Here is a 144,179-nt window from a genome sequence, read left to right on the forward strand (position 1 = left end):
AAACGTCAGTGGAAGTAGATCCCTTGGATGATTTAAATCCTGAGGATGATGAAGAACATGATGAGGATGCCGATTTGTCAGAATTGTATGACATAGGGTGGGAAGCTGACCTGCTTGAGCCTATGGAACTATAAACATTTATTTTTAAAATTTACTTGAAGTGAAAAGTAAAAATGTAAACCGTTTCATTTAAAATTAAACACAACTTCAAAAACAGGTTATGTGTAGTGTCTTTAATGAAATAGTAAAATATGCTCATAAAATGAGATCAGATTCACATATAAAACAGAACAGGTAAATTGTAGAAGCATTCCATTTCTTTGCTACTATTTGTGATTTCTAAATTTGCCAATGCACTAAAAATTACTCTATGTAAAAATAACAAGTAGTGTGTTAAATTTTTGATGACTGTTATTGATTTACTGTTTACTAATAGTGGTTAATAAAATTTTTTATTATATTTTACCACAGATTCAACTGCAGATCATTTCAAAATTAAAGAATGCCTTCGAAGGACAGAAGGCGAAAGGCTACCAAACATCAAAGACAGCAGGTTAAAAAATTATTGCAGCAGACCTCTACAATAAAAACTTGTCAAGTCACCAAGAAAGGTCCGGGTAAGATAAAGAAATCATTCATAAGAAACATTTGTAGAAAAAAAAGTAGTACTACAGAAAATGTTTTAGTCCAGAAAAAGAGAAGCAATTTAAACGGAAAGGGAAGGCCAATCAAAAATGTTACTGCTAGAGCAGGAGATAACTCTGTGCATGGTAGTAGAAGGAAAAATCAGTTTAGGGACATTCGTAGACGAATGTTCCGCAACAGGATAATTGGCACTTTGTTAAAAAATATTAAGAAAGGTCAGCAAAAAGTGGTTTTTTATAAGAGAAAAAAAAATTTAGAAAGTTATTGATCAGGCACTTGAAATTAAGCGAAAGTTATTTATTTTGATAATCAATAGAATTAGGAAGCTAAACAAGGCAATTTATGATTTCAAAACAAATAGTAGATGGAAGAGAACAGTTAATCGTAGTAATTTTTGTGAAGTTTTTTCAGGAGAATGGATGCATAGTTCAAGTTGTGAGGCATTTTTTAATGAGGAGAGTTATTTCCAGGATAATGATTTGGTGCATGCAGTTGACACCAGTGGTCGAGCTTATGAGGTGAAAGATGGTTGTCCAGTTGAAAAAGAAAAACTTGTGACAACAGAGGCAGAAGAGGTGTTAGGTAATGAAGTTTTAGGAAGACGTCTTAAGGGACCTGTGTACACCTGGAAGTGTAGTAGTATTTGCAGTGTGCGACAAGATTCCATCAATTTGCTTTGTGATTTTGTACGGACATTTAATAAGAAAAGTTTGAAGCAGAAAATGAAGTTGTTGCAAGAATTAGATCCTTGCAGAGTGAGAGAAGTGACAGGTTTGCATGGTCATTCACTGGCTTGTCTTTCCAGGAGAGTATGCCAGAGTGTTTTTCATCATTTCAGGATGCTAGCAGTGCATCATAATAAAGTGAGGAAATTAGTTAGAATGTTGTATTATGCTAAGAGTCCAGCAGTTATGCTTAAACAATTATGCACTGCTCTTTTGCATGGTTCTGAAATAGATGTGAAGAATATTTGTGAAGAAATTGAGTTTTGTTACTTTGGAAGTAAAGAGGAGAATGTTGAAATTGACCCCGAAGAAGAGGGTAATGTGGAAGATAGTGTACAGGTTTCCAGTACAGATAATTTTCAGAAGGAAATTGCCACATTTCAGGTGAAATCAAGTGAGAGGCCTAATTTCACTTGTGTGTGTTGTCGACGCACTTATTATAAGAATCAGACTAAGTTAGTGGATTTATATGCAAAAAGTGAAAGGGAAAATAATAGTGAATGGAAGGATTTCGCAACATACTTGATGGTAGAAAATTGTTTTGATTTGGGATTGGATCAACGTGTGTGTACTTATTGTTGTAACAAATTAAATCAAAACCGGATGCCTGCTAGAGCGGTTCATAATAATCTGGAATTGGTTGAGATTCCTTCTGAATTGAAGGATTTAAATACTTATGAATCTATTTTGATTCAAAGTGTCCATCCCTTTCAGGCTATTGTACGAATGGAGCCAAAGACAGGGAAATTGCCTCCATCAGATTTACAGAGAGGATTAAAGGGAAGAGTTGTTTATTTGCCTCTAGATTTGAAGAAAAACATTAATACAATTGGAGTAGAAAAAGTGGAAGAGGAACCTCTGGTTATCTTAGTTAATGGGGTTCCGACAAAGAGTAAGAAAATATGGCAAGATTTAGTGGATGTTAGGAAAGTCAAAAAGGCAACATTGTATTTGAAAAAAAACAATAAGTACTATAAGAATGTATATGTTGCAGAAGAGGAAGTAAGTGAAGAAGAGGATAGCGATTTGTGTGCTGGTCAAATTGAGAAAGTAGAACCCTCTAAAAGTGAAGAAATATATGAACATTATAGTGTTCATCCTTTGCATTCCAAGGAAGTCATGGGGAATGCTATTGAGTTGTTTCAAATGAAACAAGCCAAAGGGAGTCCCATTAGTGTTTGGGAGGAAAGTTTGGAAGGTCGGTGTTTCCCACAGCTATTTCCAACAGGTCAAGGAGGAAGATATGATGAGCGAACTCATCAAATTCCTGCTTCTGAATACCGGACTTTACGATTGTATGCAGAAGATCCTAGGTTTCGACAATGCATTCCCTATTTGTTTCATCTCCTGTTTGAAAGCGATCTGTCTGGACTCTCATATGCAGTGAACCACATCTTGAAAAGTGGTATACAGCTGCAAAACATCTCGGCAAGTGACTGTATGGATAAAGTCAATGTGCAAGACAGTATTTTGGATTCTCACCTGATTAATCTCATGGCGTGTCAGCGTGGTACTAATGAGTACTGGTACCGTCGTCATGGTGATTTAAAATTTATGCTGAGGAACTTAGGAACTCCCACATGGTTCCTCACTCTCTGCTGTGCCGAGTATGGATGGGAAGACTTACTTGAATTTCTACAAGAGGCAAATGGAAACATTGAAAATATCGAATTCAAGACACCCGGAGAACTGTGCTCTTTGGATCCAGTGAATGTATGCAGGTACTTCAATCATAGATTTGAAGCTATGATGTCTTTCATCATGAACAAGAGAAATCCACCTCTTGGAGAGGTGTTGGATTTCTTCTGGAGAAAGGAGTACCAAGCAAGAGGTGCTCCTCATATACATATGCTGCTGTGGATCAAGGATGCACCTACATTTGGAACAGATCCAGAAGACTTAGTGATGAGTTTCATAGAACAGTATTCTACATGTGCTGTTCCAAACGCAAAGGAGGACAAAAGCCTAAGAGAACAAGTTCTACGCTTCCAAAGCCATCGTTGCGGAAAGTACTGTTGTCGTAAATTCAGAAACAAGGACAAGTTCTACACCAAATGTTGTTTCGCCTTTCCACGACCGGTGATTTCTAAAGGAAGAGTGAACAGTTTGATGTCTTCGCCGCGACATAATGTGATGAAGAAATCACCTAAAAACACATACAATTTGAAAAGGAACGAAGAGTCCAAGTATATCAATGACTACAACCCAGTGATTTTGTCCATGTGGAATGCTAACATGGATATACAGTTTGTGGCTGATAACTGTATGGCTGTGGCTCGGTATGTGACATCTTACATCACCAAAAAAGAAAAGACAGAATTGAAGGATATGTGGGAGGATATTTCCCATGAAAAGAGCCTCAGTAAGAAGTTGTACAGTTTCAGTCTGAAGATGTTGTCACATCGAGAAATCGGAGCTTACGAATGTTCTGACCGGTTGTCTTCAGCAAGTCTCTATGCCAAATCCAGGAGTATCGTTTGGGCGAGTCTCGGTCTTGCTGCAACGCGTAATCGAGTTCTGAAACCTGTGCGGGAAATTGAGTATTTGGCGGAAAAGGAGCCAAACAGTACTGATATTTTGAAGACCAACATGTTGGATACATATTATCCAAATAGAAGCAGACACCTCGAGAATGTTTGTCTGTATGAGGTTCTACAAAATTACATATTCAAGAGGAACATCAAAGAAGATATTGATAAAGGAGTGTATGCTGTAATTGGAAGTGAGGGATGTCTCGCCAAGCAAAGAAAATGCCACTTGGTAAACCATCGAAAATTGAGTGGCGAATCTCCTGAAAAAAAGGAGTTTTTCTATTTAGCACTTTTGCAACTTTTCAAGCCTTGGCGTGCAGAAGAGGAACTGCTTGGAGATTTCCTCTGTCACGAAGACTCTTTCAATGCCGCCAAGGAGACCATAGAATGTCCTGTTTTTCTCAAATATGTAGAAATGTTGAATGCGGAAATCGAGCAGGAAGCAACGATTGCAGCCGAGATTGCTAGAGACAGTTCTCAGGACAGTCAGAGTTCTGTTTCATTGAGTCAGGATCCACTAGGAGGACCAGTTATCGAAAATGAAGCTGCCACTGCCATGATTGAAGTGGAAAGAGCCATGGCACATGCTCAGGAGGATGCGGTTAACCCAGAAAACTTGGAAAGAAAACTCAACGTTGAGCAGAGGAAAATATATGACGAAGTTACCAACCAAATTGATCATGGATTAAGTCATGAGAAGAAAGAGTGCTCATGTACGTCGTTGAAACCTGTCCGACTGTACGTGAGTGGAGAAGCGGGAACTGGAAAAAGTTTCCTCATTAAAGCAATTTCATGTTATTTGCAGAAAAGGACTGAGTCATCACTGTCTTGTGTTGTCACTGCTCCAACTGGACTGGCAGCACATAACATTAAAGGTATTACTTTGCATCGTCTACTGATGCTGCCAGTGGAGCATGATAACAAATTACAATACCACAAGTTATCCGGAGATGCTTGTTGTGAAATTTCAAGAGTCTTGAAGAAAATGAAACTTCTTATCATTGACGAAGTAAGCATGGTTTCCAATGTCATGCTTGCCTTTGTGCATTTGAGAATGCAAGAAGTTCTCAAAACAGAGTATGATGTGTTATTTGGTGGCAAACACATCATTGTTTTCGGTGATCTTCTGCAGCTGACACCAGTGAAAGGACAACCTGTGTTCAAAATGCTCACGCATGAAGATACCAGGAAGTGCCTAGGGAGCATTGGCAACGTTAATATATGGTTAAACTTCAATTATGCTGAACTACATGAAAATATGCGTCAGGCGAAGGATAAGGATTACAAGAATATTCTACAAGATGTTAGAATCGGAAAAGTGACCGAGCATAGGAAAGAAGCTTTACATGCACGATTACTGTCAAATTTGTATCCAGAACAAGACGTTGTGCCTGAGAATATTTTTCAGAAAATTACTGAGAAGAAATCTGGAATATGTTTGACGCCAACTCTTGCAGAATGTGCCATCTTCAACAACAAAATGTTGTTTTTAGAAAACCAAGAGATTGTGAAACTGGAAGGTATTGACAGAGTAGAGCATATGGGATCAACAATTATTTTGTCTGAGAATTTGAAATCAAAATTGGATTAATTAGAAAAGAGTATATCTAAAACTGCGGGTTTTGAAAAGACTCTGAATGTGTGCTTAAATTGCCGTATAATTTTAAGAAGGAATTTACATGTTGAAAGAGGTCTGGTAAATGGATCAATGGGTAATGTTGTTGATTTTGTGAAATACAGAAATAGGGATGAAATTGAATTTAAAAAAATTAAATTTGATGGCATTGAGGAAGTACAGCTAATTGGTCGTTGCTCTGCTAGGTTTTTGCTTGTGAAAGACTTATATGTTCGCCGTAAGCAGTTTCCTGTTTGCTTGGCATATGTGGTGACAATCCATAAATCGCAAGGTTTAAGTGTAGACAGTGCATTAGTGAATATTGGCAGTTCTGTGTTCAAGGAGGGTATGGCATATGTGGCATTGTCACGAGTCAGAACTTTATCAGGATTGTACTTGATTGAGTGTGATGTCACAAACATTTGTGCGGATCTAGACTGTGTTAAGGAATACAATAGGTTAAGAAGAGAGTATGCGCCACATTTGCCTCAATATCCTTTGTTTGAGAAACGTGTGGTAGGCCGGAAACGAAGAAATGTGACCAATAGTAGGGAGGTTGTAGCAAAAAGACGAAAAGTCGATGAACCCGAAATTATAAGCAGAAAGAAAATGGATTCTGTTGAAGATGTTGTTGGTTTTCAATTTGAAAACAGTTCTGGTGTCAACTGCTATGCTAATGTAGTGGTTAATGTTTTGTTTTCTCTAGAAACTTTAAAACAAGAGATTGTGGTCAATTCGGATCAGAGATTTTGCAGTTTGTTGAATTCTGTGTTAGAGAAATGTAGCACTGATAGAACAAAAATAGAAAGTGTGTCTGAAATTCGAAATCTGTTAGACAGATGTTCAGGTCAAACACAATTTTCTCAAAATATTCAGCAAGATTGTCAGGAGTTTTTAATGTATATGCTTGATGTATTGCATGATGAAGTTGTAGATGTAGATCACCTGTTTGGGCTTTCTTATCAATGGCAGCATGACTGCGAGAACTGTAGGGTATCAAGTACTACTAGTGTAGACTCAGAAAAATTTATATATTTAACTTTGCCAGACAGTAAATCAGTGTCTTTTAATAAGCTAGTAAAAGCAGCTGATCACAACATGGAGTGTAGCCAATGTAAGTCTGAAATGTTGTCAACATTATTTATACGAACATATGGCCAGTATGTTATTTTAATGTTCCAACGATGTAGGCCTGATGGAACAAAATTGACAACTTTGATTAAAAATGTTGTGGCTTCACAGTTGTCAATATCAGGAAGGACTTTTGTAACTGCAGCAATTATATATCATGACGGTCCTTCAATAACATCAGGACATTACACAGCTTATTTAAAGTCTAGAAATGGCTGGTCATTCTGCAATGATTCTGTTTTAACTTTTAAAAAAAAAATTCCTTTTGACCTTAAAAATTCTTACCTGGTGTTTTTAAAACCAACATTTTAGGGAAGGAATCTCAGCATTTGCTCTGAGGAATTTCAAGAGGTTCTAATGGCTCCTACACAATTTGTCCTTGAGGATAAGTGTAGTACAGAGTCAAAAGTTATTTTTGAGTTTTAAATAGTTCCTGGAAAAAAAGAAGGTTTTCCTACAGAAAGTGGTGGGCACGGATTAGTTAAAGGACAACAGAGTATTTCCCAAAGCAAACGGTGTTCTTACCATAACACTTGACGTCATGGAAAAATAACTGCACTTTGAATGAGTTCAGAAAAACTGTTTCTTTTTATAAGCTAATTCAAGCAGCCAATAAAAACATGGAGTAGAGGTAATGTAAGTCTGCAATGCTGTCTAGATTATTTGACCAAACTTTTGGTTATAATGTCATTTTAAAATTCCAACTATATAAACCTGATGAAAGTAAGTCTTCAACTTTAATTACAAATGTTGTGGCTACACAGTCGTTTATTTTAGGAAGAACATTTTTAACTGCAGCTATTATATGACATGATGGTCCTTTGACAAGATCCGCTTATTACACAGCTTATTGAAAATGTAAAAAAAGCTGCTGTTTCGTAAATGATTCCTATTTGACTACGATACAATGTTGCCTTTTTACTTAAAAATATTCTTACTTTCTGTTTTCAGAAAAGAGAATTTAGGGTAGGTAACTGGCCTATAATGATTTTAGGGGTTGATATAATTTTATCTACTGTTTTAAATTGCTTTGTGATTAAAAGTGATGTAGAGAATTAAATAATTGTAGTAGTCATAGAGGTAGTGTAAGTCTGCTTCATAGTAAGCAGTATCAGTGTCATAGGAAATTTGGAACATGAGTGAGCAAGAAGGGTAAGATATTACTAGTCTAGGATTGTGAAAGTGATCTTGAACATTTTCTTTCTCAAAGTTGCGGAAATACAAAATGACGGGATTTGCTTAGAAGAATTCCAAGAGTTATAAATGGCTCTTACACGATTTGGCCTTGTGGAAACGTGTGGTAGAGAGCGAGAAGTCATTTATTGTATGTAACATATTTTTCAAAACGATGGAGGTTTTCTTTCAGAAAGTGGCGGGCTGAAAATAATAACAGCACAACAGAGTGTAAGCTGTTCATAGGACATCATTCGACGTCATGGAAAGTAAGTTAATTTTAAGGAGTTCTGATTTCTGATTTGTCATGTTGTATGGGTTTTTTAAACACAATCATTTTGATTGTGTTTTTTTTTCCCCGCTGTTATATGATGAATACCTTCAAGTCACTGTTTTTAGTGAAATTTGATAAATTCTGAGAACAGCAAAAATAAACCATTTAACATGTATAATTAATTCTGTACTTTTTGTATTTATGATATACATTTAGAACTGTGTAGTAGGCATGGAGAAGCTGAGGCTTCTGTAAGTGTCAAAGTTGTTGCATACAGTGCTCACATTCTACGTAGTCTTTCATATGATAGACTACATTTCCACAATGAGATACCTAAGCAAAGGAAACACAGGTGATGTGATTGTGGAATGAGCAAAAAAAATTGCACGTTTTTCAATTACATTACCTGTGTTTCCTAACATTACACATCACATTGTGTAGATAAGGTTTAGGCCTGTTCCAGGAGATAGAGGAGGTCTGACATTTGTTGAAGAGTGCAGTGCACATGAGTCACTTCGTTGGTAGGCCTGCACATGTATTATCTCCTCTGTACTTTTCAAGAAGCCTAAATTTCATCTGCAAAACTGAGTAGGACTCACCTGAAAGAAATCTGTGGATAGGCTATCAGCATCTAGAAACAATCATTTAAAATGTTAAGGGCAGGTTTATGAAGGCTGTGTGCCTCTTTTGCGCTGCTGTTCCGTCACTTTTGTGACGCAGCAGCAGTGTAAAAGATGCACCATGTTGCAAGATAGGCCTCAGTTCATTTCCAGCAAGATACCGTCAGTTTAAAATGAATATAATTAGGACTGTGTAGGGGGCATGCAGAAGCTGAGGCTTCAGTAAGTGTCAAAGTTGTTGCATGCAGTGCTGCACTTCTGCGTACTCTTTCATATGCTGGACTACATCTGCACAATGAGATACCTAACCAAAGGAAACACAAGTGATGTGATTGTGAAATGAGCAAAAGAAATTGCACGTTTTTCAAATACATTACCTGTGTTTCCTAACATTACGAATCACATTGTGCAGATGAAATTTAGGCCTGTCTAGGGAAACAGAGGAGGTCTGAACTTTGTTCAAGAGTGCAGTGGACATGACTCACTTTATTGGTAGGCCTGCACATGTATTATCTCCTCTGTACTCTTCAACAAGCCTAAATTTCATCTGCAACCCTGAGTAGGCCTCATCTGAAACAAACGTCTGGATAGGACACACCTTATTGCCATCCTGAAACAATCATTTAAAATGTTAGGAACAGTTTTATGATGATTGTGCACCTCTTTTGCGCTGCCATTGCGTGCCTTTTGTGAGACAACAGCAGTGCAAAAGATGCACCATGTTCCAAGATAGGCCTCACTTCATCTGCATCAAGATACTGTTAGTTTAAAATGTATATCTTTAGGACTGTGTAGAGGGCCTGGAGAAGCAGAGGCTTCTGTAAGTGTCAAAGTTGTTGAAAAACTGTTTGTCCTTCAATCTTTTCCCTTGTCTTTTCTAATTTTTGAATACATGTTTTAATATTTTTCAAATGTTTGTTCTCTCTTTCACAGATTGAAAGTATAAAAATAACAAGTGACTAAGTTAACGACAATTATAAGGTAAATGTTTTGTACTCTTTTCGTTACATTTCTATCACATTTAACTACTATTAGTTCCACTGCTTCATTTCTTTAACCCTCACTTTCCTGCCTTTGCTACTTCCCTCATTCCTTTCTCTATTACTTACTTACTCTACTCCTTCCACTCCTTTTCTCAGTCCCTCTCTTCTCATAGTTCCTCACTCTTGTTCACTCACTCCGTCTCTATTACTCTTAGTGTCTCTGACTGATCACTCTTTCACTACTTGTTCATTATGCTTTCTCTCTGTAATTAAAACACACTAAGGGGCATATTATGAACACAGCCAATAAAATTATTGCTGCTTTTATCAGCAGAAAACTGCTGCAAAAGCGGCTTTAGCGGCAGTTTTCTGACGCAAAAGCGGCTTTAGCGACACATTTCTGCCGATAAAAGCTGCGAAACTTTTATCGCCTATGTTGATAATATGCCCCTATGTTATTTACATTTCTTTGCTGTTTCAATTATTCCTTTTCTGTTACTTCTTCTTTTCTGCTTTCTGTTTTTTCTCTCTGTTATTCCACATGTTTTAATCTTATTTTGAACATTCACTCACATTCTCTAAGAAACTCTTCTTTGTTATTCTTCTACTCTCCTTTTTTTCTTTCACTTCCTTATCTATTTTGTTTTTCACAATTATACCCTCTTCCATCTTTTCTTCGGTAAATAGATCTATTAAACAGTATCTCTGGTTTAGTCCCTATAGCTGTCTTTCTTTTAACATTACTCTCTGTTTACTTCCCTTATACTTACTCTTCTTTTTTTTTAATTTTTTTTTGGTTCGCTCCCGGTTCGCGTACCGGGGAGCGAACCGGGAAGTGAACCAAAAGAAATAGAGGTTGCCAGAGTGCTAAACATTCTAGCAATTTTTTATGTTTTTGTTGTTTTATATATATATATTTTTTTCTGAACATTTTTTGGGTTTTTTGTATTTTTTGAACAATTTTATGTTTTTTTGGGGTTTTTTGGGGGGAAACAACAAAAAACAGGTATTAGAAAGGGCTCAAGAGGAGCAATTTTTTTTTTTTTTGGGGGCGTTTTGAGCACTTGTGGTTTTCATATGCTCTGTTTATCAAATTAATACTCATATTTGCACATGAGAGTAAGTTACCACAATAAAGACACACTATCTTCATGTGCACAAAATTTTCTTGAATGTTTGGCACTGTTTCCCGTGCCTCTGGCCCCGACAGAGTTACCTGTGCCGATCTACTGGCCACAGGAGTTGGTGGGTTGTCTTGGAGGTCACGCATCTCTGCCATGCTGTAATTCAGTGGATGCCACCTCTGCATATGACGGTGCATAGTATAGTTGCCGAAACTGTACTTTTTATCTGTGCCTCTAGATAAATCTTCTTTGCATATGAGGCATGTCACATAGCGAGCATCCATAAGTGGACTGGTCTGGAGTCAAAGCCAGCTACCTTCAGCTGCGACCCAGCCATGATACGGATTTGACCGGGGCCTCGAAGAGAAGCAATCCAACGTGGCATTGAAATTGGCCTGCTGGAGGGGACCTCACGACGTCTAAAGAAAATCCTCCAGAAAAGTGTGAAGGTAACATTTTTACCGGTGCCTCCTGCCTAGCATATCTGACCAGCGTTTCATTGTAGTCATCCTCAAACTTTGATTTTGTCCTGGTCAAGCCTTACCAGATTTCCCAAGTTGGAGCTATATGTTTTAAGCACTACAAAGTGTTCCCTATACTGTGTTTTTGTCATTATTGTGTTATTTTCATGATAGATATATTTCAAATTTTTATGAATTGGATTGGAATTCGTAGTGTGTGTTGTGTCTTACCTATTAAATGTATTGGTGTGTTTAAATGCTTTACATACCAGTCTCCTAAGTTAAGCCTGCCTGCTCACAGTCAGATACCAAGGGTTGAGCCAGGGGATTTGAGACATTATATTGCATTGGCGGCTTTCTTGATAGAGGTAGGTCCCTGCCTGCAACTCCTAATGAACCACCTTCAAACAGTTGGAATTTTCTTGCTTTAGCTATTTAGTGCCTGTAGCATGTCTCTGGTCACATGACTGGATGTAACTGAGTGTTTGACTTTGTGAATTCCTCCCAGACAGTCACAAAATTGTGTGATTAGGGTGCCAGTTTGGGCCATCAGCTGGCAAAATGGGTGTGCGGAGCTTAGCATATCCCCACTAGCAACTGAATAGCATTGCTGTGCCTTAACACACTGGATTCAAGCAAGCCTGGCTGAAGACGGCTGAAATGCCAGAAACCGGTCCTAGGAAGATCTGTTGACTGGGTGTGAGTGTTTGATTGGTTTAGATGCTCCATCCATCACCACCCCCTTTTGTACCGCTTTGTTTGCCATAAGTTGGCAGGGTATGCTTAGACGTGAGTCCCTTGCTCACTTTGCCACTGGATTCAAGGAAGCCTGGCGGAAGACGGCTGAAATGCCAGAAACAGGTCCTAGGACGCTTGTTTCCGGTCCAGGGAAGGCATGGCTTGGCAGTTCGGGCTAGACTGTTCCCATGTCAATGTCAATGTCAAATGCTCTTATATAGCGCACTTATCACCAAAGAGGTCTCAATGCGCTTTGCAAGAGAAAGGCATTCACCCCCCGGAATGAAACAAGTGTGAGGGGACTTTATTTCGGGAAGAGCCACGTTTTTAGACCCCTTCGAAACTCCAGATGGTTAGCAAGGGACAGGATATGAGTGGGTAGCTTATTCCATAGTTGGGGGGCCACATATGAAAAAGAGCGGCACCCATTCCTAGCTGATCGGACTCTAGGCTGGGACAACAAGAACCTAGAGCTAGAGCGGAGAGCTCTGGATGGGCTATACCAGGTTAATTTCTTTTTTAGGTAGGAAGGGCCGATCCCATGAAGGAGTTTATGAGTTAAGCTCAGGATTTTGAAATGGCATCTTTGGCGCACAGGAAGCCAGTGCAGCTGTTTAAGGGTAGGTTTGGAAGCGGACCTGGGAGGCAGGCCCAGCACTAACCCTACCGCCGCATTCTATATGGTTTGTAATTTGGTCAGCAGGTTCACATTAATGGAGGCAGACAAGGCATTACCATAATCAAGCCTGCTGATAATCAATCCCTGAACCAGGGGCTTTCTGGCTTCAACTGGGAGCCATTTGAAAATTTTGCGCAATAGTCGGAGAATGCCGAAACACGTCCCGGCCACATGGCTGACGTGAGTCTTCATAGAGAGATCCCAATCAAGCATAATCTCTAAGTCTCTTACAGCTTCTTTAGGCTCAGGGCAAGGCCCTAAATCTGAAGGCCACCAGTCCTGAGACCAGTAGGTCTTGGCCTTGCCAAATAGTAGAATTTCGGTCTTACTGCAGTTGAGTTGAAGTTTGTTTTCACTCATCCAGTTTTTAATGTGAGTCATACATTGTTTAAAACTGGTGCAGGTCTCCTGGAGATTAGATCTGCAGGTGATAAATACCTGCGTATCGTCTGCATAAGACACAGTGGAGAAGCCATAGGATTTTATAATAAGGGCCAAAGGGTGGAGATAGAGATTAAATAATAAAGGGCTGAGGATAGAACCCTGTGGGACCCCCACAGAAAGAGGAATAGTGGCAGATGCAAAAGAGTTCATCCTGATGTAAGAGTTACGGTCCCTGAGATAGTCCGCGAATCAGGCCAAAGCATTGCCTCTGACACCAACCTCCCACAGCCGATGTTTCAAAATGCTGTGGGAGATGGTGTGGAAGGCAGCGGAAAGATCCAATAATACCAAGAAGGCTGATTCGCCCCTATCCAAGGAGAGTCAGATGTTATCCACTATTTCTATGATTGCGGTCTCCGTGCCGTGTGCCGCACGGAAGCCTGATTTTGACGGGTCCAGAAGTGAATGGGTTTCAACATAAGAAGACAAACGTTTATTAACCAAATATTCTAGAACTTTGCCAAAATAAGGTAATAAAGAAATAGGTCTGTAGTTGGACAAAATAGAAGGGTCACTATTAGGCTTTTTAAGAATTGGCCTGACTTGCGCCAATTTCCAGCTACTAGGGAAAGATGCACTCACAAAGGAAGCGTTAAAAAAACTAGTCAGACCATCAGCCAGCAATGGAAATAATTCACTGCACTTACGAGGAAGCAGAGAATCATTGGGAGATCCTGACTTAACTTCCTTGAGTGCCAATAGCACTTCAGCTGGAGAAGTAGGCTCCAATTCTGTCATGGATTGAAGATCTATGATTTCAGGGGTATGCCCAGAATTAAAGGGAGCCTCCTCGCTTGCAACCGCCCTTTGAGGTGAAGAGGGAAATGAGGAGTATATTAACTGGATCTTATTGTAAAAGTAAGAAGCCAGTGAACTCACCCATTCTTGCGAGGGGGCAAATTCAGATTGCTCGACCTGCGGAGTAGTGAACTCCCTAACTATATTGTACAATTCTTTACTAGATTGGGAGGCCTCATTTATTCTTTGCGTGATGTAAAGAGACTTTGCTGCCTTTATGTGTTTCGTATAAGCAAGATGAATTGATTTAAACTTCAAGCGGTTTTCAGGCGTTCTGGACTTGCGCCATAGTCTCTCCGCCGACCTACAATCAGTTTTTTCTCTTTTCAAGGTCTCGGTGAACCAGGGTGAAGCAATTCTTTTTAAGTTTACTTCCCGTTCCGGGATAATTTCATCAAGCGAGTTTCTGATAGACGTTTCTAGTAACATAGCCATTGATCCAACATCATTAAGATTATTGTCCGGGGGCTTGAAGTACATCTTAAACTCCTCAAGTGTCATTTTATGCCACGGTCGAATAAGCCTAGATTCTTTATGAGTGGCAGTCTGTGGCCTAAAGGGTATGGGAATTTTAAAATTTATTAGGAAATGATCCGTCCAGATCATCTGCAAAGGGGGGGTCACAATGTAAATCGGTCAAATTGGAAAACACTAGGTCCAGTAAGTGACCAGCTTGATGTGTGGGGCCCTGAACCCGTTGAGTTAATCCCATGGTTTCTAAGGTAGAAATTAAATTACAGGAATCCACATCGTGTGATAGCTCAACATGGTAGTTAAAATCACCAAGTAAGATAAAATTATCTGTGGCCAACACGTGAGAGATTAGGATATCCAGCAGATTGTTAACGAATACAGATTTGCCTCCCGGGGGTCTATATACCAGGGCTGCTCTACCGACCACCACCATGTTATATTTTAAATCAATTATCAATATTTCAAGCGAGTCAGATGAAAACGAGTCAATGCGTGTGATCTCTAAGGGGGCCTTCGCAGCAACAGCGAGGCCTCCCCCTCGTTTGCCCACTCTATCAAGCCTAATTAGATGGTATTCACAGGGGAATGCCGTGGCAATGTCAGGAAAAGCCTGGTTATGAAGCCATGTTTCCGTAAAGAAACAAATATCTGGCTTCTGATTATCCAGTAGACACCAGAGCTCTAAGGCATGTTTAGGAATAGATCTTGTGTTAAGATAAAGAGCAGTGAATAATTTGACGTCCACCTTCATACAGATATTGCTTGGTTCCCGCGGATTATCGGGCTTAATTTCCTCCACAACCCTACGTGGGGGAGAGGTGACAACCAAGGCAGCCAGGTCATTCCTAAAAGGGGAGTCTGTTAAACAAGCTGCCTGAGGTTCTAATAAAATTTTTTGATTTAATGAAAGCAATTCCTTACGATTAATATACAAGCCACTCAGGCGACGTGAAAAATACAATCGGCCAGGGGTTTGGGCGGCGGGCGGCGGTCTGGCGCGGACAGGCACAGATGGGATTGCCTTTGGTGCGCCGCGGGCGCACCGCTGCGCGTGTCCATGCTATGAGGTGGTTTAAGTTGGTGAGGGGCGGGCAGCTCTGATGACGCTGCTAGTGCGCCGAGTGCTTCCTGTCCCTCCGCACAAACGGCACAAGCCATGGCGGACCAGGGACCAGCACAAAGGAAGGTAAACTGGTAAGAGTAATGCGATCTTTGGTCATCGCAACAGTTTAAAAAGAACAGAAGTGCGCACAAATTAATAACGCGGTCGTAGTCACCACGAACAATGTTTAAAAAGAATGCACGTTCTATGCACATAAAACAGTTTATTGGCCTTCACTTGATATTCAACCCCCAATCCCACACGATTCACAGCGCAAATAAACTCACAGCAAGTTTGCCAATCTCGCTGCGCGCGTCTGCGCTATGAGGTAGTTTAAGTAGGTGAGGGGAGGGCAGCTCTGATGACGCTGCTAGTGCGCCGAGTGCTTCCTGTCCCTCCGCACAAACGGCACAAGCCGTGGCGGACCAGGGACCAGCACAAAGGAAGGTAAACTGGTAAGAGTAATGAGATCTTTGGTCACCGCAACAGTTTAAAAAGAACAGAAATGCGCACAAATTAATAACGCGGTCCTAGTCACCACGAACAATGTTTAAAAAGAATGCACGTTCTATGCACATAAAACAGTTTATTGGCCTTCACTTGATATTCAACCCCCAATCCCACAACGATTCACAGCGCAAATAAACTCACAGCAAGGTTGCCAATCTCAGGGTCAGACTGATTTGCATATGGCCATGTCTGAACTGGGGTGGTAGAGTGGGCTAAGGAACGGTGATGGATTAAACCCAGATCTGTTGACTGGGTGTGAGTGTTTGATTGGTTCAGATGCTCCTTCCATCACCACCCCCTTTTGTACCTCTTTGTTCGCCATAAGTTGGCAGGGTATGCTCAGACATGAGTCCCTTGCTCAATTTGCCACTGGATTCAAGCAAGCCTGGCTGAAGACAGCTGAAATGCCAGAAACCGGTCCTAGGAAGCTTGTTTCCGGTCCAGGGAAGGCATTGCTTGGCAGTTCGGGCTGGACTGTTCCCATGAGGCACAGGGTCAGACTGATTTGCATATGGCCATGTCTGAACTGGGGTGGCAGAGTGGGCTAAAGAACGGTGATGGATTGAACCCAGATCTGTTGACTGGGTGTGAGTGTTTGATTGGTTAAGATGCTCCGTCCTTCACCACCCCCTTTTGTACCGCTTTGTTCACCATAAGTTGGCAGGGTATCGTCAGACGTGAGTCCCTTGCTCACTTTGCCACTGGATTCAAGCAAGCCTGGCTGACGATGGCTGAAATGCCAGAAACCAGTCCAAGGAAGCTTATTTCCGGTCCAGGGAAGACATGGCTTGGCAGTTCGGGCTGGAATGTTCCCATGAGGCACTGGGTCAGACTGATTTGCATATGGCCATGTCTGAACTGGGGTGGCAGAGTGGGCTAAAGAACGGTGATGGATTAAACCCAGATCTGTTGACTGGGTGTGAGTGTTTGATTGGTTCAGATGCTCCGTCCATCACCACCCCCTTTTGTGCCTTCACACAAAGCGCCTAACATCCACATATTGTTACTGCAAGCCGTTTGGACCTAGAACAGGGGAGGTAGCGAATGCCATGCACATCAAAGACACTGCCAAGAAGCTTTTCCCACCTTCCAGAACTAGGGCACCAGGCTATAAAAGGGGGACCTCAGACATCAACTCTTCAGTACAGTTCTGGACCTGTGGATACTCTGGCAGAAAGATGCACTGCTGCTTTGCTGACCTGCTGTCTGCTGCCCTCTTGACTGCGTGAGAAGGACTGGACCTGCGACTCTTGCAATATGCCTTTTGTGACACTGAGACTTCAGAGAATAGGAGGCAAGCCCTTGGAGAAACTTGGGTTGAAAGGATGTAGAGAACTGGCCCAGTAATACTCACTCCCAGTAAAGGAGCAGCAGGCAGCATGCCAGCACAGAAGAGCAAGAAGCAAAATGGCAGCCCCTCCTTTATCATAGCAATAAGCAGGCAGCAGGCCAACACAGCCACGCAGGTAGCAAAGCAGAACGGCAGCTTTTCTCCCTGGCAGAATGCCCTTGGTTCCAGCAAAGATCTGATTTGGTGGTTTCAGGGTTCCAGTACTCATACCCAGTTGTGCCTTTGTAGTGGATGGAGACATCAGAGTTGCTTTAGAAGATACCAAGGTCCCTATCTTTCCTGCCCTGGCTCCAGACTCACCAGAGGGGGTATGCAGCTCTTTGTGTGGGGACAGGCACAGCCCTATTCACGTGCAAGTGCCAGCTCCTCCCTCACAATCTACCTCAGGAAAGCCCATCAGCCTGGTGATGGGCCTTCAGGAGGCAAATTTCACACCCTAGCTCCCTTTGTATGACTGTTCATAGACAATACACATAGCCCAGCTGTCACCCAACCTAGACATACATTCAGAGACAGACCGGGGCACAGAAAGATTACAGTAAGAATATGCTAAATTTCTAAAAGTGGAATTTTCAGACCTAATACGTTGAGATTTTAAATCGTGAGTCCAAAGACACCAAACTCCAAATATCTCTCTTTAACCAATTAGAAATTACACTTCAAAGATTTTTTAAGGCAATCCCAGTGTTAACTTATGAAAGAGATAGATCTTGCGGTAGTGAAAGACAAATGTACCAATGTTTTGCTACCAGGACATGTAAAACTCAAAAGTACATATCCTACCTTTTAAATGCATTGCAACCTGTCCCTATAGCTGCCTAGGGCCTACGCTTTGGAGGGAAACATTGTTTAAAACTAATGCGTTACAACGCGTGTCATTACAACACATTTTGTACATTGCAAAATCCATTACAACTCATGTCATTACATCGCATAATCCACTACAACGCAGTCCCCGAAGTAACGCCCCAGTGGAGCTGGAATAGTAATTGTATTGTAATGGATTATGCGTTGTAACGACATGCGTTGTAACAACATGCATTGTAATGGATTTTGTGATCTAAAAAATGCATTGTAATGACACACGTTGTAATGCGTGCATTGTAAAGTGTCATATTCATGCTTTGGGTGACTTATATGTAATAAAAGGCAAGTTTTAATACTGGCAAGTATGTTAACTTGCCAGGTTGTATTAGCAGTTTAAAACCGCACAAACAGGCTCTGCAGTGTTAGGCCTGAGCCATATTTACGGGGCTACAGAATGACTGTCAAATCAGTGCTGCATCAGCTATGCTGGCTGATGAGGGCTGAAAGACTGAAACCAGTCCTAGGATGCTTGTTTCCTGTCCAGGGAGGACCTGGCCTGGCAGTTCGGACTTGACTGTTCTCACTCGGTGCAGGGTCAAGACTGATTTGCATATGGCTGGGTCCAAACTGGATAGGCATGGTGAGCAAACAACGATGGATTTAGGCCCAGATCTCTGTACTGGGGAGAATGTTTGACATTGTTCTGCATTCTGTCCATCAATTGTTCTTTTTGCATTCGGCACACCCACCAGTAGCATTTAATTTACAGGCCCTAGGCACTTGTAGTGCACCTTACCAGGAACTTATAGGTACATTAAATATTCCAAATGTGGATAAGCCACTGTTACCCTGTTTAAGTACCGAGGATATGAACTTTGGCACTGGTTAGAAGAGTCCTAAAGCCAACAAAAAAGGAATTCAGCATGAAGGGGAGGAGGAACGCAAAAGGTCTGGGGGTGACCCTGTAGAAAGCGCCATTCCCAGCAGAGCACCGTCACTTTCTCTACTGTACAACAAATAATGAAGAAAGAAACAAAAAACAACTTCCAACACACCGACTTTACTGTGCATCTGTGAGCTTCACGAAGAGCGACGTTTTCTTCCAAGAAACCTAAAGTCAACTGCAATCAATGCAAATGATTTCAGTTTCAAATAAAATCTACACGTTGAAAGACATTATACAGTAATGTGACCAAGAACGTATTCTTTTGTTGCTTAGCTGTTTTGATTTGCCGCAATATCCTCAGTTAATTAGACATCAGCATCAGGTAATACTACCCCTGGGTTGTGCGCACAGCATATTAAAATGAACTATTACAATAAAACCGACTGGTTTGCTGCTGCTGGAGCTTTTCGGTAATGTGCAGCAACTTGTCATTTTGCTTCTCAGCAACCTACTTTCCCTTCGCAACTTCCTTCTGTGACAGCTGTCTGCCATAATAGGATGTCACTAACTTTTATTCTTTGTTCCCAGTGTCACTTATAATAGCTTTGTTTATAGTAAACGCATCACCGAAATGTAGGCTACAGGGCTGCGAATCGTGTCTGTCAAGGGAAAATCGCTGGTAGGCTAACGTTTCCATCTGCAGTTCACGCGACGCAAATTGCAGAACAGATAATGGCGACTTGTTTGACAAGTGACTATCAATAACCGTGATTTACCTTTCTGCGTGTGACCCACTTGATTACGATTTTTTATAGGGATTGCGATGTCTTAAAGGGGATAGACCTTCAGCTGTTAAAAGAAATTCACTAAAGAGAAGCGACGGGAGAAAAGGAGCTATTTAGAGTTTTTCTTTAGTTGCGATGCGGTGGAACCAGATACAGATTATTTTGGCAATATTATAAACACACCCACCTACTTAGAAAGTCATGACTTTGGAGGCAACTTCTGCATCTCTCCAGTCCTCACCCAAGTCCGCCCCCTCTATTGATTCCGTTTTTAAATTAATTAATCAATTAATTAATGGACTGTAAGTCATAATATCATGGACACAAATAGCTTCTAACACAACATTTGTGCCAAAAATGTTGTTTTCAAACGTTCTGTGCCACTGGGGCTAGATTACATATTCTTAACTCCAATAGAATGATATTTTTTGAGATATTTTTTAGCACACAATACTTATGTTAGACGTTCTTCTCACAAATAAATTTTGGTAGCACACACATTTGGTTAGAAGAAACATGCATTTCGTATAGCATTTCGCTTCATGAAAAAAGTTTTGAAACGCGTTTTGTGATAAATAGAGAATTTACTCATTGTTTTTTTCTACCCATGCTGTTTAGTAGAGGATAAGCCAAAGTGTACAAAAAAAATGATGGATGGAATGCTTGAAAAATCTCAGCCACTGGACATTTACTTGGGGCTGCATCACAGTCCATTGTTATGTTGCACACCATGGCACCTCAGTTTGGACCTAGCTATATGCAAATCGGTCTTCACTCTGCTCCAAGCAAAACCGTCCAGGCTGAACTGCCAATCCAGGTCCACACTCAACTGGAATACAAACAACCCAGAACTGGTTACGCCCCAGTTATGAGCTCAGCTGGGTATAGTTTCTTTCCAGTGACACAGTGTGCATGGGCCACAGGTCTGGGCATACTCGTTGTACATAGGGCGACAAACTGAACCATACAAAACATTTTTGGATGGGATACTTGAATTAATCTTAACCACATGCAATTACACAGGCTGCATCATGGTCAATCGTTATTTTGCACACCATGCCACCTCAGTTTGGACCCAGCTATATGCAAATCAGTCCAAAACAGAACCCTCCAGTCCAAACTGCCACGGAACAAATGCAACCCAGGACCAGTTTCATACTAGTTGTGGGCTCATAGAATGTTGAACTACTCTGTTGGTACCTCAATTCATAAAATCAGTGCAAGGATGCACTTCAAACTCAAAAAAGTTGTTTGCATTACGTGAGGTGCATGATGTGCATGAGGCAGCGATTTTTTTATTCAGATGTTTCATAGTCAATAGTGTCTGCTTCTGCCTGCCTGGATTGATTGCCACTATCCCAGTGATTCTAATTCAGTTTTATTGTTTTTTGCTTGCCATCTGCTTGTTTTCTTTTTACTTCTTGTAAAGCAGGACACCCGACTCAACAGAAAGTGGCACCTACCCAACCCATATGTCATCAATGTGAGCAAGTTTGAAGATACAGTAGTATTTACCAAATTCTGGTGTAACCTCGAAAACATATCTGGCATTCTCATTTGACTCTCCGGGGGGACTTCAAGCCTCATAAGTAACAGTGATAAGAAGGAGCCTTCAGCCTCATTACACTATTTAGTGCCAGCAACATCCCTGCTGCTCAGGACGCTAAGACTCTGCTGGGGGACTTCAAGTCCCATAATTCTCAGAGCCAGGGAGGAGCCAACATCTGCCTCATAGTGTAATTTAGAACCAGTAACAACCCTGCACACAGGCCGCACTCTGGTAGCGCCTGGTCCAAGAGCAGGCCCGTCTGCATCCCGTCAGAGCCCAGAGGAGGCCTGGCTGTGCCCCTTCTTGTGGCTCTGTCCCTCAGCCTCGAGCTTGATTCAAGTTTATCACCTGCACATGCACAGGGAGAAGGGAGATTTGTTATCCAGCTGGCTTTATTCTTATCTTTAAAACACACAAGATGATGGGCGTAATGTTGCACAATGGCAAAACTTTCACCCCCAGTCACAGATCTAGGTTTAATCCATCATTATTTGGCTCACCAAGCCACCCCAGTTCAGACATGGCCATATGAAAATCAGTCTTGATGTACCATTTTATTCTTATCTTTCACACCTTTTGAAGATCCTTTCTCCTTCTCGCCTGTCAAGGCTGATTTTCGGGAAGCAATTGTGCTCACAGTTTGGCGGGATCTGCATTACAAGGACCCCTGTCTGGCCTACCACTGCAAGGAGGTTCCATCGCCTACATGGGAAAATGCGAGCTGGTGGTATCTAACACGGCCCCTATTAAAAACTTGACTGTGGATGGGTATATTGAGTGGGCCGTTGGTGTTATTGGTAAAGAAATCCAACTTACAGAGCGGCAACTGCCATTTGCTGCTGATAGCCTTGACCTGCCTCCACTCCACGGATCCATCAGTACTGACTGGAGGGGACCAAAGCAGTGGCTTAGGAGATGTTACCACTTTCAACCACTCCTCCCCAGCCCATCCACCACCACTGACAATAAAATTTCCCCCTGGAGAGAGATCTGCTCCAGGGAAGCATAAGAAGCGAGGTAAATAGCTTAGATTGAGGGATACCCATCTGTGCATCCTCACTCTCCCAACTCATGCCCAATGAGCTTTGTAACTAATAGTCTTATTTGTCATCTGTGTGATTAATTTAAATCTATTTTATTCTCCAGATGGCAGAGTTCATAGAATTTGGTCACTCCAGGCTCCACTTGGAGCATGGAGTTTGGCAAAAACTCTACAACCACCACATGGCGGAGTTTACCGGTCCCCACCTCTAGCACTGAGCTACATTCAATGTGCATATGCATATGACCTCACAGCAGTAGGCAACTGACAAGAGCTCCTCCAGCCAATCCTAGATGAGGACGCACTCTTGCAGCCTCATCAACAATTAACATCTGGCAGGATCCTCCACACCAACCAATCCTGTGAATAAGAATTGTGTCAATTGGTGCCCCGTCCCCAGAACTCATCCCTCCAGTGATATTCATGGTAAATAAATCAAACAAATTTCGTTGCGCACACTGCATCCCCAAATGCAATGCAGTGCGCGCAACGAAATTCGTTTGATTTATTAAAATGTTTACTTACCTGAAAACCTCCATTATCCATACATTACTAACCCAAGTTCAAGTTCAAGTTCGGGCATTTATATAGCGCACTACTCACCCAGAGGGTCTCAAGGCGCTTGGGGTAGGGGTTCATTATTTGTCGAATAGCCAGGTTTTAAGTTCTTTTCTGAAGGAGATGTGGTTTTGAGTAAGGCGGATGTGAGTGGGGAGTGAGTTCCAGGTCTTGGCAGCCAGGAAGGAGAAGGATCTGCCACCCATGGTGGATTTTCGGATGCGCAGGACTGCGGCGAGGGCTTGATTGGACGATCTTAGTTGGCGGTTGGGTTTGTAGAAGGACAGTCGAGTGTTGAGGCATTCGGGTCCTAGATTGTAGAGGGCCTTGTGTGCGTGGGTGAGAAGACGGAACGTGATTCTTTTGTTGACGGGAAGCCAGTGGAGGTCTTTTAGGTGTCCGGTGATGTGATCTTGGCGAGGGATGTCCAATATGAGTCTCGCTGATGCGTTTTGGATGCGTTGGAGTTTTTTCTGTAATTTTGCTGTGATTCCGGCGTATAGTGTGTTACCATAATCCAGTCGACTCGTGACCAGTGAGTGGGTGACAGTCTTTCTTGTTTCGAGGGGATCCAGTGGAAGATCTTTTTGAGAATGCGAAGTACGTTGAAGCAGGAGGATGAGACTGCGTTGACTTGTCTGGACATCGAGAGAGAGGAGTCTAGGATGAAGCCAAGGTTACGTGCGTGGTCTGTGGGCGTGGGTGCTGTGCCCAGAGTGGAAGGCCACCAAGAGTCGTCCCAGGCAGAGGGGGAAGATCCTAGGATGAGCACCTCCGTTTTGTCTGAGTTGAGTTTTAGGCGGCTATGTTTCATCCATTCGGCTACTTCTTTCATGCCTTCGTGAAGATTGGTTTTGGCGGTGTTAGGGTCTTTGGTGAGGGAAAGGATTAATTGGGTGTCGTCGGCGTAAGAGATGATGTTGAGGTTGTGTTGGCGCACGATGGATGCGATTGGGCTCATGTAAAAGTTGAAGAGGGTGGGACTCAGTGATGATCCTTGTGGTACTCCACAGATGACTTCAGTGGCCTCTGAGTTGAATGGGGGAAGTCGGACTCTTTGAGTTCTCCCGGCGAGGAACGAGATGATCCAGTCCAAGGCTTTTCCTTGTATGCCGATGTTGCTGAGGCGTTGTATAAGGGTGCTGTGGCAGACTGTGTCGAAAGCGGCTGAGAGGTCGAGTAGAATGAGTGCCGCTGTTTCTCTGTTATCCAGTAGTGTTCGGATGTCGTCTGTCGCTGCAATGAGGGCTGTTTCGGTGCTGTGTTTGGCTCAAAATCTGGATTGAGATGGATCGAGGGAGTTCTTGGATTCAAGGAAGGCGGCGAGCTGGCTGTTGACGGCTTTCTCAATGACTTTAGCGGGGAAAGGGAGGAGGGATATGGGTCGGTAGTTTTTAAGTTCAGAAGGGTCTGCTGTGGGTTTCTTCAAGAGGGCGCTGAGTTCGGCGTGTTTCCAGCTTTCTGGGAAGGTGGCAGAGTTGAACGAGTAGTTGATGACATCACGGAGATGGGGTGCGATGATGGAGTCAGCTTTGTTGAAGATGTGGGGGGGCAGGGGTCGGTTGGCGAGCCAGAGTGGATTGAGTTCATTAGGCGGATGGTGTCTTCAGTGGTGATTGGGTTCCAGGCGCTAAGGTTGTTAGTTGGCGGAGTAGGATCTGACGGGTGTGGGGAGGGTTGATCGCTGGGAGTGTTCTCGAAGCTGTTGTGGATGTCGGCAATTTTGTTGTAGAAGAAGGAGGATAACGCATCGCAGAGGTCTTGGGAGGGAGTGATGTCGTTAGATGCTGCGGAGGGGTTGGTGAATTCTTTGACGATGTTGAAAAGTTCCTTGCTGTTGTGGGTGTTGTTGTCGAGACGATCCTTGAATGCTGATTTCTTGTCGGATCGAATCAGTTGGTGGTGTTTGCGGGTGGCTGCCTTGAGGGTGGCCATGTTGTCGGTGGTTGGGTTATTTCTCCATGTTTTCTCCAGGGCGCGGCATAGCTTCTTGGATTTTTTAAGGTCATCATTGAACCAGGAAGCCTTTTTGCTGGCTGATTTGATCTGGTGCTTTTTCAGGGGTGCTAATTCGTCAGCACTGTGGGTGATCCATTGCTTGAGATTGGTGGCCGCTTGGTTTGGGTCCAATGAGAGGGTGGGAGGGTTTTGGCTGAGTGATGTGAGGAGTTGGTCGGAGGTGATTTTGTTCCAGTTTCTCCAAGGAATAGGTTGTGGGCGGTTGTGGGTCAGGGTGGTTTTGTACCTGAAGTGAACACAGCTGTGGTCCGTCCAATGGAGAGCTGTGGTGCGATCGAAGGAAATGTGCTTGCTGGAGGTGAAGATAGGGTCGAGCGTGTGTCCAGCTACATGGGTGGGGGTGTCAACAAGTTGTTTGAGTCCGAGATTGGCCAGGTTGTCCAGAAGGGTGGAGGTGTTGCTGTCGTGTTTGTTTTCAAGGTGGTAGTTGAGGTCTCCTAAAAGAATGTAGTTCTCGGAGGCGAGGGCATGTGGGCTGACGAATTCAGTGATGTCATCGCTGAATTGAGTGCGAGTTCCTGGAGGCCTGTAGATGAGGGTGCCTCTAAGTGTGGTCCTAGGGTCGGTGTGGATCTGAAAGTGGAGATGTTCGGCGGTTGCAAGATTGTCGTCGGAGCTGGTCGTGATTTTGATGGTATTCCTATGGATGATGGCGATGCCTCCTCCTGTTTGATTGGTGCGGTCTTTTCGGATAATCTTGTAAGCATCCGGTATGGCTATGGCGATGTCGGGTGCTGATGATGTGTTCATCCATGTTTCTGTAAGGAAGGCGATGTCCGGTGACGCAGTGTCAAGTAGGTCCCAGAGTTCAGTTGCGTGTCTGTGGACCGAGCGGGTGTTAAGCAGGATGCACTTCAGGTGGTTAGAGTCGGAGCTGTGTATGGATGAAGTGGATTTGGAGAGGGTCCTGAAGCAGTTGAACTTGCAGGAGAGGCAGGCGAATGGGGCGTGGGTACATCCTGGGGTGGCTTTGCAGCATTGTGGTGTGCGTCCGGCGTTGAGGGCGAGGAGAGTTGCGGCATCATATGTGAATCTAGTGGGTTGGGTGCAGCGGGGACCAGGGGGACTGGCGCTGGGCGCAGTCCAGGCGCGGACGGGCGTAGACGGGCTTACCTTTGGCGCACCTTCGGCGCGCATGGGGCGCGACCACTGCGCGTGAACCCTGCGCGCAAATACGCCTGTCATATGTGGATGGTGGGAGGGGCGGAGCGAGGGAGGGGCAACTGGGAGGCGGGAGCGGGGTGGGGGGACGGGCTATCATGCACAACAACAACAAGATGGCAGCAAAAAGGGAAGCGAAAATAGGACAGGTCAGGCACAAAGTAATTTATCGATCCAAAATAGCGACCAGTATAGCGCTATTAAAATTGGGAGGCACAAATGAATAAATGCTCAAAGCCAGCACAGCGTTACGCAATGAATGCAGCACAGGACATATAAAGTACAACTTAGCAATGCACAAGCGTGAGGGCAGAGCGCTGCGATGTGGCAGAACAGCAGAGCGCTACGCTCTTAAAGAAGCGCCTAACACAAACACAAAATGCAATCAAAGTAGAGCGCTACGCTCTTAGTGAAGCGCCTAACACAAGCACAAAATGCGGTCAAATTAGAGCGCTAAGATACCCAAAGGACAGGGAAGCGTGGGGAGCGACCGTTTCTGATTGTAGTCAGGACGGTCACAGCGCTTCCAGCTACGTCATGAAGATAAATACCAGTGCGAGGGAGGGGCAGCTGGGAGGCGGGAGCGGGGTGGGGGGACGGGCTATCAGGCACAACAACAAGAAGATGGCAGCAAAAAGGGAAGCGAAAATAGGACAGGTCAGGCACAAAGTAATTTATCGATCCAAAATAGCGACCAGTATAGCGCTATTAAAATTGGGAGGCACAAATGAATAAATGCTCAAAGCCAGCACAGCGTTACGCAATGAATGCAGCACAGGACATATAAAGTAAAACTTAGCAATGCACAAGCGTGAGGGCAGAGCGCTGCGATGTGGCAGAACAGCAGAGCGCTACGCTCTTAGTGAAGCGCCTAACACAAACACAAAAACCCCCACCCTGCCCCTCCCCCTCTCCACGTCACCGCCCCGGCAGGTACTCCCCTACCGACCGCCGCTGTCTAAAAGATGTTTTATATGCCCTGGTGAGGAAAACTGCCAATTTAATTTTTCCCAATTGTAGTGCATTAGCTCCATAAACTAACATGGGAATACTTTAATAAAGTATAACTATTGACAGGAGTGAGCTAACTGATAACGTAAATACTTCAAAGAATAGTTATGAGAAATCCAACAACTTGCCATTGTTAGATTTATTATAAATAATAAAGCAAATATAACTTATATACCTTTCTTTTCTGATGTGCAAACATCCAGCCTCCTGGCAGCCACTCCTGATTGGCAGGTTTTGACAGGCTGAGCCAAGCTACTCAAAAGAGGGGTGAAGACAAAGGAGATCTGGTGGGAGGCCATCTGCAGAAGCAAAATGTAGGCTGAGGATGGGGTCACCAAACTCATCTTCACAGAGGGAATGACAATTAGTGACCAAAATAAAAAGCATAGGTTAAAACAAAATCAACAACGGATTAGTAGGGGAAAACATGGGCTAAAGACTATGAAGAGAGAAGCATGTCTTCACTCTTTAAAAAAAGGTTGACATGCTGTGAAGATTTGTCTCTTAATCGAAGAAAACATCGTACAACCTATTGCACAGGTATCATTCACATCTATTGCCAAACAATTAGTCACAACTCACTTAAGGAGCAGGACAACTTGTAAAAAATATAAATTGGTTTCATTAGGATTGATGGCACTGAGACGCACTATTATGGTGAGCAAATATACATTTCTACTCAGGATGTCAATGAAGTGAATTAGTATTTGTTGGCAGAATGAAATAATTAGTATGTCAGCAGAACTAAATAACTATTGCGGACATAGGGGGCCAGGCTATGAAATTGTTATTATATCTTAATTTATCCTGGGTCAAATAACGTGATATGTTGACGTGTAAGTTCAGAAGCGACTACAATTATTGCTGCCAACAGTGGGTTCAACAAAGGAATGAAGGTACGGAAAGATGGCATAGAGCCATTCTTAAGTCCAGTTGGAGGCACTTTGCCATTCATAATGATGAAAAAGTGTGTGCACCAATGCATTATTTCACTGCCACCGTTGCTTCCTGGGTATAGGTGGAGGGCATCAGCTCTCTGTCTATGGCAAAACACGAGTCGAAAATACAGATCTCATGGCAACAATCACCTCCCATCCTATTGCAAAGTTTACCAATGTACATGTCCTGCATTGAAAAGTCATGTTTTTTATTGTTAGCAGAGTACTGTCAATGTTGCTTGGTGTAACACTATACCAATCAATCAAAGCTTTTTCCGGTCCATAAAATCAACCCATAAAAACATGGACACATAAAAATCAGTATAAAATTATATAGTATTGTGACGGGGTGGGGTCAGGGGGGACCCTGGAAGGGGGCCTGACCACCGACTGGTGGTCCGGCCCCTCGTTTTCACCCACCTCCGTTTCTTCTCCCCAGCCTCAGGAACCGGAAGCCGAAGCCGACTGGCAAGCAGGAGACCAGGGTTATTGGTGGCCGACCGCGGACGAAGAGGACGTCTACACCTTTAAGGATCCGGACCCGAGAAGAGAGACCATGCCCCCAGGGACTGACGCGTCGAGGTCAAAAGGGACCCGGAACTAGGAAGCGTCGGACGGCGTTTCCCGAGCTGCGAGCCCAGGAGAGGAGAGGAGAGCGAGACGTAGTAAAGAGGAGGAAGAGGACGTTCAACCCCGGAGTACAGAGGTGCCGGAGAAGCCAGGAGGCCACCGGATCTGCGACCCGCCCCGCCATGGTCCCATGGGAGGAACGTGCCTACAGCAGGTACGGGGGCGTATGGCAGGGTGGATGGGAGGTCAAGTCCCTACCAACACCGAGTGAAGTGCACAGGAGTAATCAAGCGACCCCGACCCCTCCCTCTCACGAGCACTTACCTACTCCTAAGAGTGTGTGAATATCACCTACCTCTGGTTTCCCTCACGCCCGGTCCCTTAGAAAACAGCAGTGTCTCAAGCACTGATACTCTCCTGTCTTCTTTCCTCCTATGCGGAGCCCGAGTGGTCGACGTGGGGAACGGAAGCAAGAGCCATCCTGGACCCTCATCGCCAGCCAGCTTACGACCCTGCAGCGTTCGCCAGAGAACGTATCACCAGTAGGAGCCGGAAGACTTACACTCAAATAAAGCCATCCTTAAGAACTTTATTCAGGGTCTCCGCCTCTCCTTCCACTACCGCACAGGTTCCCCCTGAGGAGGGCAGCCCACCCCTCTTGTCCCCGGTCACCCCGGGACAATTGGTGTCAGAAGTGGGATCTGAAGAACAGTCCGTCTGTAACCCCGAGATGGACGCCCTAATACAGCACATGATCAAAGGACAGGAGAAACTGGAGTGGGCGGTAGAACGGCAGCTCTCGTCGGCACAGGCCGACCGGGAGCTCTTTAAGGCCACCTTCACCGCCCAAATAGAAAGCCGTAAGAATGTGCTGCCTCCAACAGCGACCCCCCTAGGGGACATTCGTGTGCACACCCCTCACCCCTCTGGCATATCACTCCAGAAATACCTCCCAGGGGAAGACCCCGACGCCTTCTTGAGGAACTTTGAGAGAGCCGCTCGAGCCCTAGGATGGCCCGAAGAGAAGTGGCCCTTCTTCCTCGCCCCGTTACTCACCGGAGAGGCCCAATCCGCCTATCAAGCGGCCAACCCCTTGGGCAACACTCCATATGCCACCATTAAGGGAGTGATCCTGGACCACTTAGGCTTGGACCAAGAAGCATATAGAGTCCGGTTCCGGAAGGAGAGAGGCCTCCCTGGGGAGAACCCTAAAACCTTATACTTCCGACTCAAAATGATGGCCGACAAGTGGCTGACCCCGTACGCCTGCTCCAAAGAAGAGATCCTACAAAAAGTCTATTTAGAACAGTTCATGGACGCCTTCCCCTACGCCAGCCAAAGGTGGTTAAGGCAACATTCAGGCCTAGGAATCAAGCAGGCTATCGAGATGGCGGCCAATTTCGCGAGAGCCCAACCGAAGGCCCTCCCCTGGGACAGTGAGAAGACCTCTAAACCTACCATACCCGTCAAACCGGACAGAAAACCCAAACCCCTCCTGGAACCACAACGCCCCAAACCACCGGGATTGGTTTCCCCCATGGGGCGAGGACCACAATGCTATGAGTGTGGGGACTGGGGACACATCGCACGGATGTGTCCTAGAAAACGACCCCCCCCCGAAGAACCCATGGAAGTGGGGTATCTGCCCCGGACCGTCCTGTACTCCGCCGAAATGGGTGCATCCTTTTATGTAAGTATGGGGATGAATGGCTATCAGGTTAGGGTACTCCTTGATTCCGGCTGTCGTCAGTCAGTAGTGCAGAAACGCTATGTGTCCCCGACCCAGTACGTACCAAGGACCCTAGTCCACATAAGATGCGTCCATGGGGACGTGAAGTCCTACCCTTTGGCCTCTATCACCCTGAAGCACAAAACTAGAGGGCCCTGTACCGTTCGAGTTGGGGTGGTGGATACCTTGCTCGAAGACGTCATTTTGGGTGTCAACAATCCCCAATTCCTTTCCCTGTTTAGAGACTTGCTGAAGAAGCCCCCCCAGAACAATAACCGACCCCGTCCAGCTTATCTTACCCCGGAACCGTGGGTTACGGACCAGAGCTTCAGGTTTGCACAGACAGAGGACCAAACTCTGTTCAACGCCTGGGAAACAGCACACGCCCAACAGGGAGCCCAAACCATGGTTTACCCGGCGTTTTATATTAAGAACGGGCTCTTGTACCGACTAGCCCAGAAAAACAGCCCACTACAACTGGTGGTGCCAAAGTCCTTTAGGGATCAGGTTCTTTTCTACGCGCATACACACCTCACTGCCGGTCACGCAGGAAAGGAAAAAACCACGGACGTCATCCTGAGGAGTTTCTTCTGGCCGGGCATCTATAAAGAAGTACAGGAGTACTGTGCCAGGTGTGAAGTCTGCCAATGAAGGAACACGCAACGCCCGAGTGCAGCCCCCTTATATCCTTTGCCCATCATTGGAGTCCCGTTTGAACATGTGGGGATGGATTTGATTGGCCCTTTGCCCAGAACCGCCAAAGGACATGTATATGCGTTGGTTCTGGTGGACTACGCCACCCGGTTCATTGAGGCGTTTCCATTGAGGGCCCCCACCACAGCGGCCATCTCAGATCGTTTTGTGGAGCTGTTTGCAAGAGTAGGGTTCCCTAAGGAGGTGTTGACGGACCAAGGGACTCTGTTTACGTCCAGACTGATGAAAGAGATCTGTAAGACGTTGAACATCTAACACCTCCGTACCTCAGTCTACCATCCCAAGACCGACGGATTGGTCGAGAGATATAACCAGTCTCTGAAGGCGGTACTCAAGAAGATGCTGACATCCGAAGGTCCTGAATGTGACCGATTGTTGCCCTTGGCCTTGTACGTACTGCGAGCGCAAAAGCAAAGTAGCCTGGGGTGCTCGTCCTTCGAACTATTATACGGACGCTTGCCCCGCTCCCTGTTAGACATCACAAAAGACCTGTGGGAAAACGAGGAGATATATGACCAGAAAACCGTTTTGGACTATACTAAACAGTTGAAAGGGAAGCTGGGTAAGTTGAGGAACCTGGCCTAGTCCAACGTGGAAGGGAAACAGGCAACACAGAAGAAACGGTACGACCAAGGAAAGCGACTGAGGCGCCTCGCCGTAGGGAAGTGGGCCCTGGTACTACTCCCTTCCGTAGGAGACAAAAACAAGAACGAATGGCAGGGGCCATATCAGGTCGTGGATACCATTGGGGACACCACCTACCGGCTACGCATGTCAGCGCGGAAAACCCAAAGCTACCACACCAACCTCTTGAAGGAGTGGTTGGGCCCTTCCCCTCACGGCGTCAACAGTGCCTCTCCTAGACCAGAAGCCCCTTCCACCGTAAGTAAACACGTGGTGAGTCCCGACCTGACCCCTACTGAGGATGAGGCCCTGCAAGGAGTCCTACAACCGTATGCCAGCATCTTCTCCGATCTACCCGGACACACTCGTCTCGTGGAACATCACATCAACACACCTGAGGGTAAGGTGGTAAAACAGAGGCCCTACCGGATCCCCGCGGCACGTCGGGCAGCCATGCAGAAGGAGGTCAGGGAGATGTTAGACCTGGGGGTGATCAGACCCTCGAACAGCGAATGGTCGTCACCGATTGTGATGATCCCGAAACCGGACGGGTCCAAAAGGTTTTGTATGGACTTCCGCGCGCTGAACGCAATTTTCACCTTTGATACGTTCCCGATTCCCTGGGTGGACGAACTGATAGAAAAGATCGGCGACGCTAAGTTCATCACCACCCTTGACCTGACGAAGGGATATTGGCAGGTGCCGCTTCGTGAGGAAGACCGAAATAAAACCGCCTTCGTGACGGATGAAGGCCTCTATGAGTTCACCGTCCTTCCCTTCGGACTCCATGGGGCACCGGCTACCTTCCAGCGCCTCATGAACCACGTATTACGGCCTTTTCTCTCCTTTAGTTCGGCCTATCTAGATGACATCGTCATTTTCAGCAGGAGTTGGGGCGAACACCTACTGCATCTACGGACCATCCTGAATGCTCTTCGCCAGGCGGGCCTGCACTTCAACGCCAAAAAGTCACGGGCTGCGTTTTCGAAAGTGAACTACCTGGGGTATGTGCTGGGGGAGGGACACATAGCCCCCCAAACAGAGAAGGTGAAAGCCATTACCGCAGTTCCCTTTCCCTCCACAAAAAAGGAACTACGGGCCTTTTTAGGCTTAATAGGGTACTACAGGCGGTTTATACCGAACTTCGCCGCAGTAGCCTCACCCCTGACGGATCTGTTGAGGAAAGACGTGAGGCCAAGGGAATTGCAACAGCCCTCTCAGGGTGCCCTCGAGGCCTTCAACCACCTGAAGGTCTCGATGACCACTGCCCCTGTTTTGGCGTCCCCAACTTCTCCCAACCTTTTGTACTAGCCACGGACGCTTCCAATTTGGGGGTGGGGGCGGTCCTATCCCAGACAGGCCCAGATAGTGTGGAACATCCCCTATTATACATCAGTCGGAAGCTCTTCCCGAGGGAGGCCCGGTATTCCACTATAGAACGAGAGGGTTTGGCCATCAAGTGGGCAGTAGAGAAGCTGCGGTATTACTTGGAGGGACAGCCATTCATTCTCCATACCGACCATGCCCCATTGAGGTGGATGCACCAGAACAGTGGACACAATCCCAGAGTGCTCCGGTGGTTCCTTTCCCTGCAGTCCTATTCCTTTACAGTGGTTCATAGGAAAGGGAAGGACAATGGGAACGCGGACTTCCTTTCCCGTGTGTTTCCTCTCCCCGATCGGGAGAGTCCAGGGGTGGAGGAGTGTGACGGGGTGGGGTCAGGGGGGACCCTGGAAGGGGGCCTGACCACCGACTGGTGGTCCGGCCCCGCGTTTTCACCCACCTCCGTTTCTTCTCCCCAGCCTCAGGAACCGGAAGCCGAAGCCGACTGGCAAGCAGGAGACCCGGGTTATTGGTGGCCGACCGCTGACGAAGAGGACGCCTACACCTTTAAGGATCCGGACCCGAGAAGAGAGACCACGCCCCCAGGGACTGACGCGTCGAGGTCAAAAGGGACCCGGAACCAGGAAGCGTCGGACGGCGTTTCCTGAGCTGCGAGCCCAGGAGAGGAGAGGAGAGCGAGACGTAGTAAAGAGGAGGAAGAGGACGTTCAACCCCGGAGAACAGAGGTGCCGGAGAAGCCAGGAGGCCACCGGATCTGCGACCCGCCCCGCCACGGTCCCACGGGAGGAACGTGGCTACAGCAGATACGGGGGCGTATGGCAGGGTGGATGGGAGGTCAAGTCCCTACCAACACCGAGTGAAGTGCACAGGAGTAATCAAGCTACCCCGACCCCTCCCTCTCACGAGCACTTACCTACTCCTAAGAGTGTGTGAATATCACCTACCTCTGGTTTCCCTCACTCCCGGTCCCTTAGAAAACAGCAGTGTCTCAAGCACTGATACTCTCCTGTCTTCTTTCCTCCTATGCGGAGCCCGAGTGGTCGACGTGGGGAACGGAAGCAAGAGCCATCCTGGACCCTCATCACCAGCCAGCTTACGACCCTGCAGCGTTCGCCAGAGAACGTATCACCAGTAGGAGCCGGAAGACTTAACCTCAAATAAAGCCATCCTTAAGAACTTTATTCAGGGTCTCCGCCTCTCCTTCCGCTACCGCACAGGTTCCCCCTGAGGAGGGCAGCCCACCCCTCGTGTCCCCGGTCACCCCGGGACAGGTATAAAATCATGTACATAATAATGAGTAAAAGAAGGCTTGTGCAAAATACTAAATTTCCAAACATATCACGCATATTCTACAGCAGGCAAGACGACAAAATGGCAAAGTGTCAAGTTAAAAACAGTGACCACCCAAAAAGTAGCAAAGCCATCCTTCATATCAAAATGAATAACACGAGAACGGACTAACCTGAGTAAAATACAGTGCAATAGTTGAATGTTAAATACTACATGCAGGCCTAAAGCTGCCCAAAAAATGAAACCCAATAAAACTTTGGGTTGGCCAGATGGATTAGCAGGGGTGTTAGGAATGACTTATAGTGTTTGCCTACACCAAAGCACATGTTTAAGAAAGTAGTGACACCCAAGCATACCTCGGGAATGGTAGGATCTGTAGCAATAAAAGTACTGTGAGGTGTCTAAAAACTGGGGTGATCTTAAGGAGCAGGATTAAAAACCTTCTGATATAACAACAATAAAATCTGCAGAAGAAAACAGAGTGTGTCAGTGTTTGGAGGAGTTGGTTAGCATCGTGTAGTCTTACACATTGGCAGTTCATAAGAAATTGAACAACAGACGCCATGTTTATGACGTCATTCTGTATTCATCCATATCGGCAGTTCATAAGACTCGAAGCAGGATGCTTGGCACGATACCACTCTGGATATTTGTCACGGACTCACCCCAGGGAGTTTCAGATGTCACCATGTGGAGGGTGAGTTTTTATCGTTCATACGGCTTACTCTTAGCCCCAGAGGCTTTTGGCACACGGGTAACGAAACTACCCATGCCATGTTTATGATGTCATTTTTAGTCATTTACATTGGCGTTTTCTTAGACACGATACAAGTTATTGTTTTTGGGTATTTTGGTGGATAACAATCATGACAACAGGAAACCGTACCAGCTATAAGGTGCGTACTTATTTTTAATACGAGTGACGAGTGATTACTCCATCTCACTCGGGTCTGATGTGTATTTATAGACGCTGTCTATCCGGTTCGGTGCCTCCCCCTAGACTCAGCGAAGTCTCGAGGAACCGACGGATAGGTAAGCGGGATACACTACACGCTGTTTTATTGAGTAGACTGTTATCAGGCTTTTTTTCAAACCCATCACATTGGGTTTTGATGGCTCAAGACAGTGGTGCCTTCGTTCATACAAACAAGGTTGTATAGGCACAATTTGAGGGTAACTCTGCGATGGAGGAGATTCCTCCTCACTATATTATTGATTACCCGGCTGAATTTTGGTCATTTTAGATTTAAACCATGCTACCCACGACAAAATTAGTAAAGCGCATCAATATTGACTAATGTTTACTCTGGGGTGTAGCTCACTCACCTTTGAGAGCTTGCTTTAGGAGAACTTGTTCGTAGCTTATGATATCTGAGAAGTCTGTTTTGTTTTTGGGTGCGCTGTGTGAGACCAGGAATCATCCTGGATATTTTTGCCTTCTGGACAGTTAGAGCAATACTGTGAGATGCAGCTTGATTGTATCATGTTGAAATTGATTAATATACAGTTCCATGGTTTTATCTTTGCAATTCCTTTTTATTTTACTGTTCACAGAGCGGGGACTCAAAATCCTGAGCATAGTCCAGGTGAGGTGTGGTCCAGTCCCCGGTCAAGCTGGGTGACCGAAGTTAATATTTAATGCAATTTCAAACATTATTCACCAATAAGGAACTCTACAAAGAATTGTAAACTTATATTTGCTTATTTTAGATGCCATTTCATTCCTTGATGTGGAGGATTAGTTCCTAAGTATTCACGTCATTACACTTAAGTATCACAGCAAGTACTTCATTTTTCTTTACTTTTCACCATTATATACAGTAGCAATTATATAAGTGCAGAAGCCCTGAAGAAAGCCTGGGGACTATTAGGCCGTTTGGCTGAAACATGTTGGCCCGTTTGTGGTAGGTATTTGTTTAAACTGCATTGTGTACTGTTCTCTTTTTAATTAAGTGGTTGTGTCCACTCTCACAATAAAGTTCTCTATGTTGGGACACACCACCTTATTTTAATTCACTACTCACGTTTTGTTTGCACTACTTCCCCCCTTCTTTTCTCAGTGGACAATAATCCTAGTTTTGCTCTCTATACTTTTTTCCGAGTGGATTTGGTTGGGGTCAAGCCTTATACACACTGGTGGGGTGTTTCTCTATGATCAAGAGTTCCACCTTCCCCTGGGTTGGCTGACCAAATGATAATACTGATCACCTCGAAAAGTTGATGGTTACCCAGATCCGTTTACAGGCTGATCCCCTCCAAATATTACATACAGATTTGTGTCCAGTTGAGTTCCTTTTTATGGTGTGTTTTTTGTGCGAATTAAGCAGCACTCTACTAGTAGGAGAGTGAATTTGAAGTGCCCGCACTGAGGCATATAGACCCCCGGTTCGTTGTGTTGTTGTTTATATTCTAGGTAATGGGGATGTGAACCTGGGCTGGTCTTTAAATTTCCTTAAGCCCCTACCTCCCTCTGTTTTGTTATGGTAGTGCACCCGCCTTATGTCTTGGTCCTTTGTGATGCGGTTTCTCCTCGCCCTCTGTTCCGTTGAGTCTGTTTAGTGTCATCTCTCCATGTGATTTCACCCCCCCACCTTTATATGGTACTTTTAGGTATGTTTTACCTCCTCTTACTGTCACATCCTTTTCTTCTTTCTTTTTCTGTCACCTTTCTTTCTTATTTTTCCTTGTTTTGGAATTTTTGTAGGTATGGTCTACTTTCTCCTCTTAATTTTAACTTCAACCTTTCTCTCTCCTTATCCTACCTTGCTGCTCTCTCTGAAATCCTTTTTCAACCTTATCCTTTACTACATTTTTTATATCACTGTTCTTCTTTCATTTCTTGTATTCAGTTTACTGTGTTTTAGTGTTATTATATACATAATTGTATTCTGGTCTGTTTTATATGCCATATATTATGCCTGGTTTGTTTAATTGCATTCTTCATATGAGCAGTTTATGGCTTAAAAAATTGTTTCATGGAATGTCAGAGGTTTAAATTCCCCATTAGGAGACAGCGTGTTCGGTCGTATTTATCTAAATCAGAAGTCAACATAGATTTATTGCAAGATTCACACCTTCTGGAGTCTTAGTCATTAAAACTAAAGACAAATTGGGTAGGTGAGATTTTTTTTTTACTTGGTGATGGTAAAAGAAATGGAGTTATAACTTTATGTCATAAAGCACTAAACGTTTAGCTTGTATCTCAGGAATCTGATAATGAAGGTAGATGGTTGTTTACTAAATTATTGATTGCGAAAATTCCAGTTTCTTTATTTAATGTGTATGTCCCCACTAATGGCGATGCTCCTTTTTGGTACTGTTTATTCCAGTTACTTGTAAATTACTCTGCTGACAACTTTATTTTTGTAGGCGGCTGTAATCAGATGGTTGATCCCTTTCTCCTTACCAAATCCATGTCTCCTTTATTCCTAAAAAAACACATAAATATATCATATAAACCATAAAATAATGAAACCTAACAGATATATGGAGGCTTTATACCCTTCCTTATGAGAATATATTTATTTTTCTCCACCTAATCAAACCCAGTCCATGCTGGATCACATTTTCCTATCACATTTCAGTCTCTACGTGCCCAGTCTCTAGGTCCCATTCTTATATCTGATCATGCCCCTGTTTTGCTTCAGCTAGATATCGTATATCAACCCACACTCCCCAAATGATGGCACTTAAATAACTCATTGCTTTTAGACCTCACTTTTGGCTCTTCTTTTGTTTCCTTTTTTCATGAATACTTTCATTTCAATCAAGCTGACAACATTCCCTTTCACACAATTTGGGACTCTTTCAAAGCTGCTGCTCATGACTTCGTCATCAGATATCTCTCCAAGAAGCAAAAACAGTCCAGTGTTTCCAGTGCCGAACTAGTAGTTAAAATAAAGAGATCAGAACATTCCTTTTACGCATCTATACCAAAGGAATGTTTTTTCAGAACTTGTCAATGCTAAGGTCCAATTTAACAAGGAATAAACAGATAATGCTTTGTTATGCTTACTAAAAACCAGGCCAAAATGTTATGGTAGTCAAAATAAGTCATGTAAATGTTAACTAATTATCTTAAGATTAGACATAAGCTTCAACTTGAATCCATTATTGATGCACATCAAGTACCAAAGTAGAAAGACTCCGAAATTTTGGAAGAATTTGTACACGTTTTTAGATCATTATACACACACAAAAATACACCTTCAGATGCTGATATATCTCTATCTTTCTACTATTTAAAAAATCTCCTGATATTTTGACAAATTTAGTCCAATTAGAATCTGATGTGACATTGACGAAATAGCATAATGCATTGAAGGTTCTTCTAAAAGACAAAGCCCCAGGTCTAGATGGATTAACAGTCGAATTTTATTCACACTTTGCCCACTTACTTCTCTCACAACTACACACTCTCATAACTTCCATCCTCCACTCACACAGATCTTCCGGCTCCTTTTTAGAAGCTGTAATTTGTCTCATCCCCAAAGAGGGGAAAGACTTGCTATATTGCAAAAATTACAGACCCATCTCTTTGGTCAATGTTGACCATAAAATTGTTTCCAAGGCTTTGGCTCTTAGACTTGAATCCTATCTTTCTCAACTACTTGATAAGGAACAGTCGGGGTTTGTCAGAGGATGTCCTATTACTGATAACACACGTTTATTTTGTTGATATTTTGCTGCTTTCACAGGATCTTTTGCAGTGATTGCCTTGGATGCTGAAAAGGAATTTGATCGAGCTACTGGCCTTTTATTTTTCACACACTGAAATTGTTTGTATTTGGGCTCAAAATCATATCCCTAATTTCTCTACAATACACTGACCCTGAAGCTGCTATTTTTGTGAATAGCCTTAGTTCTTCTTATTTCACTTTACATGGAGGTGTGCATCAAGGCTGCCCTCTATCCCCTGTTCTTTTTAATCTGGCACAAAAATCATTTTTATCTTAAATACAACAGAGTCAATTTATTAATGGATTCACAATTAATACTCGTCACATTAAACTCGCGGCTTAAGCCGATAATATCCTATTGTTTCTTTCTCGACCTCAATCTACTCTCCCAGCATTTCTACTGGAAGTTGACTTGATGGAATATGGTTAGTAATTGAACAATGAAAAAGATGAAATATTGACTCTAACCAGATATACTTTTAAAGAGGAATTTTCAATTTCCAATTTCATGTGGTGTCCCCTTCATATCAAATATCTTGGCTTATGGTTCACCCCATCTATTAAAACTTCAATTTCTTTAATGTTGACAAATGTTTTTATAAATTAACTAGACTCACATCGAAATGGCACCCACTTTATTTGTCTTGGTGGGGTCGTCTTGAAACCATCAAAATGATGTTAGTCCACATCATACTTTACACTATATTTAACATCCCACTACCTATACCACTTAAATCCTTCCATAAGATTAATTCTATTATTTTATCATTTCTATGGAATAACAAACAATCTTGTACGTCCTTGTCAAAATTGTCGGCCCCAAAATTGGAAGAGGGTGTAAATTTCCCTGATTTTCCTAGTCATCATAAGCCGTTCTTACTAAGACAATTATCTAAATGGGCCTCTGACCTCTCATTGGATTCCCCATTATGGGTTGACCCTGAAAATTCCTTTCTTTCACCTTTTTCTTTCCAAGAATACTTATCTTTTACTCACAAACCGCAAAATGTATCTACACCAGACCTTAAGGACTCCTATAAATTGTTGGATTCTGTCCTTCACTCTACCCTGAAAGATCTTGATGCTTTTCCTGTTTCCACCATTTGGCATAATAAATATATACTCATAAAAAGTAAACCCATATATTGGATATCATGGAGAAATAAGGGACTACTCTGGGTACATCAACTTTTTGAATAGGACACAGTACCGCAGTACTTGGGGCATATGTTCACTTCCAATCTTCTTCCCCTTCTTGTTCTCCAATTTACTCTGGTTGGTATAGCCTCCTTCGTATAAATTACATAGCATCTAGTATTTACTCTCATCTAACATCTTCTTCGACTGATAGAGATAAAACAATAGTAGAATTTTACTGGGAAGTTGACCTAGACACAAAATGGTCCATCTCCATTTGGAATAAGATCTGGACAAAATTTAAATATCCTCCAGGAGAGCAAACACCACACAAACCCTTTTCTTCATGTAAAACAGGCTCTTACTGTCGCCTATGACCTTGCATAAAATGCATTCTGAAATTCCTGATACTTGTTGGTCATGTTCCCTTGAACATGCTAACTTAAAACTTCTACTTTTCACATGACCATTTGTACTTAAGTTTTGGGAACAAAATTGGACTCAGATCGACACAATGTTTCATACCCCAGTCTCTTTTTATTTTACAAATATTTTTTGGGGAAGTTTATCTATTGATTTGGACATAGGTCAATCTCAGATACGAATTGTAAATTTAGTGTTAGTAGTTGCATTTTAGCAGTTCACAAAGAATTGGAAAGATATGTCTAAATTATATTTTCTAGCATGGTGGTATGCTTTCTGTCACAACCATTGATTAGATACCACATTTGTATATTCTCTATCTCTTGCTGTGAAATGTTTACCTTAAGGATCTCCTGTTAGATAACAGAGCAAAACGCTCCTTTGCTCCTGTACCTTTACAACAAGAAGTTGTTCCACCTCCTTGACTTCCCTTTTATTGATGCTAATGATGTTTAACATGTTACTTCTTTATCATTCCAAAAATGTTTATATTTATATTACATTACGTTTTTGCTTATATGAACCAGCCCTCTTTAATCTAACATATATTATTCCTTTCTCCTAGACAGAATACTTAAAATAATACTATTCCTTATGTACTCTTTCTTGTTTTATTGTACAACGTATTGATGTTTAATTATTTCTTCAATAAACTTCCTTTTGAACTGGAGAAACCTTACACACTTTTTTGGTAGTGGCACATTTACATTAGTACGGCCTTTTTTGTTTATCACGTAGAGAGTGCAGTGCAGCAAAAGAACAAGCATGTAACATGCCCACAAATGTAGACTGCTGACAAAACATTAGCTCCAAACAAACCACACATCCGATGTGTGCTGGCATTGGGTGCGCCTCATCAGAATGGCATGCATTAATGTAGAATTCTGTTAGGATACTTTTAATACAATAATAAATATTTTCTTTACATTCATTTCTTTTATAATTCAGCATTGCTATTGTGTTAACAGCAATTAAAGTAATTGGTTCCTTTATTACACACCTTTATTATTAGACTGTTGTCATGTTTCAGTACCAAGTGGATACCCATGCCTAAAATAACCATGCTAAGTTTAATGGCAGTGCTGGCTCATTCTCCAGACTGGACCTTCCCTGTGAAATATCCTACATCTAGACCATTTAGACCCATGTCCGATTTTCCTTCTCCATGTCTGCAGAGGATATTTCTACTGGTTCGGTGACCATAGGGAATATGCAGGGAGAGCCATTGTGCTTGAACTCAACATGAACTTCAGTTCAGGTGTAGCTGGGGAACCTCATACATTTACATGAAGTGTTATGTGCCACTTCCCTACCTGCACAACTACACCCTGGTGTTAAAGTTTAAATGTGTGCAAAGTAAAAACACATTGATTGTTAGGATAATGTATGATGTAGGAGGGTATTTGTAAAGGACAGGATTCCTCAAACAGCAGCACAGTAGAGTTATTCTCATGCTTAAACTAGTGGTTACTCGTAATCAGTAGCATTTTCACCTCTCCATGTGATGACTGTAGCCCGCCACTGGAGATGGTTGCTAGGGTGTCGCACAAGAGGATATAATAGCTGGCAGGGTATGTTTATCATTTTTGATTTTATAATAAATATATTTGTGCTTGTTTATCTTCAGCTACCATTTAAAATGACTCTGCCTTTGTAAGTGTGTCAACTATTAAGCTGTGCAGTTTAAAAGTTAGCATGGTTTTATTATTTTAAGAAATTGCTATTGTATGTCTGGCAATTATTGAAAGGTGGCAAAAAAATGGTATCCTATCACTGTTAGTGTTTCCATACCCACTCACGGTCACAAGTCGCATCGATCCCCTTAGCACCCCATGGGAACAATTGTCATTCTTGGCAGATGTGCCTTTATTCCCTCTGCTGTGCCCTTTAATAATATGAATACATATTACTCCCGTTTACCGGTGTTTCTGGCAGCAGGGTCACAGGAATTACGTTGCTCATCCTAGACTTGCATTGGAAATTCTGTTTTCCCGCTGACACTCAGGATGCTAAAGGCAGCCGAATTTAAATTGACAAACACTTCTCTGCATTGTGATGTTTTGCTGCAGGATTTCCCATAGCAGGGACACTGGTTGCAGCCAAGATATGTTACTCATATGCAAGCACCAGGCTTCTCACATTCCTTGTTGTAAAGTGTAAATGTGGGAAGTTCAGGAGCGAGAAATAATATTTGTAGGACAAATGAAAGGTGTCAATAAGTGCTATAATATTTTGGAGGATATCATAACTTAGCAGCTCCATGGGGAGCACAGCGACGAAACTCAAAATTTTCATTCCAGCATCAAGTGATTGGGAAATACACTGGACATCGCAGCCTTGTGGTCGAAATTCTGTTTCCTCTCTGCCGATCAGAGGTCTGGCAGCAGGCCTAAGGGACACTAGGCTCAATACATTCCCTTGCAGACAGATGTCCAACAAAGAATTTCAGGCTAACGTGAATGGTTCCAGTGCTATGGAAATCATTGCCTCTGTCATAGTCTGGAATGTTGATCCATCTCTGCGAAGTACAAAGTTGCATTCATTCACTAACAGATATCCGTAAAGAAGAACTATATTGCTTTGTAGGAAAATAAGTAAAGCAGAAGAAGTTTACGTGATGATGGGGTTAGTCAAACAGCAGCATTGTGATATACCGTTACATAACATATGCCTTCTGTCATAAGTATTGGTTAATTGTCTTCGCTCCATAGGAAAACCAAAAGACCACAACAATTTAGGGTAACTAGGGGTGGCCACAAGACCAGCAGGTGCACTGGCTAATGCATATGCATTCGCCAGGATAATTTCTGGGGTTACATTGTACAGTGACTACAGTGACAGACTTAGTAGAGCAAGACATTCTCACTGCTGGATGAAATCCAGGAGGCAGCAACATCTACCAGTCATATGTGGTGGCTCATGACCTCAGCAAACTGAGCTGCAACGAAGCAAGTATGATCCTAAGCCTTCCTGCATAAATATTTCGAAGGCAACATGAAACCACAAGAATGCACCAAAGTATGTAACAATATCTACCCAACCCTGGCATAAATGAACAGGAGACATTGGGGTCTACTCAAAACTGCATTTTGTAGTATGTCAAGTAATGCTTCAGCTGCACTATATTATATGTTTCTGTAAAAAATATGGAGAGACCCAGTAGCAGATTCATAATGGGGAATACCTACTGCAATGTAGGTGGTGTTTTGGGCAAAAGGAGCTATAGAAGAATGGCTAGAGAGGGATTTAGGGATGGACATGCAAATACAAACCGTCACTCATAAAAGAGTAAGCACATTGTTATTCACAACCTAAACATCTAAAATTACTATAGCAAACAATGTCACAAAATCATCGTAAATGTACTCTAGCTGATCCTTAGAGTAAGTCTAGTAGTAGACATGGCCAATCACAGATAATGCCACACGCTCCTATGGAATATAAGGGAGCCAGGGACTTTAAAAAAACGCCATACAAAATAATTTTAAATTTGTTATGTTATTCTGAATTTGTTAGTATATATGTAAATATTATCAGTGATAGAAATGTATATTATATGAGAATTTAAATAATGCATCATTATAAACAATAATAATTAACACGTCACTTATTTTAACTAAATATTTAAACTATACTTCAAGATTTAAAATTAATTCAAATTAATTAAAACATAACTTTTAATTAATTGTAGTAAATATAAATGAGATATTAATATGCTAGTGTAAATATGACTATAATATAATAATATATTTAAATTTGATGAATTAATGTGCTGTAAAATTGGTGTATTCTAGGTTATTAATTATTACTTACATTCATTTGAGGATTTATTTTGCAATAACATATAGGAGAACATTACGATGTCGAGCAAACCGACTAAAACCAACTGAAACCCGGTCAGTGGTCCAGACCGCCTCATTAGGATGCGACCGAACACTTTTCGGTCGCATTCCTACTTTTTGCTATGGGAGCAGGAATATCCGGCCATTTTGCTATGGGAGCATGCATATCTGGCCATAATGCATGCTCCCATACTGAAATGGGAGGGAAAGTTCATCTCTGCACCCCATGGCAAGCACCTTAAGGTGCCTGCCACATGGTGCAGGGATCAAGAGGGGGGCACCATAGGTGCCCCGTTGGCCTCCAACCGCATGCCGTACCCAAACGGGGCCCTGCTGTGGGCCCCCAAAAATGCTTCCTGACATGGTTTCCATATTGAACAGACCAGCATATAAACCATGTCGGAAACCGTCATCATAATCTCAAGGGCAGAAAGGCCCACCATTGAGAATATTGGCCACATTCCGACTGGCGGACGGGATCTGAGCCTGTCAGAAGCCAGCTGGAATGACTAAATGGTTTCCTTTACGACCGCCTCCATCATAATGAGGTAGTCGGAAAGGAAAGACATTATGATGCGTCCATTAAGGCTTCGATCGCATCTTAATCGGACCCATAATGTTAAATTTTTTAAATAAATTAAAATATATTTAATCAATTTTTATGACACTTTATAAGAGGGAGATCAATGCCTTGTTTGAAGAGATCTCCGCCTTATTGTTAAAAGTCATCAATAGTAACTTAAACTAATACATTTACGTTAAGATGTCTCCACATCTTAAATTGATGGTGTGGAGATGTAAGTCTGAACTTGGAGAATAGCATAAAATGTAGACGTACACCTTGGAAGACATTTAGAACTCTGAGGGAGTGATGACTACTGTGGTGAATGTATGAAATAAATATTAATATAATACAAATAAATAAATATTAGAATACTTTTTGTGGGTTAGTCTTTTCTAATGTTAGTTGTTACATCCCCCCATTTATAGAAAAGTCAGAAGAATAGTAATTGCCAGGTGTAGCAATATAAGATATCTATAACAGTTGGGTAGAGTAAATACATTTTGGCCTTCAGAAAGATAGATAACTTTTGCTGATTCTAGCAGACTTGCTGTGAGAAGTGGCAACGTTTCTCCAGAAAATGTACTGCTCCAGGGTGTCTTGTGGATGGGACACCCTGGAACAGGAGATTATCAAAACCTGCAAGACTCCTGTAGTCACTCACCAGGCAAGTGACTGTAAAAGATGGGTGAATTAGAATGATGTAGGTGCAATGTTGTCAGGAGGGTTAGATGATCTTCACATGAGTCTGGCAGCTCTCAAGGTTGAAGAACTGATTGAAAGCAAAGGGTCAGAGGCCGTGCCTTGGTGGAGTTTTGCATGTTGTGGTTCGGGTGTCTTATTTATTTCCTCAACAGGTCCATTTATCATTGAAAAGAAAGCATGTGTGCAAGTCTCACACTTTCTGTCCGCTATGGTACCAATTCTCCCATCTTTGTGGAACAAACCCGGGACTACATGCTCCTCATATTTACCTTGGCTGTCGTTTTAGACTCAAGTATAAAAGAGGATCAACTTTCTAACTTTCAGTATTCTTTGAAGACAGCAGCAAATATTTGTGGTTATTTCCTACTCCTTGAGTGATGAAGCATCTGATTTTAAGAGTCTTGTTATACATTAGTTAGGTTGGACCACTGAATGGTATTTATTGTTAGATGATTGACATTACCATGTTGTTGTATTGCATCTGACAGATGTGCTAGTGTATTTTTGAGCTGTAGAGCTTCCTAGCCAAACCTCTGTTCGCACTAAACTGCACATTTGAGTGGCTTAATCGTAGTATGCTAAACTAACAATGCCACATACATTGAGAGAGGGACCTTCATTGCGACATGTATTAGCTTCTTTTATATTGTGCGGAATTTGTGAATATGCTCAAAAGTGCAAGTGTGTAGTCAGTCACAGGGGCATAACGGAGGCTGCCATAGCTGTGGTGAAAGGATGCCCACAACCCTTCATGTGGACCCCAGCCTTTAGGGGACCCCTATGCAGGCCAAGGCCAATAAATATATGTGGCCCTTACACACATTCTGAAGTGGTGTTCCATCGTTTTGCATTATTCCAATGGGTGGTCACAAACACTAAGGGTATTGCACAGTGACATACTATATACACAGGCTTGTAAACTATATGCTACAAGTGGGCCTGCTGCACTGAGTGTGCCACTCATAGAAGTAGCCTTTCAAACCTGCCTCAGCAGAGCGGCAGTGGCTCTTAGGCTAAAAAATTAACGAACTCCAGTCAAGAGGCGTGCAAGTGTATATGAAATTTCCCGCCATGTTGAAGATCATGTGGCAGAATAAAATGTATAACATTCGAGAACTGGAGGAAGTTGATGCCCTTTTAAAGCAGATGGGAGGATCAGAATAGAGTTTGGATCTACATCAGTTTTGGCTAAAGATATAAAACTTTTAAATAATTTGTAAATAATACAATATGGAGGATGGTAGGAATAAGGAGTCTTAGAGGAATAGGGAAACCTATTTAGTTTAGCTTAAATGGGGATAGACTCCTTACACTCTAGATACATTCTATATCAGGACACATGCCACATGTCATATGAATCTCTTATGCTCTGATCGTTGAACACCACGGCAGCACTATCTATGTTTGGTGGTACACACGATATGTAGAGTCATTGTAAGGTTTGTTGGGTACCTGGACTCATCTCGTTAGCATAGGGGTATCTTGAAGGCGCTTGCGCCCTATGAGATCAAAAGGGGGGTTCCCCGAGGAGGGTGGTGGGCTCACAGTGTGTTGGGAGCATCTGGGAGAAAAAGAAAATATTAGTGTCCTTAGTCTACCATATATTATCTTTATTTTTTTTGACAGAATATTCGTTTTGTTTCTTGGCCTTCGTATCAAAATGGAGTCTATGGATTTCCCATGTGTCAGATCAGGGGGGAGTGGGCTTTTTCATTTAATTAATGAGTGAGAATTTCGGTGCGTCTCACCTCACAGAATGTGAATGGGGTGAGATCTATGAGACAAATGGTCCGTATAATGGAATTCCTTCAGAAATCCGAGGCTAATGTTATCCTCTTACAGGAGGAAAGCGAATGTTTGACCACATTTAAAAATGGTCTTGGGTTCAGGATGTTGTTTGTTCCAATCAAAAGGGTAGTACAAGAGGAGAAGCTATATTCATAAGATCAAATAGTGGTATTAAACTAGAATGTCACCATACAGATATCTCTGGGAGATGGATACTGGCTAATATTAAGCTTCAGAATAGGGTGTTATTGTGTGTTAGTTATTATGGTCCGAACCAGGATAACTCAGATGTGTTAATCAAATTGGAGGCCACCCTTTTGCGAACTAACAGCCCAGTGATTATTGAAGGTGATTTTAACTTAGTTCAAAGACCTGATTTGGATTGAACATCTAAAGTGAAATATGTGACCCATTTACATTCAATGGCTATACTTAAAACCATGATTCAGGAAATAAACATAGTCGGTGTGTGGAGAATTAAGATGGGGGATAAGAAGGGTTGCACCTTTTTGTAGCAAGAAATATGGCCATCACTCCCACATTCACTATTTTTTATTAGCTCAACTTTTACTTGAGGGAGTTGAAGACGTCAAACATCTCCCTGCTACCCTCTCTGACCATTCTGCGATATGCCTTTCCTTGAGATTTCAGGAAAAGAGGGTCATAACAAGATGGACCCTGGATTAGACGATCTTACTAGATGATGCTGTCTTTTCCAAGATGCGAGAAGAGTTTGCGACTTTTTTAAAAGAAAAAAATGGTCAGTAAAAATCCAGGTAATCTGGGACGCATTTATGGCTATTCTGAGAACCTTGAGTACATCTATTATGACGGAGGAAAGCATAGTTCTAGGCAGCTATTGAACGACCTTCTGAAAAACATCCAAATCAAGGAGCTAGAGCTGCAAAAGGCTTCCTTATAATCCTTCAGTAAGGTGCCCCTTCTCACCAAGGAGTTAGAGTACCTCCAACAAGTATATCATGGTGCTTTGGATCAGATCTTATTAAACAGATGGAAGGTCGGTAAACTACAGAATTTCTCATATGGTGAGAAGAGTGGTCAGCTTTTGGCTTGGAAAGCTAAAACCGATAAAACTTGAAACCAAATAAGTTCCCTAAAAGAGAATTTCACTCGTCATATAATAGATACTAATACTGAAATAGGGGCTGAAGTGCGTGGCTATAGGGCTAAGATATTTAAAGAGGATATTATGCCAGGGTTGGAAAATATTGAGGAATTTCTGGGTAATGTTGAACTCCCCTCCCTGAGCGATAATCAAAGAGAGTCTCTTGCCTTTGAGATAAGCAAAGATGAGATTCGATTACAGATGAGAAGAATGGCAAGAAAGAAGGCGGCCAGGCCAGATGGTCTTCCGATTGAAATATACCTGTTGCTTGAGGATAGCATGGTATCTGTGTTTAAAAAGCTCTTCAATACTATTTTGAGGGATGGGGAGGAAGCCCTGCCATCTTGAGTTGAGGCAACAATAGTTTTAATTTTGAAACCAAATAAGGACCCGCTGCTAGCAGAATCTTATAGGCCTCTATCCCTATTGAACATGGATTATAAAGTGTTCAATGGGGTATTGGCAGCTAGGGTTGCTAAGACTATCAAGAGTGTAGTACATAGATATCAGAGGGGTTTTATTCCTGGAAGGCAGCTCAATGAACTTACTTTCACAATGCTCGGTGTAGTGGATCTGGAAGAATCTTTTAACCTTCCAGTAACAATGGTGGCAGTTGACGCTGCTAAGGCGTTCAATCAGGTCCACTGGCCGTATCTTTTGGAGACCCTAAAAGTGCTTGGATTCCCTAAGAACCTAATAAAAGTGGTCCAGTCACTATATAGCACACCTAGAGCTAGAGTCTTAGTTAACAGTTTAGAGTTAACCAATTGGTTATACATTATGCGGGAAACAAGACAGGGTTGCCCGTTGTCCCCCCTGTTATTTAACATTTATATTGAACCCTTTGCAGCTTTTATCAGACAAGATACCTCCATCCTCCCTTTCAGGCATAAAGACTTTGAGGCAAATTAATTTTATATGCGGACAACCTTATTCTGTATTCGCTTAATCCCAAGGAGGGGATCCCTAGTTTGATGGCCAAAGTAGAACTGTTTGGGGAGGTATTGGGGTATAGTGTAAATATAGACAAAACTGAAGTCATGGAATGGAACCAACTATCTCCGACTTCTAATGTAAAAAATCAGATGCGCTATCTTGGCGTTATAATCACCCAGAATCTATTTGAAGTTCCTATGGTTAATTGGAGGAAGATCAGCCAGGATGTAGGGAGATTATTGACTAGATGGGCAAATCTCCCTCTCAACCTATATGGCAGGGTCAACTTGAATAAGATGATCATTATCCCCAAAGTCACTTTACCCCTCCCATTTGATAAAAATGAGGTGGCAAAATTATAGGGGAAGATAGGCAGTTTTCTTTGGGCCTCAAAGGGTCCCCGTATATCCTGAAAAAGGTTGAGGAAAAAGTTGGAGAATGGGGGACTCGCCCTTCCAGACTTATGGGTATATGCACATGTTTTTTATTTTAAGAATTTTCGGATGCTGCTAAATATACCAGATGAGTCTGTATTAGGTTTCCTCTATGGGGCAATGCTGATGGATCTGGGGGATCAGCAGTTCCTTTTTAAGTTTGGGGATCCATACATTTAAAAAAAAGTAAGATTGAAGATTTTGTTGCAGGCAATGAGGAATTGGGTTTATATACGGAAAAAACTTGGAATACCCTTCTATTCAGATTATGCATCAATTTGGGGTTCCCCAGGCACTCCAGCATGTTTAGATGACTTGCTCAGCCTTCCACTGAAGCAAGCAGGTATCTCACGTTAGGGTGATTTAAAAATAGGTACGGATCTGGTTACTTGGGAAACTCTAACAGCCTGCACTTGTGGACAATTAACCAGATTTAAATTTTATCAACTCACTGCTTGGTGGGCTAGGCAAAATTGGGGAGAACAGACGGACAAAACTTGGTTAATTAAAGCCATGAAAGTCGGGGGTATTAATAAAGAAGTGGCCTTGTGGTATAGAACTCTGACCGAAGCAGAAGATGATATAGATCAGGATATCCAAAAACCCTGGAGTGATGATGTTGATAATATCAGTTTGAGGGAGGCTTGGATGAGCTCTTTTGCACTGCTTCGAGAGACAGTCAAACCGGCGTTCCTCAAACAAAATCATCGGTTTACCTTATATCGGGTATATTGGCCCCCAGCGAAATTAACAAAATTTTTCAGAACTCAGTATGTTTGTGCAAGGTGCCAAGATCCTTGCATATGTTTTTAACCTGCACAGAGATCACTAAATTCTGGATGGATCTTTGTGAATTTTTACCCTATGTAATTAGAATCCAGTTAGAAGAAACTCCCTTACTTATATTTTTTGGAATAGGCCAAGACAGTATTTTTCTTTCAAGTAAAATGGCTGCAAGATTAATTTTTTTATGTTCTTGTATTGGGAAGACAAGAGATCTGCAGAGCCTGGAAATCAGCTGCTCCACCCCTCTTTTCTCAGTGTAAAAATAATATCAAACCCATAAGCCAACATGACATGGCTTGTGACCCTAGAAGTCGGGTGAAGATATGGGCCATGTTGGTTGATGGGTGTCAGACGACTGGGGTCCAATGATTAAGCCAATAAATAGCTGTGGGTCTTGGTTGCCTTCCTTTGCATGTTATGTTTGAGAGGGGTGGGAGTGGAAGCAGCTAGATTTCTTGTGTGGAAAGACTTCATTCCCGTCCGGTCTTCAGTAAGGGAAAGTGAGTATCACCAACAAGTTATTTGGCAGAATGAGGACCAATAAAAAAAAGCTACTTTTGGGTATAAGTGCTGGGTCTCTGATCCCTGAAATCAGACACTTCTGGATCTTGACCTGAAACTCTGTCAGAAGGACTGCTATCCTGCTTAAAGAACTCAGCTGGCCTGCTTTTGTGAAAGGACTGGTTTTATGCGTGTTGCCCTGCTGTCTGCTGCTCACTGACTCTGCTGAAGACAGCTGGACTCTGATTTGGCTCCAACTGATCTTTAAGGGCTTGCTGGCTTGCCTCCTGTTCTCTGTTGTCTCTGGATTACAAAAGGTGTCCTGCAGTCCTGCTGGTACTCCTGGATCTGCCTTCTGTGGTTCCTACCATTGCCTGAGGTGCCCTCTCCACGTTCAGGTCTTCAGAAGTGGGTTCTGCAGCTGTTGTGCTACAAAACTGACACATCATTGCTTTTGCGCTGATTGGAAGCTGCTCAACACTCTTTGATACCAACGCAGAGGCTGTTCAGCGACAGTGGTTTTAGAGCCTGTGTGGCCCGATGACGATGCTCTGTGATGACACATTGCTTTCACCTCAGTGAAGTTTGATGAAGACCCGGGGAAAAGATCAATGCATCATGCCCTCGGTGTTGATGCTTTGCTCCATCCCAGGTATTTTCTCAGCGGGCCCTTCCTGGGTCCTGCAGCTGGCCTGCCCTCCATTGTGGTCAGCCTGAACTTTGGAGTTGCACCGGTCTGTTGCAACCTTAGGTAACCTTTTAAACGCTAGTGACTCCCAAGTACTGCTTTTGCATGTACTCATTTTGAGTAACTTACTCATTTTGGTATTCACAGAAGTCACGTACTAACTGATGACTACGTGCCTTCTGTGAATACCAAAATAAGTAAGTGCCTTCTGTGAATACCAAAATGAGTAAAATGCCTCCTGTGAATACCAACATGAGTAAGTGCCTTCTGTGAATACCAAAATGGTAGTAAGTTTAGGATTTTGTCTTAAGTTAGTTCAGTGAACCGGGCCCATGATTTTCAGGGGCCACATCTGTGGTTTCATCCTCTCCCCAGCAACATTTGTACATAACCTTTAAATCATGTTCAGTTCAAAGGTGATATACGGCCCAATTTACAAATATTGTGCTGAGACTTACTCTTTTAGTACTTCTGACTCAATCCTAAATTCCAGGAGTAATTCAGTTCTAAATCACAGGAAATCCCGAAATTCAGGGGTAAGCCAGGAGAAGTACTAGAATAAGTTACATCTAATCCGCACAGTCATCATGATTCATTCGCCTGAAGTGTTGTTGTCAACAACTGTTTTTCTCTCTTCACTGATCACATATTATGGGATGGTGATGTGCAGCTAAACTAGAAATGTATCTTCAGTTTATAAATGATTTTTTGTTTTATGTCCATATCACATATGTTGTCATCATTATTAGAATCTCAGATGAGTCAGTAAAAGCACAGTTGAATTTATGTTTCACTTGATTATGTATGCATTTAAAAAGAAAATACAAATGTTATAATATATCTGAAATTTGTTTCACAACAAATGTTACCACACTGCCCAATATTACTGATCTCACAGATATTCCAAAAGTAACAGTCTTAGAGACAGACTCACCTTAAAGCATTTCAACGATCAGGTAGGTTGTTTTAAAAACAATTCAGGACACAGTAGTGAAAATGTAAGAAATGTGTAAAAAAGCTAACTCAGGAAAGCATTAACATATTGGTGAATTAGCAAATCTCTGTATACACTTTCCAACCCAATCTATACATTGATATCAAATGGTCCACAATTACTCGTGATTTTAAGAATGTTAACCTCCAGGGAGTAGCTTCCAAATTGCATGCATTAATCCACCTGTTTTCTGGTACAATCCCTCTAAATTATGGTCAAGCAAGATTATTTTTAATATGGCTTTTGTGTAACAGATATATTCGTCCATTTCAATTAAAAAATAAAAAGGTGGTAATATTGCTTCAAAAGTATGACCAGATCGCAATAAAACATTGTAAAGCTTCTAACATTCAAAATAAGTAGTATTTCTTAACACGATTGCACATGTAGACACATGGGATGCGTACGCATAGACAGGTATCATCAGAAATACATCACATAACAGCACAAGCACTCAGCCTCACCATACTGCAGAAGGCTCGCCTTTTCCCAACAGTGGGATATAATTTATCGATCCTGTGCTGACAAGTAATATATTTCATTCACCACCTACATAGATTTAAAACAGAACTAACATGGTGTCATTAAAGTGCATTTAAATGTGTTTTTCAATGCTAGAAAATTGCTGTCAATTTTATGTTGTCACATCTCGTAAGAATTATATTAAGAAAGTTGTTGCGAATTATAGACATGAAAATGCGTGTGGGCTTGTAACCAATGGTTTAAGTATACTTTTAGTGTATCAAAGAAAAATGAAAGATAGAAAATGTGGGACTGAAGTAGAACGTTTTATTGATGGTACATTGGAAGCTAAGTAATAAGCAAAGCAACTCTCATACTATCTCACTGAATCTGAGGACCTCATTTATGAGGTTTTACAGGTGATCTTGCTGAACTGTCCTACGTCTAAACAAAGTGGCACAAATGCGCTGTATCTGTGTGATATGGTGCATTCCTGTCCTTTTCCCTAGGGCTGCCATTGGCCAACGCAGCCACACTTGCACCATAGTGGAAGGATACCTGTTTTGAAGGCGGATTGATTTTGTGCAGAAAGGGACACCTACCTGCACAAAATCAATTCATTCAGTGGATTTTCTCTTTCTATTTGTACCGAAAAAGGCAAAAACAAGGAGAAATTAAAACATCTCTTCTTGTTGCACCTAATTAACGCCATCCACCAGGGATGGCGTTATATTCTGATGCATGCTTCAGATTCCATTGGTGTTGCTTGGGAACACCCACAGCAATACCAATGCAACGCCCCTTTCGCTCAGTGTTCTGTTTGAAAAAGGCACATATTTACAATTGGCTTTATGTGGCCTTGTAAATATGCCAGGGCACATTGCACCATCAAAAAAGTGACTTTCTGGTGCCGCAAGGGTACGGCTGAATAGGTTGGGATAGTTTAGGCGGCAGATAAATATTGAAACCCACTGTTAGTTGTTTTTGGCATGTGGTAAGCACCCTCTGTTCTGAGTTCCTTACCTTTTAATGAGGCAAACTATTACAATTATTTATTTAAAGCACCAAAATTCCCATGAATTGCCTTTTTTTAGAAGGTATTTTCGTCCAAAAAATGTTTCAGGCTTTTCCTGGAATATACTGTCAGGACAACATTCTGGCATTCAAAAACACTTGTTTTGAGTCTCTCGTACAATGCACAAACATTTGTGAGCTTTAACCCAGTGGTGTCCTTAGCAATGAGCTTAGGAGATAAAATATTTAAATTTGCATGCCAGGATTGAAAACTGGCTGTGGGATGCAGAGATATTTCTGTAGTAATTGCTTATGTTAGAGAGTTATGCATGCATCTGTACTGAGCTCCTACCTTTCTCAGAGTCATTTTATAGATATTGGGGGGTGCTTTCTATGGAATAAATTTGAATTTTATTAACCATTGCCTGCCAATTCGAACCTGCATGATGCCAAACAGTACTACTACACTTTAAATTATATTTGAATTACCACAAAAAAAACATTGAAATATTTCTTTCCTCAGACTCTGGGCACCTGATTCACAAAGGAAAAGGTACACATTTGTTTACGTTTACGGCTTTGCAATATTCACAAAACTTCTTTTTAATAGAAAGTATATGATTGCCGTGAGTGCACAGTCCCAGAGGAGAACCCTGTCCATAAAAATATGTACGGAGTTCTCCACCCTGACTACGGAGTCTCTCCACTTGTGCATTTACAATTAAAATGCAGTTCTGTGAACACTGTAAAACAAACAACGCTCTAACGCTCTATATGCAGGTATACCTGCATATAGCTTAAGGCGTTTGCAGTTAATTCAGAACCAGGCAGCACGACTGGTATTCAACCTCCCAAAATCCCATCACGTAACACCCCTTCTCAAATCCCTTCACTGGCTCCCTGTCCGTGAACGCGTCCAGTTTAAGCTTGCTTCCATCATTTATCAAGCACGACTGGGCATGGCTCCGGCTTTCATTACATCAGAGGTCGTTCCCTATGTCCCCACCAGGGTACTACGCTCAGCTTCGCAATCCCTCCTGACAGTCTCTCACTTCCGGAGGAAGAAATGGGGAGGATCAAAGTTCTCGATCCTTGCACCAATTCTATGGAATTCCCTACCTCTAGAGCTGAGATCCATACCTCTCTACCCTCAATTCCAGAAAAAGCTCAAGACCTATCTATTTGCCAAAGCCTTTAACTAGACCACTTGTTGTTTCTGTTTCTCATTTCATCTACCCTCTGCTTTTCCCACCCTAGGGGTTTGTTTGTTACAGCGCCAAGAAACTGCTGGTGAAAGAGCGCTCTATAAATATTTTTAAATTAAAATTAAAGTAAATTAAACATGTTAGTTTACCTTTGTAAATCAGGCCCTGGGTAGGCAGACAGATCAAAAAGACTGGCAGGGAGGGAAGGAGTGAGATTTAAATAGAGTGGTCAACTGGGCAGAGGTGAAGAAGAGAGAAGGTTCACTTTCCCAGGAGGCCCCTTGAAAGGTAGGGCTCCTGAGCAAAAGCCCACTTTTCCCATGCCTTAAAATAACTCGGAGGGGGCGTGGCTTAGGAGCCTGAGGAGATGGCCACGTTCTGCCGGAGCTCCGCCGAGACGTGAGGAGTCGGGCGGCTTCTAGGACTCTAATTTTCTCTTCGGACCGGATTTTTTACCATTTCCGGATGTCGGAAGTCATGCTGCTCACCATGTCTGGCAGACAACTCTCTCCAGTAAGGCAATCTTCCTTTTTTTGAATTCTTCATTTCTGCGCTGCGCCACAGCATCGCGGCCACCATTTTGTTTTCGGTGCGTCCGCATTTCTCTGCCTGCATGGATGTTTCCTACGTTGTAGCCTCAGAATTCGCCTTTCTTTTTGGGTCACTACTGGTTCCCCTCTTAAATCTCCTCGCCTATATTACTCCTATGCTCGTTTTCGCTGTGCTGCAGTGATTCTCACAACTGCGACTGCCGCCTCTCCTACCTGTGTACAGTTGGTTTCTGTGAGGTGTTTTCCGCCATTTTTTGCAACAGGAATTGTGTTTCCTCCTGGCTTCTAATTATGGCTAAAGCGCGCACCAACCGCAGTGGCTCCACTCTTCAGAGTGACTCTACATTGGAGGATTTTAATCTGTTTAACACGCTGCAGGACCCTCAAGAGGATTCTCACATGGATTCCACTAGTTCCAAGGGGTCTGCTACCTCAACGACACGCACCAGTACTAAATAAAATACTAAAGCAACCCCAGTGGTACCTGGTTCTTCCTCTATGCCCGGAAAGCGTCTTAAGGTTCATCCTCCATCTCCTCCTCCTGCGTCTTCCTCTATTCATTCTTCAGACCTTATCCTTGAGGAATTACGCGCGCTTAAACCTCACATGGAGGAAACCAATCGTCGTTTACTTAATTTAGAAACCAACTGGTCTGTCACAGAACAAAAAGTTGAAGTGTTGGAGAGCCGCGTTGGTCTCATTCAAGATCTTGCGGATCAAGTCCCTTCTATCTCCAAAGAGATACTATTCCTCAAACAACAAGTTGAGAATTTGGAAAACCGAAACAGGCGCAACAACCTACGCATTTATGGCCTTGTCGAAAATTTGGAAGGTCCAACACCTATCTCCTTTTTTCAGACTTTTTTACCAACGTTGCTTGGCCTTCCTGAATCGCCCGTTCTGAATATTCAATGTGCACATCGTCTTGGTCCAAGTCATTCCTCTGCTGCATCCTCATCCAAGCCTAGAGGGGTCATCCTATATTTTCTCGAATATACTGACTTACTTCGTGTTCTTCAGGCTGCTAAACAACGTGGAAAGATTGTTTGGAATGGTTCTACTCTCTTCTTTGCCCAGGATTATGCTAAGTCCACTGCTGAAAGACGTAAGAAATTTCTGGACATGAGGCCGGCACTGCGCACCTTGAATGCGAGATATGGTTTATTTCACCCTTGCCTTTTTAAGGTGACTTACAATAATAAGACTACTACGTGCGAAGACCCTGCTCTTCTTCAACGGTTCCTGAATAGTTGCAGAGTGGATTCCATGGATGTCCCGCAGTCATGAGGACTTGATTTCTTCTCATTGACACATGTTCTGCTTTCCGTTTCTATTTGTATTCTATTTTAGTTCTCTGTTTTTGTATCTGCTTTCTTGGTGAATCTTATTTTTCCACCATACTACGTATATGTTTTTAACTAAACTTTCATTTGTATATTTACCGTTTCTTTGTTGTTGTAATTATCTTTTGGTCCTTCCACATATTTGTCTCTAATATCATTTTTTCTCCCACTTTTTCTCTCCACTAAAGGTACTGTTGAATATGGTCCCTTATCGTGTTTCTACCTTCAGTGTTATTTCCTGGAGTTGTCTCCCTCCCTGATGTTTCGTTCAGGAGTTTTTGCATTTCGTCATCCATCTCCGTCTTGTGGCTCCACCATCCCCGTTCTTTCTTGTCTCCCTGTGGTATGTTTTCTATATCGGTTACTTCTCAGATTTTTGCTCTCCACTTCTCTTTTCTTCTTGCTTACTTTCTTCCCTTCTTTTGTTTTCCTTCTCACCTGTCAGCTCCTTTTTCTTCCTTTACTTTTTAATCATAACTTTCCTTCCCTTACATTTCTTTCAATTTTTCTTCATGCTTCCTGTCATTACCTCTCGATTCCCTCTCAATTCTGTCTTTTCTTTGGTTGGGTTAGGTATTTTGCTGGATGTTTATGCTATTACTGTTTCATGTTTTCCTTATTAGCCTTTTTATTGCAAATTTAGATGACAGTTAATATAGTTTCTTGGAATGTTAAAGGTTTGGGGTCCCCGATTAAGCGCCAACGTGTGCTGTCTCATTTAGCTCATTTGAAGGCTGATATAGCTTTGTTACAAGAAATTCATGTTCAAGATGCTGAGGTAACCAAATTACGCCGCAATTGGGTGGGTCATGTTTTTGCATCCCCAGGGTCAGGGAAACGTAATGGAGTGGCAATTTTATGTCATAAACGCTTATCCGTACAACTCCTTTCTCAAGAGAATGATTCTGATGGTAGATGGGTAGTGGTTTCATTATTGGTTAACAAGATTCCGTTAACTATTTTTAATGTTTATGCCCCTACTGTGCCTGATAAACTGTTTTGGCCCCACATTCTTCAGTCTTCCATGAAATACACAGATGATTATTTTGTGCTTGGTGGGGATTGCAATATGGTTATGGATCCTTTTCTAGATAGAAAATCCAACTCTCGCTTTTCCCCCTCTTCTGCACATACACAATTTACATCTACTATTTCTCAAAGGTCCCTTGTCGATTCTTGGAGGCTTTCCAATCCTTCTCTACAAGAATATACCTTTTTCTCACCCGTCCACTTTTCCCAATCCAGACTTGATTATCTCTTTATCTCTAAGTCATTGGTACAACACATCACTCATTCTGACATTGGCTCTATTCTGATTTCCGACCATGCCCCAGTTTCCTTAGGCCTTGAATTACTCCCACCTATCAAAGGTTCCCGCAGATGGCGTTTTAATAATGCTCTCCTTTTAGATGCATCTTTCACTTCTGCTTTTCTTGAATTTGCACCACGCTTTTTTGCTGAAAATGAAACACCTCTCTCCTCTCCTCAGTTGATTTGGGACACGTTCAAGGCTGCTTCTAGAGACTTCATTATTTCCTATGTTGCCAAAAAACTTCGCTGTTCCCAACAGTTACTATCTTCTCTAACTTCTCAAATTAAACAAATGGAGCAGTCCTATTACTCGACCAAATCTCCATCGACCCTTAATCAACTCATTAAGGCTAAACTTTACTTTATCAAGCTCTCCACGAATTCAGCCAATTTGGTCTTGCTCAAATCTAGCGCCAAATTCTACTCTGCTCGTAACAAAGCTGGTAACATTCTTGCCAATTATCTTAAAGTTAAAAAAGAACGTACAAAAATTGATTCCATTCTCTCTTCTTCTAATACCACTCTCCATAAAGATGAAGATATCTTAACTGAATTTACTACCTTTTATCAAAATCTCTATACCCCAGAATCTCCTCCTTTACCCGCAGATATTGATCAATACTTATCCTCCCTCCCACCCCCCCAGACGTCTGATGTGGAATTTTCTTCTTTAGATAAGGATATTTTGCTCAAAGACATTTTGGAGGCTATTAAGGTCTTAAAAAAAGGTAAGGCTCCAGGCCCGGATGGTTTCTCAATAGAGTTTTACTCCCATTTTTCTTCTTTTCTTGTTCCTAAGCTTCATCAATTGTTCTCCTTTTTTATATCCTCCCGGAAGTCTGAAGGCTCTTTCCAAGAAGCTTTGATTTGTCTCCTCCCCAAGGAAAACAAGGATCACACTTTATGTAAAAATTATAGGCCTATTTCATTAATTAATTTAGATTACAAGATTTTTGCAAAAATGTTAGCTTTACGTTTAGATAAAGTTCTTCCACTTCTGATTGGTAGAGAACAATGTGGTTTCATCAAGGGACGTCTACTTTCGGATAATACCCGCCTATTTTTTAATGTTCTTAGCAGATCCCATTCTTTTAATCATTCTTTGGCTGCGATTGCTTTGGATGCGGAAAAAGCTTTCGACAGAGTTAATTGGTCTTTTATGCTTTCTGCATTATCCTGGTTTGGCTTTGGTTCTAAATTTATTTCCTATATCTCTCTTCTATATTCCTTTCCTCGATCTTTTATTTTTGCTAATGGTCTTGTGTCTTCTTCCTTTCCTCTTTTCCGGGGTGTACGTCAAGGATGCCCCCTTTCTCCTTTACTCTTTATCTTGGCATTGGAACCGTTTTTGTCAAAAATTCGTTTGAATACTGATACTACTGGCTTCTCGTATGGTCCTCAGCAGTTGAAACTCTCTGCTTATGCAGATGATATTCTTGTATTTATTTCCCATCCACAAACCTCTATTCCTGCTTTTCTATCTGAAGTCTCTGCTTGTGCTACAGTCTCCGGCTATAAACTCAATGTTGACAAATGCGAGATTCTTCCTCTCAATAAGTATTGTTTTCATGCTGATTTCGTGGTTTCTTCTTTTCATTGGAACCCTTCTAAAATTAAATAGTTGGGACCCGAATTTACACCTTCTATCAAAGATACAGTGGCCTTAAATATTAAAAACTTACTTGGTACTCTAACTGCATCCACAACTAGATGGCATCCTCTTTTCCTGTCCTGGTGGGGTAGATTAGACTCTATTAAAATGATGTTAGTTCCAATAATTTTATTTTTTCTCTCTAATCTTCCTGTTGCTTTGCCTAAATCTTGCTATAAAAGTATTTCTTCTATCCTTTCACGGTTTCTATGGCAACATAAGAAGGCTAGGATGTCGTTTGCCAAACTTCAGCGCCCTAAATCTCTAGGCGGTGTCAATTTTCCAGACTTTGCTGCTTATCACACCTCTTTTTTCCTTTCCCATTCAGCTCCATATCTCTTAGTTTCATCCCCGGACTCCTCCTCCCTGCCAATATGGGTTTCCATTGAATCTTTCTTCTTCCAGCCTTTTTCTTTCAAGGAATTTGTCACCTTGTCACGCGTTCCCTCTAAGATGTCTCTCCCTATTCTTAACAATACTAGAAGGCTTTTCCATCCACTTTTCTTTAATGGTCTTGATGATCGCGAAAAATTCTTACAATCTCCCATTTGGTATAATCCTTCTGTTAAAATTAGGATTAGAACTCTTTTCTGGAAAGATTGGTATTCTCATGGCCTTGTTTGGGTTTCTCAACTCTTCCAGGGTGATCTGTTCCTTTCCTTTCCGACTCTCCAGTCTTTGTTCTCTCTTCCTCTTTCCTTCCTTACTAAATATAATCTTCTCCGGGATGCTCTTCTTACCGCTTCTGCTTCTTTGTCTGCTCCTTCTTCTCCCTCTGTGGCTTCTCCTCTCTCTCTTCCTTTTCTCTTGTCCTCACCTTCGGCTTCGCACATTTATAAAAAACTGCAAGTGGTACCTTTACCTAGAGATAAGTCCAAGATAGAACTGGATTGGGAATCAGATTTGGAGGATACTTTCTCAACCGAATTATGGCAAGATATATGGAATAAAATACGGAGATCCTCTAGAGCAGCCAACACCACTCAAACTCTTTTTTTTATTTATAACAGACTCCTGATTACTCCTAGCAAGCTTCATGCTATTGACTCCTCTATCCCTTCTACTTGCTGGTCTTGTTCTCACTCTCCTGCAGATCTCAAACATATGCTTTTTACCTGTCCCTTAACTCACATATTTTGGTCTAAAGTTTGGCGTCAAATTAATTCCATTTTTTCCACTCATTTTCCTTTTTCCCTCACACACATTTTTCTGGGTAGCTTATCTGACATATGGTCTTCCCTATCTACCAATATATCCATTATTGATCTCCTCTTAGCAGTAGCTTTCCAGCAGATCACTACATCATGGAAGTCTGCTTCTACTATCTCTTTTCAGGCTTGGTAGTATGGGGTTTGTTATAACCACAGGCTTGACAGAGCATATGTCTCCCCTATTACTTTGGCTATTAAACGTGATATTTTGTGGTTACCAATTACTAATTTTCTGGATGCATCTACCCAGTCTCGTCCTTTGCATGTCCCCTCCATTGAAGAAGTTTCCAAACCTCCATAAAACATCCAATTACATAGTTTTTATATTTGTATTTCATAATTGTTATTTCATTCTTTTTGATGCTTGCTATCTTTTATACGAACAATATGTGTTTTTTACGGGTTGCATATGATTAGGGCTCCCGGTTTTATGGTATTTTTTTTTTTTACATTTCCATCTGTATTTATCCATATTTATTTTTGGGTCATTTTTCTGTATTTATCCACATTTATTTATGTTGCAAGCAAAAGAAGACGCTGCAGCTAGTATTTTTCCACATTTATTTAATTAGACAATGCACACGTGAACTCGGTTGTTATAGGTTTAGATATATCTATATCTATGTGTATGTATATATCTATGCATATATCTATATCTATATCTATATATATATATATATATATATTACCTACTGGCGGTCGCCAGTAGGTATATATAGTTAGGATTTTTTCTCTATGGGATTTTGGAAAATTCTATGTCTAATAACTTTGGCATTTGTGGACGGAATTGGCTGAATTTTCAGGAAAATTGAACATTTTGTTTCTGAGCAGCCCCAAAAAATTTGGGGGGGTTCGTCAAGGGGGGGCCGAGAAAAAAGGGGGGTCCCAAAACGCATTTTTCCCATGTTAATTTCCATAGGGCGGTTGGCCTCACTTTTAGCCCAAACGGCTGAATGGATTTGCACGAAACTTGGCAAAATTGTAGGGACTGTTAGCCCGATGTGCCTTTGCTAGGTCTCAATATATGTGCTCCAGTGGATTTTGAGAAATTAACGTTCAAAAAAATATATATATCTGTAAGTGCGCTCCGGGCAGCGCCCCAGTTCGAGTACCTGACGCGTAACGGAACTTCGTGAAGCGAAGCTGATTGGCTCTCCGGTGTCTGTCAACATTCTAAACAGTCCAGAGCGGCCGCCATCTTGTCTCTCGGTAGGATCGAGAGACAAGAGGAGGCCAAAACAAAGGGGGAAATGACCATAAGGGGGCATAGTAGATCCTCCCTGACCCCCTAGGTTTGATGTGGAGGCTTTAAAAGGGCCCCGCGGGGCAAAAAAACCCAACTTTTTTTTGTTTTTTTTGCGTGGGGAGCGCCCGGTACGCGCACCGGGAAGCGGTCTGGGGAGCATACTATAGGAAAAAAGAATGATAGACTATGATATTTTTAAATATTGTATGTTTATTGATTGTTCTTTTTGTTGTTTTTTTTTGTTTTTTTAATTTAAGTAGCAGTATTTATGATTAATAAATACACATTTATTTTTGGGATTGTGCACAGTATACTATAAGTCTGACTTTACATTATAACCAATTTGGTACTAGTTTATGAATTACATATAAAAATGATTAAAGACTCAAACAATTTTTTAATATTAAATATAATTTTATTTTTTACTGATTCTTTTTCAAAATTTAATAGAACGTCTAACATTTGACTGTCCGATATGTCTTCTTTTTGACTGAACATAACTTCCCACATTTGACCGTCCTCATATTGAAGTAAGAAATCCACAGATTCTACACATTGTAGAAGTTCATGGTCTTGTGATTCATCCATGAATTCCAAGTCAATGGGTTCAATGATTTCCTCATTGTTCATGTCTAGGACAATTTCAAAGGAAACGTTCTGTTCTCCTTCCATTTTTGTGCTGAAATGTGCCTAAAAAATAAATATATCAGTAGAGATAGGGCACTGTTGGGTTTAAGTTCAGACAGGTACTTTTGAGGCGTGAAGTAGTACTATTAAAAAGTGCCTGTGAAAAAGCCTAAGTAAATTCATAATTATACCACAGAAACCTAAATCAATCCATAATTATAATAAACAAGCCTTTCTCAATGTCTAACTCTTACAGAGGGATAGTATATAACTATCTGAAAATGTTTTCAAATTTATAAAATAACATCTTACCTTTTAAAAACAAGTTTAAGTTGTGAGTGAAAATGATCTTGCAATGTAGTTCAGGAAGTAGTAGTCAAAATGGCTGTGTTTCTCTCTCTTTTTTATATATATTCAGGTATATAACCAATCAAATGTCAGGTAAAAAAAGTAGAAAATGAAAGTAACATTTTAATTGGTTGTCAATTCCAACACTTCAGATGTGTTTTGTGAAGTAATTTACCTCAGGGTATTTAGAGAGGTCTACAGGCTAAATGGCTAAATGGAATTTCAATCAAATTTGTGAAAATGGTAGGGATTGGTATGTAGTATGAGCTAATCTATATTTGGTGAAAGTGTCTCCAGTCGTTTTTCTGTAAATTACTTTCCCACCTTTTTTAATTGAGCGCTTCCCGGTGAGCGCCCCGGTACGCGAACCGGCAGCGTTACGGGAGTCCTCCATTTTGTGTTTCGGTAGAATTGAGATACAAGATGGAGGGCAAATAATGTTCAGAATTGGTAGAAGGGGGCACGGTAGACGTATCCTGACCCCCTAGGTTTTCTGAGGTTTTCTGAGGGTGGCTGAGGAGGTCCATATGTGCGGTTAGCGTCCGGTGCGCGTACCGGGTAGCGCTCCGGAAAGCGTAAATTGTGAAAAATAGTAAAAAAAAAGTTACATTTAAAATTTGTTTATGGTGATCATAGTTAGGGTAGCTCTGAGAAGAGCTTTTGGGTTTGTGGTAGATTTAGGTACTTATAAGTAGGTACCAATGCACAGTCTTAAATTCAGGATGAAAATTCTGTTCCCCTCATCTGAGAAGTGAACTCCATCTCCTCTGTAGATATCTTGCATGTAGTAACCCAAGTTATTGTTGTACATGGAGCCCATTCCATGGTCTCTCATGTAAGCTGAAACAGACTTATTTACATGCTTCCTCGATTTCTCAATTTGTGGACAAAATTGGTTCGACCACCTCCATTTCTGTCTTTGGCATATATTTGAATATACCAAGGCAGTTTGAGGAAAAAGTGCCATCAATTGGTGAAAGGTGTCCTTTAAAAGCATTTCCAGACCTACCCCAGTCAAAGTGCCCAAGTCATTTCCTCCACAGTGCACAATTAACAGGTCAGTTTTTGGCAAATGCAAAAAGGTTTTCACCAATGGTATCAATAGGTGACATTTTAATCCTCTGTGGCCAATCCACTTGATTTCCACATTTTGTAAATTGAGGTTAGGTAAATTTCTGTTATCAGCATACCTTTGAGCCCAGTAGATGTAACTATGTCCAACAATCCAGACAGAAAACATGGTGAGAGAAGGTTCTGCTGCAGTCAGATGAAGTGTGGCAATGAAATGGCAGTTGAAAAAATAAGAGTTTATAATGAAAAAAACTGTGGAGTTTCTGTGCTAATGAATCAGTAGCAGTGATTGGTGGATTTTGATTGCTGGAAACAGAAAGTTAGGGTGCATGGATGAGTTCTTTGAAAGATGTAATTTGAATGGTCAAGAAAAAATCATTTTATGAAAGATTGCACTGGATACGCAGGTGTACTGAGAGTTCAGAGTTCAATTGAAACGTTGTGTGAAGTTGCAAACATGAGATGTCTTTCAGGAGGTGGTTGCTATGCAAAAAAAGGCAGAAAGGGCAGAGGGGGGAAGGGTGTTGATTTGAAAAAAGTGAGGGGAGTGTTTTGATTGGGTGACATGAGAGATATGTGTGATGAATTACAGCATTTCTGTGCTTTTTTTGTCTGGAGTGCATACCCTTTGTTCTGCTGAAGACAAATTGGTGTGTGTCTGAGACTGTTTTGAAACTCATAAAGTATTTGCTAAGGTGAGAAAAGATTCATTTAATTTATATAGAGAATAGTATGCTTTAGGGAGAAAATTATGAAGAAAGTTGTGTATTTAAAATGTTGCTTTGTGTCAAGTGTTTTAGAAATAGATTTTGTTTCTTTGAGTTACATAGCCATGTTAAAAGTGATGCAAAAATGGTGCAAGGGTCTTAAAAAAAATGCTTTCATGTGTCTTAGGGCATTTTAACTCACTTCGCCATGAATGTGGTTGAATAATTGCTTTACATGATGTGTTTAAAAACGTTTTTTGAAATCAATTAGGTTTCTTGATATGTACTGCTAGAGTTTCATAGGTTGCTTGGGGCATATTTACAAGGCTTTTGAGTTCCTTTGATGTAATTTTTCCCATTTTAATTTAAGACATTTCCTTGTGGTGCAAGGTCCTTGTAAATACGCCCCCATGTGTGCTTGGCAAATTTAGATTTTGATTCTTTGTGTTACATAGCCATGTTAAAAGTAACGCAAAAATGGTGCAAGGGCCTTAAAAAAACGCTTTCATGTGTCTTAGGGCATTTTAAGTCACTTCCCGATGAATGTAGGTATATAATTGGTTTACATGATGTGTTTAAAAACGTTTTTTGAAATCAATTAGATTTCTTGATATGTACTGCTAGAGTTTCATAGGTTGCTTGGGGCATATTTATAAGGCCTTTGAGTCTCTCTGATGTTATTTTTCCCATTTTAATTTAAGACATTTCCCAGTGGTGCAAGGTCCTTGTAAATACGCCCCCATCTGTGCTTGGCAAATTTAGATTTTGATTCTTTGAGTTACATAGCCATGTTAAAAGTGACGCAAAAATGGTGCAAGGGCGTTAAAAAACGCTTTCATGTGTCTAAGGGCATTTTAAGTCATTTCCCCTTGAATGTAGATATATAATTGATGTACATGATGTGTTTAAAAACGTTTTTTGAAATCAATTAGGTTTCTTGATATGTACTGCTAGAGTTTCATAGGTTGCTTAGGGCATATTTACAAGGCCTTTGAGTCCTTTGATGTTATTTTTCCCATTTTAATTTAAGACATTTCCCCGTGGTGCAAGGTCCTTGTAAATACGTCCCCATCTGTGCTTGGCAAATTTAGATTTTGATTCTTTGAGTTACATAGCCATGTTCCATACAGTGCTCACCTTCTGCGTAGTCTTTGATATGCTAGACTCCATCTGCACAATGAGATATCTAAGCAAAGGAAACACAGGTGATGTGATTGTGAAATGAGCAAAAGAAATTCCACATTTTTCAATTACATCACCTGTGTTTCCTAACTTTATGAATCACATTGTGCAGATGAGGTTTAGGCCTCTCCACGGACACAGAAGAGGTCTGGCCTTTGTTCAAGAGTGAAGTGGACATGACTCACTTCATTGGTAGGCCTGCACATGTATTATCTCCTCTGTACTCTTCAACAAGCCTAAATTTCATCTGCAACCCTGAGCAGGCCTCACCTCAAACAAACCTCTGGATAGGCCACACCTTATCGTCATCCTGAATCAATCATTTAAAATGTTAGGGACAGATTTATGATAGCCGTGTGCCTCTTTTGCGCCGCTGTGTGTCACTTTTGTGACGCAGCGGCGGTGCAAAAGATTTGCTATGTTGCGACATATTTACAACTTGATGCATCTAGGCAGATGTGTCATGCTGTAAAGTCCTGTGCCACATGAAACCAATGCAGCAGTGATGCAAAAGATGCACCATGTTGCAAGACAGGCCTCACTTCATCTGCAACAACATACCGTCCGTTTAAACTGTAAACATTTAGGACTGTGTAGGGGGCATGGAGAAGCTGAATCTTCTGTAAATGTCAAAATTGTTGTATACAGTGCTCAACTTCTGTGTACTCTTTGATATGCTAGACTCCATCTGCACAATGAGATACCTAAGTAAAGGAAACACAGGTGATGTGATTGTGAAATGAGGAAAAGAAATTCCACATTTTTCAATTACATCACCTGTGTTTCCTAACTTTACGAATCACATTGTGCAGATGAGGTTTAGGCCTGTTCACGGACACAGAAGAGGTCTGACCTTTGTTCAAGAGTGCAGTGGACATGACTCACTTCATTGGTAGGCCTGCACATGTATTATCTCCTCTGTATTCTTCAACAAGCCTAAATTTCATCTGCTACCCTGAGTAGGCCTCACCTCAAACAAACCTCTGGATAGGCCACACCTTATCGTCATCCTGAATCAATCATTTAAAATGTTAGGGACAGATTTATGATAGCCGTGTGCCTCTTTTGCGCCGCTGTGCGTCACTTTTGTGACGCAGCGGCGGCGCAAAAGATGCGCTATGTTGCGACATATTTACAACTTGATGCATCTAGGCAGATGTGTCACGGTGTAAAGTCCTGTGCCACATGAAACCTGCGTCAGGTTTCATATAGGCGTTTTGTTGCAGGGTGTGCATTCATTTGCATGAAAGCCCTGTAAAACTAACACAGTGAAATTTAGAAGATTTCACTGAGTCAGCTTTATGGCATTGCTGAATCAAATCCTTACGCCTGTTTGAAACAGGCATAAGGAGTGATGCACCATGCAATGTGTGGCTTGCCCCTGTGCATTGCAGTAGACATGTCGCGCTTACGACGTGATTCCTGCAATGTGCCGCTTTTGCGGCACAGATGCGTGACGCATCTGTGCTGTTTTTGCTCAATGGTGCTCCACATTGTAAATGCGGCACACCATGGGTGGCAGAGCAGCGGTGCACGTTAACTGGTGCATCCCTGGGGATGCGCCAGTTAACATAAATCTGCCCCTTTACATTTAAGTATGAGCAGGGGACACAGAGTCGGTGAGGCTTATCCAAGGTTAAGAAGAGATGAGTCCTGTTCACTGAAAACTTGGACATAGGCCTCACCTCCTCAGCATCGCTGGACATGGCTAAATAATAGCTGCAAAATGTTACTCTTGTTAAACAATTTTACTATTATAGTCTCTGAGATTTGTCTCTTACTCTGCAACATCTCATTGTTGTTCTCTTTCTTTAAAGATAACGACAACATCAACCATGAGTGATAATGAGCAATCCGTTGATCTCGATCTTATCATTGAACTTGTCATTGAAACGTCAGTGGAAGTAGATCCCTTGGATGATATAAATCCTGAGGATGATGAAGAACATGATGAGGATGCCGATTTGTCAGAATTGTATGACATAGGGTGGGAAGCTGACCTGCTTGAGCCTATGGAACTATAAACATTTATTTTTAAAAGTTACTGGAAATGAAAAGTAAACATGTAAACCGTTTCATTTAAAATTAAACACAACTTCAAAAACAGGTTGTGTGTAGTGTCTTTAATAAAATAGTCAAATATGCTCATAAAATTAGTTCAGATTCACATATAAAACAGCACAGGTCAAATGTAGAAGCATTCCATTTCTTTGCTACTATTTGTGACTACTAAATTTGCCAATGCACTAAAAATTATTGTATGTAAAAATGACAAGTAGTGTGTTAAATTTTTGACGACTGTTATTGATTTACTGTTTGCTAATAGTGGTTAATAACATTTTTAATTATATTTTACCACAGATTCAACTGCAGATCATTTCAAAAGTACATAATGCCATCTAAACAACGAAACCGAAAGGCTACAAAACGTCAAAGACAGCAGCTTAATAAATTCTTGCAGCAGTCCTCTACAATAAAAACTCGTCAAGTCACCAAGAAAGCTCCGGGTAAGACAACAAAATCATTCATAAGAAACATTTGTAGAAAAAAAAGTAGTACTATAGAAAATGTTTTAATCCAGAAAAAGAGAACCAATTTAAACGGAAAGGAAAGGCCAATCAAAAATGTTACTGCTAGAGCAGGAGATAACTCTGTGCATGGTAGTAGAAGGAAAAATCAGTTTAGGGACATTCGTAGACGAATGTTCCGCAACAGGATAATTGGCAATTTGTTAAAAAATATTAAGAAAGGTCAACAGAAAGTGGTTTTTTATAAGAGAAAAAAAAAAGTTGAGAAAATTATTGATCAGGCATTTGAAATTAAGCGAAAGTTATTTATTTTGATAATCAATAGAATTAGGAAGCTAAACAAGGCAATTTATGATTTCAAAAGAAATAGTAGATGGAAGAGAACAGTTAATCGTAGTAATTTTTGTGAAGTTTTTTCAGGAGAATGGATGCATAGTTCAAGTTGTGAGGCATTTTTTAATGAGGAGAGTTATTTCCAGGATAATGATTTGGTGCATGCAGTTGACACCAGTGGTCGAGCTTATGAGGTGAAAGATGGTTGTCCAGTTGAAAAAGAAAAACTTGTGACAACAGAGGCAGAAGAGGTGTTAGGTAATGAGGTTTTAGGAAGACGTCCTAAGGGACCAGTGTATATCTGGAAGTGTAGTAGTATTTGCAGTGTGCGACAGGATTCCATCAATTTGCTTTGTGATTTTGTACGGACATTAAATAAGAAAAGTTTAAAACAGAAAATGAAGTTGTTGCAAGAATTAGATCCTTGCAGAGTGAGAGAAGTGACAGGTTTGCATGGTCATTCACTGGCTTGTCTTTCCAGGAGAGTATGCCAGAGTGTTTTTCATCATTTCAGGATGCTAGCAGTGCATCATAATAAAGTGAGGAAATTAGTTAGAATGTTGTATTATGCTAAGAGTCCAGCAATTATGCTTAAACAATTATGCACTGCTCTTTTGCATGGTTCTGAAATAGATGTGAAGAATATTTGTGAAGAAATTGAGTTTTGTTACTTTGCAAGTAAAGAGGAGAATGTTGAAATTGACCCAGAAGAAGAGGGTAATGTGGAAGATAGTGTACAGGTTTCCAGTACAGATAATTTTCAGAAGGAAATTGCCACGTTTCAGGTGAAATCAAGTGAGAGGCCTAATTTCACTTGTGTGTGTTGTCGACGCACTTATTATAAGAATCAGACTAAGTTAGTGGATTTATATGCGAAAAGTGAAAGGGAAAATAATAGTGAATGGAAGGATTTCGCAACAAACTTGATGGTAGAAAATTGTTTTGATTTGGGATTGGATCAACGTGTGTGTACTTATTGTTGTAACAAATTAAATCAAAACCGGATGCCTGCTAGAGCGGTTCATAATAATCTGGAATTGGTTGAGATTCCTTCTGAATTGAAGGATTTAAATACTTATGAATCTATTTTGATTCAAAGTATCCATCCCTTTCAGGCTATTGTAAGAATGGAGCCAAAGACAGGGAAATTGCCTCCATCAGATTTACAGAGAGGATTAAAGGGAAGAGTTGTTTATTGGCCTCTAGATTTGAAGAAAAACATTAATACAATTTGAGTAGAAAAAGTGGAAGAGGAACCTCTGGTTATCTTAGTTAATGGGGTTCCGACAAAGAGTAAGAAAATATGGCAAGATTTAGTGGATGTTAGGAAAGTCAAAAAGGCAACATTGTATTTGAAAAAAAACAATAAGTACTACAAGAATGTATATGTTGCAGAAGAGGAAGTAAGTGAAGAAGAGGATAGCGATTTGTGTGCTGGTCAAATTGAGAAAGTAGAACCCTCTAAAAATGAAGAAATATATGAACATTATAGTGTTCATCCTTTGCATTCCAAGGAAGTCATGGGGAATGCTATTGAGTTGTTTCAAATGAAACAAGCCAAAGGGAGTCCCATTAGTGTTTGGGAGGAAAGTTTGGAAGCTCGGTGTTTCCCACAGCTATTTCCAACAGGTCAAGGAGGAAGATATGATGAGCGACCTCATCAAATTCCTGCTTCTGAATACCGGACTTTACGATTGTATGCAGAAGATCCTAGGTTTCGTCAATGCATTCCCTATTTGTTTCATCTCCTGTTTGAAAGCGATCTGTCTGGACTGTCATATGCAGTGAACCACATCTTGAAAAGTGGTGTACAGATGCAAAACATCTCGGCAAGTGACTTTATGGATAAAGTCAATGTGCAAGACAGTATTTTGGATTCTCACCTGATTAATCTCATGGCGTGTCAGCGTGGTACTAATGAGTACTGGTACCGTCGTCATGGTGATTTAAAATGTATGCTGAGGAACTTAGGAACTCCCACATGGTTCCTCACTCTCAGCTGTGCCGAGTATGGCTGGGAAGACTTACTTGAATTTCTACGAGAGACAAATGGAAACATTGAAAATATCGAATTCAAGACACCCGGAGAACTGTGCTCTTTGGATCCAGTGAATGTATGCAGGTACTTCAATCATAGATTTGAAGCTATTATGTCTTTCATCATGAACAAGAAAAATCCACCTCTTGGAGAGGTGTTGGATTTCTTCTGGAGAAAGGAGTACCAAGCAAGAGGTGCTCCTCATATACATATGCTGCTGTGGATCAAGGATGCACCTAAATTTGGAACAGATCCAGAAGACTATGGGCTAGATGTAGGTCGGTCGGTAACGGCCGAAAATCGGTATTTTCGGCCGTTACCGACCGGTAAATCTGATTTGGTATGTAGGGCCCAGTATTTTACAGAATCGGTAAATTTACCGATCGGTAAATTTACCGATTCTGTAAAATACCGATTCGGTATTCATACCTATTCGGTATTTTTGATATGTAGGTGGGACTCTTCTGAGTCCCACAACCCTTACCGATTCGGTATTTTACCATCAAATATATTTGATGGTAAAATACCGATTCAGGTGTGCATGCACATGTGTGCATGCACACCTGTGCCATATGACAGGCAGACCTGCCCTTAGGGCAGGTATGCCTGCCACATGGCCCCCGAATCTTTTTTGGGGGTGCTAGAGGGTGTCAAAGTGACACCCCCTGCACCCTTGTCAAAATTTGTATTTACCGATTCGGTAAATACCGACCGGTAATGCCCCATTCATTCCTATGGGCTTCAAAGCCCATAGGAATGAATGGGGCATTACCGGTCGGTATTTACCGATTCGGTAAATACAGATATTTACCGATTCGGTAAAAGGAACATCTGGATGTTCCTACATCTCCACCCCTTAGATTTACCGATTTTTAATTACCGAATCGGTATGATTCGGTAATTAAAAATCGGTAAATCTATTTTACCTACATCGGGCCCTATGTGATGAGTTTCATAGAACAGTATTCTACATGTGCTGTTCCAAACGCAAAGGAAGACAAAAGCCTAAGAGAACAAGTTTTACGCTTCCAAAGCCATTGTTGTGGAAAGTACTGTCGTCGTAAATTCAGAAACAAGGACAAGTTCTACACCAAATGTCGTTTCACCTTTCCACGACTGGTGTTTTCTAAAGGAAGAGTGAACAGTTTGATGTCTTCTCTGCGACATAATGTGATGAAGAAATCACCTAAAAACACATACAATTTGAAAAGGAACGAAGAGTCCAAGTACATCAACGACTACAACCCAGTGATTTTGTCCATGTGGAATGCTAACATGGATATACAGTTTGTGGCTGATAACTGTATGGCTGTGGCTCGGTATGTGACATCTTACATCACCAAAAAAGAAAAGACAGAATTGAAGGATATGTGGGAGGACATTTCCCATGAAAAGAGCCTCAGTAAGAAGTTGTACAGTTTCAGTCTGAAGATGTTGTCACATCGAGAAATCGGAGCTTACGAATGTTTTGACCGGTTGTCTTCAGCAAGTCTCTATGCCAAATCCAGGAGTATCGTTTGGGCGAGTCTTGGTCTTGCTGCAACGCGTAATCGAGTTCTGAAACCTGTGCGGGAAATTGAGTATTTGGCGGAAAAGGAGCCAAACAGTACCGATATTTTGAAGACCAACATGTTGGATACATATTATCCAAATAGAAGCAGTCACCTCGAGAATGTTTGTCTGTATGAGGTTCTACAAAATTACATATTCAAGAGGAACATCAAAGAAGATATTGATAAAGGAGTGTATGCTGTAATTGGAAGTGAGGGATGTCTGGTCAAGCAAAGAAAATGCCACTTGGTAAACCATCGAAAATTGAGTGGCGAATCTCCTGAAAAAAAAGAGTTTTTCTATTTAGCACTTTTGCAACTTTTCAAGCCTTGGCGTGCAGAAGAGGAACTGCTTCGAGATTTCCTCTGTTACAAAGACTCTTTCAATGCCGCCAAGGAGACCATAGAATGTCCTGTTTTTCCCAAATATCTAGAAATGTTGAATGCGGAAATCGAGCAGGAAGCAACGATTGCAGCCGAGATTGCTAGAGACAGTTCTCAGGACAGTCAGAGTTCTGTTTCATTGAGTCAGGATCCACTAGGAGGACCAGTTATCGAAAATGAAGCTGCTACTGCCATGATTGAAGTGGAAAGAGCCATGGCACATGCTCAGGAGGATGCGGTTAACTTAGAAGACTTGGAAAGACAACTCAACGTTGAGCAGAGGAAAATATATGACGAAGTTACCAACCAAATTGATCATGGATTAAGTCATGAGAAGAAAGAGTGCTCATGTACGTCGTTGAAGCCTGTCCGACTGTACGTGAGTGGAGAAGCGGGAACTGGAAAAAGTTTCCTCATTAAAGCAATTTCATGTTATTTGCAGAAAAGGACTGAGTCATCGCTGTCTTGTGTTGTCACCGCTCCAACTGGACTGGCAGCACATAACATTAAAGGTATTACTTTGCATCGTCTACTGATGCTGCCAGTGGAGCATGATGACAAATTACAATACCACAAGTTATCTGGAGATGCTTGTTGTGAAGTTTCAAGAGTCTTGAGGAAAATGAAACTTCTTATCATTGACGAAGTAAGCATGGTTTCCAATGTCATGCTTGCCTTTGTGCATTTGAGAATGCAAGAAGTTCTTAAAACAGAGTATGATGTGTTATTTGGTGGCAAACACATCATTGTTTTCGGTGATCTTCTGCAGCTGACACCAGTGAAAGGACAACCTGTGTTCAAAATGCTCACGCATGAAGATACCAGGAAGTGCCTAGGGAGTATTGGCAACGTCAATATATGGTTAAACTTCAATTATGCTGAACTGCGTGAAAATATGCGTCAAGCGAAGGATGAAGATTATAAGAATATTCTACAAGATGTTAGAATCGGAAAAGTGACCGAGCATGGGAAAGAAGCTTTACATGCATGATTACTGTCAAAGTTGTATCCAGAAGAAGACGTTGTGCCTGAGAATATTTTTCAGAAAATTACTGAGAAGAAATCTGGAATATGTTTGATGCCAACTCTTGCAGAATGTGCCATCTTCAACAACAAAATGTTGCATTTAGAAAACCAAGAGATTGTGAAGCTGGAAGCTATTGACAGAGTAGAGCATATGGGAGCAACAATTATTTTGTCTGAGAATTTGAAATCAAAATTGGATTCATTAGAGAAGACTATATCTAAAACTGCTAGTTTTGAAAAGACTCTGAATGTGTGCTTAAACTGCCGTATAATTTTAAGAAGGAATTTACATGTTGAAAGAGGTCTGGTAAATGGATCAATGGGTAATGTTGTTGATTTTGAGAAATACAGAAATAGAGATGGAATTGAATTTTTAAAAATTAAATTTGATGGCATTGAGGAAGTACAGCTAATTGGTTGTTGCTCTGCTAGGTTTTTGCTTGTAAAAGACTTATATGTTCGCCGTAAGCAGTTTCCTGTTTGCTTGGCATATGCGGTGACAATCCATAAATTGCAAGGTTTAAGTGTAGACAGTGCATTGGTGAATATTGGCAGTTCTGTGTTCAAGGAGGGTATGGCATATGTGGCATTGTCACGAGTCAGAACTTTATCGGGATTGTACTTGATTGAGTGTGATGTCACAAACATTTGTGCGGATCTAGATTGTGTTAAGGAATACAATAGGTTAAGAAGAGAGTATGCGCCACATTTGCCTCAATATCCTTTGTTTGAGAAACGTGTGGTAGGCCGGAAACGAAGAAATGTGACCAATAGTAGAGAGGTTGTAGCAAAAAGACGAAAAGTCGATGAACCAGAAATTATAAGCAGAAAGAAAAAGGATTTTGTTGAAGATGTTGTTGGTTTTCAATTTGAAAACAGTTCTGGTGTCAACTGCTATGCTAATGTAGTGGTTAATGTTTTGTTTTCTCTAGAAAATTTAAAAGAAGAGATTGTGGTCAATTCGGATCAAAGATTTTGCAGTTTGTTGAATTCTGTGTTAGAGAAATGTAGCACTGATAGAACAAAAATAGAAAGTGTGTCTGAAATTCGAAATCTGTTAGACAAATGTTCAGGTCAAACACAATTCTCTCAAAATATTCAGCAAGATTGTCAGGAGTTTTTAATGTATATGCTTGATGTATTGCAAGATGAAGGTGTAGATGTAGATCACCTGTTTGGGCTTTCTTATCAATGGCAGCATGACTGCGAGAACTGTAGGGTATCAAGTACTACTAGTGTAGACTCAGAAAAATTTATATATTTAACTTTGCCAGACAGTAAATCAGTGTCCTTTAATAAGCTAGTAAAAGCAGCTGATCACAACATGGAGTGTAGCCAATGTAAGTCTGAAATGTTGTCCACATTATTTATACGAACATATGGCCAGTATGTCATTTTAATGTTCCAACGATGTAGGCCTGATGGAACAAAATTGACAACTTTAATTAAACATTTTGTGGCTTCGCAGTTGTCAATATCAGGAAGGACTTTTGTAACTGCAGCAATTATATATCATGACGGTCCTTCAACAACATCAGGACATTACACAGCTTATTTGAAGTCTAGAAACGGCTGGTCATTCTGCAATGATTCTGTTTTAACTTTAAAAAAAAAAATTGCCTTTTGACCTTAAAAATTCTTACCTGGTGTTTTTACAACCAAAATTTTAGGGAAAGAATCTCGGGATTTGCTCTGAGGAATTTCAAGAGGTTCTAATGGCTCCTACACTATTTGGCCTTGAGGATAAGTGTAGTACAGAGTCAAAATGTATTTTTGAGTTTTAAGTAGTTACTGAAAAAAAAAAGGTTTTCTTACAGAAAGTGGTGGGCACGGATTAGTTAAAGGACAACAGAGTATTTCCCAAAGCAAACGGTGTTCTTACCATAACACTTGATGTCATGGAAAAATAACTGCACTTTGAATGAGTTCAGAAAAACTGTTTCTTTTAATAAGCTAATTCAAGCAGCCAATCAAAACATGGAGTAGAGGTAATGTAAGTCTGCAATGCTGTCGACATATTTTGAACAAACTTTTGGTTATAATGTCATTTAAAAATTCCAACTATATAAACCTGATGAAAATAAGTTTTCAACTTTAATTACAAATGTTGTGGCTACACAGTTGTTGATTTTAGGAAGAACATTTCTAACTGCAGCTATTATATGACATGATGGTCCTTTGACAACATCCACTGTGATCAAGAGAATTAAATAATTGTAGTAGTCATAGAGGTAGTGTAATGTGCCTCATAGTAAGCAGTATCAGTGTCATAGGAAATGTGGAACATGAGTGAGCAAGAAGGGTGAGATATTACTAGTACAGGATTGTGAAAGTGATCTTGAACGTTTTCTTTCTGAAAGTTGCGGAAATACAAAATGACGGGATTTGCTTAGAAGAATTCCAAGAGTTATAAATGGCTCTTACACGATTTGGCCTTGTGGAAAAGTGCGGTAGAGAGTGAGAAGTCATTTATTGTATGTAACATATTTGTCAAAACGATGGAGCTTTTCTTTCAGAAAGTGGCGGGCTGAAAATAATAACAGCACAACAGAGTGTAAGCTGTTCATAGGATATCCTTCGACGTCATGGAAAGTAAGTTACTTTTCAGGAGTTCTGATTTCTGATTGGTTATGTTATATGGGTTTTTTAAACACAATCATTTTGATTGTGTTTTTTTCCCCGCTGTTATATGATGAATACCTTCAAGTCACTGTTTTTAGTGAAATTTGATAAATTCTGAGAACAGCAAAAATAAACCATTTAACATGTATAATTAATTCTGTACTTTTTGTATTTATGATATACATTTAGAACTGTTTAGTAGGCATGGAGAAGCTGAGGCTTCTGTAAGTGTCAAAGTTGTTGCATACAGTGCTCACATTCTACGTAGTCTTTCATATGATAGACTACATCTGCACAATGAGATACCTAAGCAAAGGAAACACAGGTGATGTGATTGTGGAATGAGCAAAAAAAATTGCATGTTTTTCAATTACATTACCTGTGTTTCCTAACATTACACATCACATTGTGTAGATGAGGTTTAGGCCTGTTCCAGGAGACAGAGGAGGTCTGACATTTGTTCAAGAGTGCAGTGGACATGACTCACTTCGTTGGTAGGCCTGCACATGTATTATCTCCTCTGTACTCTTCAGCAAGCCTAAATTTCATCTGCAACCCTGAGTAGGACTCACCTGAAACAAATCTGTGGATAGGCCACACCTTATCAGCATCTAGAAACAATCATTTAAAATGTTAAGGGCAGATTTATGATGGCCGTGCGCCTCTTTTGCGCCGCTGTTCCGTCACTTTTGTGACGCAGCAGCAGTGTAAAAGATGCACCATGTTGCAAGATAGGCCTCAGTTCATCTCCAGCAAGATACCGTCAGTTTAGAATGTATATAATTAGGACTGTGTAGGGGGCATGCAGAAGCTGAGGCTTCAGTAAGTGTCAAAGTTGTTGCATGCAGTGCTGCACTTCTGCGTACTCTTTCATATGCTGGACTACATCTGCACAATGAGATACCTAAGCAAAGGAAACACAAGTGATGTGATTGTGAAATGAGCAAAAGAAATTGCACGTTTTTCAATTACATCACCGGTGTTTCCTAATATTACGAATCACATTGTGCAGATCAAGTTTAGGCCTGTCCAGGGAAACAGAGGATGTCTGGCCTTTGTTCAAGAGTGAAGTGGACATGACTCACTTCATTGGTAGGCATGGACATTTATTATCTCCTCTGTACTCTTCAACAACTCTAAATTTCATCTGCAACCCTGAGTAGGCCTCACCTCAAACAAACCTCTGGATAGGACACACCTTATTGGCATCCTGAAACAATCATTTAAAATGTTAGGGACAGTTTTATGATGGCTGTGCACCTCTTTTGCGCTGCCGTTGCGTCACTTTTGTGAGACAGCAGCAGTGCAAAAGATGCACCATGTTGCAAGATAGGCCTCACTTCATCTGCATCAAGATACTGTTAGTTTAAAATGTATATTTTTAGGACTGTGTAGGGGGCATGGAGAAGCAGAGGCTTCTGTAAGTGTCAAAGTTGTTGAAAAACTGTTTGTCCTTCAATCTTTTCCCTTGTCTTTTCTAATTTTTAAATACGTTTTAATATTTTTCAAATGTTTGTTCGCTCTTTCACAGATTGAAAGTATAAAAATAACAAGTGACTAAGTTAACGACAATTATAAGGTAAATGTTTTGTACTCTTTTCGTTACATTTCTATCACATTTAACTTCTATTAGTTCCACTACTTCATTTCTTTAACCCTCACTTTCCTGCCTTTGCTACTTCCCTCATTCCTTTCTCTATTACTTACTTACTCTACTCCTTCCACTCTTTTTCTCAGTCCCTCTCTTCTCATAGTTCCTCACTCTTGTTCACTCACTCCGTCTCTATTACTCTCACTGTCTCTGACTGATCACTCTTTCACTACTTGTTCATTATGCTTTCTCTCTGTAGTTCAAGCACACTAAGGGGCATATTATCAACACAGGCAATAAAATTATCGCTGCTTTTATCGGCAGAAAACTGCCGCAAAAGTGGCTTTAGCGGCAGTTTTCTTCCGCAAAAGTGGCTTTAGCGGCAGTTTTCTGCCGATAAAAGCAGCGAAACTTTTATCGCCTATGTTGATAATATGCCCCTATGTTATTTACATTTCTTTGCTGTTTCAATCATTCCTTTTCTGTCACTTCTTCTTTTCTGCTTTCTGTTTTTTCTCTCTGTTATTCCTCATGTTTTAACCTTAGTCACTATCATACATCTTGTTTTATTCCAAGTTACTTTTGCTCACTGTTTTCTTAACACTTTCCCTCAGGATTGTTCTTTTAGTCCGGTTCTATCCCTACCTCTCATTCCACATCCTTTACTGTTTTTCTTCTTAATTTAAACATTCACTCACATTCTCTAAGAAATTGTTGTTTATTATTCTTCTACTCTCCTTTTTTTCTTTCACTTCCTTATCTATTTTGTTTTTCACAATTATACCCTCTTACATCTTTTCTTCGGTAAATAGATCTATTAAACAGTATCTCTATGTTACTCCCTCTAGCTGTCTTTCTTTTAATATTACTCTCTGTTTCCTTCCCTTATACTTTCTTTTCTTTTAAATTTTTTTTTTGGTTCGCTTCCGGTTCGCGTACTGGCGCGCAAACCGGGAAGCGAATCAAAAGAAATAGAGGTTGCCAGAGTGCTAAACATTCTAGCAATTTTTTATAAAGGGGAGGTAGTTCTGATAAGTACATTTTTTTAATTGTTTTTGTTGTTTTATATTTTTTTTATTAATTTTCTGAACATTTTTTTACTTTTTTTTTATTTTTTGAACGGTTTTATATTTTTTTTGGTTTTTTTGAGGGGGAACAACGAAAAACAGGCATTAGAAAGGGCTCAACAGGAGCAAAAAAAATTATTAATTTTTTGGGGCGTTTTGAGCACTTGTGGTTTTCAAATGCTCTGTTTATCAAATTGATACTCAAATTTGCACATGAGAGTAGGTCACCACAATAAAGGCACACTATCTTCATGTGCACAAAATTCTGTTGGATGTTTGGGACCGTTTCCCTCGCCTCTGGTCCCGACAGAGTTACCTGTGCCGATGTACTGGCCACAGGAGTTGGTGGGTTGTCTTGGAGATGACGCATCTCTGCAACGCTGTAATTCAGTGGATGCCACCTCTGCATATGACGGTGCATAGTATAGTTACTATAACTATACTTTTTGTCTGTACCTCTAGATAAAACATCTTTACAAATGAGGCATGTCACATGTCGGGCATTCACTTTTTTTTGGCCTCGAGGAAAAGAAAAAAACTGCCAAATAAAACTGTCTTTGTGGTAGGATTTCCGGGGCTCTTCACGTAAGAACTGCCTCCTCTCTACTTCCTCTTCCTCTTCTTCTTCCTCTTCCTCCTCTGGGTTGGGAAGGAACTGTGGAGGTGGTCCTTCCTTCCTAGGTGGTTGTGGTGGTGGTGGGGGTCCACCAGCTGCAGCTACTACAGATGCCATTATTTTAATAAGCAAATACAGGTCTTCCTCTCACAAAGATGAAAGTCAGAGTGAGGAAAGAAGGTGGGGGCTTTCATCATTTGGAAAAAAAAATGTTCTAAACCAATGAAAAGTGTTATTTTTAGGTCACATGACCTAGCCTTACATCATTAGGAAACCAAAAGTGAAATGAACCAATAGAAAGTGTTATTTACAGGTCACATGACCTGTTACTCTTACGTTACGCGCTCCGCGCCGCGCCCCGGATCGCTTCCGGGAAGCTGCGCTTCGCGCCTCGCTTCGTGCACCGGAGCGCTTCCGGGTGCGCTAACGCGGCGCGTCATATGACGCATTACGCGACAACGCGATACGTCGCGCTTACGCGACACGTCACGATGTTGTTTTCTAACGCAGCAGTTGCGCAAACGGAACGTTTACCGGTTCGCGGACCGAGTCGCGGCACCAAATTGAGCTAACGGGAAGCTGCCCGGTTCGCGGACCGGGAGCGAATCAAAAAAAATTATTTAAAAAAATACATTAAAAAATTGTATTAAAAACATATAAAATATATTTTTCGATTTAAAGAAGAATACATTTTAAAGCTTTTGATATTTGCTATTAAAAAACGATTGAAATTCACTGAAAAAACCATAGGTTATAGACCATATATAGTTAGGAATTAGCATTTACAAAACCTTGAAAATTCACTGAAAAAACCATAGGTTATAGACCATATATAGTTAGGAATTAGCATTTACAAAACCTTATTTTACTCACACAAAACCATTGAAATTCGCATATATAGTTAGTTGCACTAACTATATATCGCGCACCCGCAATCCACTGCTGATCATGTCACATATTACATCATTCATGACATGGTCAGTGACATCACTGATGACATCATTGATGACATCTCAAATGACATCACTGATGACATCACTGATGACAACATCCAGTGACTGTGTGTTTCTGTAAAGTTTAAATATGTTTTACATATTGAAGAATGAGTAGATGTAGAAGTGTCTGGATGAAGGATTTAGTAGGTGCGTAACTGACTGTATCAGTGAGTGATTAAATGTGTCTCACTGAGTGCATGGGTTAGTGACTAAACTGTCTTAATTTGTGCATCATTATGTCTGTTGTTCTGTAAACTGCTGCATGTGTTGATCAGTAGCTATATGAGTAACTATATGGGTTATTAATTGATTGTGTGTGTGTGGCTGGCTGGGAGATGTGTGACTCTGTGCATAGATGTGTGAGCAGTTGATTCACTAGATGTATGGGTTCAAAAGTGCATGTGGAAACAGCTGTATGGGCGGTTGACTGTGTGCATGAGTGTATTGGTGAGTGAATGGATATCTCAGTGCTACATGTCAAAGTAAGTACATATGTAAAACACAGTACATGTGAGAGTTGACATATATAAATAACTGTGCATAAGAGCTGGTGAATGTGTGAGTGGCTGTATGGATCATTGTGAACTTGTATCAGGGATTGTATAAGAGAGTAAATATGTGTTAGTATATGTTTGAATAAGTAAGGTGTGTATAACTGTATAGTTGAGAAATGGAGGTGTGATTGATTCTTTGCATGACTGAGTAGGTGTGTGAGTAACTCCATGGATGAGTGACAGTCTGTGAGTGTCTGTTTACACTGAGTTTATTTAAGGTTATATTAGAGTCTGAGCAGATTCATCGTATTATCACATGAATGATGTCATCAGTGATGTGATCAGTAATGTCAATTGAGATGTCATCAGTGATGTCATCAGTGATGTCATTTGAGATGTCATCAGTGATGTCATCAGTGATGCCACTGACCATGTCATGAATGATGTAATATGTGACATGATCAGCAGTGGATTGCGGGTGCGCGATATATAGTTAGTGCAACTAACTATATATGCGAATTTCAATGGTTTTGTGTGAGTAAAATAAGGTTTTGTAAATGCTAATTCCTAACTATATATGGTCTATAACCTATGGTTTTTTCAGTGAATATATATATATATATATATATATATATATATATATATATATATATATATATATATATATATGTGTGTGTGTCAAATTAAATAAACATAATACTTAAACTTGAAAACTTTGCCATTGTACGACAAGAAGATGTGTATTTCAAGAGACTTTGGGGCTCTTTCTGGTTTTTTTTTGCCTTTATGCCGTTTGGCCTCCGGACATAGTAAAAAACTATTCAGAGTACAGACTGAGGGAGTCCCTAAGTTCTAGTTATCCATAAGGTCTGTACAGTTTAACCCTGGTTAGGACTTCTGATCTACAACTTTATATCAACTGGTAACTCCTTCACTTTTTTTTTTTTTTTTTTTTTTTTTTTTTTTCCGGGTTCAAATCTGCTTTATTGTATGAGAAAAAGTACAGTACACAGCTTGCTTCGCCCACAACCCGGAGGCCGGCAGCAGAATGGAGAGGTCTGTACACAGCCATACAGCCGGCATCCCGGGGGCCCGGCGGCAAACATACATATACGGTAATCTTGTTCGGCAGTTGGTGGCGTGGGGTAGCAAGGATGAGCAGCAGCTGAACAGGGTTTTTTGCGAGAGAAGGTTCTCTCCATTTCGCTGAAATACAGAAACAGTAACACAAAAACATCCCAACTAGGTAACAACGAAAAGGCAATGCATGACCGTATAATAGGACCAGTGATAGAGTTCTGGCGTGGCGATCCAGGCAGGCAGAGGTGAGTGTGAGATCTCGTGTTCAGAGTGCATGACCCGATACAAGAGGGACCAACAGAGGTCGGTCGTGGACAGGTGTAGGGAACCCTGGAGCATCATCCGCTGAAGGTGTAAGAGCATGCAGTGAGTGTAGTGTAGAGTTTACACTTGCAGAGAGGGAGGGGCGGTGAGCAGGCCAAGGCAGGACAGCCCACAAGGTCAACGACCATTCAGGGGTACACGGGGGCTCGGGCAAGGAAATCAAGCCAGCCCAGACGAGACGTCAGGCTGGGTCTAGAGCATAGTCCGGGTTCTTAAGTGACGTCAGGCTGCCCGTCCGGGCAAACGCCGTCATCCGGGCGTGCGAGCAGATAGTGCACAAGCGGCTCCCAGATGTCTCTGGGACGACACGAGAGAGGCAGCAGTTCAGCAAAGGTAGCATGCTGGTCTTGGCAGTATATCAAGTCCTTGAGCCAGTCTTTGAATTTGGGCGCCCTTCCTCTGCCCCACCGGCACGCGACCCGCCGCCTGGCCATGAGTAAGGCAGTGTCGATGAATTTCCTGCAGCCTCTGGGCATCTGCATCGTATACCCTAGGAGGGCCATCAGGGGGTCCGCAGGAACCACCTCCTCTGTCATTTCAGCAAGAGCTTCCAGCACTTGTCGCCAGTAGTGAGCCACCTGGGGACACTCCCATGCCAGATGGAGAAAATCAGCATGGTCAGCATGGTCAGCATGACAGCGCTCGCATCGGTCATTATCCGCCAGTCCGAACCTAAGTTTCCGCACCGGCGTGTAGTACACTCGTTGAAGAAATCTATAGTGGATAATTTTCAACCTGCTACTGGCAGATATACGGGAAGTGAGCGCGCAGCAATAGTGCCATTGGTCGTCCGACACCTCAGTCGCAAGCTCAGCAGACCAGCGCGTTCGAGCAGCGGATTCCGGATCAGGGGCAGCACTGCGGAGCTGACGGTAGAGTCCAGAGACCAGATGTGTACCGTCCTGTGACCCTAATAAGAAGTGCAGCGGAGGGAGGGTCTCGGGCTCAATGGGATAATCAGGTAAAATATCTTTCATCCCTGCACGCAAGCGGATGTAATAGAAGAGCTCGAGGGGGGTGCTCTCATGCGTTTTGAAGAACAGGTCAACCGACTTGAAACGACCCTCATGAAACAGATCGCCCCAGCAGGTGACACGTAGTGTATCACAAAGACGTCGGAAACCCGTTTCCGATAACAGTGTGAGCTCCGGGTGGTAGGCAAGCGGTAACCTGGGCGAGTAGATCAATGGGCATGATAAGCTTTTAGCCATGCGGCGCCACGCGTCCAGAGTGCAGGAAACCGAGGTATTCGGCGTGGTTATGGACGCCTCAGGACAGTGCAGCAGCCCATTGAGCGGGATTGGGTGCACGATCCAGTCTTCGACCGCTATGTGTGGCATAAAGGGGGTAGGAGCCATCCAGTGGTAGGCGAATTGCGCCTGTGCGCACTGGTAGTATGCCTCAAAATCTGGGACGTCAAAACCTCCTTTTTCATAGGGAAGGATCAGCGTCGACCATTTTAACCGGGAGCTCTTGCCTCCCCAGAAAAGCCTGCGTAACTCCGTCCGAAGCGTTTTGAAAAAGAAAGCCCCAGGGAAGTAAGGGACATTGAGGAAAAGGTACAGAAAGCGGGGTAGGACCACCATTTTTATGAGCGAGGCCCTCCCGGCCATAGAGAGTGGTAACGTGATCCATCTGTCGATGGAGGCAGTTAATTTGGTCATGGCAACTCCATAATTGGAACGCAGTGTCTCGTCCTTGTCACGAGAGATGCGGATTCCCAGATAGCGGAGATCCGTACTACACCACTCCAACGGGTAATCAAGGGGGAAGTCGCACACCGCATCCGTTAGTGGGAAAAATTGCGACTTGGTCCAGTTTATGTGGACTCCAGACATACCGCCGAATAAAATAAATTCCCGAAGTAGGGGATTCAGATGTGTCTCAGGATGCTTGACGTACAGCGTGATGTCATCCGCATAGAGCGATACGTCAATTTGCCGCTGCAGGCATTGCACAGCACCAGTTCGATTCAGCTGCCGTAGGCGACAGGCAAGAGGCTCAACCGCGATGGCGAATAACAGGGGAGAGAGCGGGCATCCCTGCCGAGTGCCCCTCGTGAGCGCGATGGCCTGCGACAGGCGTCCGTTAATCAGCACCCTGGCCGTGGGATCCGTGTACAAGAGGCGGACCCAGGACAGGAATAGCTTAGGGAACCCCATGCTAGCCAGTACCGAAAATAGGTAAGGCCATTCAATAGAATCGAAAGCCTTGGTGGCATCGAGGAATACAGCTGCCACTGGGGTGTCAGGGTGAACTGTGCGGAGCAAGGAGAAGAGGGTGCGAAGATTGTGGGACGTAGATCTGCCCGCCACAAAGCCAGACTGATCAGGCAATACAAGTCTGGTCATAAGGAGCGATAGTCGAGTGGCTAGCACCTTGGCAAGGATCTTGACGTCACAGTTTAGGAGGGAGAGCGGGCGGTAAGAATCGCATGATGTGGGGTCTTTATCTGGCTTTAGGAGGGAGGTGATCACCACCTCGCGCATAGAGCGGGGAAGAATACCATCAGCAAGGGATTCCGTAAACACCTCTCGAAGCACTGGCGCCATAACATCAATGTAGGCTTTATAAAATTCGGCAGGTATGCCATCAAGGCCCGGGGCCTTGCCATTCCTGAGGGACATAATTGCCTCACGCACCTCTTCGAGCTCGAAGGGCGCAGCCAGAAACTCCCTGTCCCCATCGCTGAGCCAGCATAACGCCACATCGTTGAGGTATGATGCATAGGGCGCATCCGCCTCCGCAGTGGAGGTGTATAGTGAGGAGTAGTGCATTGCGAATGTGTGTAATATTGCATCAGGGTCACGCACAGTGGTACCGGCGGCGTCGGTGATTTCCAATATGGTGTGGTGCACATGTGAGGGTTGCGTGAGTGTGGCCAGTACCTTCCCGGGCCTATCGCCTTCACAGTATTTACGGGCTGTCCAATGCTTGCCCCGGTACTTCGCTTCCCTGGCAGCCTCCTCCTCATACCTTGATAGTGACTCCCTAAAGGCGGCATGCAGGCCGGGGTCAGTGTCTGATGTCATGCGGAGTTCCAGGGACCGTAAGTCCTTCTCCAGTGTGGTAATGGAGTGCAGAATATCACGTAGTACCCCGTGGCTCTTAGATATGCAGTACCCCCTGACGGTGACCTTAAACGCCTCCCAAATGGTCTCAACCGAGTCAACCGTCCCCTTGTTTCTGGAAAAGAAGTCCGCTATCTCTTCCCCCAGTTCAGTGCAAAACAGGTTGTCAAGAAGTACAGCAGGGCGTAACCGCCACTGCGGCCGGGGAGCATCCCACCCAGGGATACGGAATCTTAAAAGTACAGGGCTGTGATCAGAGTAGGTTCTAGGCAGGTGAGTAGCCCCCACTAAGTCCGCAGCGACCATCCTAGTGACTAAGAAGTAATCCAGGCGTGCCCATGTCCCAGTATGAGAGGTGAAATGTGTACCCTCCCTTCCATTAGGATGTGAGTGTCTCCATATATCTAGAAGTCCACCCTCCTCGATGACTCCCCCCAGTGCCTCCCTGGCCCTCGGCTTATAGGAGCCAACCCCATCCGCTCTGTCTAACATGGGTATCAATGCCAGGTTGAAATCACCACCCCATACTATGTGTCGCGCCCCAACAGCCACTATCTGACCCCACAGAGTGGTGAAAAAGGCAGGTGAATCAATATTAGGTGCATATACGGACACAAACAGATACAGGTCACGGCCTAGTCTGCCCCATAATAGAGCATAACGGCCTTCTCTGTCCGACATGTCCCCACATGGTTGGAAAGGCACATTGCGGGCAACAAGAACTGCCACCCCCCTGGCATAAGTCGAATAAGAGGAAAAGATACGGTGTACAGCCCATTTCTTTGCAAAAGTGGCGCCACCTCGTGCGGGCAGATGTGTCTCTTGTAACATGGCCAGCTGCACATGATGTCTATCGAGGTAGGCAATAACATTACGGCATTTCCTAGCATTATTCAGTCCGCGGACATTCCAGGATAAACATGTCAATTGCGCATTCGCATTTAAATCAGCCATGGGCAAAACAACGACGAGTAAAGGAGGGCCCCAGAGGGCCGCAAAATGCAACCTCCCCCTCCCCGACAGTGCCAGAGTGTAGTCCAGGTATCGGAAATATACACAGTTTGTACAGCCCCCATGCATTACTGGACAAGCAGGCTAGCAGAACACATGCAGACAGAGCCGCCATGGATAGATCAGTAAGATAACATAGCAGCGCCAAGACAGGCAGCATAACATAGCCACCCCCGCCCAACCAGCAACGGTGCACACACCAGAATAATGTCCACGTGGAAAGTGTAGTCAATGATTGCCTCTTGAAACATCCCCACCCCCCACCCACCCCAGCATCCCAATCATGCCAGAAGCCGATCTCTCCCACCCAACAGCCCTTCCCCCATCCCTCCCCACCCAAATCCCGCAACAGCAAAAACTCAAACATTAGCAAGGTAAAGGGGATCACCCAATAGGGGTAACACATAGAGTGCGCACAGCCACTCCCTGACCCTGAGCTCCATCACTGTGCCGCCCTCGGGGGAGACTAGGGTCAGAAAAGTGGACCTTGGTTTTACGTTACCACAGGGGTGCAGGTTCAGCGCATGTCCATCATCCGCAATCCACCCAGTGTCCGTGCAGCAGTCCGTGTAAAGAAAACCATCCTGAGTAGATAAGGCGTACGGAGCAGCACAAGGCATCAGTTAGCCGTTCCAGGGTGATGAGGATTAGTCTGCCTCTTCATGACCTTCATCATCAGCTCGACCATCCCGCTGGGACCTTCGAAGCGATTTCAGGAAGTCTTCAACCTTTTGCGGATTAGTGAAGAATCTTTGTGTGCCCTGGTGCGTGACTCGGAGTTTCGCAGGATACAAGAGCGCATAGTCTATTTGGGCCTCTCGCAACTTTTTCTTTACCGGAAGGAATTTGCGTCGCTCCTCCTGGACCATGGGCGTGAAGTCTGGGTAAATGGAGAACGTCACACCATTGTAATGCAGCGACCTCTGAGTCCGGGCCGCCCGAAGCGCAGTATCCCGGTCACGGTAATTCAAGAGACGAGCTATTATGGGCCTCGGTGGGAGCCCAGGCTTGGGCACAGGTGCCAGGGATCGGTGGGCCCTCTCAACGATAAATTGTGGCGAGAAGGCATCCTCGCCGAGCGAGCCTCTGAGCAACTTCTCGATGTATAGCTCCATCCTGCCCGTGTCTGTGGACTCCGGCACATTGGTGACCCGTATGTTATTCCGGCGGCTGCGAGCCTCCAAGTCCTCATTCTTAGCCGCTATGACCCTAAGCAAGTTGTCCATCCTGCTCAGTTGCGTCGTGTGGGTCGCGGTAATGTCTGAAGTGTCGGATATACGTTGCTCCGCAGTTGTGATGCGCTCTTCGTGACGATCAACTTTGTGCACTAGCGCGTCCAGTCGAGCAGTGACCCCATCCACCTTCTCAACCACCGTGGCAAACCCCTGCCGCATCTCCTGTATTAAGTTGGTCAGATCAACGCCCGCAGCAGCCGAGCCGGTAGCTTGTGGGGACGATGCGCTAGGTACAGGATCCGCTTGTACCGATTTCGCTCCTTTTTTTGCGCCTTCAAAGCTAAGCTTCGCCTGCCGATGTTCAGGCCGCACCATGGTGGTTAGCTATCCTCGCACCTGTGCGCCGTGGAGCGTGGCGGAGTGTCAGGGTACCCCAGTGGGAGGCGACTGTAGCAGGGTAGTGATTTCGCAGGTGCCACAGTGGGACAGCAAGGGCCAATACAAAGGCGGGCTCAGGGGTACAGGAGACCTGTGTGGATCCAAAGCGCCGTGAGGCTGTGCAGAAGGAGGCGTCGAGGCAGGGGAGGCTCCGGGCCTCTATGCGCAGTTCAGTGGAGGCGCCAATGGCCCAGGCGGGTAGACTCAGAGAGCGGCAGGGCACCGGTGGAGCGAGGTGGCAGAAGAGGAGCCCCCTAGGGAAGGTGCAGCGTGAGTCTTCCGTGTGCCGGGGTCCCCAGAGGAGGTGCGAGGCCACAGCAGAGCCGGGAGAGGAGCAGGGTCCCCTCCGTGACAGCAGTCGGCGGCGCAGCAGTCCGCAGGGCCACCCAGGGTCCAGAGGTGGGGCAGCAGCGCAATGGACGCTCCGGGCATGAAACGTGACAGCACCGTGCACTGCGGGGGCCAGGCGCAACACGCAGCTACAAATCCGGTATGTTGCAGGGACCTGCCGTACCGCCAAGAGTCCCAGGCAGTCGTGGGCACCCACACGGACCCAGGACACGGGCCTCGCCGCAGCCCCCACCAGCAGCCAGTAGCGGGTCAGTCCAAAGCCCCAGGAGCGAGGGCAGTAGTGGTAGAGGGGGGGGGGGCTCTGCACGGGTGGGGTGACAGCCTCTTACCGCCCAGCCAGGTCCGCACACGAGGTCTCAGCAGCAGGCCGCCATCCGTCCGGCACGCGGCCCAGATCCTCGTGGTCAACCCCGGTGTTGCGTAGATCGCCGCAGCCGGCCACCGCGATCCGTCAGCTCCAGTGTGATCTCCGCTGGATCTTCAGGCGTCCGTAGCTCGAGGTGCGAGCGCCTGAGCGCCACCAAACTTGGGTCGATTGTAGGGTGTGACACCTTCTGCAGGCGACGTGAAAATCAGGAGATTTGGCACTCCGTGGCAGCAGATAACAGCAGGATCATTGACCAAGGTGCGGGAGCTGCGCGTTCAAGCAGCCATTCCGCTCGTGCGCCCTCTAGCGCCCCCACTCCTTCACTTCATAGCAGAAGTAGTCCAGGAAACAGCGTGCAAGTGGCCTCTTGACGCTTGTACCCGTTACATGAGCATGCATTTCACTTTAGGTAATTTGCCCAGAATCACGGGATGGTGAGCAGACGCCGAGATTTGGGCCTGGTTACTCACTTCAAGATAAATAAAAGTGCTGCCTGTGAAGGCCCAGTATAAGAGGCTTAACCAAATGAGAGAGCCCTACTTGCCTACGATTTTGCCGGGCAAGGAATGGGGGCAAATATATTTTTCTCTGCTCCATATTATATAAATATTTATATGAAAAGAACGAAATGGTTTTAACAACATGGAAAATACGTGTAAGCATTACATTGCATTTTATTTTAAAAGAGTGACAGATACATTCAAATGACCATCCTAGTCTTCGAATAACCCTGTAAAACAAATAGAACAGAATGATTTTCACTCTGGGGGCACTGAGTGCTAAATGAAGGAGGGCTGGGCGAACACATGGTGGTATTTCAGGTTTGGAAGGGGAAAGCATATTTTCCCACTTCGGTCATGTAAACACAGCTATTGTTGAACAAATCAATTGTAATTATATTTTCATCGTGCTGCCACCGTTTGTACAAGAAGGCGTCCCCCTTGCACAAGCTGCTAGTGTGGTACAAATCCATCCAGTCAATTTCTAAACCAGTGCAAAGTTTTGTCTACAGTAGTACACCCCTTCTTTTCCAAGGCCTTTCTGAAGATGGGCGCTCTGAAGTTGTCTCTCTCTGGGTGGGTTCGGTTCCAGGCTGAGTTAAGAGGTGCCCCCGAGCCCGGGCTTTGCTCCCCATCCTTGTATTTGTTACTGCTGGATTTTGATTGGCTGCCTTATGTTTGTATTTTATGCAATGGTGGATGCTTGTATGAAACCCAGTGGGGGCCCATTTCTGTAGGACTCTTGAACTTTCGTTCCAGAAGGCCTTATGCGGAATGCATAACGCTATGTAAAGCGCCACGTGTCACACTGGAAGCAAGCGCCACGTGTCACACTGGAAGCACTTCAGGGCTCTCTACTGTCTTCCTTGGGCAGTGAATTCAGCACGTTATAAAACAATAACATTTTCTATAGTGCCTCTTACTTCAGTTTGTGAGGTCTGCAAATGTCATATAAACCCAAATTTATAACACACCATTTACCGACCTTGGAAGGATGAAAGGCTTGGTTTTGAAGTTGTGTTGTGCTGATCTCGCCAGATGTCAACAGTGAGCGCTTAACTGGCTGAGCTTCCAGTTGGAGCTGTGGGTCAGGGTGATGAGGCAGTCGAAGTCCTGTATGTTTGTGGCTAATAGTAAGCGCCAACATGTTTGTGTATTACAAGCACTACAGGCAAGTATATATGCCAAGTGTAACAAGCCATTTCTTCACCTCTTGGCGCTTTGTTGTGTGGTGTGTTCATTCTTACACCTGTGCCTGTAGGGGAGGTGGTGTTAGGCGCTGTCTGCAGGTACCTCTGAAATGGTCACAGTAGTCAACTTTTTGCCGAACGGAATCAGTTTACTCGAATCTTAAAAGAAAACAGGCGATCCAGGTCGAACGAGGAAGAGCATGTGGTGTGACGGCCAGAGCTGCTGGTTTTGGGGCAGGGGGATTTAGTTTTGAATCTCGGCGCCGGCTCAACATACTGTGATTCACTTAATCTCCCTTTGCCTAAATATAAGAAATGTTGATAGTCTTGCTTAATGTAACTGGTGCTCACGTAAAGCACTACAATACCGTTCGGCCGAGTTCACACTATGTAAAACTGAAAAGATAAAGATTACTGCTTAAACCATTTTTTAGTGGGTCGGGGCAGCACCCTGCATTATCAATGTTGGCAGTCACTCAAGGTGATATAATAATCACCTTTGCCCTCCTGGTATCGCTCCGTGCTCCCTGCACTTGACTTTGCGGATTGCCAGGGTTGAAAGTTTTAATAGTGTCCTTTAGTTGGCCATGACATCACTATGCCAGACACTGTGATGGACAATGCCCACGCTGTGATTTTAGTGTGTCCTGGGTCCCCTCTCTACTTACCCATGGTGCTCCCTCCTTTTCCTTTCTAGCGATCTACACAGGCACCGAGAGAAAGAGACAGCTAATTACAGGCTAAACAGCCGAGAGTGTGCATTAAAAAAGCTGATAAGCGCTCCTGGACTGCTGCTGTCAGGGTGATAGTAGAGGCTCCCTGGAAACAAATCACTCAGCAGGGGGGTGCTTAGGGTGATTTAGATGGAAGAATAGTTTGCAGGGGAATCTGGAAACGGTTTCAAATTTCTTTCTGCAGCCCCTGTGAACCTCAGACACTGATAAACACATTGCTAGTTTGTCAGTATTTTTCCGTGTCTATTTATAAATACAGACAAAGGAAAAAATGTTTTCCGTCTGTATTTATGTGTATAAATCCGTTTAAACGGAAAATCGGGAGCCCTACATATGATATATAAAGGATGATTAATGTTTTTCCCCTTTTTCAGTCCACCCCCCCCCTTTTTTCTTTCTTTCTCTCTCCCCTTCCTTTTTCTCTCTTTTCCTTCCTCCCCTTACCCCCTTCTTGGTTTTACATATATATTATTGTTATATTTGATTGCTTTTTTCTCTCTGTATTACACTCATGTTGTATACGATTTTCTTGCAATCTTTTTCTTTAATAAAGTCCTTTTAAACTTAAAAAAAAAAAAACAACTCGGACCTTTCTTACAGCATTCATTGTTAGATGGCTAATAATTGATCATTGTACACTGGAGTACTACAACAGGGAACTTAGGGGCATATTATCAAGGGGCTTTATCTCTGCTTTTTTGGCTTTAAAAGCCAAGAAAGCGGAGATAAAATTATCTCCCTATTACCTAGCTGTCGCTAACACCAGTTAGTGACAGCTAGTAGGAGATAGCGACCATCTTGGGCCCCACTTTGCATGTCAGTGATATTTATCACTAATGACATGCAAAGTGGGCGTGCCAAGATGTTAGCGACTGGAAACAGTCGCTAACATCGCTATCTCCTATTACCAACTTTTGGAGATATTCGCGCTAAGCGCGAATATCTCCAAAATCTAACACCTGCCCTGAGCAGTTCTTAGCCATGTTATCCAATGGGAGGTGGATAACATGGCTAAGAGCATTTGCTCGGTAATGCATGAATATCGCTGACTTTTCAGCGATATTCATGCATTACGTCTGTTTAAACCTTGGTAATACCAAGGTTTATCTGCGATAAAAATCGCCGCAGCTCATCGGTAAAATTTTGTCTCTAACCAAGCAATTGCGATAATTATCGCTATTGCTTGGTAATATGCCCCTGACTTCCTGTGTTAAAACAGGTTTAAATTATGCAATATACAGTATGTATTGCAATCAAGCGTACTTTCACCATAAAAAACAGTGGCAGGAAGGGTGTGAAGTTGCAGAGCAAAAGATGGTGGCTATCTAGAACGCATTCACTGGTGCAATTATGGTCACTGGTGAATGAATACTGCAGCATAGTTATTATTCCTGCATTAAACATCCATTTTCTCCTTGTCTCCTATCTTCAACTTGACTCTTTTTTAGGTTGCATGTTTTATGTTGCAGAAGTGTGTATATTAGTGCTACTCCTGTTCAGAGGAAAAGTAGACTAGGTTGATTCTTTTATGCATCAATGGCCAATTGGGAGATAGGAAATTATTAGTCGGGTGTTCCTTAGTCCCCCATAAGTAATAATGGCACTCTCCTTGTTAGGGCCTTTAAAGGGTTCAGTCATTTAAACCTGAGCTCAACGCCTGGTAGCTGTACCAAAGAGCAGACAGGCTTAATTTAAGACAATTTGTAAATTAGGAGTAACAAAACAGATACAAGTCAAAAACATAATGCAGTGAAAATTGCACTCAAATTTATAAAAAATGAGAATATTTTCAATATTAAAATGACACTAATATGATAAGAATCCAATAAGGGAAAGTGGCTATTTGATTTTATAGAGTTGTAAACAAAAATGGCACCAAAAAGCATGTGTCAACTGTGGGCAACTGGTTGCACTAGACTGTGACAAGGCTGCGCTTTCATGCAGACTGCAATGGAGCATGAAAGAGAAACAGGATCAGGTTCCTCCTGGTGGAAAAGTTCCTCCTCAATGGATCCTTGGCGAAGCCATTTATTTAAGAGGGAAAAGCTCTAGGGGGAGAAGTTTACGTTTTTGCTTCCTGGAGGTCTTTAGTGTCAATAGAGTCCTTGTTGACGACAGCATTGAAGGAGCTGCAGGCTTAGGCCAAAGTAGCCTCAGCATCGACTGATTGTGATATCGAGCAGAGAACATAGTGCAAGCTACAGAAAAGTCATGGCTACCGGTGATGCTCCCTTGATGAATCAGCTGGTAGGTTTGTCCTTTAGCAAAGGAATCTGCTCCTATGTGGACGATACCCAACTGACAATAGCCACTGGAAACAAGCATGATGACACCAGATCCAAACTCAATAACTGCCTTACTGAGATAGAAAACTGGATGTCAGCGCACTGCCTAAAGCTCAACGCAGAGAAATCTGATATTTTGCTTCTCGGTGGAGCCAATCACATTTGGGACACATCCTGGTGGCTCCTCTCTTTGGGCGCAGTGCCAGTTCCAAAGCAGTGAGTCAAAAACTTGGGCATCACCATCGACAATAACTTAGCAATAAAAAGACCATGTACGCATCATGTGTGGTAGAAGCTTCGCTACCTTGAAGCTCCTAAAAAGTCTATTTCCTTGGATTCCTCTGGAAAGCAGGAGACCCATTACACAAGCACTGCTTGTCAGCAGGCTGGATTACAGAAATGCACTCTTTGTTGGCATGCCAGATTATCTTTTTAAACGTCTGCATGTCATACAGAATGCAGCAGCCAGACTAGTGTGCAATGAGGGCAGATGCAGCTCTGCAAGAAAATGCCTAAAGCAAATTCACTGGCTGCCCATGCGCCAAAGAGCGCGTTTCAAACTGCTAGGACATGCCCCTAGGGCACTTCATCACACAGGCCCAAGATTCTCCAGAATAGAATCAAATGTTATGTTCCACCCAGATGTCTAAGGTCAAGCAGCTTAGCATTAGCAGAGACCTAAAGAATCAGTAAGAGCAGGACAGGTGGATGCACTTTTTCGCACCTTGCAGCACTTTATTGGAATGAGCTTCTGCTGGAGTTACGACTAACTGAAGAACACATGACGTTCAGGAAGAAACTCAAAACACATCTATTTCCCTAGCACTGCCATTTGCCCCCAATTAAAATAACCTGACTCATCATCTCTCTACCACAGCCAGTGCTGTGATATCCCAGTGGAATGAATGTAGCACTCTATAAATATATATATATATAAATAAAATATAGGTTCCGCCAGTTTAATATGCCTGGATTTTTCACCTTGTGATCACCCAATTTTTGGACCTTTACTCTGGGTAAGCAATCTATTGTAAAGATGCAATACGAGTGAATCAAGAAAGAAGTAGTTTATTGGCCCAACAGGGAGGCAAGTCATCAACATCCGAGACCAAGAAGCAACTGCAGAAACATGTTACATTCTATGATGACATGACTGCATTCTCAGAAAGGAATGCACATAATTAAAGGCATAGATACAACATATCTCCCTTATTATAATAACAAAATAAAACAAGAAAGAGGAAGAAAAAGAAAAAGAAAATAAACAGAAAACAAAGATCCAGTGAAAGGAAAGAATCATTCAGAATAGTAATCTTGGAGATACAAAGGAGGTCTCCTGATTCTAGAGTTTGTCCCACGAGAAGGGACGCGCTCATCTTGAGGAAGCACATGCTCACCTTGAGGAAGTTGGAACGAGCGTTCAAGATCTGAGCATTTCACTGGAGCAGTCTCCACAATACATTTTCCAGGTACAGGACCAGATTTCACTGGACCAGATTTCACTGGCGCAGGTTTCACAATACCATCAGGTTTCACAATACCATCATCCCCCTCCACACACCTTGACAAACGTGACATGCTCCAGACATCTCCCCCAGCAAGCATCATCACATTCTTCATGACCTTTACAATGCGCCTAGGCCCAAAGAACTTGGACTCATCCTTAGGGGACCAAACAGCCTTTTTGATAAAAACAAAATCACCTACTTTCCAAAAAGAATCCTTCGCCCCCTTCAAGACGTCAAATCTGCGCTTGTACTTATCCTGGTAGTTTCCTAACCTAGAATCATTGAGTACAGAGCCTCTATCCTTAGCAGACAACCACAAAGGATTAAGCTTGGAACCAGCAACTCTACCTTTGAGTTTCTTGAAAGGCGAAATCCCAGTTACACTATTGGGAGTGTTTCTGTGCGCCCACAGTTTTTCTCTGAGAATAGGTTACAAAGGAAGTCTTCTCTCCAAAGCAGTCTGAGCACATGCCCTAATTAACCTATTCATGCTTTCCACCAAGCCGTTTGCCTGCGGAGAATAAAGGGCAGTCTTATGATGGGTGATAGATAGATCCTTGAGAAAATCAGACATTTCCTGGGAGGTGAATTGGACACCATTATCAGAGACCAAAATGTCAGGTACTCCTTCACAGGTAAAAGCATCCTTTAAAAACTCAATAACATTTTTACTTAAAACAGTTCCCATACAAGAAGCAGACAACCACTTTGAAGTGTAATCTACTAGAACGACAACAAATCTCTCAGAGGGTCTGAGGTTCTCAAATAGTCCAATAATATCAACAGCAACTTTAGACCAAGGACGTTCAGGTATGGCAACAGGAGAAAGAGGAGCGGTGTTCACCTTCCTGGATTTGTCATTACCAGCACAAATGTGGCAATCCTTGACAACAATTTCAACCTCTCGGTCCAACTCAGGCCACCAATAGGATTCTCTGACCCTTGCTTTGGTGAGGCTACGACCTAAATGTCCCTCATGAGCTAAGTTAATTATCTTTCCCCTCATTCCAAAAGGGGTATCAGTCTATTGCCTCTAAACAATTCACTCTGAACAATGTTCAATTCATCCCTTACATTCCAATAACCTTTAGCAGGATCAGGAACTTCTTTCAAAACAGGCCAACCATTGACCGTTGCTTCCAAAATAAAATTCCTAGCTGGATCATCAGAAAAACTGTCTTTCCATTCCACTTCATTTAATGCAGACTCCCTTACCCATGAGACAGTAGGAGAATCTGGATCATACATGGCCAACTTATCAAGGGGTAACCTAGAGAGAAAGTCTGCGGGAACATTCTTGAGACCCAGTGAGTACTCAACACAGAAATTGTACTCCATGAGTCCTTCAACCCATCTCTTAATCCTAGGAGTTGTACATTCGACATTCCTACATGAGAACAATTGCACAAGAGGTTTGTGATCAGATCTAACCACAAAAGGTAGGCCCCACAAATAAAACCTAAAATGCTTGATGGCCCAAAAACAGGCTAAGGCTTCACGCTCAATGACCGAATATCGCTCCTCAGCACCCTTCAAGGACGAGACGCGAAACCAATACCCTTTTCTGAACCATCCACAAACTGTGACAATACAGCCCCCAAACCACGTAAACTAGCATCAGTGGACAAAATGGTCTTCTTGTGCACATCAAAATGCCCCAACGTTGGCATCTTTGCAATCTCAGACTTGACAGTGTCAAAAGCATCAGAACACTCCTTGTTCCAATTGAAAACAGCACCCTTTTTGAGAGGAAGTCTGATAGGTTGCATAACACTAGCAACATTTGGAATAAACTTAGAATAACATTCTGACAAACCATTGAAGGATTTTACATGATCCTTGTTAGAAGGGGTTTGAGCTTGAAGAATAGCCTCTGCAAGGTCAATCTTTGGACTGATGCCCTCCCCAGATATGTTGTGTCTCAAATAAGACACAGACTTAACCCTGAATTTGCATTTCTCCCGTTTCAAGGTTAAACCAGCTTCCTTGAGTCTAGTCAAAACAGCAAATAAGATAACATCATGCCTGCTAACGTCAATCCCGTGGACCAAAATGTCGTCCTGGAAGAAGAGGACACAATCAATCCCTGATAGAATATTTTTCATGACTCTCTGAAAACAGGCAGCTGCGCTGGCTAAACCGAAAGGCATCCTAATGAACCTGTATGCACCAATAGGAGTCACAAAAGAAGTTAAGTGTCTTGACTCCTCATGTAATAGAACCTGGTGGTATGCTGCTGACAAATCCATAACGCTAAACATGGTAGCACCACCCAACTTGGTCAAAATCTCATTGATATTAGGCAAAGGCTGCCTTTCAACCCAAATTGAACTATTACGACTCCTGAGGTCCACACACATCCTAATTTTGGTGCCCTTGTCCTTAGGTGCCAAAACAATTGGCGCAAGCCATTCTGAGGATTCTATCTCTTCAACAATACCAAGTTTCAACAGCCTGTCAATTTCAACTTGAAGAGGTTTTAACATGAGATTGGGCACTTTCCGGACCTTGTGTACCACAGGCTTGGCATTCCCTTTCAAAACTATCTTGTGTTTGAAACCTTTCAGTAAGCCCAGATCCTCACTAAAAACTTCAGGAAATTTCTCAACAATGTCTGAAAAATCACCCAAATGAGAAACCAACATAACCTGTTCGGGTGCATTAGGATTTAAAGTAATTCCTAGATTCCATTGGTGACGCCATCCAAGGAGATTATCACCCCTCTTTGCGACGTAAACTTTACCAACAGTTTCTCTGCCTTTAAAAGCAATGGTTTGGATGGAGTATCCTAATACTTCAATCCTTCGTTTAGCATACCCAACAGGATTGATATCAGGAGCCAAAAGTTTGATTTTATCTCCATCAAAATTGGCAAACCAAAACTTATCACTGATAAGAGTAAACAGTGAACCAGAGTCAGCAAGTACGGGGACAACTTTGTTAGTAATTTGGATGTCACAAGAGGGCATAAGTACTTCATCATCATCAACTTGACTCACACCATTAACAACATCATTTGTAATGCAATGAATTGAATCCTGGGAGTAAACTTCATCATCATCAATACAATTAACTTTGTTGCTCTTACACATCCTTGCATAGTGGCCCTTCCTTCCACAATTTCTACAAACAGTACTTTTAGCAAAACAGTTCGGATAGTTCGGTCCATGCTTCTCACTACCACATCTGGGACATCTAAATTTACTCTCTCTGTTAAAACTGTTAACATTGTAGTTTTGTTTAGGCCTTTCAGCCTTAAGAATGGTTTTCTCTTGTTTGGGAGGAGCTTTACTAACAGCAGCAACACTACACTCTGGTTGAAAAATTTGGCGATGTTCATGACTAACACTGGAAACAGGATCATTTTGAGAAGGACCCTTCCTGATCTCCTTAACCCAAGTAGAGGTATGTTCAACACTCTCAACAATAAGTATGGCCTATTTTAAATTAGGATTTTTAGACAACAGTTTTTCTTGGATTTTGAGGTCATTAGTACAACGAACCAGTTGATCACGAATGAGAGAGTCAGTCAAAAGTTCAAATTCACAAGTTTGTACAAGAGATTTAAGTGCTGCAACATAGTTTCCAACTCTCTCACTTTTAGCTTGAGTGCGCATGAAAAATTTGTGTCTCTCCATGACAACGTTAATGCGTGCACCAAAATGATTTTTAAGGAGAAGTACACTCATTTCATACACATCCGAAGGTTCACCAGCTCCCCTGCCAATAGGTATCGGATCTAGACTATCATAAATATTTCTTCCTTCGATACCAAGGTTGTTCAATAAAACAGCTTGTTTCCTGACAGCAGAAAACTTCTCTCCACCAATGGCAAGTAAATAAGAGTCAAAAATAGGTTTCCACTTTTTCCACGGTAAAATTGGTTCACCTTGCTCACTTAAAAACTGGGGAGGTTGATTCATTCCACTTGCAGAAGACGACATGCTGAAAGGAAAAACGACTAAACAAACTAACACAATAAGTTAACTAAATAAGCTAACACAACAATCTAAAATAATAATTCAAAATAAAGAATTAAAATAACAACAAGAAAAGCTTCTCTGCAGCTTCTCTTTAGTGCGTACTGCCTTCTTTTCCAGGATACTCCTAACTACTTTACTGCAGCTACTCCATACTGCGTACAGCTTTTCTCAGATACTTCTTACTACTCGCTTTACTTGGATGCTTCTCTTCTTAAATAATACTTCTTATCTTCATACGAACAACGATAAGTTCCAAAGTAAAGGAAATGACTTCCAGCTGATTTCTAGCTGACTACGAAAATCAAATGGTCAAATTTGCATCAAACATAATAAATTATGACTTGCCTCGAACTACCTTGAAAACGTGGTAACATCTGCAAAAATAAGGAAACAACAACATGTGAATCCGGGGCCACAGCACACTTCCGTAAATGTTTTGGGAAAGATAAAGCGCGTCGGGACGGCAAACACGCAGTTGCTAGGTGACAAGGTAGCAACAACAATGCGCGTCAAACAGCAGAGACGCGGTTGCTAAGCACCACGGCAACACGTAGAGCGTGTATTTGCGTGTGACGTGTGGCTGAGGGCCGGCTTGATAGATGACGATGAGACGTTCCAAAGCAGACACGCTCCAACAATGGCAGGCACGCTCCAACACAGTCTGAACACTTCGCGTGCAGGATTTGAAAGACGCCGAGTAACGAAGGTAGGGACACTTTCCACAAATGATCCCTAATTATTAAATAAAGAAAGCTGTACCTGCCGCTGAGTGCTGCCAAGGAAATCGCCACAGTAGAAATGACGCAGAACACGTCAAAAATGAACACGGCAGCCCATATGAATAAAAATGAAAAAACGAAAGTTTTCTTTAAAAAAAAAACGAAAATCCTTTTCACGCTGGGTTCATAATCGCCTGCTGGGCTCATCGTCGCCAGTATTGTAAAGATGCAATACGAGTGAATCAAGAAAGAAGTAGTTTATTGGCCCAACAGGGAGGCAAGTCATCAACATCCGAGACCAAGAAGCAACTGCAGAAACATGTTACATTCTATGATGACATGACTGCATTCTCAGAAAGGAATGCACATAATTAAAGGCATAGATACAACACAATCACATGCAAATTGGACAGATCATGTTTATCGTCTGTGTCCACGTTTTAAGATAAGGCCGCTGCGACTTAGCTAGGGTATGGACAACTGGACTGGTGACAGCTGAACATGTGTGTACATGTTTGTGCACATGTGTGCAGGCTGCATGTGTGAGACTACCATTATGCACAGCCTGGTAATGCCTAAAGGTATCCTGGCACAGAAGAGACTCTACAAGATTGGATGTTGACTTGGGTTCGGCCTTATAATTTTAGTGATGTGATTGTCTGTCTTGAGACTCAGAGCTGTCTCAAACCGGACAACCACATGCAAAGGCATCACATTCAATGTTCCTAGACTTGGACAGACTGTGGGGGCGACATGATAAAATGCTTACTAAGAAATGTGCTGCATGCAAAATTATTTCAAAGTATAGTATTGTGTAAGTGCAAGGCAAGTAAAAAATCACCATTAGAAAAAGATTTCAAGTCTAAATGCATAGTTTAAAAAGGACACTTGTGTTCAGGCCCTTTTGAACCTCACAACAGATTCTTCTGGTGACTGCTCTTGTATTTTTTGAAGAGTCTAGTGGGGTATTTGATAATTTCTAAGGAAGTCATGACAGGAGAACGTCTTGTAAATAGGCAATCCTCCAATCTGGGAAACTTGTGGTTACACCATTTAATTTAGACGATAAGGAACCACTAACTGACCATGGGCAGACTCACTAAGGAAGCCGCTCGATCATCACTGTTCATGCCAGGCAAATATTAGCCTGCCCACCCTCATGGACCCGGACACTCACACGTGCACACACACACACACACATATCCAGTGAATGTGGACTTGAAAGGGACAGACACAGAAGGAACAATGGCAAGACTCTAGCCCTGAGGGCTTCACATCTGGTGGTGGTTGATGTAGGTCCAGGGTGTTTGTTAAACCAACGTGATGGGGTAAAGGATGGAGAGCAGTTCAGAGACCAACCCAGATAGGGATATATTTGGATCAGGTTTGTCAGCTGAGTACGAGTTTGATGGATTTGTGTTTTTCACATAGCGAAGGTGAGACCCACATCATTTTATTTCTGTTAAAATGATGACAGACAGGATTTGCTTCTGAAGTGAGAGAATGTTCCAACAATAGAGAGACATTGGTTGCATATCAGTTAGTGTGGTAGAGAACAAGTTGGAGGTTTGCTGGGTATGTTTTTGACCACCCATACACAGGACACGGCTAGGTTTGGTAGGTTTAGGCAGTTTCAAGCAAAATAAATCAGGCCTGGGTTTTATAAGTGAAAGCTTAATGTTGTTTCTCAAGTGGTGGAGATATGCTAAGAAACGGTCACCTCCTAGATGGGGAATAGCAGTATCTGGAAACATAATTCAACTTGTTCTTGAGGCGTAGTAAGTTGGAGGTTGTGAATCCTATTTAAAACTGAGTCTTTTAACGTGCTGAAAACTGTGTAGAATGTAAGCAGATTGATATCCAATGATAAAAGCATTATTTGTAATTATTGTTTTGAGGATCACATCTTTGATCAGAATACTCAGTAATTAAAAGTATCATAAACACAGATTATTGTGTTTATCGTGCACCAGTTACAAAGAGGGAAACTCTAACATGAAGCATGTTCAGTAAAGAAGAGTGTTGGAAAATGCCTCAAAGAGGCATTCAGTTTTCTTAGAAGATACTCATACGGGCTGTGCTCAGTAAAGTAATTAACTTCAAAGAGGCCTACTCTGTTAAAGTCACATGTAGCTAACATCTGAGCCTGATCTCTCCTGTGTCCCTCTAGTCAGCCAGGAACCAATATCAGTGGCACTGGTGCTGTCCCAGAACCAATTTTAAATGATCACTGAGGAGGGATTGATCAATTCTCTGATTACACCCCTAGAGTGGGCACAGACATTTTGTACAGGGGAAGAAAGGTTCTGCCTGTTAGAACTGGCTATTTCTGGTTGGCTAAGGCTGACGCCAAAGCTAGGCAGAAACCACCATTCTAGTCAGGGCAAGGGAGTCACACACCAAGATAACCCCTGCTCACCCCCTTGGTAGCTTGGCACGAGCAGACAGGCTTATCCCGGAGGCAATGTGTAAAGCATTTGCGCACGCACACAACAGCAACAACATCCTAGGCACACCACAAAAGGAACTCCACACAAGGTTATATAAAAATAACTTTTGTATTGTCAAAACACATCAGATAGTAATCACACAATACACATTGTGCCAATTGGCACGGGCAATATTCACAAGGGATTATTTACACCAGGACAGGGCCACGTGGGCCCCAGTCAGAATCAGCACTTAGTATAAATAGCACTTCTAGAACATAGAATATAGGATATAAAATCACTATAGCACAAATTAGCAAATATAGCACACAACCAGTAACCACTGGTAACAGGTAAGTACCACCTACGTAACCCTAACCACCTTAGGAGAATGTCACGCAGGGAACCAGGACCTCACTAGGACCACCTGTACTAGAAAGAACAACCACCTAAGTATCACAATACAATTAGGGGTATAAGCAAGAACACATTACACATGATGCATCACAACATTCAGAGGTGTAGGGAAGGAAAACACATGATGCATAAAATATACATTCAGCGGTGTAAGTACAAGGAAGACACATGATGCATAAAAACATTCAGAGGTGCCAGAACACAACTCAATAGCGCAAAAACACATGATGCCTAAAAACATTCAGAGGTGTAAGATCAAGGTGCGTAATCATATTAAATGCATTACATTTCCTAGCATCACATCACATTGCGCAAATTACCATCATAAACATAGCACGTAACCACATTGCGCAAACATCACCTTAGCAATTACTATCAAAAACATAGAAATCACATTGCGCAGAAATCACATACCAGCCCCCTGGCCAACTGGCCAACCAACAAGGGGACTCAAAAACCCTGTGTCCAGAATGTCAGGGCGTGCTACCAATGCAGCGCCAGTCAGGGGTGCGCCACCGGCGCAAAACCTAAACAATGCAGGTGCCCACTACTTGCTGGGCACCTGAGGACAATCCCAAGCGCCTAAACGGTGCAGCTGCCCACTAATTGCTGGGCAGCTGGGATGTAAAACTGCAGCAGGGCCTTCACTGGCCCTCAAGACAAACTGTGCCGCAGGGGTTGGAGCCACACAGACTCTGACATCAACAGAGGGACGTTGGAGCCATCTGGCTCTGTAACTGTGCCACATTGGAGCCACCTGGCTCTAAAACAAATACTGTGGCCAAATGCTGGAGCCACACAGACTCTACAACCAAATACAAGGTGCCCCCTAAAACTGGAGCTCTCTCGCTCTAAAACAAATGTGTCCCAAGTCCCTCGTGGGGGCTCTGCAAATCGATGGAGGACCTCGTGGGAGCAACACGGCCTTGAAACAATTATACCCCCATAGGTAGGAGCAGCCCGCTGCCAATGGGGCTACTTTGAACACTCGAAATGCCCCTTCAGCTCTGGGGCCTCGTACTGAACAACTGGGCCCCCACAAGCCCCTCACAGGGACTCCTAACAAATATGGGCCCGGGTTTGAGCCCCACTGGCTCTGGGAACTGGTGGGGCGGCCCACTGCCATTCGGGACCACCATACAAGACACCGACACACTGTGCCTCTCGTTGGCACTCGCACCCGCATGGAGCCCCCAGCCCGTTTCTACTCACCGGGCCATTCTCTGCTGGGGAGGCTCCTCCGGTCAGCGGTGCTGGACTTCTCTGCCGGGGCTCCCTCCAGGACATGGGAGCCCCGCAACACCTCCGCTCGTCTCTGTCGGCGGCCCCGGGGCTCTCACCACTTCACGGGAGCCCCGGGCCGCAGGAGGACGCCACTTCTTCTCGGGGGCTTGAGGAGGCGGGGTGGGCTCCCGACCTCCTCTCTCTCTAATACAGCTTCCGGGGCATACCCGGGACTTCCGTCCGGCGGCCCCGCCCACAACCAGGCGGGCCGCGGACGTGGCGGCCATTTCCTTAACAAGGCTCGGGCCGCGTTGGTGATTCTCGGCACACAACGAGGGGTGGACTCCCTCTAGGATAAAAATCACGGTTAGAGCAAATAGGCGGCGTGGGCAGCCGCAAAAGTGGCATAAGAGCGCTACCAAGCGCTTAGGGGACAATCAAAGCGCTCCCTGTGCTATAAGTAAAATAGAGCGCTCCCAAGGCGCTAGAAGGACAGATAAAGCGCTCCCAGGTGCTATAACAGCAAACAAAGCGCTTCCAGGTGCTTTAGGCTATATTAAGCCCTGGCAAAAGCAAGAAAAAGTTCCCAGGAGTCTGCAAGCAGGGGACCACAGGCAAAGGTCCCCAGGGAAAGTTCATCAGTCTCCAAGTCCATCAGGTATCCAGGGGCTGGGCAGGGCCCAGGGAGGCAAGCCTTCCCCTGGGCCCAAGCAGCAGCATGCCCCTGGTAGGATTCAAGTCAGAAACAAGAACAGTTTGGAAGGGGACACAGCCCCTTTTTATACAGTGAATTCCTTTGTCTAGCAGGGTGCAGGCAATGTGAGAACCAGCTAGAACTGGTTATAGGGAATTCCTTTCACTAGCTAGGCTAGGAACATCAGACGCACCCCAGGGGGTGGAGCCAGCATTGTGTGGGGAAAACCCAGCCCCATTCAGGACCCTCAAACCAGACAGTCAATCCACAAGCAGGCCCAGGCTCACTCCAGGAGCCAGGCTCCAGCTAATCACACGCCAGGCACAAATTACACAAATATGCCAACTTCTAGAAGTGGCACTTCTACACTAGACACAATCGTGCCGCATATATCATTACGCAGCATTCAATCTCACGAGTTCGCACATACCAAACTCGACCCTGCACTCCCCACACATCAGGAACTACCATGGGCATACATATTCCCAATTCATTCCTATGGGAGGGCAGGTCACTCACCACACATACACAGAGAGCTCACGCACTTTAAACTGTACCACAGTGAAAAAGTGTGCAGAGGCCTAAAATCACCAACACCAGGTCACAGAAACAGGCTAGGAAAAAGCAAAAAGTTTTGGGGTGAACCTGCCAAAAAGGGCCAGGTCCAACACTGCCATGTTGTAGTTAGGGAGAGACAGGCACAATGATATTGTTTCCAGTAGAGTACACTGGAACTGCTGGAAAAGGGGGTAAGGTTACCCCTCAGAACTTTTCCCATATTGGTTAGGGCAGTGCTCTTCAATCTGTGGGGCGCTCCCCCTTGGGGGGGCGTGATGCCATCTCAGGGGGCACGCACTCCATCCTAAACTCTTATCATCGTTTCCCACGTTGAAAGTCAGTGGGGGGAGGGGAGTGGGGGGACATGGAGGGAGTTCGGCGGTCACGGAGGGTTGGAGGGGAAATGGATGGGTCACTACGTGCCCATGCTTTTTTAATTTCAAAGGAAAGTTTGCCTCCCTTCTGGAAAGACCTAACCGTCCCGGGAATGGGTAAATTGCTAGAACTGAAATGGATCAGCTGCAGTGGGAGGTAGGGAGTCTCCTCTGCTATGAAACCAAAAGCAAACGAACAGACAGTCTACAGTGGATTGTCTGTTACCTTGCATTCCGTTTCTTGGCAGAGGAGACTCCCTGATTCCCACTGAAGCTGAAATGACTGTGCCCGTTTCTATGTGCTTGGTAAAGTGGCATAATACAAAAAGATGCCCTCACCCCCTGCAGAATGTGTGGAGAGGACCCAGAGTTTCACATATGCTTATTGTTCTAGGGCTCAGGGGCCTGTTTTGTGCCCCTGGCTTGGTGAAGTTAAGCTGCTTAGTCTGGGTGTATTATGTAGGTAGGGACTCTTCCATTTTCTGGATAAGAATGGGAAGCATTGGAGTTTAGCTAACTTCCAAAGTGCGTTCATGAAAGCATTGGGGCAAAAAACCTGAGTTGGACAAAGGATTTGCAAGATACAGTTAGAAAGAAATGAGGAAGGAAATGGCCAAAGGTCTGCTGAAGGACATTTTGCTGTCTGCTCATTGAGTGAGTTAATCATTTCACCCCTTAAGGTGGTGGTCAAAAGAAGAACGTGTCCATACAGGCTGACTGACAACCTATCATGGCCTGAAGCACAATCACTCAATGAATGAATGAGTACATCTGCCAGAAAACTGAACAGTAAAATATATGAACCTGCCTCGGGTAGTGGGGATGCAGTGAAGCTGCTGCTGCTGAAACAGCCAAGTGCAGCATACATTCCACCGTTACCTTGTTCTGGTTCACTCAGCAGGTGTAGTTGAAGGGCCTGACACAGGGACAAGTTGTTTCCAAAGGGATGTTCTGTGTCATGAGTGCTTTTATGTCAGTTAAGTACTTTCAGGCAATTGTTTACAGTGACCTCAGGATCAGGACAGTCGATGCACTACTTCGACAAGTGCTCTTGGGAGGTACGTAAGGCAAAAGCTGGTGCAAGTATCCTGCAGGTGTTTGAAAAACACCCAAATGTTTTTAGTCCCAGAGAAAACTAAGCCCTCATACCAGCAGACGAAAGCTCAGCTCATAATTAAGGTGAAATGGTGGGTGAGTGAGTAAGTGAAGGGATAGGTGGATGGTGGAGTGGATTAGTGAAAGGGTGAATGAAAGGGTGAATGGATGGATAATGAGAGGAAGGATGGATGGGTGAGTGGGAGGATGGATGAGAGAAAAGGTAAATAGATTGATGTATGGGTGGAAGGGTGGATGATGTGCGAGTGAATGGGTGGATGGATGAGTAAAATGATGGATGGATTGATAATTGAAAGGGTGGATGGACAGATGAATGAAAGGGTGGATGTGAGGATGGATGGATGAGTGATTGAAAGGGAGGGTGGATGGACAAAAGGATGGGTAGGTGAGTGAGTGAAGGAGTGAAAGGGTGAATGAAGGAGAGGAAGGATGGATGAGAGAGGATGGATGAGTGATAGGGTCAATGGATGGATTCATGAGTGGATGAGTAGATTGGCAGGCTGGATGGGTGGCTATGAGAAAGGGGGATGGAGAGAGAAAGGGAGGTTAGAGGGATGACTAAAAGGGTGAATGAAAAGAAGGGTGAGTGGGTGGATGGGTGAGTAAGTGAAAGAATGGCTGGATGGGTGAAAGGGTAAATGGCTGGATCGATGTACGAATGTACGGATGGATAGGGTGAAAGGGTGGATTTAGGGATGGATGAATGAAATGATGGATTGAAGGATATATGATGGATAGGTTTGCAAATAGTTGAATATGTGTGGCCATGGATGGGCACACGGATGGAAGGACATGGTGAAATGATTGAATAGTGAAAGACTGAATGACGGATGAAAGAATGATTACACCTTGTAGCCCCATTATCTTCAGAACATTGACTTTCACATTTATATGAGTCATTGTCTTTATATAATGTGTGTGATGTAAAGCACTCCAACACCCTGCCGTATATACTTGGGATGAGTAGCACTATAAAATAAATGAAATACACAAGAGGGATGGTCTATGCGAAGATGAGGGGCACCATTGGAGGGTGCGAGCAAGGCTGACTGGCCGCACTGAGTATCAGGCGTTTCCCTGGGAGGCTGGAAAGGGGGGCAGGTTTGTTACTGGGGGCAGACACTGCAAAGTTCCTTGTATATCCAGCATTTTTTAGGCAACAATAAAAGCGGCATAGCATTTATTCACGTGTGGTTCACCAGGGTCTGGTGACTAATGTACCTGCTGGAAGCTTGCGTTTTGAGCTGTGTAATAAGCCTCTGTCATTTAACCACACCCACTCACAAACCTGCAGTTAACTAAACACACTTATTGTGTTGGACATTATTTGCCGGATATGGCCCGGGATATGAGGGTGGTGGTCGATTATGTGATGTACGAGATTCCAGAAATTTGTCAGGTGGTGGGGGGGCAACATGTAAAAGAAATCAGATGGGGGGCTCAACCTACAAAAGTTTGAAGACCTCTGGCTTATGGAAAGGCCAGAACTCACCCCAACGCACAGGCTGGTGCCAGGCATACATTTGTCACCACTAGGCACCCTCTTCAGACCACTACTGGGCCACAGAAATACATAAGAAGGACTATACCTACTCTTGAGACCTGTGAGGAAACCTGAAATGCTGTACCTGATCCAATTTGTAGTCAGGACAACTAAGTGGACTCCAAAGGATGAGCTTTCTGACCTCCTGTTAAGCTAGATTGACATAACAACCTACAAGACACCTCTTTTCCTGAAGAGTCCAGCTGACCGGTTCTAACTGGATCTGTGCTGGACCCTGCTGGTGGCTTCTGCTGGAGTGAGTCGTGTTCACCAAGTGCTGTACCTGAGGTCCTGAGACTCTTGACTTTGTCTAAGTGTACTCATTACATCATGGATGAACCTGGGACTTATACATTTTCCACAGACTTTTCACCTAGAGAATCATCGGGAGACCAGGACCAACCTGCGCAGCCGATTGAATGAGGGTGCATCACTGCTGGGCCTGACACTTCTGTAGCTACCTCTACTTCCTTCTCTAGATAACAAAAATCAGTTGACATCGCGGCCTCATTGACTCCAAACCACAGCTTTATTGCCACCTCAGTTGAAGGAGAGCCTGCCAGGGCCAGATGCCTCTAGGGCCCGAAAACTTGAACTTCTCCCACCAGAGCTTATCCCACATAAAACCAATGGTTTTGCCAAGACTCCATTCGGATGCTGGAATTCATACAGCTTCACTGAAGGCTGTCGATGCCGGGAGGTGACTTTTGTACACACCAGGACAAACCTGGTCCCTGTATCCGACCTGTGCTCCATCACAGTTAACCATAATTTGCACTTAGATATCACATGATCATAGTTTGTGCTTAACATAGTTTGACACTAATTTTATTTAACACTTTGGAAATTCTTATGTGCAGTTCCTCTTATTAGATTTGTACTGCTTTTTTCATTTTGATATGTAAAGAAATGGTTCTGTCGGGCAGGTGTCAACTGCGTGGACTAGCGTGACTGCAATGTCAGAAAACAAGAATTCAGGTGTGTCTAAGGTATATGGAGGTTTAGGCGTGTAAATGCATTCGGGAATTCGTGCTTATCCAAATTGTTGATAACACATTGTGGCGCGCAATTGCGCGCCACACTGTGTTATCAACAAATTCCTCTTTTTAGACCACAACATTGGTGTGTGTCTGCAGATGCGGAATTCATCCAGACCCTAGACTATTCCTTCTACAGGATCCTCTTCGATTATTTTGTGTAAGCGCAAATTCCCAATTGCATTTGCATGGCTAATCCTCCATATACCTTGGACACACCTGAATTCTTGTTTTCTGATTGTTTGACAGGCTGTGAAATATTGCTCTTCTATCCCTTGTCCTGATGAAGACCCGCTCTTGACGCATGTTAAGCTGCGCTTGTTCCTAGGGTCGAAACATCGACGTTGCAGTCATGCTAGTCCACGCAGTTGCACAGGCCCCAACACAAAGTCATTCTTGGGTCGGGTATTCATGCATTGAGAACATTGGACAGTATTACATTTCTATTGTTGCTCTTACATGTTGCCTATTTGTATAATATATGTATAGCACATTTTCCACGTATCATCACAAAGTCACTTTTTGCACTTTAATCACTTTATTATCCTCCCGTGTATTGTTTTATTGACAGCCATATTCAATAATTTGTGTACAATACAAATTCCTTTTTTTGACTAAAAAAGAATGGTCTTCGTGGTGTGTTAAAACAGTACAGTTTGGTTCTCCAGTGGGGACGTTGAACCATTCAAAAAAACATAGTTACTTCACAAAAAGTCGAATGTTGTGGATACAGTGATTTCACTTGTACAAAGCAATTGATACTTGCCCGGCAGAACCATTTCTTTATATATCATACATACCCAGGTTCTGAGGGACACAGGGTCAACCCATTTCTTTAAACGCTTTTGTCATTTTGTCAATGAAATTATTCTCCGATTTTATAACATATTGTTTTTTATTGTGTTGTGTTTTTGAATTTTCAAATGTTTTGTACTTCTAAATGTTTTACCCATTTTCTTAATTTAAGCCTGTCTGCTTTATGCCATGAATACCAGAGGCTGAGTTCAGTTTTAATATACTGAAACCTTTACTGAACCGAACAAGAATAGTGATATTATTACTTGTGGTGGACTACCATGCACCCCTGATTATATCATACAGAGCAGATAGATAGGGCCTATTTACTTGGCTATATGCCTGTTTACTTGACTATCATACCATTTTGCAAGGAGTGTACTCAGATTGGCCTCAAATGCATTGTGTTTTATATTTTTATATTTTTATTTGGGATTTTAGAGACCCCTTGAGGGTAGAACTAATCGGAATTTTTGCAGCAAGTGTCCTTTAGCTGCTGTATGGAGGACACGTCTCATTTCTCATGTGTAATTAGCCAGCTTGTGGTGGTGCTTTCTTATACAGGCACATTAAATTATTAAATATTTTTGTAGATATTATTCAGTCCTTTGACAATTGCAGACATAGATAATTTCCCTTAACATCCATGGGGTAGTGATATCCACGCCAGTAGCAAATTTAGGATGCTCACTTTCGGTGGTACATAAAAAAATAAAATGTAATACGCATTACCTGGAAGGCTTCGCGAATGAAGCAAAAAAGCTGTGGGAAAAAAGCACGGCAAATCAGACAGACAATCTAAGATGCTGGGAGCAATTCAAGAGCAGCCTTTGGTTAGCACATACAAGGAAAACTAAGATCCATACAACAATGGAAGCCCCAAACTTTCAAAGCCTCACAAAGTGTCCTCACTCAACGGAAGGCCATGACAAGGCTATAAAAAAAACACCAATCTAAAGCACCTTAAAAGAAATATCAATAAATTATTTCAGCAATTACGCCAAGAAGGATCGGACATCGCTGTTCAAAAGGAACTGCAAAAACTAAAAACCAGCAAAAATAAATTAATTTGAAATGCAAAAAGGGAAGCAGAGGAAGATCTATGGGCTAAGCTTCTTCATGATGCAAAAGGAAATAACACTAGTGGAAGATTCTGGAAAATGGTGAACACCCTCCAGAACCCAAGAAGTCCTAGCATTGATTCTCATCTTAATAAAGAAGCTTGGTCCAAACAGCTCCTGCTACATTTTAACACAGCACCAAAGATTGCCATAATGAGGCGACCAGATCTCGACAGCGAAATCCAAGCCTGTTCCGTACATTCGGACACTACTTCACTGGCCTTCACTGAAAAACAAATTATGCGTAGGATAGCGAAAGGAAAGCCAGAGGGGAAACCGGGCCCCAACGGGATCCTCCCATTTTATACAAACAAAACCCGGAATACGGGGCAGCGGCACTATTCCCACTGTTCAAACAGATCACAGACAATTCCAGCATCATGGAAAGGCTCTATAATAGCTACAATTCATAAGAAAGGCAACACAAATGACCCAACAAATTACAGACTTGTTGCCTTAATTGACAACGAGGCCACATATTATGCTAGTCTCCTACTAGAAGAGCTCACGGATTGGACGAACGAAAATGCTGTGATACCTATCACCCAGACATGCTTTCGCAAATAAATGGGAACAACATCAAATATTCTGGCTTTATCACTTCTAATAGATGCCGTTAAACTAGCCAATCTGCCTCTTTATGTAGGTTTCATTGATTTCACTTCAGTGTTCGACAACATCAACAGAAAACTATTATGGGAGAAGCTGGCAAACAGGAAAATTCCATCAACCCTACTAGCACAGTTGATGTTACTACATACGGACACGTGGGTACAAGTCAAGTTGGGATCAGGAGAGCGTCTGTCAAGGAAAATACGGACTACCAAGGGCCTCAAACAAAGGTGTGTGTCAGCTCCAACATTATTCAACATCTTTATGTCTGACCTTTCACAGAAGCTTGACGAAAGTAACTCTCACGCCCCGAGTTTAGGAGGTCTTACCTTCTCGAACCTGATGCATGCTGATGATATTGCGATAGGGCTACAACATCTAATCAGTACTACATACAATTACTCAACAGTGAATAGCCTAAGCATTAATCTCGAAATGAAAATTATGAGAATAAACGCTAAGACATCTACATCAAGGTTCTGCTGGCAAATGGGAGGGTTCACACTGGAAACAGTGGAGGAATACAAGTATTTGGGCATAATCGTGGACAGAAAAGGTTCATTTTAACAACAGAAGGAAGCAATAAAAGGGAGAGGAATCAGCACAGCGATCGCACTAAAGAGCCTCAAAACTAAAGCAGTCGGACGTAACTTCACCCCACTGCTACAAGTGAATCAGGCAAAATTAACACCGGCCATTACTTACGGGAGCGAATGCCTCCGAGGGAGGGACGCACAGTTATTGGACAACACAATAGCCAAGGCGATGAGAATGATATTCAACCTGCCTAATTACACCTCGCAGGCCCAAATAAGGCTAGAATTCGGCCTGAGGAACCAAAAAGTAGAACGAATGGGCGCCTATGCCAAAAGATGGCACGAAATCCAGGGAGGAGAAGACTCAAGTCTGAATTACCATCTATGAAAGGGGATAGAAAGTAAAAATAGTTGCGCAGCCGCAAAATACCTAAAGCACTCAATAGACTCCTTGGAATTACAAGAAGCCTGGAAGAGCATTGAGTCACATAACACCTTCAAGCAGCTAGTAAACAAATCAGTATGAAAAAATTTGCTAATAGAGGACAAAGCAAGACTAGCCAACAGGGCTCAAGGCTGGACAGTCATTTAATACTATACCAGCAGCTCCTGCCAAAGCTACTTAGGAGTCAGGTTCACTCGGCGGACAAAGGAGAGGTTTAAACGCCTACAGCCGGGCATACTTCCATCACAAAACCACATTCCTCCATGGAAAAGGCCCCAAATGACAATGAATTGCCTATATGTGGAAATTCAAAAGAGGACATCCTCCATTTAATATGCATCTGCAAAGGTCTGGAGAAAGAGCGCAGAAATCATCTAAAACCGTCCCTAAAGAAGCTAGGAATAAGAACATGCCGGCAGGTATGCTTTGATGGCAAAAACATCTAACTAGCAAGCCATTTTGTCAAATTTCTGGAAAAATCGGAAAAAAACCAGAATGACATACTGGACGAAGCATACCCAAACGGTTAATAAAATCTAATTACCTGTTCAGCACGGACAAAGAACACTCACCCGAATGCAAGTTTGCACGCAATAAAGCAGCAGAAGCAGTCTGTAACGAGCCATAAGACTCCCTCAAAAAACCTATCTTCCAAGCGTCAATCCAATCCAACAGTGCTGCTTAAACCTGCCCCAAGACCATGCAGGCGCAAGGATTTTAACATAGTCACTTTAGGCCATACAAAGGACTTTTTCTACCCGTAATCTATGCACAGTGTGAATGAAGCATAATCTCTTCACAAAGTACTTTTTAGTCACATGAAACTTGTTTTAATGTTCTTTTACATAATCTTTTAATAATCGTATTTATTAAAATGGCGGCACCAGATCATTTGGTATTTAATGTATTACATGTTACTGATTGCAATGGTTTTAATTAACTGAGCAATAACGATTTACTTACTTACAATTGCAGACATACAACAATGCTCTGTCTGCGTTATGAGCAGTGGGTGCAATAAACATCAGAACATTATATTGCACATTTTAGAGCAGTAGAGAAATAAATCAGTTGGTATACACCATAAACTAGTGTGTGCATTAAAATATTCATAATTTCCATGTACAAATACTTGATTAGGGCTTGTGAAATTACTGTGTGTTTTAAAAATGTTGTCTACAGTAAACTTTAGAGAGTCCTTGCAAAGGCTTTACTGAACTTGTGACTTTGCCGCGGTCCAGCACTACGAGACACCCTCAGTTGGCGCTTTTTACCTTTCAGCACTACATCTATCTAATCCTCTAAAATGTAATATCTCCGGTTGTACTGTTTGGACTTTTGTCATTTTGGTCTAAAATCATTTATTAAATCTAAATCATAATCTATTTTCTAGATTGGTTTGCAATGCTTTTTGTGCTGTGTTCTCATTCTATCACTTTGTGTTTGCTGCATAAATACTTTTTACATTGCCTCTAAGTTAACCCTGAATGCTTCTGTATCAAGCCACCAGAGGGTCAAGCACAGGTTAATTTAGTGGCTTTTGTAGTTCACCCTGGCAAGGATTGTGGTTGTTGCTTGAGAAGGATTAACACACCCTTCAACCAATGACGTAATTTTTCACATGCACCAATGTGTTAATTAAAGGTCCATCATTTTACAACTTCTAAGAAACAACCTGGTTCACCTCACTACGTTAGAGAAAAAATAGCCCTTGGCATTATTGGTGACATATGTGGGGAGTTATTTGAGCAAGGTATATGTTTGCCGTGAGGAAACCGTAGCTCAGCTCTAAACTCCATTGGTTGTTGGAGGAATTCAGGCTCTTTACATTAAGTGATACAACTTGAAGTGAGAATCATATGAGTGTTATGCAGTACAGTGTGTGAGGATTCACCCATGCCCCCCAAATATCTCTTTCCCTGTAGGTGTGCCAGAATGTAAATACAAAACTGGATGTCTTGGTTTCTCCTTCCATGCCTTGTTCTGCCTTTAAGGGTACCAACACTTCGCACACCTCTGGTCTGAATTTTAAGAATGCAGTAGGTTAGGAAACACTATCTTAAAGGTTGCAAATCTGCAGGCACAATACTACAAGACTTTATATGAACTATATTATACACCACATAGAATAGCCCGCTGGGGGGGAACGAGTGGGATCCTCTGCCCAAGATGTCAGAGTATGGAGGCAGACACGATACACATGTTTGCGGCTTGTTCTAAACTAGATCCCTTTAAACACGCTATGGAAGAATTCTTTAAAGAGGAATTGGAGATTTCTATTAAATTAACTAATGAGATTATGGTCCTGGGGGTGGCAAAGGAGGGGCAGAATGTACCCCATCAAGAATTTTTGTTTATTGCAATGACGCCGAGCCGGCTTTGTATTGCAACGTTATGGAAAGACTCTAATCCTCCATCGTTTCAACAATGGCTATCAAAATTATTAGCTATCTATACTCTAGAGAAAGCTTTATATGAAAAAAAAGGCTTGAATGCAAAACCGCTTGGGAAACGGATATGGGCCCCGCTTGAAAAATGGAAACTTAAATTAGATGGGTATTAAAAGGGGATAGACTCATGCTCATTTTCATCGGATTAAAATTGGCGGTGTTAAAATTGCTCAGATCTTTCAACTCTTCTTTCTTGGAAACTGTATTCATATTATGTTTTGCATCTCGGTTGTTACTTCAAGTGACTAAGCTTTAATTGAATTATTTCTGTTGTATTAGATATATATGTCAAAGTAATTAATTGTTTATACTTTGTTTTTTCTGATGATGAATAATAAAAATATAAAAGAATGCAGTAGGGGGACGACCAATGACCTTTTCCCAAAGGCATGACACACCAGTCTTCCTATCAGGTTTGTACGTAGGACTTCATGCTCCTTCGCTGTTCTTTTCACATCCTCTTCATTTTTTCCCTTTCCCCACCCCTGTACCCTACTGACATATCAATTTCATGGGAATTGAGGTATTAACAATTTTCTATTACTGACCGCATGCAATCTACAATGAAGGTGGGTTGTTTCTTGTGGGGCCTCATATGATCGCAGCAAACAATGAACTTCCACTTCATTTAATCTAAAACTGAAGAAACTATCACATCATCTCAATAATAACCACTAGGCCTACCAAAAGTAATCACCTATTTAGAATTTGAATTGAATATTACTCAGACTTGTTCATTATCTCACAACTATCTCGCACTTGGACCCTTTACTCGACTTGTGCCATTACATTTTAGGTGCCTAAAAGTCGGAATTATCAGTAAATTTTCCATCAAGTTTTTCAAACTTATGAGACTGCAATCACTGCCGCTGCAGTCAGTTTGGCATCGAACTCTGAATGTAACTCCGAATTTCCGTGCTGGCCACTTTTGTCTTTAGACGATTTTAGCACTTTTCTCTAGACCCTGCTTTGTTTTGAACCCTAGTCCAAGCCTATTTCAATTCCATGCGAACCTGTGCACTAACGCACATTATACCACTTTCTAATTTCGATGAGAGTTCCCTGATATTATTATTGCGATCAAAGCCAGTAACCTTAAAAACTTGTTCTTGTCTAAAAGGAAGCCCAGGGATCCATTAAGCTATTAGTTTTAACCAGAACAAACTGTTAGGGGCAGATTTATGTTGGGAATGCGCCACGTTTGCGTCACACAACTGCAGCGTAAACGTGGCGCATCCCTATGACCGATTTACAACGTGACGCATCTAGGCAGATGCGTCACGTTGTAAAGCCCTGCGCCACTTGTGGGCGTTCCGGCGCAGGGTGGGCGTTCCGGGGCAGGTGCGCCTCGCAAAAGTGGCTGAGTGAAATCTATAAGATTTCACTCAGTCACTTTCAGGCCAATGCTGCGTCAAAACCCTGCGCCTGCTTGAAGCAGGCGTATGTCTTGACGGAGCATTGTAAAGATGGCGCACCCCCGAGCCTTGCTGGAGCTGCGTCGCGCTTGCGACGCAACTCCAGCAATGAGCCAACTTTACGGCACAGATGCGTCACGCATCTGTGCCGTTTTTGCCCCATGGTGCGCCGCATTGTAAATGCGGCGCACCATGGGTGGCGGAGCAGCGGCGCAAAATAACTGGCGCATCCCTGGGGATACGCCAGTTAGCATAAATCTGCCCCTTAGTGTCTTTGTGTGTAACTTTTGTTGTATGCAATAATTGTAATATGATGCATTATATTGGAATATTTAAACATTATTATAGTTAGATATCTAAATATTCGTGTTGCACATTCTCTGCGGATTTAGGGTGTGCATTGCAAGTATCCTAAGTTGTATAGATTGCCTAGCATTTCATGTATGCATTGTTTGAAAGGTTTAACTATGTAATCATAAGGAAGGGCTGAACAAGTACCCTAATTACCAATGCCGAACTGTTAATTTGTTTATCCATTAACTATCCTAATTGAAAATTCCAAGTCATGAACACAACCTTAATTGATTATCCATACCCGAACAAACCATTACAATAATTAGAAACAAAATGATGCAGAATGGAAGGAGCCGGGAAGGGTTATTAAAACAAGAAACAAATTGCCTTAATTTGGCCACGAAAGCACTGTTTTTACGTTACTGTAGTGAGGGCGCTCTGGTGTAAAAATGTCACCTGAAACAGGGTCACAGAGGGAAATTATTCATCAATCTAAACATTCTTCTATATAAATCTGATTTAACTTGGTTCTGCTTTTCTCCGTATACATAAGACGTTCTCGATGCAAACTAATGTTTCTCTTTTTTGTGTCTGTCAGTAAGAGATGTAGGCCTCATCTGGGTCTCTGCTGCTGGTTTTCATATCCTTGAACCAGTTGTCTGCTGGATTGCAGCATATGGCGTGCCCTCCCCCATGGTTTAAGTACCTCCCTGGGGTGCTCCTAAATCCATGCTGGCCTAAGAATGATGAAAAAGAAAAAAGATTAAGAACACGAATCCGATAGCTTGCTGGTCGCGTGTGACACAACATATATGAGTTGTACTTCTTCATTTGTCAGTTAATATCACTGACCTTCTTTGTGTAGTTTGCCTGTTTTTTCATCATTAACATGATCTCATCCTTTGCATTCAGATGCATAGCAGGTAACGAGTATCTGTCAGTGTTTTTATCTGCAAGAGCAATGTGCACAGTCACATTTGCTACAAGTGCTAACTCTTCATGTCATTTGTAGACTATTGCTCTTGCACCTGCTGTTACCTCTCCCCAAGGGAGAGACTTAAAATATCATTCTGTCGTCTGCCTGGTGTACACCAAACAGTGCATTATGCAAATATAGGATATTATTGTTATTCAAATATTATTCTTTGCTTTCTTCACGCTGCAAAACATTAATTTGCAAACTCGAAATGTGACAGACATCCAATTTGATTAACATAATTCTATTACATTTCTATGTACGTGTGTGTGCTAAATTGTCTTTTACTGTCCTTCTGCTCACAATTTAGCACTTTCATTACTGCCCTAGCATATTGGCTTAAACCGCAGACATAATCAGAAGAGGCATACCTGAAAATAATCTTTTTACTGTGTTTTGAGTTGCAAATAGTTTTATTTGCACATTGTTGTAGGTTCTTGAACGTCTACATTTGTTTCATATTCAGCTTCAGTTCAGTTTTGAAAATATTGAATGCAACCTCTGACCTTTGTCATCAGTGTTTTAGGAGGTTTTAAATGAGCGTCTCAGAGTTACCTCGACAATAAATACACAGGCAAGCAGTATAAATGAGCACACCTGATATGGCTTTTAGCTGCCGTCCGATAATCTGGTTAGGGGCACAAAAATGTGTGAGTTTGAAAGCATTCCACTTATTTAATTATGCTGATTGCGCTTCTCGTTTACAATATGGCAGCATATTCGATAGATGAAAGAGAACTTTTGTACTTGATTTCCAGAATTAATACATGAGTGCGCCAACATTATTTAAACACGATTGAGGCCTAATCATGCATAATGCGGGTGCTGGAGAATTTGCAGCAACCTGCTTAAAAGAGATGTATAATCAGATTGTTGAATTTACCTTATTTGCTCCTCCTTTGTTCCGTTAGGATCACTTTTGACTCATGAAAGTTGCTTGCCTTCAATATTACTTTACTTGCTGCACATTTCACGCCTACACAATGGCAAAGGGGTAGAGAGATCCTTCATTTGCAAGAGGGCATTGCCACATGCAAATAAGGAAACACCTTTCCTGTTGCACTTATGCTATATTTATAATTCTTAGAAAATGAGGCATTAGTTCTGTTATCTGCACATGTATAGGTCTACATTTGTCTTCCATTGAGAACCAGACGCCACATTGTAGTGCTTGACTCTCATAGGGTAGCGTTTAAGAGCAGTCCAAGGCCTACTCAGGTGAGGTGTTGTGGGCTAGTAATCACCATTCACAGATACACAATGATAACGCTTAACGAAGGACTGTCCAGTCTGTACTTTTTTTTAGGAAAAGGAAAAGTAAATTTATTACACACTACTCAATGCTATGCATCAATTTACAAATACATATAAGCTGTAAGAAATACTTCTTGATGACATTGCACCATCATATTTACCCCTCCCAAAGAAGGGGGTTTAGTACCTCAGCTCACATTATGTTGTTCCTAAATACCACACATTGAACACAACTTGGAGTAAGAACATTTAATACTGGCTCCAAAGCAAGTGACTGTCCACCTCCTTATGCCAACAAGCATTTCACCATAGGAATACATGCAATAATGACATAGAACCATGACTGAGACCCCCAGTACACGCAACAACGCATGCAAACTTTAATCATGATTGGCTGACAGTCTCATTATTCAATTAAAGCATTAGAAAGAATAAATGTTTATCCCTTTCCCCGCGGGGCTAATTCCCCTGTGCTGCGGGGGGAGGGGGATCGCACGCAGCGCCGCGGTGCTCGTCACGCTGCACAGCGGAGCTGTGCTCATGACGAGCTGAGCGTGGTATGACTCTGCCCACTCAATGGAACGCCCCGCACAGGAGGGGAATTATCCCCGCGTGGTCGTTCCGCGGCGGTGAGGCACAGTGGAGCTCGTCATGAGCGCCGAAAGTGTTAAGCATGACTGGGAGTGCGGTGTATTCATCATAACTGTTAGCATGAATAACACAATTCAATCATGGCCCCTGAAGGGCATCACATTGATAAATACAACTCTATGCAATCACATACTCATAAAGGATGCTTGCAACATACATTTAGAAATTACATTTAGCATAACATGCCACATGTGAAACATAGTCCTTAAAGGACATCACTTTTGTAAATATACACCTATACAATTACCACCTTTCATCCCTAGAGAAGGTCCCCGAATATGAACACTCATAATAACTACTTTCAGGCCACAGCTGGGTGCAGCTATCTCTTTGCTCCCAGGGGATGAATCACTCAGATGCTGAAGAACAAAAGTTACAGCAGAAGGATTTGAAACAAGTCAAAACAGTTGGGGGTGGGGGTATCTTTTTAGAGTCCCACCAAACTAATGGTAGAGGCTTTTGCACTTCTTTTTTTTATATATATTTTTATTATTTGAAGAAAAACAAGAGAGTGAGTACATACATCGGGTACCGTACAACGGAGCACATTGCGGAGGTGAACAGTCAAATAGTCTAAAGGGGTACATATCAATTAAATGATGACTGAGATGTCAACACTAGCAAATACGTAGCAGGAGTAAGGACATAACAATCCACAACCCGGCTAGGCTGAAACCTTCAGGGCCCGTCCACCCGCAAAATCAGGATGATTATACCCAGAACACATGACACCCAAATATGAGAAACAGAGCAGATTAGGATAATCCACCCACGTCTCGTAGAAGAAAGAAAGAAAAGAAGAGAAGGCCATAGAAACAAAATAAAGACTAAACAAAAAAAACCATCCCCCCACCCTGCACCCCTGCAGATGGCTACAGCCCAACCCACTAGCAGCGTGCCTGTCGCCCCAGCTTACTAAGCCCTAAAAGAAGAAAGAAACGGAGGAGGGCATCGTCTATCGTATCCCCAGCCCCTCTCCCCCCGCCTGAACCAAGAATCCCCTGAAGTAAATCAAAAACGTAGTTAGCTGTAAATTCGTGGCGTAACAGGGGAAACTTCAAATACCGCCCTGCCTTCCATAGATAGTACCATCGCAAACCCCGTGTCCCGCGAGACTCGATGTGAAACTCAGTCTCTCAATCTCAACCTTGTCCCCTTCGAGCAGACACCCAAACCCCTTCCGGACGAATAGCCGCTTCAGCAGGATAGTCAAGACATAAAAAGATCGGAACAGAGCCAAAGCCAGGATGTAGCACCGGGTGGAGAGTGCCGATAACTCCACCAGGGTCCAAGACTACCCTAACCCTCATGGATGCACAGCCTTGTTGCGGCCGCCATCTTAGCGGCCTAGACACACAGGGGAGTAACGCAGGCCCAGTCCAACAACAGTTCCCAGCGTAGGTTCTGGAAGGGGAGCAGCAGGTAGTCCATCCATAATCAGCAGTAGTCTTAGGCCACACGATCCAGTCACCACTACATGTTCTCTCCGTTCACACACACCGTTCAAAGGCTCCGACACCTCCCACAGCACAGGGTCCGGATCCCCCGTCGAAGTGGCTATCAAGGGCATCTCGAGTAGTTCCGCTTCCCGCAGTGGAACAGGGTCCGGTCCGGTCCGCTCAATTCCAGTCAAGCGAGTTATCATTGTGCGTAGGGGTGCATCAATACACTCATGGAATGACCCTATGGCCGCCAACACAGTTAGTAGTGAAGGGACACTACTGGTTCCTTCCACAACACTGCATTCGGTCTCAATCATAATGTCGGCTCCGGAGAGCCCGGTCCCTCGGAGGGGAAAACAAGTGGATGCGGAACGGAAGACTGCAGAGGGGGACACTCCGTTGGCGTCAATGATAGTCCGGACGCAGCTACCGCAGGCGGAGAACCCCACCCGGCGAGCACCGGCCGCTCCCAAAACCGGGCCACTGGGCCAGGAACCCCGGTCCGCTGCTGCAAGTATGTGTCGTCACCCCTCTTTCAATGTATACCAAGCACACCAATCGCCGTCCGTAGAGGGTCAAAAGAAAACTTGCCACCTCAGCTGAATGGACCCTGTCACACAACCACGGCCGATGTTGTTCAACTTCAGCCCGGCTGGGCCAATACTCGAGACTCCAGCTTTCAAGCTGGTGTAGGCCGCAAAGTGCCACACGACGTATCTTTTTCCACCGGAATGGCAGAAATCTCAGAATTGCACCATTTTGATCCAGACCAGTTCAGACACAAGAAGGCAGGGCGCAAATTCAGGATATATAACAGGATCTACTGGCAGGAGACGTAGGTCGGCGGAGCCGGGAACTCACGCGGCCATCTTGGTTGCTAATGTAGCTCCTCCTCCTTGTGCACTTCTTTTGTGAGGAGGCTGCACTGCTCCTGCAGCTCTCCTTGCACGTTTGTTTCAAGTTGGTGGGGACCCCATCCTTCTAGGGTCACCATAGGCTGACAATGAGCAATTTTTGCCAAGGCATCTGCTTTTCGGGGTCTCAGGGTGCCCGGTACCATCCAGGCAATCCATGCTCATTTTTCACGTTAGGGAGCAGCTTGGGGAGCCCACTCCCAGCGGCTCTCACCAGCTCCCCACATGGCCAGCACACTTGCGTGCTGGAGAGGGAGCTGGCACTACACTTCTGGTCAGACGCAAGCTGTGCACATGTCAGCAGGCTAATAGGGGAGCGTGGTGGCGCTCCCTCTCCTCTTCTCCAGAGCCCAGGGATGGGGTTCTGGGCTCCTGTCGTCATCTTCATGGGGAGTATGACAGTGCTCCCTCATTCTTGGTTCTTCTCAGAGCCCAGGAATGGTGTCCTGTGTCCTTTCATCACATTGTGAGGGGGCTCACTGACACTTCCTCATGCAATATCTTCTTGGGGTCAGACTCTGAGCCCTGCCCCCCCCGAGGCAGAAATCCAATACAGCGGGGGAGTCCCCACGTGGTTTGCCGCTGAACTAGGTCAAAGGTCACCCAAAACTTCTCCAGTAAATATCTTGGGCCCTGTTGGAAACTTTTTGACAGTTCTAGTCTCTTTTTGCTCCTGTTGGCAGGCCCTAGCTACCTTGAGCTATTCCATCAGGCTTCCTGAGCTAAAATATGGAAAGCGTGTAGGGAGGTGGCATCCTGGGCTCTCTGCACCAACCTTTCACCTTCTGGACCACTCTCCTACCTGTGCAGAAGCTCAGACTTTCCTCCACTGGTCCTGGAGTCACTCAGAGACAGTGGCCATGGTCGTAGTGGCATTGGGGGGCTCCTCTTTCCAATTGACCATGATGTCAGCCTCAAGTCCCAGTGTTCCTCAGGAAAAGCACATCCCAGATTGATCTCTCCCCCGTGGTGTAATGCCACATGGGCTCTCAGGGTTTCAACTGCCCCCTCACTTACATCATGGCCATGCCGCCCCCAGCACTTTTTGAAAGGAGCCCCTATTTTGATTGAGGGGCCTATTGCCTGGCACCAGATGTCAGCTGGCTGATTGATGCAGATCAACTTATCCCAGTCTCTCCATCCTGGAGAGTTGACCAAAGCACTGTTGAACATTTGCTTTGAAGGGCCACTGTTAGCCCTCATGTGTGTGCAGTGTGTGCACACATATCCACATGTAACCAGCCCAGTGCCCCTTACCTCGGCTGCATCACAGTGTCCTCATCCCATAAGGCCGACATGAGTGGTAAACACGTGCCAACCATTGTACAATGAGTTTACCATGGGAGAGTCCCAGGTTATGAGGCTCTTCCACAGTAAATGGTCAAAAGTCAGCTGATCAAAAAGCAAACGATCCAGGCAGCTCAATTGGTCAGAACCACATTCTCACACTAATGCAATTGTGGGATCCAAAAACCTCTCTGGAGTCACACTCACAGGAAGCTCTGTGGGGGCCTTTTTGGTTGGTGAACAAGGGGTTCACTGAGCCTATCAGCAAATGAAGCATTTGCTTGTGGGATGTTCTTCCCAAAGTCAGGTTGGTCTACTTGAACTTCAATACAGAGAAGCAGTTTGAAGCCAAACACTTCATTTTTTCCCTGCTGCTACTCTGCCCAGCAACTGTATACTTGTACTAGGAAAAGTGCATTTTATTTTTTAAACTGTGCATATGGCTCTAGAGTATGGCAGGTGCACACAACAGGACTGTGGACAGGTGTAAATCCAGTGCTATGCACCTGACAATGTATCAGGCACTTGGAACTGGGTGATTGAATCTACCTTTATTGTTAACACAGAGAAGCCATGGTTATCCTGGAAGAAAAACTGCCCATGGATTCTCAAATTACCATAACAGTAAAGTCTAGTTTCAAACCATCTCCAACTTCTAAAAAAAATCTGTCTGTTCTATAATCAACAACAGAGAATGGAAATCTCTCCTAAGTAGTGTGTAAACCATCAACAACGTTTGATACAAGACCTAATACAAACATTTATTTATGTAGTCATTCAGTAATGCTAAATCTATGCACTGGCCAATTATATAGAACATAGGAGTGCAAAAAGCATAAGGCAAAACTCAGCAATAAAACAAACTTTTCAAAAAGTTCAGAATCTGCTCCCTATGAATGTGAACTGGAAACATATTCCAAAAGGTAGTTACAATGTCATAATATCTCCCGAAATGCTCAAGGGCCAGACAAAAGAAAAAGCAGTTTTGCAGTTGCATGCAGCCCGATTTGCAAAATTGGAACACTTGAGATTGCAAGATGTATTTCCACAAATTGTGATTTAGTAGTAAGTTACTGAATCACAATTTGATTTTGCAACCTATTGCCAGTTCTTTATTGGATTGATATATATTAATATTTTGCAACAAAATTCTGATTGGAAAACTTTAATTTTACACCATCTCCTTAAGCCATTCTCAAACAGGAAAGGGATCCCCAAGGGACTACTTCCCCTTTGTCAATGAAAAACATTTTTGAGTAGTACTATGGCTCACTGTCTGCTATTTAAAAAATGTAAGTTACACTGTAATAATTTTTTCTCAATGCATCTTGTTTTTCTTCAAGGAAAACAAATAGCATTTGATTTCTCTGTGATGGCAGCGATTCCTAGTGGGTCACGACTTACACCTACCTTGTTAGTACTCAGGAGGTAGATGGAAGTGCAACCCACTAGGAAATGATAATTTGTGAACCAACCTATTAGTTCACAAGTCGGTTTGCGAATTACCACACTGGTCACAAAATTACTCTTCGCTAATTGCGACCAGTATTTACTGACCAGTTCTTAGTACACCTCGTCCCTGGTAAGGTGAGAAACATAGAAACACCAATCCGGGTATCCTATATCTGGTAAATATGGAAGAGCTGCCCAGCAACTCAGATTCCTGATTGAAGGAACCAAAAGAAGAAGGACTGTTCTGCCAGGAACCTGGCCTGCACCAAGAGGAAAACACTCTAAATGAAAGCACCTGCTGCACACTTTGGAACTACAACAAAGGAAGGACTTTGACTTGCACTGAAAGTACAAGGAGTGAACTCCCTGAAAGCAGCATGTTAAAAGAGTTCCACCTTCATCATCTCCAGCAAGAAGAAACCAGCTGACCCTTTTTAGCTGGACTTAGCCAGGTGCAATGTGGGAACTATAGTTCTAATGCCCCAAGGAGCAACTAAGAGATGCTGGAACCTTGGATTGGTGTTGTGGATACTTTGGAAACCCAAAAGGTCCTTCTGGAGGCATCTCCAGAAGTTTGAGATACATTGGAGTATTTGGACAATAATGTTACATAAGTTGACTGACCCATCGTCGAGAGTCAAGCGGGCGAAGTTGAACAGCGTCAAGTCCTGAAATTCAGGGTTGCTTCCCGTCCCGCGAAACTCCGGGGATCTTCATCATCGATAAGACTTCCAGGAATGGACCACGGCATCCAGCGGAAGCAAACCACCACCGTGAACTTAAACTCTGCCTGCCAAGTAGACCAGCTCAACGTCATGAGAAAAAGTTTAAAAAAATGACTAAGCCAAAAAGGGAAAAACTTCCTACCGCTCACTGTATACAACCCGTGCCCCATCGCAGTCAGCCTGAAACTTTGACTTTTGCCCGGTCAAGAACAACCAGATGCCCCAAGTTTGTGCTTTTGGCTTTTACACATTTAAAGGGTTTATTCTTTAAAAGTTCATATCTCTGGCTCACTACATTGGAATTTTGTCATTTTGGTGTCATTTGAACTATATACATATTTCCTATTTTTATCAACTGGTTTAGCATTTTAATTATGTGTTTTTTTTTAACTTGTTAAATGTATTGGTGTTTTGAATGATTGAATGAAAAATCTTATAAAGAGCACGAATACCCAGAGGTGTCATGGCACTGAGTATTTCAGAGAAAAGCTATTTTTAAATGCTTATTACACCTGTCTTCTAAATTATGCCAGCCTAGCTGCTCACAGTCAGCTACCAAGGCCCGAGTAAGGTATTCATTTTTTGAGACATTTACTGGACCTTATATTGTGATTGTGGCCATATTACTAGTGGTATGTACATACCTACATATACAAATAAACCAACTTCCAAAGGTTTTTGCTTCCTGAGGCCTGAGTTCTTGAATGTTTTGTGTTTTATCAGCCTCTCCTATAGAACTATGTGAATTAATGTTTTGACATTCATTTTATGTTCATCTTTCACATGGAAAGTGTTAAAGTTGCACATGAGTCTTTGGAATGCACTTAGTTTCAGAGAGAGTCTTTTTAAATGGCAGCTCCCATAACTACCCATTTCCTCCCATGTACTTTGTGCAGTTTTATATGGGGTCAGAAAATCTGTGCATTGATAAAGATCGCTCTGTAATCTGTCATTTAATCCTATAACCATTAATTATTAAAAAGGAAGATGAGGGGGCCTAAATAAGCGTCTCTCTTTCCCTTTAGAGTTTTTGCTAATGCAGCTATTTTGGAATTGATATCTCAGGCAGACTGCACATTCTTGCTAAAGTAGATCCCATGTTCAATTTAAGTCAAGTACAGCTTTATTCGATTGCTATTTCATACAACCATAAAAACACATATAAAAACATATATATATAGTTAAAAGGAGACATCCTTTATATACAATACGTGTTTAAATAATTATACTTTAATTAGAAAGTCATTAAAACAAGAAGAATGTTAAAAGAAATAGCAATAGGAAACTAGGATCATAAAGTGCTTAAATTCATCAATATTACAGAATTACCTTTTGCTCTCGTATGACCTTTAGACTTAAATTACCATCCTTTTCCTGAGGTTAACTAAGTGCTATAAAACATTCCTATCTTGCAGGTAATATGTACATTATCTAAGAATTGAAAAGCAAGTAAAGCTGACCTACATTGTCTAATCCCAAAGTATTATAGAATTGGAAGGATCCACACCTTTCTCAATTCTCTATAGAATTTGCAAAGCAGCACCACATGTATGGTGGATTGATGTCAACAATTATCACATGAGCATAGTTGCAGTTGTCGGGTCCAGTCGTTCATTATTGGAAAACTAACAATTCTGTGCAAGATCCTCAGTCTAAAACTGGTTAATAAAAAATTATCGTAGCCCCTAGGAGCAACTTTCAGATATGGCTGCATATTAAAAGTAATTAAAATCTGTTGATTCTGCTAGACGCTAGACTTTAAAATCTCAGATGGCAATTTTAAAGCTTCAAATGGCAGAGACCCTCTTTTTTTAAGTCCTTTCTCCTGATCTTATATAAACTACTTGGGTCAGTAAAATACTCAGGATGTCCAAGATCCTCCATAAAATTGCAGACATATTTATCCAGGGGATCTTTAAGGCCCCTTCCAACTTCAGGCTATCCAGCAATATGTCTCTATTTAGTTGGGCCTCTATTTTTGTCCACACTCTATGCCACAGAAGAATGGGCTCAGGTTTGATAAGATCTGATATGTGTGGTGGGCCCAGTTCCACATGACAGACATAATAGGATGTGCTAGACAGGACAAACATGATGTATCTCAGGAACGGATTTTCTACTATTTGCAACAGGTAGGAATTAGCAAGGCCCTAATATCCCTGCTCCATATATTGCTGTGGAGACACTTTTCACTTTATATATCTTAATTAGCTCCACAGGGGGTCTCCTACCCAGTTTCCTTGAGAAGTGCACAAGGGCAGTAGTGGTTCTTGCAAAAGCAAGTTTTTTTGCTAATACAGCTTGAGCCCATAGGTCTTTTTCGTTAGACAGTATTCCAAGATAGGAGAATCTCTTTGTGGGCTCTATCTTTTGTCCATCCACAAACATGTCCTTGCATCTATGACTACCACGCGCACAATTCATAACAAAGGTTTTGGAGATATTAACCCTAAGACCAAGACCAATTATGAAGTTCGAGAAATTATCTAGCACCCTCTGTAAGCCTACTTGCGTTCAGGACATTAAAACAGCATCATCTGTGTAAAGGGGGGCGGGAATAGGATGTCCGGCTATCTGAGGAAAGTCATAACTGTCCTTGATTAGTGCTTCTTCTAGACCATTAATATAAAGGTTAAAGAGAAAGGGGGCCAGAACACAACCTTGTCTGACCCCCTTCCTAATTGGGAATGGAGCAGTGAGTTCTCCTCTCAAAGTAAATCGTATTTGGCTCTGGGCAATATTATGTAGGCGCCTGGGAAAAATAATGAGTTGAGCTTCCACCCCCATCGCCTCAAGAATCTCCTAAAACTGCTTGTGTTGCACAGAATCAAATGCAGAGGTGAGATCCACAAAGGCTAAAAACAGCCTTCTCCCTTTTGCCCTTGTATATTTCCCACCAAGGATGGCTAGATTTAGGCTCTTCTCAGTTGTTCCCAGGCCCTCCCGAAAACCATATTGGATATTGGAGAGGACTTTGTTTTCCTATGCCCAGGCTTGTAATCGTTCTAGAATAGTTCGGCAAATTACTTTATCCAAAGAGTCCAAAAGTGAAATGAGCCTCATCAGTAGCTTTGTATGGCTCGGGCCTTTGGGGGTATACCAACATAAATTCAATCCAAATAGCCAAAAATAAGTTCATGAGGCATATTCTGACAATACCAGAAAGTGTCACGACTTATATCTGTCATATTGAACTTGGACAACCGCACATTTCAGATATCATTAGAATGCAGCCCATTCTCTTGTGGCATAGGGTATGGACAACAAATGAGTGTGCCGTGAACCGGGCTATGTTGCAGGATGTTGTAAAATTGGAAAATGTGAGTAGATTCAAATGGCTAGATTATGTTAAATGTTTTCTTATAGAAATCAATTGCCGACAAAACTATGATGATCCACTCACAATGGTTAATATACCTGGAAAATTGTTGAAAAAATAGTGTATGGAACACCTCGAGGAGAAAAGATTGCGAGAGGAAGTGAAGAAAAAGACAGTTACCTCGCACCTGTTGTTATTAACTGGTGATTAATTACAGCCGTATTTAACCCTGCCCATGTCTAACTATGATCGATTTCTCTTGACCCGTTTTAGATTAAATATTGTTTTTAGACTTTTTTCCTTCACAGAAATGAATTCATGGTTGCGTGAATTGCCTATGTGCCCATATGATGAATCTTCGTCCCAATCTGACATCCATGTTTTATTTTTTTGTAAATTTTGTATCCAAATTCTCAAAGAAATGAATTTAAATAGATGTCGCCCAGCATTTTTAGTACTTCAAAGAATGGACACTGTTTTAACTGTTGCAGTAGTTTTAGGTTTTTTTAAACATGTTTTTAAATTGCGGAAAACAATTGGTTTGGATGAATTTTAATTGCTTTCTTTTAAATATCCCTGTGCAAATTGAAATTTCATGTTGTTGCTTTTATGGTTATTACTTATTAACCGAATAAAGTACTTTTTGAACTTTGAACTTTGAAATGAGCCTCTAACAGCCCGGGTCCTGATGATTACATTTTTAAAAATAGGCACAATCACTGATTCTGTCCAGGTATCCAAAAAGGGAGCAGAACAACAAACATTAATTACCTGAGTGACAATAGGGCCCCATAATGACAAATTAGCCTTAAACAAGTTGACCGGCACCCCTTCGGGGACTGGTGCTTTACCCCCAAGGCTTGCAGGGATAACTCGGTTTATTTCATCCAGTGAATACACAAGGTTACAGTGTTGCATATTAAAGTCCAATAAAATAATCTCAGTACTGGCTTCAGAGTTACCACCAGGCACATAAACCCTAGTGAAGTGGTCAACCCAAAGATCTTCACTAATAGCAATTTCCATGGACGGGCCATCACTTGGGTTCAGGAAAGGTGCTTTAACAGCTTTCCAGAAGGCCAAACCATCCCCCAGTGACGAGGCTTTCTATACAGCTTACCAGGCTTCATTAGGTCATTCCATTTTTCTCTTCTTGAGGGCTAGTCTATAATCAACTCTTGCCTGCCTCACAGCATTAGGCTTTCTAAGGGTCTTGTGTAGTACTTTTTTTAGGTTCTTATAAGCTTGAGTGCAATTTGTATCAAATAAACCCTGGGTTTTCCTTCTTTTTTAGTTTTGTACATGTAATACCTCCCTCACTGCTGCTGAAATCAGCTGGAAGGAGGTCAAAATCTTGGCTGGAAAGGCTGAACCACAAAAACAAGTCTCTACAGCAATTTTACACTTCCGTATCACTTTTTTGTAACCAAAAGAGAGTTTACTAGTGACCAGCTCAAGGTATTACCATTTGTCTTATCCAGTGTAATATTAGATATCGCCTGCTCTGTATTATCATGCCTCACCTTCTTAAGTAATGACAGTGATTTGGAATAACATAGTGGAAAATGGTGGCTCAGTGAAATATCTTCAACAGAGAATCAACAGAATTTGGAAGCATTATTATTTGTCAGAAATACATAGTCTATTGTACTATATAAGCCTCTTCGATTGAAGGTGTAGCCCATAGGGCCTGGTTGATCACAGATTTTATTCGCAAAACCTAAATCTAGTGTGAATATAATTTCATTATACAAGTCCCCCAACACAGAGTGACAAAAATGGGTATTGTTAGTGCCCTCTTCATATGTTAAACCACATTGCTTTCCATCCTCGTTGGAGCATAAGAAACAATTAAAATCCCCTACCATAATAACCATTGTGTCTTTTATGCTTTTGCTACATATAGCCTGCACATCCATGATCAATTTTGTTACTACCAGAACTAAATTTCCAGTGAAAATATTGTTGTAAAAATTAACCATTAGCATACGTTGCCTCCGATCAAGGTCCATTACAATTAGCTGGTAATAGGTCTCCTTGAGATAGTTCTCTATCTTTTTTACATTTAGCGTGTTTGAAATGTAAGTACATAGACCTCCCTTCGCCCTTCCACTTAGAGCCTCCACAGCCGGGGTATGGAAAGTTTTATAGCCATTAATGTGGATTGGCTCTTTCAACCAGGTTTCTTGGACGGATAATACAGTATAGGGTTTTATAAAATCACACCAAATGGGATTGCTTATCTTGGAGCATAGACCTGCAATATTTCACAAGGCAAAGTTGCAGATTACTTCATCACTCCTATCCCATGAATCAGTTGGGGCTTCTGCAGTTAAAATATGACCATCGACATTGACCACAGTCTCATCGAGAATTGAGAGCTTAGAATCCTCCTGGGATTCTCCTGATTGCGTGTTTCTATGATCTCCGGAAACTTCCCTGTTTCCCGATGAAGCTTGTGAAGTTCATTGGATACCTACAGCTAAATGAGGCTTGACATAGATAGCATAATCTTTATAGGAGATGTTCGCTCGTGGTGTCTTAGGGGTGAACTCCAACTTAGTTAAGTACTCTCCTGTGTAAGCCATGCAGTTGCCCAGTCAATCAACTCCTTCATGCGAGTTGAAAATTCCATAGCAATTATTAAGTGGGATTTCATCGCTGTGCTGCCTAACCCAGGGAGAAATTTGTCCCCCTCAACTGCCATGGAGATTTAGTTGGGATCACATCCCTACCCTGTATAAACCCTGAGGACATTTGCTCCCCCTCATTTGCCAATGATCTCTCGGTGGTTGATATAAATATCCAAGCAGGAGAATATTTATCTCCTGGTGCATGATATTACTATTCCCGGCCCTATCCAAAATTACCTGCACCAAGTCTGGAGATTTCAAGCTTAGGACCACACAATCACCTGTTAGGGCCTTATATGAATTTCTGACACACCCCACAATCCGCATCATTTTAAACTCCGAGAAGAGGGTGTCTTTAAGGCACATCCTGGAATGCAGTAGGTGCAGACTTTTGTTCCACAAGGTTGAGCACTGTTCGGGGGTGTTAGGTGTTAAGAGTGGAACATTTGCCAAGACAACTAAATAGCAGATCCCTCATTTATTATCTGCGTCTTCTGGGTTGTTGGCTGTCTCAGACCCACCCCTAATTTAGGCATCCCATTAGTAGCTAATGATATATGTACAGCTTTTTGGGTGGTTAAGCTGGATCGTGGACCTGGGCGTGAAGATGAGGGGTGTGTTAGACTTTGGTCTAAGTGATCAATTAAGTCTGAATTTTTCGTAGGTGCTAGATCAATACCCCTACCTGAACGGGCACCAAAGTGGGAGTACTTGCGATAGACTCCTCTAGTTTAGCGATTCTAGCCTCAATGTGGGATGATTTATGGGACAGAGGGTCCAGCAAGGCTGCCAGCATTACCTCCAACCTTTTCCATGATTCTTCCTCAATTTTGCCCCCAAAAGGCCCTTTTTCCTGTCTCTGAAGATCTAATTATCTTGGGATCTATGTCTATAATCAATGAATGCTCACTTTGATCACTCCGACTGCCCAGTTCTTCAACCTCGTCGACATCATCCTGCTGAACAAGAGGCCCTATATATATGTGCTGCTATTCTGAACATGCTGTTGTTCCAATGAAAGTCTACGCTGTGTGAGCTCATCTCGTGTTTAAGAGCTGATTCTGCCCTCAGCAAAAAGCATCAAGAGTCCCCACCACCCCAACACCAGTTATACGTTTACTCATTGTTGCTATTTCACGTAGTTACAATATCCACCCAGTACCTGCCACGTATTACAATCTTCCATTCCACTTGGTTGCAAAATGTTAATAGTATGGCCCAGCCAGTCCTCTTTTGGACTCTGGCAGACTAGGACGGGCCCGACTTTGGCCCGGGCACACCCGCGTGTATCCCGCGCACGTCCCACACTGCAGGAGCCTTGGGTTCCTTTTGAGGCCCTCCTGGAGCTCGATTCTGGTGTGGGCGGCGTGCCGCTAAGGCTGCTGGGTGTTGTGGTTCTAAATCGGCCTCCTCTCACGGGTTTGACAGACCGGCTATGTTCCTCAATTGACACCAGCGGCTGTGGCAGCAAAAATCAGTGGCAAAGTGCATAAAGTGAGGTAATCTTCTGCGCTGCAGGAGCCTTGGGTTCCTTTAGAGCCAGCCCCTCCTGGCTTCGATTCTGGCATGGGAGGCGTGCCGCTAAGGCTGCTGGGTGTTGTGGCTCGGAATCAGCCTCCTCTCACGGGACCGACAGACCGGCTTTATTCCCCAAATGACTCCGGCTGTGGCAGAAATCAGTGGCAAAGTGCATAAAGTGAGTTAAGCTCCCACGCTGCGGGAGCATTGGGTTCCTTTTGAGCACCTCCTAGCACTCAATTCTGGCATGGGTGGCATGCTGCTAAGGCTGCTGGGTGTTGTGGTTCTGAACCGGCCTCCTCTCACGGGACCAACAGACTGGCTATGTTCGGTAAATGATTCCGGCAGCAGTGGCAGCAGAAATCAGTGTCAAAGTGCATAAAGTGAGTTAAGCTCCCGTGCTGCGAGAGCCTTGGGTTCCTTTTGAGCCCCTCCTGGTGCTCAATGCTGGTGTGGGCGGTGTGCCACTAAGACTGCTGGGTGTTGTGGTTCTGAATCGGCCTCCTCTCACGGGACTTCGAGACTGGCTATGTTCCCCAATTCAAGGCAGCTTCCTGAGATCAGTTTCCAGATACACGATGGCAGAGTGAACTCGCAGGCAATAAATAACCTGGATTATATCATGGAAGTGTTGCCAGGAGGCGATCGGCCCCGGCAATCAGTGCCTAAATGAGAAGTATTGAATACTCTGACAAGACCAAGAGCTCCAGACGCCGGAGAGTTGTATGCACGCTGTGCCATTGAACCTTAACTTCATCAGCTGATAAGGAGAGCCACAGATTGACTCAGGTCAACTATATATAATCTGATCAAGCAGTCGTGCTGACAGTACCTATACTCTGATATCCAGGTGGAATACAAATTCAAGGCCACACACAGACTCTACATATAGTCCTGAAGAAAACCCCCCCTTTAACGAACAAAATATTGCGCTAATATCTGGGGTCAAAACGTCGACGCACACTTTCAAGTGTTATTGATCACCCATTATACTCAAGAATAACCAGATCTATTATAAGTCAGGTTGAATCAGATTTTCTCACACTGTGTTTAAATGTTTGCCTTGAATATATGTTCATTTGTTATGTATATATTGTGTTGTGATATGTAAATAGATTTCTTTGTTTTCACTTCACGTTATGTGTCAATAAGTGTAAATACACATCATATATCTGTGTGTGCATATATATGTCCTCTTCTCAATTTTTGAGTATATAGTTTTCAACCAAATTTGTTATAAAATCATACACTAATTCAAGAGTACATGAGTTTCTGCTTCTTATGCTTCATTTTGATTTCTTTCATTGAATGTTAGCCTCACCCGAGGAGAGGGACATATTGAATAAATATGGTAGACGCTTTCTATAAGCTGATAAGTGGCAGAACCACTGTTTGCTTAATGTACGAATCTCCAGGTTCTGCACATAAATGGGTCACCCCATTGCTTTATACTGGCCCCAAGTGACTCCTGCAGCAGTGGCGGCAGAAATCCGTGGCAAAGTGCATAAAGTGAGTTTAGCTCATGTTCATTTTCTCCTGATCCCATTATAAGACTCTTTCTGCACCAGGATCAATATACCCTATTTCCATCACAGTATCAGCTGATCTCTTAAGAAACAATGTCTTCTATGTATTGCCTGAGTTTTTCATTCGGTCACAGTGTTTCCATTTGTCTGCATCAGTGTATTTCATGTTACAGTGATACTCTGTGATTCTGATGCTATGATTCTGTTGCTGATTCTGTATATATCATCTCTTCTTGTAGCATAAGGATAATATCTCTGTTTTAGAGAATTTCACTGCCCAAGCTAGTGTGGAGAATTTGCTACTTCATGAACTATCAATAATTACCATCCCCAAGTAACTCTTTATAGCACTGTTTTCTACATACTCATCGTAATCTGCCACTAGTCTTAGCCACAGGCCCCAATCAGAGTTCCCCTGTCTGCAACAAATCTTCAAGCATGCACATAAAATGAAGAAACCTGATAAATGTCAGCTTTCCCACAGCTTGAATTCTGCTAATATCTTGTCGGTCTTTCTACATATAATCATGTTTTCTTGACATTAGGTTTATGCACGATCTCTTATTTGGCACACTGCTCAAACTAACTAAAAGAAGAAGAGAGACAGACAGAAAAGAGAGAGTTTAAGACACTTTTACTTACTGTAGACATTTGCCAGTTTTGTTAACCCTACAATGTGCACTTGCTGCCTTTGAGTCCATTCTACCTAGCTACATTGATTTACTGCTGAATTCCTTGTTACCATTGCTACTTTCATTGTTGTTCTCAGTTTTTAAAAGGTATGTGTGCCAAAAGTAAAAAAGACTATTTAACTTGCATTTGCGTGCCAGTGTACATTCCCTGTCTCAGTACCTAGTTGCCAAACTGTAGATGTCTCCAAGTCCTATTGTTCAAGTGTTACTGTCAAATTCTGCATGCCCCCTGTTCCTAGTGTATGTTCCTCTCAGTGCATTTCTCACCCTTTCTCTTGATCTGTGTTTGTTTCTGTATATATATTTGTGTTTCTGTACCAGATTATGTGCATGAAGTATATGAAAAAAGGGCTGTATAGACAATGTCATCATGCCAGTGAAAACTGAGGCCCTGATTTACTATGATTTTGCATCGGTGTTGCATCACATTTGTGGTGCAGCCCGACGCTAAATCCTTTTTGGCATTTACAAGCTATAATTATATAGTACATTTATTTGGTTCGGGTAGGCGTTTAAGGGTGGAGCATGGGTGGAGCCTGGGTGGAGCCTGGGTGTTCCCAGGCATCCATCCACGCATTTTGATGCAAACCAAGATTTACAAAGATTTCGGAACCTGGGTTTGCTCCAAAAATGGTGCACTACCTGACAGAATTGTAAAAAGGAAAAATACCTTTAATTCACCTTGTTACTTCCTCTTTCGACATGAAAGAGGAATATGCCTCCAAGGATTGTTTTTGTTCAGGAAGGTATGCCTTACTGCACATAAAGAACCAGCGCATAATGTAGGCACCCTTGCACCACGGTGCAAAGGTGCTTGCATTGGCTCTGGGCATCTGCAAGTGCACCATTACAGGGACAGAGCTGAAGAGATTCACATCCTAGAAGATATGGGTCTCTTCAGCTCTTTACCCTTCATGCAACCCAGTGCAGCAACTTTGTTTGCTGCAGTGTATTGGGTGGAGATTTAATAAATATACCTCAGAATCTAGAAGCTGCCCATGTCCTGAAAGCTAGGACTCAGCTACAGTATCCCTATTACATTATTGAGGTGAGCCAAGCTGCGGGGTGTGCATGCTTTACAGTTACAACCAAATGAAGCAGTGCAGGGATGCACGAAGACGCTCTATCTACCCCTCACTTGATATCAATGAAGGAAAGTTCAATCAAGTGTACTACAACTGACGTGAGATTCCCCGAGCACTTCATGAAGCAGTAGGGTTGCCTTACGTGGATGTTCCCTAACACCAGCAATCCTTTTGAATGATCCCTTTGAGTTATTGTGTGATACCACATACCTGTCCATCAGCAACAACTAACTTTCACTTTGGTGTGGGCACGTTAATATCAACAGCCTCTAAGTTTAGATGTAATGTACATGTAAATGTACTTGTATTTATATAGCGCAAATCACTGACCCGGTATCTAAGCGCTTGCTTAGGGAACCCTTCCTGGTATTCCCCTGTGAGGTACCCCGGCAGAGTATCCACAAGGTGAAAGCCAGGCATCCCGCCGCGAGGGGCCGTAGTGGAGATTAAGCAAGCTATTGCCCAGAGTCGCAGAGTGTGACCCTGTGAGTTGAGTAGGCACCGGAGCGAGATTTGTCGAGTCCGAGACCCACCGAGGCGGGAATCGAACCCTGGTCCACGGCCGATCTCAGCTTCCGGGTCTGCCGGCTCTAACCACTGAGCCACGCTTCTCCACAGATGCCAGGAGGCATTGATGAAAGCCAGACAAAAGATTTACTGTCCTTATTGAGCTGTATTAAGGTTCAGCTGTGAAAAAACTGGTGTCTTAGTTTAAACCTAGAGTAGTGGCCCTTCTGTGCACGTTTGTCCTTATACGATCAAATTCCACCGCAGGGTCAGAGCCCAACTTGACATGTACACTTCTTCAAAATATATCCAGGGTGGAATCAGAACAATAAACCTGGCAATGCTAGCTTTTTTTGGTCACAAATTATCACACTTTCAATTTAATTGTAAATGACTTACTCTAAACTGGGAGACAAAGCATGTTATTTGATTCTGTTACAGAAAAGAGAAAGACAAACGTTGGGACACAAGATATACGTTGTAAACATAAGGTAAACCAATAACAATTTAACGTTTGTATTGTGCAGGGCAGGGAAAGTGCAATTAGCACAGAAAAGACCATCGATTTTAGCAACCATATACTTATTCAGATCTGTTCCAAATTGATGGTCCTTGAATTATTACCACCATGTGACTGTGCACAGTATACCGAACAGCGAATTCTAGGAATAACTAATGTGGTCAATGTTGATCTCTTGATTTTGTGTCATGTGATGTCTTAAATGTAATTGAACCTTAAAGAGCGAGAGTACTGCAATAAATTGTTGGTGCTCGGGCCCTGCAAAACTAGAGGTTCCTCTGCTCTATTAAGTGTCAGAAGAAGAAATGGTTTTCTATCGTTAGACTATCTGTTTGAACTGTTGGCATGAACGTTGACCTGGAGGTCCAACCACTACTGCACCATCAGTTCGTAGTGGTGCTCGCCCACTCCAACTGAGGGTGGGACAAATGTCACTTGTGTATCCTGTGTGGCTCATCCATGTCCTCCATGGTGGTCCTGGGTAGGGAAATCAACCAAAAGTGCCCATGTGCAGAAAAAAAAAATGCTGCAATACAGGCAATTGCTATTGTTTTCAGAAAATAAATTCCTTTTTTGGAATTCGTTTACAGGAAACAATGTATTGTGCCCAGTGTGCTCATCAAACATGCACCTTCTTGGCAAAGTGTATTGCCATCAATGGAACCACCACAGGAAACGCTCCAATGAATACAAGGAAACCCCTGCCTGACTGGTGGTGATCTCTAAATATGGCAGCCAGGCTTTCATCAGAGCACCAGAGACTACGGCTTCTGAACTGGCTCGCTGCCTACCATGTTTTAAATGTGTCTCCTATGATTGTTTCCAGTAAATGGCTCTGACTTGGTCATTATTGGGACTCTCATGATTTTATTATACAGGATCTCATGTCAGACTTCGCATTGCCTTACACGATTTAGGCCTTGACTACTTAACCAAGTTATCATGAGGAGCGCAATCGAATGTACCTGTCCAGAGTTCCACCTGAGACAATTACACTGCATGCTGGGTACTCAACCTTGGGCATTTTGTCTTTGACGATCTGAGAAGAAGCTGAAAGCGGCGCAGCATGCCACACCTTTTGTGCTATCAATATTTGTATCAAAGTTGGAGTATATCTCTTGTCACAATATCATTGTTGATTCTCTGTTGGTTGAAGGTTTCCTTCCCACGTTCTGAATGCTGCCCACTCATTAAATTATGCTAACACACACGCGCACACACCCACGCACACGTATCACGAACACGCACTATGATACTGCAGTTGTAAAGAATAGTCACGCTTTAATGTAGGGGGAAAGATCAAGAAACAACAGTAAGATTGACTCGAATTTCATTTTCTGTGTCAATATTGTTGTAGTCCAGATTAATGTGTACAACAATATATAAACTGTAACCTATTTGGCAATCTCAAAGTGTACAGCTATAAAGAAAACATTGTCTGCAGTGTCGTAGCTCCGACTATACCGTGTTCTAACTCACAGAATAATCTATCGTGTTTGAAATGTACTGATCAATGAAGCTGCCCATCAACATTATAATAATAAATACTTAACACATATTTAACAACGTTTTTAATACCTCGAAAGAAGTAGAAGTGGACATATATGCATGTCCTTTGAATTCTGCATTATAAATACCCATCTCTAATAGTTCAGCATACACACATCCCCACTTGCATAGCAACATATCCGCTGATTCAGGTGTTCACTGAATAGGACCGAGGAAGAGAGAATGGTTTTGTTCACTTCTACTTTTGTAACCTTTACAATAGTCATCACTACCGGTAATAAACCACTGAGTCTACTTCGTGTCTCTTTTATTCTTGTCTCCATAAAAGGATATTGACTGTAGCTAATGTCAGTGGATGTAAAAGGAGGATCGTGCAGGGCAGGTTATACACTGGAGCGGTAAGGGGAAGGTTGTAAGTCACAGAAGGAATAAGATCAGACAAAATAACAATAGCAATGGCTTGGCGTATCAAATTAAAATGTGAAAAGGCTAGACAGGCAATGAAGATAAAACAGTGAACTCTAAAATGTTACCAGGAAGAACAAATTAAAAAAAAGAGGAGATAGTGTTCCTGCCGGCTGCAACCAATTCAAACACGAAAGATTGAATACTACAAACAGCAGCAGGAGCACCATTGGACTCGAGTTAAGGGCACAGCAATTAAAAGAACAAAGACAAGTTCAGGATGATGCAGTGTACCATGGAATTCACACACAATGGGAGTGAAGCAAGAGACAATGAGAAAGGGAGAGCTAAAAGTGCATTCTGGGACTCAGTACTTTGATGGACATTGTCTAATTTCTTTTTTAAGAGCTGTGTGCGCTGATTTGCTTTTACTTAGTTTGTACTTTATGCTGAAAAAAACACAAAAATATAACATTGGTAAATAAAAGGCACCGAAATGTATTGTGGTACAGGTCAGTTACTTTGATAATGAAGATAATAAATGTGGGTGTCAGTGAAGTGCATACATTTATGGATGATGTGAAACCGAATCTGAAAAATATGTAAGACATCATTACACATTGTTGGGACAGAATGGAACAGCTGCAATGAATGAACAAAGCACACACTGATTTCCAGCTTTCTATTCGTAGCTGCAGAAATTAGGCACAAGAGAAGGACTTTATTAATCCTTCCAAAAAGTCACCATTTCTTGTCTAAACGGAGCATTTTTTGCTCAGATCAGACTCAAAAGCTTATACTGTCTTGAAATGTTAAATTAACGAATAAAGGTAGAAATAGCAGGTTAAAAAGTAATTTATTTCAATTGATTGCATTGGGCAAGAATTCCTCATAATTTATCTCTTGTTTTTTGTAATCTTAGAGGGTATACAATGTTTACTTCTTTGGCTATCACAGATACATGTCTCTTCTGCAGGCCCGCTGAGCAGTTCAGTGTCTGTTCAACAAAACAGGGAAAAATCACAAAACATTTTTTACTTGCCTATTAGATGCCCATCGGATTAGGTAAGCGGTACAAAAGGGGGTGGTGAAAAGGGGGTGGTGATGGACAGAGCATCTGAACCAATCAAACACTCACACCCAGTCAACAGATCTGGGTTAAATCCATCACCGTTCTTTAGCCCACTCTGCCACCCCAGTTCAGACATGGCCATATGCAAATCAGTCTGACCCTGTGCCTCATGGGAACAGTCCAGCCCGAACTGCTAAGCCATGCCTTCCCTGGACCGGATTCAAGCTTCCTAGGACCGGTTTCTGGCATTACAGCCGTCTTCAGCCAGGCTTGGAAGCAACATTAGCAGATGACTCTAAGCAAGAATCTGAGGGGGAGCATCCCCAGCCAGAATACCAAGAGGGCAATGGGCTCGAGGAGGAAACATTTTAGGAAAGACTGGCTCGTGAAGAGAGGAATCAGAATCGTGCTTGTGACTGGAGGCTGAGGCAGCTAGACCAGGAGTACGAGGGGATAGAGCGAGCCTTAGCTGAAAAGGAAAAGTGTTTAGCTCAGGAAGTGAGCTTTGCTGAGTTGGATGTGGAGTACAGCTCAGACGGTGGCAGCAAGTTTGTGCTATCTAGTGCTGGGGAAGAAGTACACACACCCAAAGATGTGGCGCCTAATTTGAATGAAGGGGTTAATATACACTAGGTGGGTCAGGTTTATGAGATAGCACCAGTGGTGTCCAGTGACCCTTAAGTAGACTAGAGAACTGACACAGGGGATCATATTCCTAGTGATGGGAGGGACACTCTACTGACTCTAGATGAGAGGGGTTCCCCCATGGTAGATGTCCTGGTGTGTGAGTGTGAAGACCGCCAACAAGAGTGTGGGTTGAGTGAAAGAGACCGTCAGACACTGTCTTGCCAATCTCATGAGAGTGGTGTGGGGTACTTGTGTGAGGCACGGGATGGTGAGGCAAAGGGTAGCTTGGTTAACAACTGTGGGGCAATGTGTGATTCATTTGTTGGAGAGCATATTTTAAGTTCCTGTTTTCCAGAGCTATGCCAACACCTGGTGGAGTGTGCGTTCTCTGATTCCAGGGAACTTGGAGGCAAACCTCTTGGTGGATTCCAGATGGTCTGAAGAGGCATTGGGAAATGATCCTAAAAGGAGTGGCTCAGGTATCTTCCAGTCCTGTGTGGTGGAAGAGGTTCAGGGAAGCCAAGCTAGGTCCTGTGTAGTGGGAGGGGTGTAGGGGCTCACATCCTGTCTCAGTGAAGAAGGAGTGAATGTGGGCTGTGTCCCAAGGTACCGGAAACTCCTTCTCAGGGCCTGAGTGTTCCCTAAGGGAACACCAGGTTGGGACCCAAGGCTGTACTAGCAGGCCATTTGAGGGGGGGATTTCCTAGTGTCAGGAGAACCTGGAGCATCTGTAAACAGAGCTCCAGTGGTTCTGGTGTCTGGTGGTGCCGCTCCTAAGTGGAGGGTCTAGGAGTCCAGATTGGGGGTTAGAGGGGGATGTGTTCCCCAGTGGGACAACCAGTGGGTCAGGGCCCAGCCAGAAGGGCTGAGTCTCCGAGGAGTGACCATGGGGACACCACTTCTGTCCTGGGGATTTTCACGCACTGTCAGATGGACAGGAGATAGGAGATCTGCACCAGGCAGATGGTCACCACATGACACATGAGTCATGTGTTATCATGGGGGGATACTGTGTGTGTCCCCAGAAGTCCTGGTGTGCCCGGCAAGTGATCAGCGGCAGGGTTCAGTGCAAGGTTGGGAGGGCAGGTTCAGGTTCTACATGACCTGGAGGGAAGGATGACTGTAAGCAGTGTCCTGACTGGTTTGTCTTCCAGAGGTACCACTCCTGGAAGAGGGTGCTGAGGGAGGGAGTCCTCGCCTCTGACCCCGGTGCAACCTGAGTGTTTAGATCCTAGGTTGGGAGACCAGTTGCAGGAGAGAGGTCTTGAACTGGTGGGAGAGCTGTGTTCTAAGGGTGCATCTCCTGGGAGGAGAGGGTGGGACTCCAGAAGAAGAGGTAGGGGAGGAGATCCTCGCCCATGACCTCTGGCCACCCTGAGGGTACAGACCTTGGGCTGGTGGGCCAGTGTCAGGATGCCATACCTGACTTGGCAAGAGGGGGAGAGGAGAAAAAGTGCCAGGCACCTGGGGCTACTGCCCCCACTTTCTGATGCCACAAAGGTTAGAGAGGTCTGAAAGGCATGAGGTCTGGCTCTTATCCCTGACAGCTTCAGCGGCCACTGTGGCTAGTTGTCCTGGTGGAGAGAGTTGCCCCTGGGAGGGGGGCTGGAGTCACACCCTGGGGGTGCAGTGGGCCACACCGCTGTGTTGGTCAGGTGGGTACTGTCTACCAGTGCGGACACCTCTGTGAGCAAAGTAAGTTTAGGTGCTGCACAGATTGGGTCACCAGGTGAGGAGAAGGGTCCCCCATGGGTTACCCTAGTGGGCCCTGAGAGTATAGATAGATGGATCCCACTGGGTTCAGGAAGGGGTAGAAAAGGAATCGTCACCTGCTGTTTGGTCCAGTTTCCATGTTCTGTCGCCCAAAGCAGGAAAGTCCATCAAGGCATTTATTGGTCTACCCTGGGTTTGGGCTGGGAGGGGGTTGTGTTGGAAATGGCCCATTTTGCAGGGTTTTCTCCAAACTTTTTGCTTCCTCCTCCTTTTTTTTTTGACCGGTGGTTGTTGACTATAGAACTCTGGTCAATTTACCACTGCTGATCAGTGCTAAAGTGCAAATGCTCCCTGTGTAAATTGTTATTGTGATTGGT

The sequence above is a fragment of the Lissotriton helveticus genome, chromosome 4_1 (assembly GCF_964261635.1).
Source record: "Lissotriton helveticus chromosome 4_1, aLisHel1.1, whole genome shotgun sequence".
NCBI classification, from domain to species: domain Eukaryota; kingdom Metazoa; phylum Chordata; class Amphibia; order Caudata; family Salamandridae; genus Lissotriton; species Lissotriton helveticus.